This window comes from Festucalex cinctus, chromosome 6 (genome assembly GCF_051991245.1).
Source record: "Festucalex cinctus isolate MCC-2025b chromosome 6, RoL_Fcin_1.0, whole genome shotgun sequence".
NCBI lineage: Eukaryota > Metazoa > Chordata > Actinopteri > Syngnathiformes > Syngnathidae > Festucalex > Festucalex cinctus.
The window spans coordinates 18153278-18297456 of NC_135416.1; the positions used below are offsets into that span (position 1 = coordinate 18153278).

Genomic DNA, 144179 nt, shown 5'->3' on the forward strand with positions numbered 1-144179 from the left:
AAATGTGAACTTTGGCTATGGAAAAAGGTTTTGTGAATAAACAATGACAAAACCTGATATAAATCATACGCCGGATATTATTTCACAAATATCTTCGTAGTCACAAAACAGCAGCGGACGATAAAGTACGGTATGTGTGGGGGTGGGGGGAAGACCAAACCAGTTTGGAATTAATTAAAGAAGTAAATACAAACGCAAAACAAACGTTTTGGAGCTTGGGATTTCACTGACTGTCACTTTAACAGTTTTAATGTACATAGTTTATAAATATAACTACCACAATTATAGGTGCAGTGTTTTTTGACCCGACGTAACTGTTAGTTAATACTTTACTGATAAAACTTAACATTTACAATGTACATTGTTTATAAATAAAACTACCAAAATTCAGCGTCCTGCATCACACCACCTGTTGGAAGCGTCAATGTAGCATGCTGCAATTTTAAAGTGGTTCTTTTGAATTTTGGTATTTTTTAAGCTATAACACTTTGTCTCTGTTTTTGATAATAATTGTATGAATACAATTTAAAAGATACATTTGGGATATGCTACCATCCCTTTAATTCATTGTGCTGATGCAACTGTTTCTGCCATCTGCCACATTAGAAAAAAATGTCTATCTGGTCCAAGGCTATAATAATTATCATAGCTCATTGATCCTCTTCTAAAGCAGTCATGCAAGCCTGTTCATAGCTCCCCAGCTGCCCTAAATCATTCTCAGTCAAGGATGTGAGGTTGTTTTTGTGAGTTTGAATGCCATTTTGAATTGTTCCTGCAGTAGACAAACATCACCACCTTCCAAATATTTTTGTAGGCTGTGCATCTCCATGGATCACTAAACCTCTCAGTTGATGGAGACTGGAGCATCATAACCATGCCAACAATTTCTCGAAAGCAGGGGTCACTCATCTATGAACCCTAACCTCAGTGCTACTTCTAAAATATTAAATGTGAATGAAGGGCTACTAGTTTGATTCGCACTCGTAATTTAAAAAATGCTCATCTTTCCTTTGTTAATGTTATTATTTATTATTAATAGTTAATTATATTATTTTTTCAGAAGACAAAGCATTTTAATGATGTCTCACAAATTAGGAAACTTTTTTTTCCAATTAATCTCTGTTTACATTTTCAACTTATGGAAGCCCATTCGCTCCAGTTAAAAAAATAAATAAATAAATAAATAAATAAATGAGGGAGTTTTTTTTTTTTTTTTTTTCCCCACCGTCAGAAACTGTGGATTTTTTTTTTTTTTCCCACGTTAGAACGAGAATCCGCCAGTGGAAAACAAGAACAAAAAACTGTATCAGACTTCTATTCCACTGGTGGTTTCTGAGGGTGTAAAAAAAAAAAAAAAAAAAAAAAAAAAGGGAGGGCTTCCAATACTAACTTCAACATAATTCCTAGAACATCACAATGTGATAAAAAATAAATAAATAAATAAATAATAAAATTTACATTAAATTATTTTAAATTTTAGTTATCTGGTCCGTGTTTTCCATTGATTATTTGTTGTCTGAGGCCGATCGCAGCAGCTGGCGCAGCCTGTTCCACAACCAGCTGAATGAGGGCGAGGAGAAGATCATACGCCAGGCTGTCGAACAGAGAGCCAAGCGAAAAGAAAACAAACAAAAAGACCCCGCTGCGACCAGCCATGTCTGCTCTGTGTGCGGTAGAGAATGGCACTCCCGTATTGGTCGCACCGCAAACTTGGGCTCGGGCACAATTTTCATGGTCAACTCCGACTGAAAAAACGATGGCTTGCTAGCCTTTGGCTAGTGTTACACAAAGAGGCCTTATAATGTGAATACACGGTATTTAGAAGTCCTATTCTGTATAGATAGAGAATTTAAAAAAAAACCTTAATAATAGCAAACAAACAATCAAATAAATAGTATGAAATAATGTTCTAAATAGTACCTCTCGTGTAGAAAATCCAGCAAACAGAGTATCTCTTACAATATTCTCATTGCAGTACTGTAAATAATAAAACAGAATCCTTAGGATACTAATTTAACAACCGATTTTTCTTCATCTTCCTTGTCTCTGTGTCCCTATTTTGTTGTAGAGTTGAACTTTCTCAACAGTTTTCGGTTGCTCAACAAATAAACATGAAAGTCAATGCAAGATGTGTCTTTGAAATGGTTTTGCACAAAAAGAAGTACACTCGCGCATCTTGTGAGAATGTTGCGCCGACGTTTTCTCTCTCTGTTCCTGATCACAGCAGAGCAGCACACGAGGCAGGCTCTCAGGAATTACATCACATGCAATGCAGTACCGTAATGTTCTGTGTAAAATGCCAGTCAAATTTAACACATGCTGATTGGTCGCATAAAGACCAATGAAAACCGGACATTTTAATTAATTTATGCAGTATAAAGCCCCTGGTTGTAAAAGGTGAACATGCCTGAGCACAACTGAATGTTTGGTCATCATACCCTATAAGTCTGCAAGCTTTTTTGATATATTGCAGATACAGAGTCTACCCCAATTGTTATTTCCCTGAAAGGAAGTCAAAGCTGGCTCGAAAAAGCTGTAGTGCATTGATTTCAAAGGTTGAGTCAGGCATGTTGGAGTTAAGCCACATTGCCTTCAAACAAAGCACAGACTAAGTCCTCATTTCACTGGAACGATCCAACCTCAGGCAAGCTAAGTGCATTTCATGAGAGCTGCGCAATATTTTAGATTTTGGTACCAATTGATACCAAGTAAATACTGGTACCAATATCGCCAATACCAATACCAAGTGCTTTTAGGTTCATAACATATTATGGTATTTTTAAATCATTTGTCCTATTAAATAACTTTTTTTTTCTTTTTTTTGCAAATTTTCTTGTTAGGTTCTTAAAAATGCCGTAAAATATCCTCAATGTAAACATACCTGCGCTGTTACTTAAATTTGCAAAGTAGTAATAATCTTCATGTTCTTAGTTCCAGTCAGTCTTCTGCGTTCAAAGAAACATCAGGCACCGAAGTTCCTCTAGTCGAGTCATATTACATAAACGATACTTACACGTTGTGCTACACGAATACTTAGCTTAACTAGTAATTGGAAAAGCTCAAACGAAGCATAGTATGACTCATCATATTGTGTCATTCACTGTAAAAAACGAATTGTTCCCGCCAGTGCCACCTACCGCTGTGATTGGCAGGCCGGCACATGTGCATGCGCTACAAAGGGATGGCGCAAGGGACCCATGAGAAACCAAAATAAATGTAAAATATCAATACTAGTGCTCTGGTATTGATCCGATACCAATACTCACGTTAATATCAATTCTATCGATACTTGGATCGATCTGCACAGCCCTACATTTTATGTTCCAGTGAGCGAACGTAGCCGAGGAAGATTGATGGTATCGATGGCTTGCTAGCCTATAGCTGAGCTAGCCATCCGGCACATTTACCTCGCTTTTGATACCGTGAACAAAACTTTCTTCAGCCAGCGGGTCCCCGTAATATGTACTGCTCTGTTTGTAGGAGTTGCAGTCCGCCGAAAGTACTGTACATTTCAACGTAGATAAAATAGTTGCCATTGAACTCTCTCTAAATTCATATTGTGCATCCGTGCTATACTTTGCACATATTATTAGCATTGAGATGGCACTAAAATGGGCTTCAAAAGCTTATTAATAATTCATAATTATGTTAGTAATTTTGAGTGTTATTTCACTTAGTGTGTGAAAATACAGGGGGAGGAAAATGTGAAAACAGAGCTTGATTACATCTCTGCATAGTTAATCTAACACTATGTGATCAGCTGTCAAAGAAAGCTCATTCCTGTTTTTATGCATTAGAGGCCTTTGTCAATGAAGAAACTGCCTAATATTTAGACATTTGGTTGCGTGAGACAAAGGTTATGTCCCTGAATTATATACGCTTAAAACAAAATGTTTGATGTTTGAGGATCAAATGTTCGTAATCGTTATTCTTTGTAACTCATTTCATGTGTTTCAAGTAACACCAGATGACAAGACTCTCTCATTGACTTTTTGTTTTAAACTCACACCCACATCTGCCTTCCATTTTGCCTACTTGCCATCTGTTTCGCCGAGTACCGTGAACATATAGGGCAGAGAAATCACAGCACATATAAAAAAAAAAGGCTATTCTGTAGAAACAATTTTTTTTCTCCTCATTTGATTTCATATTAACCCTACTCTTGCCAAAAACCATCTAGGTTAGGCTCCAGTTCATTTAAAACTAATAATAATAATAATAAAAATAAAAATAAAAAAACACAAGCCCACACGTGAGCCCACCTCGCTCCCTCTCAGATGCTTTACTTCTGTCATTGTTGGTTAAAAAAAAAAAAAAAAAAAAGGTCTTGGAGGCTAAGAATGTCAATTGGAGCAAAGATCCCGAAAGACATACAGAGCAAATTAAATGGCAGATACTCGATGAATTACAAGACTGCCTGGGGACTCGACTTTTGGTCAGCAATTCCTAACTATAGTCAGATGATTAATTGTTGAACTTGTATTTCCTCAGTGGCGGTAAATAACAGGAGGGCTGACATGTATAAAATGTATTAATTCCATTACTGCCCCCCAGGTGACCAAACTAAGACGGTGTATTCTTTTAGCTTTTAGCCTGTTCTACACAGTATAAGTTCAGCTGACTGAAATGGAGAAATAGCAGTCGTGGGGAAAATTGGCCAACAAAATGTCATCCTATATTCCACAGTGAGACAGGAGAAAATGTTCACAATGTGAATGACAGATATCAAGCAGTTCGAGAAATGTAAAGAAATCTCCTCACGGTGTTTACGCTGTAACGAATGCTGACAGCGAACCAACTAAGTGGAAGAAACTGTGAAATGACGTGAAGATCACTGTCAGTTCCAAACGTTAAAGAGACAGAGCAGAACCAAAAAGGCCATATCTTTATGTGGCACTCAAATGCAGCTATGTACAGTTGGCCTATTTTCCACAGCTATGAGCTGAGATTGCAAAAATATGGGGAGAATTGCCTCAAAAATGTTCACACAAATACATTTGTGATTTTATTTTTTAGACAAACATCACGCTGTATCAACATTTACACCCACACACAAAAGTCCTCAGATATTCACGCTTCTAAGGCCCATTCCTCCTCCGTCCACGCGGAGGCAGTGTTGCTCTCCACTGAATGGGAACGAGCAGTCTCCTGTTTCTTGTTTAAAATCAGAAATTGAAAAACGAGCCTTTATCTAATCCTCTATTATGTGTTTATTTTACACAAGTCAGGAAGCCTAACCTGGCAAATAGCTCCATCTGGTACCTCTACCCAGTAATTTCATCAGGAAAAGGCGGGACATTCTGTACAATAATTCGAGCTGATTGGACGATGCAACATTCTACACGTTTGTTTTAACCAATCACGGCCGCGGGTGAATATTTTGTGTTCGTTCTTGTCGAAGGGGGAAAAAGGACGGACATCTTACCAGCTGAAATGCACGAAGCGCCTCTCACTGTTCAACAGTCAACAAGGAAACGGTGAGTAATTCTGCGAGAACAGAATTCATTGTAGCGTCCATTTGTTCATGTTGGGTTTGTTTGTTGGCCCCTGCGTTGGCGCTGGCTTCCTGGTTTCGTCACAATTGCATATCCCGCCCCCAAACACAATGTCGCTCTGTGATTGGTCTGAACCACCAGCAGTTCGGAACGGCGGTCATCTGCGGGAGCGGTACAAGATGCATTCTCCGGAGTTTGTGAACTCACAAATACCGCGAGAATTCATCTTGCGAGAGCAAGGTTACAGAAAATGCGACCTTAATTTGTTTCCCTTAAGACACTCTCCTTCTACTGTTACCTGTCTATCTGCTGCTGCTTTCACGGAGTAGATGAAGAAAATTTAACAGAAGAAGAAGAGTGTTTTCTTTAAACTATCATCTATTGGCAGCGGACATGCCCCAAAATATTTTCACTGACTGGGGGAGTGACGGCGTTAAACTTCCGCATTCATAATTGATGCTCCTTTAACGCGTACATGCCATCCAGTATCGGCGGTGGTGGATATGCCCCAACGGGTGGCGGTGGGAAGTTTGTCTGTGCAGACGGACCTTTTTATTTTATTAAAGTTTAACCCTTCACGATCACAATCTGATGCCCCTTCAACATGGGCATTAAGCCACTACCGGCGACGGCACTGAAAGCTATTTCGTCAAAGAGCTTGTTGTTGACTTCCAAGAACACAGCCTGCAAAAAAAAAAATTATTTTTAGGATTCATTGTGACTCATGGTTTATAATGTGATTATCTGATCATGCAGCGTAATCAATCTCACCCGCAAGCCCTGTTTATAATAATTTGCATTTGCGCACTGATGGATATGTTGTGTTTCTATCTGGATTTTTTTTGTGCGTGCGATGTTTTCTGGATTTGGTCATAAGCCCCGTTTTAGTATGAAAGCCCAGCAAGACATTGTAATTGATGCACAGAGGCAGATCATCATTCACACTCACATCCAAACCTACGCGCAATGGAGGGCTTTCAATGAATTAAATGATGACCTGGAGTACCTGGAGAGAATACAGAGATAACATGTAAACGCCACTCAAATTAGCTTGAACTCCAAGCTGAAATCTAAAATGGTGATGCACTCTTTTAAGATAAATGTTAACTCTCGTGGTCTAAAAGGGCAAAGATGGAGCAAAAAAAAAAAAATCCATTAAACCAAAAATCTGTCAGAGAAAGTGTGTATTGAAACCTGTCACACCATGTTCGAGTGGTGCAACATCATAGCCTCTGTTCTGCCTGTTATTTTTAGCACTCATGTACTAGTAAAAGCTTTAATTATCTGCATTTATGCTTGTCATTGATCACCAGAATCCTTTCTGCAAATGCTGAAGTGTTTTTTTTTGTTTTTTTTGTTTTTTTTTGCTTTGCTGCACAATTGTCTTCATCAGCTGAATGCCATGAAGGAGATGGATAGATGGATGGATGAGTGAACAGGCAGCTAAGACAGGCCTGATAAAATAAAAACAAAAGGGGGGTAGAATGAGAAAGAGTTCACGGGTATAAATCCTGTATTTATTCGGGGTGTGCTCAAAAAATCGATATGGCAATATATCGTTGCAGGCCTCATTACAATACACGTATCGATACGCAGGCGTCAGAATCAATATTGCTCGTTAACTTTAAATAGGCAGTTAACGTTTGCCTTTGCAGCTTGCATTGTGCCTAAAAAATAAAAACCAGCAGCGTCTTAAAGCGAAGTTAATTGCCTTCAATTAATGCAAAAATAGCTCACCAGTTATTGGACACTGCATCTTGCTAAGATAAACGAAAGCAAGGAAGAATGTCAACATTTATTTACTTGTAAATTTAACATGGCACATGTGTCTTAATGTACTGATTTTCGTATATTTTGTTTAAAAACGAAATAGAATGTATTACATGAAAAAAATGCTGTTTTTATTTCCCCAAATATTTCAAATAAGCACATTTTAGAGCTGTAATTTTAATACTTTGATATTTTTTGCTCATATCGGCCTATTAATACATTTTCCCGGTGTGTCTGTGAAAGCTGCTCCTTGCTCTGCAGTGCGTACATATTTAGACCAGGAATGCCGCTTGGTGGTAAACAAATAACAAAAAATATTTTTATCAGTCAGCATAACAAACATATCCTTTAGGTATACATATGACTGTTATTATAAAATGCAAGAAAATTAATGTAATATATTGGGATATGTATCGCCTTGGAGATCAAGTATTGGGATACATATGTATCGCGATATGTATCGTATCGTGACCCCTGTATCGTGATACGTGTCATATAGTGAAGTTGGCGGCAATACCCAGCCCTAGTATTTATATAGTGCATTTTCCTGAATCAAAACGGAAGACCATGCCTTTAAGTACATTTTATAATTGTGAAATCAACAGTGTCAATACAATCTTTTAGCGTAAACGTAGAAATTATGTTACCGTAATTTAACGGTACATTTTCAGCAACCACAGCTGCCGGTACTTTACGGGAAAAAACACATTTTTCTTTTTACAGTGTATATATGGATTTATGTAAGAGCACAAACAACACAAAAGCACACTCATAAACCCCTAATTTTGTCATTATTGAGACCTATATTAATGGTCCACAGACTAAAACGGTTAGTGGCCACTACAAATAGAATGCAAAAATGTAGCACCTGTGAGAAGCATAGAGATGACGCCCGAGTATGTTTGCGCTGTGATCTTTCGGAGCTCATTTAACAATAAAACAAGCAAAAAAAAAACGTACAACTCAAATCAAAAATATTTTCACTTTCTCTATTTGAAATTATATCACTTGCATAACGAATTTAAACCTATTGAAAAATCCTGCACCATATGTCAGTACATATTCAGCTGTTTTTTTTTGTTTTGTTTTTTTTGTTTTAGTATATTTTATGTCAGTCCATGTCTTTTTGTAGGCGCTTGCGTGGGTGCGTGGTTGTGTCGGTTTGTGTCTGCAAGAGGACGTGATTTAGAGAAACCCAAGTGGCAGAGATAATGAGTGCATGCAGAAGCAGCATTTCTGCGTGTGTGTGTGTGTGTGTGTGTGTGTAGGAACTCTTTCATCTTCACCCCAGAATCCCCTGCCAGGTCTTCCATGCCAATCCATTTCCTGGTGTTGGCTGCAGTCTCGCCCAATGGGACGACACACATACACACAAGCACAGACTTTGCTCGTTTCATCCCACTGTGAAAGCTCCACAATCTTGTCTATACACACAGACAGACACACACTTGGCCCGCTGGGATGACAGTGAGGAAATGGCAAGCAGCTGCTGGGGGGTCCCTCTGCTCCTCAACAGAAAACGTAGCACCCCCGAGGCATCCCCTTGCCCTATCTTAACACTTTATGCTTGCATGTTTACTTGTGCGGGTTTGTGTTCATGCTTTTCTGTGCGACTAAATCTGAGCGTGAATATATGTGAAGTCGTCCTACCTGATCATCGCTATAGTACCTTAGGCACACATACACCTCAGGGTAGACGACTGTTTCTTTTTAAGCCTCAAGGCGGTGACCACATTTCGAGTACCGTACACACGAGTAACTGTGACAGTAACTGTGTATCGGGCAGTCAGTGCCCGGCCCTACCAAATGTGGAACCCTCCTACACTGGTGACTGATATACTTTGTAAAACTGGCTTTAATTTATAACATATGTCACCAAATGTAAAGTACCGTATTTTCAGCACTATAAGGCGCACCTAAAAGCCTTAATTTTTTTCAAAAGCTGACCATGCGCCTTATAATCCAGTGCGCCTTATATATGGATCAATATTGAGCCGCAACAGGTCTCGCTGTCAAGACGTTATCGGTGACCATGCACGATCGGTGACGCGCACGCGCAGAAAATCCCGCCATCTTGGATCGCTAGCTAATACTAACACTTTACCTCAGAGAAAATAATAAAACAGCTGTTTATTCATTTTGGGAGTGAATGGAGTTGTCGGAAACCTGGTTTGTAATCTATTAATAAAGTTTGACTGACCTATCTGACTGTTTTGTTGACATTCACTTTAGCGCAGCACCATCTAATGGATGCATAACGTAACGTTGTAGCGCCTGATATATGGAAAAAGTTTAAACGTTTTAAAATATGTTATTCATTGAAGGTGCGCCTTATAGTGCGGAAAATACGGTATATGTTAAAAAATATTATGTCATTATTATAATTAAAATGTTCTTTTTGTTGTGAATTATTTGGGATTCAGATAAAAGATTAATATGAGACAAAAGTTCAGAATTCCAGCTTTTATTTCAAGGTATTTACATCTTGATCTGTTAAACAACTCAGGATAGAGCACCTTTTGTTTGATGCCACCCACTTTACAATGAGCAGATTTATTGGAACAGAAATAATTACAAGCCATCCTGGGCCATCTGGAGGTGCGGCACAATTCCTGGTGGGCCACCAGAAGGCGCTATTTATTTCAAGGTGTGGATTCATTTCGAAATGAGAAAATACAGTGTTTTTCGTAGACCTAGTCAGGCCCAGAGTGACTAACCTGCACCCACTTGCAATTGGTAAATAAAGACCATATATATCGTGTTATGACATTGTTATCCAATTCAATCCTTCCATTATAGCGCATTATATATTATTATATTATATATAGCACTGACATAACCCTTTGTTTGAACAAAGTGTTGAAAATGCAACTGTAAAGCTGTAATTTTACATAAAGGTAGTAATTTGGTTAAATATTGTATAATAGTGTCATGTTTTGGTTTTGCGGGGGTGGGATTTTGTTTTCTTTTGGTTATTTCATGTATTCCTTGTCTCTTCCCTTGTCCCGTTATGTCTAACCACGTCCACCTGAGTGTGTCTTCACTTCCCAGTGTGTTGACCAATCAGCTCCCCAAGCCTCTTGTATCTTGCCCAGGTGTCTGTTGTTTTCTCGTTACCATGTGTATTTAGTTACCCTGCTTTCTTTCAGTTCTTGTTGAGTCATTGTTGTTGTTGCTGTCTCTGTCATCCCATGTTGTCCATGACATGCCTTGTTGCCCTTGTGATTTTGTCACTATAGTTCGTTTTTGACCTTGTTCATTTTATTTTGCCATAGTACCTTGTTTACCTTTTTTTCTGAATTAAATCCCCTTTTGACCTGCATCCCTGCCTTGCCCTGTTTTTGTTAAAAAAAGGGTTAAAAAGCTTACCTAATAAAGGGGTGAAAAGGTAATAGCATTTTGACTATTAAGGGACACGCTACCAAGTAGGTTTATTCTCTACAAATGGTCCATTTAAATGTCACCCAGCTACAGAAATCTGTAACCAAGTATTTACTGGCTAGTATACCATGTTGAGGCTATTCAGTCATCAGAAAGTTATCAACTTAACAGTAGACAGCAAAAAATAACGAATGCAGTACAGTACAACTGATGTTTCATTTCATTGCTGTCTCTTAAGGTTTATTCAGACCAGAAAAGTCCTTTAGTCCGCTTGTTTGGTCCAGACCAAAAGCAGACTTTCTTTTTTTTTTTTTTGTTTGGTGTGGTTTGTATTCACATTGTGCATTTTGCAAGTGGACTGTATTGCGTAATTACGTCGACGTACGTACGTACGACGAGAGCTAAGCTCAAAACAAAACCCGGAAATAGAGAAAAACATGACATTCCAACGTGCTGCATTACTGCTAGCATATTTGTGCCGTTATAAGATGTAAGATATTTGCAAGCGTCAAGAGCAGCTCATTCAACAGAGTTTCCGCGACGCCGTTTTTAATTTTGGAACGGCTTCATCGATTGCATGCTGTTGCGCTTCGTATGCCCCGCCCCCACCACAACATGACAGCTGCGTGGCTAAACAGAATACACATGATTATGAATGAATTTAGCACAATATTAACTACCGGGCAATATTTCCTCCACATGATGCCTGGCTACGGTGGCTTGTTTAGCCCCAAAAGGCGCATATGTTTGCACTTAGAGCGGATCAGCCGTGGTTTGGTATTGAGACTGCGTAGTGAACCGTACCGGGTGCGTTTCGAGGCGGCTCGAGACCACCTCAAAAAGTGGGTCTCGATCCGCTTGTTTGGTCCGCACCAGGATTTGTTTGTGTGTCTTCAGACCTGCACAAAAGGTCTGGACCAGCGTGCGAAACGAACTCTGGTCCGCTTAAAGCGGACCAAACTGTGCAGGTCTGAATGCACCCTTATTTGGGATGGCATTATGTATTTGTTAATATCATGTGTATTTAATATTAGTAGCTCATTTGCTTTGCATTTGAATCTGTATTATTAAGAGTTAATAGCAATGACTATGGTAATTTTAATATAGTTATTAAATATTTGCCCCACCCCCCCCTGGATTTTATGGCACCTCTTAAAGCCCATGATCCCCTTAGCATTTTCCCATAATGCCTATTGGGTGAGCAATCTTTGAGCGTAGTAGTATTTATACTTTTTAAATTGTGCTTAAATGCCTGTCTAGAATGAAATCGATAGACCTCTGCGTGCATCAGTCCGTGCGATACTAACCACAGGCGTCTAAGCATGTTCATTAGAAGACTTAGCAAGCAGAGGAAAGCATGCTATTATTTTAGTTTCTCACAGCCGCACACAGTGCCTCACATACACAGGAGCACAATGCTGCCAATTCATTAAGTGCATGTTTAGAACCTGAAAATATATCAGTTAGAAGCCAATTAATTTTGCACCGCGCCAACAGCGAGAACAAGCAAGAGTAAAATTAAACATTGACAAAGAGGAGCATCTCTCAAAACAGCCTCAAGTTCTGACTGGACTGATGCAAACACATAGTGCTAATCATATAAAACATGAGCTGAGAAGAATATAATATAAATTCACTGATTAGAACAGATTCCAGAGTAAAGACTTAAAAATTACGATGCACATTTATTTTTCTTCAGTGATGAAAGATGACGGCTGTGATTTAGCAGCTTGTTTCAACAGTCCCGCAAATTTTCTCATTCATTTGCACATTTACACCCTTTTGTCATTTAGTGGTTATTGTGTGTTGTGTAAACACGTTGTGGACTGTTTTCAGTTGTTTTCTTTTTTTGACATTTATTGAAGACAAGCATCGGCATTTGCTAGTGTTGTTCCGATACTGTTTTTTTGGCTCCCAATACCGATACCCAGCTTTGCAGTATCGGCCGATACCGATACTTATACCATAAGTTTTTTTTCTTTCTTCAACATGAAAAAGCTGTCCTGCCATTGGTTCAGAGCATTCAAGGGCCAATAGGATATCTTACCTCGGCATGCAGTGAATATGACGCATACCGGTGAATGTCGTGCACCAGCAAGACACAAGATGCTGCATCCAAAATCCTATATTAGCGTTGGAATTAATGGTATCGGCATGTTACTTGTGAGTAGTCACCGATACCGATACCACTGTTTTAATGCAGTAACGGCACCTCTGCCGATTCCAGTATCGGTATCGGAACAACACTAGCACTTGCATGCACCTTCATCAGCAGCATGTTTACAACAGCTCCATTTTTATTGAGTGGAGAATATCAGCCCTATTATTTTTGCTACTTGTCTGCGATGTTGCACTTACAAACCAAACCATGAGGAGCTAAAATCACAAGGAGAATCATCTCCCAACATGAAGCTGAATGCGTCTGGGAGGATATATGGAGAGAGACAACAACTGTTGCTAAAATAAAATGAAGTGGCGTGGAAAAGACAACTAAATGGGCCAGGATAATTTGGACCAATCATTCTGTATATGTGTTCAATCGACAGACTGTACTGGCCATTGACATAAATGATCCAAGTGCCCTCAACGTTTAAAAGAATGAAAAATTAAGAGATTATTGCGCCGCTGTTTTATATGCAGTATGATTTTAATGAATAAGCCGTCGATCGCCAGTATGCAAAATGGCGTCAGAAGGAACACAAAAGCAAATAAAATTGGATTATCTAGTAAATGAAGCCCATATCTCCCTGAGGGATGAAGGTTTGCGATGCTAGCGAATATTGATTTCATGTTAGGGTTCACTCAAGGTTGCAACGTTTCCTAACATTCTCTCAAGAGTTTCAATGGTTCTCTAAACAGTCTTAATGGTCTTCCTTGTCTCAAGGAAATTTTGAAACTCCACAAATATTTGCCCCTTAAGTGGGATACCATCTTAAGGTCAGCAAAACATTTCTTTTTTTCTACTTGCATTTGTTCCTGTTTGTATTATTCATATGTTTGGCAAGGTTCTTGATATATGTGCATTATCTTTAATGAAAACCTGCCTGTGGATGGTATGATAAATGATGACTTCTTGGCCAAGAGACACCCAGGGATGTGGTTGTGTGTGTTTGTGAACACATGCACAGACACACCCCACCCCACTGAAAAGTTTCAGGCTCCGCCCCTGCTCCTATTTAATGTTTAACATCAATTGTCTTGTTTTACTGTAAACCTGCTCTAGCCCAACTAATGATAGAAACAACTGCTTGTTTTTCAATAATTTACAGATGGGAATGTCATGTACACTGGCAACTCATTCCACCACTTGAAATTATAGGATGTAATTCCCTTAAGGATGTTTGAGCACAGCCAGTCTTGATTCATCGCAGGGTGCCTGTGTGTATTCATGTGTAAGTCTCCTTCAGGATCTCATAGCTGTGTTAATCACCCTCCCTGCCACTCACTCTCAAGGTTTTAGTGCCCCACTGTTGAAAGCTAAAAATCCGTAATTGAAGTAGAAACAGAAAAGGGTGTTCTAGACACAGCTCAGTGATGCATAAGTCTGAAGCAGGGCATTCAAAGTTGAGATGTCATTACTTAGCTAATCCTTGTGAAAATGTGTTTTATAGGTTAAAATCAATATTCGAGCTACAAGAGTATTAGCAGTCAGCAAACAGAATTGTGATGAGAATGTAGGCCAGATTGAAGGACAAAAAGGCCGATAACTAAACAATGAAGTGTAATGACAGTTTCCCATGAAGAAAGATGAATTAAAGTTATATGGATGGATGGATAGGATTTCAGTATACCTGTTCAGCTGTACAGAAGAAGAATAGTCAAACACCAGTTTTCTTGATTGCATAATACTCTGTGACCTTTTTGCTTATCTGTATAAAAAGTCATACTAATACTAAGACGATTAAAAACCAAACGAAAATGAAGCATTTTCAAATAAACAAAAACAAACTGCCGTTAAAAAAAATGAATCAAAGCTAACTGAATTTAAAATACAAAAGTCAAAATGAAATGTAAATGCAGTGAAAAATACAAAAGTATGATAACCCATCAAACAGTGCTTTATTTATAGAACACTATTCACACGTGTAAACCTGAATGGTTAACAGAACAGGTGACAAAAGGCAAAATTCATTCAATCCACCTGCAGTCCTTGGGCAGACCATTCCATGAACCACCCCACAACACTTCATCCCATGTGGAGAATTATTTATAGTCTTAAAAATATGAAAAAGACCAGATGTGAGCATTCCGTCACTGATGGATGCCCGTTCTTCTTACGAATCACGGGAATATAATTTAAAAAAAAAAAAAAAAAAAAGCGGAATAAGCACTACTGAAGTGGGTTCTCGTCCGTCAGTGCAATTGTCACTCGGTCCCTGACGGACGTCTGTTTTGCTAACGGACTGAAGGATAGTACTGGCAGGATTCCCACCTCTGACTGTTGGTCTTAAAATAGTGGTGGTGGAGTGATTACGGAAGCGTGGTTAAAATAAAATGACGGACTGCTGACTAAAATTTGGTTTGAAATAACGGACTGACGGCGACAGATAGGCGTCCCATCCGTTGAAGAATGACAGGCTGTCAAAATTCATTCATCAAATTCATAATAAAAACATTGCTTCCGGGGTAGCGGTAGTATCAAGCATTTGGTTAGATGTAGTCTGGGTCCAAGTTACTGAAAGGACTTTGACGGACCGACAATGACGGAAGGGTACCCAGGTCGCTGACAAATGACAGACCAGCCACATTTTGTAAAATGGCCATCTCTGCAAAATACTATGCATGACATGCCTGATGAGACGAGGCTGAGAACTGACTGAGGAAGTGCCATCATAGATGAGCCGCTTGTAATTCATGTCCACAGAGACAGAATCGCACGGGGCCACCCTGCCCAAGGGAGACTGAGGAGCCAAGAGCCAAAAGACTATGACCAAAAATCTCCTGATCTCTGGAGATAGGACCACACCCACAGCAACATCCTCCACAGCCAGAGCCAATCACGGCCTGCTTAGCTGACAAGAGGAACACCGGAACAATAAAATAAAATAAATAGCAAAGTAAATGCATAATGAATAAAAACACAATAACTGAAATAAAATTATTCTATATATAAATACGACAATGAATAGTGAGGTTTAGTTTAAAAACAAATACAGGAAGTGAAGAAAATAAGTGGTACCTATCATCTCATAACAAAAAGAAACGTACAAATACATTTTAAAAAGATGCCGACTGCCAAGTGTTGTATATTCAAAACTGAGTAACCTAAAAATGTAAATGTAATAAAATATGAAATGGATCAAATAAGGATAGAACAAAACTAAGTCAAATACGATAACTAAGTCCAAAACTTTTTAAGGATGAAAAAGGGCAAGTCGATGTATCTGTGCACGTGCCTGCATCATGTGTAAAAGTATTCTTGCTCTTACACGATTTGAGATCTTATCGAAAATGGTCTTTGAAGTTCATGAGAAGTTCATGGAAGTTGCTTTTGTAGTTGATTTGAGTTTTAGTGTTGTAGTAATAATAATTAAAAAAAACAGAACACTTTTACTCCTTGTGAAAACATCTTGTTGCATTTTAACCTGCATCATTCTTGGGTTTGTTTTTGGTGGAGTTCATGTGTCGTGTTAGCCTTTGAGATGAGAACACTCAACCAGGACTGCTGCTGCTGATGTCACTCACGAGGCCACGCCCCTTCGTAGGCACACGTCAACACAAATAGTGGTTTCCTGGCTAAAATGGCAGACTGAGTAAGTTAATCTCATCCCTTCAATTCCTATTTTTTTTTCTTTAATTTTTTTCTTGGCATCAAGATTACACCAAAGCAATATTTTTTATATTAAGGCTTCAGCCTTAACATAAAAACAACGAATAGGTGAATTTTTCAGTTCAATATGTAGAGCAACAACACACAAGAGAAACGCAACACAGTAGTGTGCACGTTGGCCATAATTAGCTGGATAGTGCAGATGACGGCAAAGCACCTCTGAAGCACTGTCAGACCATACTGACCTTGATAACAAAGGTGTCTTGCCCAGAGTTATTAACAATAATTGGTCGTAATTATATAAGGTGTAAATGGGGTAAAAAAAAATAAAAAAAAAATGTATGAGGTGCTCGTCATAGGCCATTTCAAAGCATGTATGAACAGTATGCTGCAGTTTTGTAAATATTTGTTTTTGCATTGGTTCCATTTGACATACCAGTTTAATTTGATCCTCATGTTTAAAATGCTCTTTCCTTATTGGAATGAACAGAAGTGAAATTAATTCATTCTAGCCAACCCCACCCCCATTTTGTAATGTGTATTAAATACCATGTGCAAGGCCAGGCAGCATTATTTATAGGGATGTAACGATAAGGGCAATATCGTGATATTATGATAAAACTGCCACAATATCGTCGTCACGTTCACAATATTTAAAAGGAACACATCTGTTAAAAAAAGTCACGTTGATTTCCATTTGTGCAGTTATAGCACCCTCTAGTGGCTAGTTTATTAGTGCACTTTAATTTTCATTAGGGATGTTTTGGCCTATTATGTTTAAAATCTATGCTAATTGTCAGATGAAGGGGAACCTAATTTGCTTGTGAAGCGATCAATGTGCTCTTTTTTTTTTTTTTTTTTTTTTTTTTTCCTCAATATTGTGACCTTTTACAAATATCCAGTCTGCTCATGTCATTAAAAACCACCTCAACTTGTTACTGTATGCCTCCTCTTCGCTTTTGGGTCCAGATTCACCAAAGAAACGGTAGTACAGCAAGTACCTAAGAAAAATAGCACTTTATAATATTTTTATGTATAAAACACACAATAATGACATGCTTAAAAAGAATGTGCAGAATTTAACAAATGTTTGATTCAATTCAATGGTTGTGCAGCTCCTTCTGGTGTGTGTGCCTTGGCCATATAGGGGGCGTATAATACAGAAAGAAAGGACATAAGTGAAGCCTGTCAGTCCTCAGTGAGCCACAGTAATATTACCCGTTCTAGTGGTGCACGGTATACCGGTACCAGTACCATACCTTGATGTTTTGGTGTCAAAAACGGCTTGGTATCTTTTTTTTTTTTTTTTTTTTTTATTCTTGGTACACAGGAAGATGGCTTCACGCACTGAACACGGAAGCGCTCACTGGCCGCGCAATCCTAAGTGTAGAGCACGTTGGCCATCCACTCCCCGTGAGAAACATCAGATTTAGAAATGTTTTGGAACAAGAGCAAATGTTTTTCATGGAGAAGCAGAAGAAAAAGTAACACTCAAGGTGCGTTCAAAGAACAGGCACACAGTAGGGAATCACAGCTCTACATAGCAAAAGCTCAGACGACTGACAGAGCGACAGGTTGTGATGCATTTTTGACACTTCCCTTAAAGCAAAAGTCAAGTGTGAATTATTTTGTTCCCAGTTTGTAGTATTTAATTTCACATTCGACTAGTTGGGAGAGGACTGGAGGAGAGCAGTGACACACATACTCATGCAACATTGCATTGAGTCATTGAACTGCCACTATATTACCAATATATATAACGGATGACATCAAATGCAGTCAAATACAGTACTTCAAGAATATGACATGCAATGTGAAAGCACATACAGTATAAACAAATATAGACAGTAGAGGTGTGAATTTCCTAGTACCTGACGATTCGATTTGTATCGATTCATAGGTCGCGGTTCGATTGGATTTATTTATTTATTTATTTTTTTTTACTCAAATTTAGAAAATACTAATCAGTAAACTTGTACATGTAAGATTTGTATGAAAATGTATTATTGATCTGAAACTTCAGTCTTATAACTTTGAGCCACTGTATTTAACAAACGGGTTGTAATCTGTTTCAGGTTTGAACAGCATTGAACTAAAATATTATGGCTTACTGTTCCATTAACATAACATTGTTCCATGCTTAAGGTGTGAACCGTAACTCAATGTAAGACATTTTATGACAAATTTTCCATCAAAAATTGATGTTTAAAAATCGATTCGGCCTCCTATTGAATCGATTCGAGAATTGTGCACTGTAATATCGCAATATATTGCCAAATCTTTTTTTTAACACCCCTAACATACAGTATGTACAAAAATTAACATGTATACATCCCAATATTTTGAAGTTCTTTTGTCAGTGTTTTAGATTTTTGTTGAGGTACCGGTATCTAGGCATTTTATGCAAGCATAGTATGAAAGTCAAAATGTTGTTGTTGTGACAAATATTTAAATATTTAACATCTGAGTGGTGTACAACATGTCTAATGTCCAACACAGTGGAACCAATTCACTCAGCTTGTCTTAACAAAGCCTAAATTATTTAGTTTGAATCAGTAACACATTTGCACAATTTATCATTTTGGCCTTTCATTGTCTTCCCCACAGAGGTTATCTCACACACCCATTGGTTTGTTTGTTTTCCCATCTGTCGCTCAGCAGCATTACACAAAATACCCCCCCCCCCAAAAAAACCCCCCAAAAAACCCAAAACAAAACTCAAAAGTAGAGTACATATTTGACAGAGTAAAATATACAAAATTGAATAAGTGTTAATGTACATTGTAAAAATACTATTTTATAAAATTGCTTCACTAGTAAGATCCAAGTTTCGTTATCTAATACAGATGTTCAGCTATCTTAACTGATCAGAAAGCACATCTGATATATAGGCCTACTCTATAAACCTGTACATATAATTTGATTGTATTTATTTATTTTGCTCCAAAAGACCTGGCCAGCCTGTGGGTGATGTTTAATGAAGTAAAAAGCAAATACAAAATCAAAGTTATCAGAAATGGAAGGGCAGAGAGAGAGGGCAAAAACTGATGGATCAGGCACAGTGAAGGTGCGCGGGATTACTTCCAGAATATCAAAGAGGACCTACATTTGAAAGGATTAGTTCTGCCTTCGTTAAGTGTGGTCTCTTAATGATGAAGCTCTCACTCCTGCACTGATGGGGAAAAGAGTCAGACCAACATCCAGTTAATTGGACTCGATTTCTGCATGAGTTGTTGTGAGAGTGCCTCAGAGTATATGTGCGCTTGTTTGTGCCTATCCATATCAACACACGTAAATGCCCATAAATGTATATATGAGGCTGTTTCTCGATCATTAAAATGGGTTTCTTTTTTTTGTTTTCTTTTTTTTTTGTCCCATCTGTATGCAAGTCTGACTTGACTGTCTTTTTACTGTATTTGAAAACACCTTTTCTGCCAGTCTCAATCAATCAGTTGACCTAAGGGAAGAGACAGGCACCAAGCTAACAAGCTAAATTCAGTCAGGGTACCAATTGAAGGGTGTACATATTGACAGACAGTGAACACAATTGGATCAAATTAGTCCACTGTGTATTTATTAAGTCCAATTAGTTCCAGGACTAATGCCAGAGGAGGGAAAACTGCCAAAAAAAAAAAAAACTCGCAAAAACCTGCACCATGTAAAAACATTGTCCAATAACATGTAATTGAATACATATTAAAATGGAGATTAATTTTCAATTATTTTGTGTGTGGAGTATGGTGCGGTAGAATGGAGGTCAAGGCAGGTGGATGTATGTGCAGTGAAGCAGGTAAGTTAAGGATGCTCGAATTAATGAATAGATATAATAGAAAAACGGCAAACAGAGAGCTAGAGATAATTGAAAGCCCAAACCAAGAATGAGAGACTATGAGCATAAGTAATGGTACTAAGTCAATTATTGTACATTAGAAAAGACTCTGGGGTAAACCATAAAACAAATTTAATTTCATTAAAAAAAAAAAAAAAAAAAATGCACACTGAAATAAATGTTTACTCCGTGTGATATCTGGACTTATATAGTTTAACACAAAGCTTATATATTTGCAGGGAGCTTATGTTGTATAAATAAGAGGTGGATACACAAGTTGATTGTACCTGTTGCATTCCAATTGAAGTGCATTTGTTTGCTAAGTTTGTCACTATATGACGCTGGTATAGATAAAAAACAAAAATAATTTAAACTAGAGCTGCGAGCAGCTATAAAGGGCCCTCGCAACCCGGGCCACGTTGGGGTACTTGCACGTCGGGGTACTGGCACGTTGGGGTACTGTCAAATAGGACAAGCACCATCTAAAATGTTTTTGACAAGCCTTGTGTGTGCAAAGTTGAATCAAAACGCAAAATATGGTGCGCAATTCCCAAAATAAATTCAAAATGGCGGACTTCCTTTTAGGTTTAGCATACGGCTACAGAATACTTTTTGTAGGTCTTAAGCTAATAGGTATGCCTCCCAGTTTTCACAAATCTAGGTCAAGTCATCTTTAGTTGTGTATCGCTTGAATCATACAATTGGAAATGCTCCATAAAAATGCATAGAGGGCGCTATTGAGCACAACGTTGGGTTACTTGCACGTCAGGGTACTGGCACGTTGGGGTACTGTTACATGGAACAAGGACCATTTAAAATGTTAGTTTTTTCCATGCCTTGTCTGTGCAAAGTTTAATGAAAAAGGCCAAAAATGATGTATAATTCACAAAAAAAATCAAAATAGCGGACTTCCTCTTTGGTTTGGCAAATGGATACATAATACTTTTTTGTAGGTCTAGCATAATCATACAATCGGAAATGCTTCATAAAAATGTCTAGAGGGCGCTATTTATTGCAAATTGCACAATAAATCTCTGAAAATTCATGTTCATGACAAGTCTGATGTGTTTGCAAAGTTTCATGAGTTTTCATGTGTATAAAAAAAAAAAAAAAAACAGCACTTGACAAACAATGCATTGCTATGGCAACAGCGTGTTACAAAATAAAAAACTTTCGATTACTTTGCATCTTAAACATCTTAAGATGAAACACACCAAGTTTGAAGACAGTCGGATAAATTTTGTAGGAGGGGTTCGTTAAAATATGACCCCTGAAAAAGGCCACAAAAAATGGCAACAAATCCCATCATAAATCAAAATGGCAGACTTCCTGTTTGGTTTAGCACATGGTTCCAAGAGACTTTTTTGTACATCATGGGCTCTTATGTATGCCTGCAAATTATCATAGCGCTAGGTGAAACGTACAACCGGGAATGCTTCGTTAAAGAGGAGTTTTTTAGCTCAAAATGTGATGCCCGGCCCCTGGGGGACTTCCTGTTGGGTTTAGCACATGGCACCAAGAGACTTTTTTGTACATCCTGGGCTGTTACATATGTCTACAATTTTTCGTCGCTCTAGCTGCTTCGTACAACTGGGAATGCTTCATTAAGAAGGATTTTTTTCCTTTGCAAAAAGTGCATGCCACGACAACAGCGTGCGACGAAATAAAAAGCTTTCAATAACTTTTCATCGTCAACATCTTAAGATGAATCACACCAAGTTTGAAGATGATCGGATAAACTCTGTAGGAGGAGTTCGTTAAAATAAGACCCCTATGAAATGGCCAAAAAAATGGCAACATGTTCCAAAGTAAATCAAAATGGCAGACTTCCTGTTAGGTTTAGCATATGGTTCAAAAAGAGTTTTTTTGTACCTCGAGGGCTGTTACATGTCTTCAAATTTTGGTCACTCTAGGTGAAATGTACAGCCGGGAATGCTTCATTAAGTTAGAATTTTGAAACACAAAATTTGATGCCTCGCCTCTGGCGGACTTCCTGTTAGGTTTAGCATATGGCACCAACAGGCTTTTTTGTAGATCATAGTCTGTTACATATGTGTACCAATTTTCGTAGCTCTAGATTAAACGTACCACCGGCAATGCTTCGTTAAGTAAGAATTTTGAAACTGTAAATTTGATGCCCCGCCACCGTCATATAGTATGTCAAAAACTTTAGATTTTTTACCATGATGTTGTCCCAGGTGTTGAAATGGTACAGCCCAAGTTTGAAGTCAATCGGGTTAACCGTGTAGGAGAAGCGGGCAAAAGTATGACCCCTGTAAATGTGCAAAAATGGGCCAAAATTGGACGTTCAAATACTCATACCTCACTTCCTGTCTATTTTAGGGTACACATATCAAAGAGGTTTTTGTTCATCTGGATGTGCTACAGGTGCCACACAATTTTCGTAGCCATAGGACAATCGTAGCGGGACAGGGATCCGTTAAACCTATGTAGGTGGCGCTACAGAGCCATTTTTCTGTTATCATGTATGGCGACTTTAAAATATCAAATTTTTCGCCAGACCCGATCTGCGTGTAAAGTTTGGTGAGTTTTCGTTCATGTTTAGTGCCTCAAAAATGTGGTTGTTTGCGGAAAAGAATAATAACAAAGAAAAAGAAGAAGAACTAGAGCTGCGAGCAGCTATAAAGGGCCCTCGCAACCCGGGCCACGTTGGGGTACTTGCACGTCGGGGTACTGGCACGTTGGGGTACTGTAAAATAGGACAAGGACCATCTAAAATGTTTTTGACAAGCCTTGTGTGTGCAAAGTTTAATCAAAACGCAAAATATGGTGCGCAATTCCCAAAATAAATTCAAAATGGCGGACTTCCTTTTAGGTTTAGCATACGGCTACAGAATACTTTTTGTAGGTCTTAAGCTAATAGGTATGCCTCCCAGTTTTCACAAATCTAGGTCAAGTCATCTTTAGTTGTGTATCGCTTGAATCATACAATTGGAAATGCTCCATAAAAATGCATAGAGGGCGCTATTGAGCACAACGTTGGGTTACTTGCACGTCAGGGTACTGGCACGTTGGGGTACTGTTACATGGAACAAGGACCATTTAAAATGTTAGTTTTTTCCATGCCTTGTCTGTGCAAAGTTTAATGAAAAAGGCCAAAAATGATGTATAGTTCCCAAAATAAAATCAAAATAGCGGACTTCCTCTTTGGTTTGGCAAATGGCTACATAATACTTTTTTGTAGGTCTAGCATAATCATACAATCGGAAATGCTTCATAAAAATGCCTAGAGGGCGCTATTTATTGCAAATTGCACAATAAATCTCTGAAAATTCATGTTCATGACAAGTCTGATGTGTTTGCAAAGTTTCATGAGTTTTCATGTGTATAAAAAAAAAAAAAAAAGCAGCACTTGACAACTGTTACATGGAACAAGGACCATTTAAAATGTTAGTTTTTTCCATGCCTTTTCTGTGCAAAGTTTAATGAAAAAGGCCAAAAATGATGTATATTTCCCAAAATAAAATCAAAATAGCGGACTTCCTCTTTGGTTTGGCAAATGGCTACATAATACTTTTTTGTAGGTCTAGCATAATCATACAATCGGAAATGCTTCATAAAAATGTCTAGAGGGCGCTATTTATTGCAAATTGCACAATAAATCTCTGAAAATTCATGTTCATGACAAGTCTGATGTGTTTGCAAAGTTTCATGAGTTTTCATGTGTATAAAAAAAAAAAAGCAGCACTTGACAAACAATGCATTGCTATGGCAACAGCGTGTTACAAAATAAAAAACTTTCGATTACTTTGCATCTTAAACATCTTAAGATGAAACACACCAAGTTTGAAGACAGTCGGATAAATTTTGTAGGAGGGGTTCGTTAAAATATGACCCCTGAAAAAGGCCACAAAAAATGGCAACAAATCCCATCATGAATCAAAATGGCAGACTTCCTGTTTTGTTTAGCACATGGTTCCAAGAGACTTTTTTTGTACATCACGGGCTCTTATGTATGCCTGCAAATTATCATAGCGCTAGGTGAAACGTACAACCGGGAATGCTTCGTTAAAGAGGAGTTTTTTAGCTCAAAATGTGATGCCCGGCCCCTGGGGGACTTCCTGTTGGGTTTAGCACATGGCACCAAGAGACTTTTTTGTACATCCTGGGCTGTTACATATGTCTACAATTTTTCGTCGCTCTAGCTGCTTCGTACAACTGGGAATGCTTCATTAAGAAGGATTTTTTTTCCTTTGCAAAAAGTGCATGCCACGACAACAGCGTGTGACGAAATAAAAAACTTTCAATAACTTTTCATTTTCAACATCTTAAGATGAATCACACCAAGTTTGAAGATGATCGGATAAACTCTGTAGGAGGAGTTTGTTAAAATATGACCCCTATGAAATGGCCAAAAAAAATGGCAACACATTCCAAAGTAAATCAAAATAGCGGACGTCATGTTAGGTTTAGCATATGGTTCAAAAAGAGTTTTTTGTACCTCGAGGGCTGTTATACACCTCTACAAATGTTGGTAACTCTATGTGAAACGTACAGCCGGGTATGATTTGTTAAAGAGGAGTTTTTTAGCTCAAAATGTGATGCCCGGCCCCTGGGGGACTTCCTGTTGGGTTTAGCACAGGGCACCAAGAGACTTTTTTGTACATCTTGGGCTGTTACATATGTCTACAAATTTTCATAGCTCTAGCTGCTTCGTACAAATGGGAATGCTTCTTGAAGGATATATTTTTTTCCTTTAAAAACAGTGCATGCCATGACAACAGCGTGCGACGAAATACAAAGCTTTCAATAACTTTTCATCTTCAACATCTTAAGATGAATCACACCAAGTTTGAAGATGATCGGATAAACACTGTAGGAGGAGTTCGTTAAAATAAGACCCCAATGAAATGGCCAAAAAAATGGCAACACGTTCCAAAATAAATCAAAATGGTGGACTTCCTGTTAGGTTTAGCATATGGTTCAAAAAGAGTTTTTTGTAGGTCATAGCCTGTTACATATGTGTACCAATTTTTGTAGCTCTAGATTAAACGTACAACCGGCAATGCTTCGTGAAGTAAGAATTTTTAAACTCTAAATTTGATGCGCCGCCGCCGTCATATAGTATATCAAAAACTTTTCATTTTTCACAATGATGTTGTCCCAGGTGTTGAGATGGTACATCCCAAGTTTGAAGTCAATCGGGTTAACCGTGTAGGAGAAGCGGGCAAAAGTATGACCCCTGTAAATGTGCAAAAATTGGCAAAAATTGGACATTTAAATACTCATACCTCACTTTCTGTCTATTTTAGGGTACACACTTCAAAGAGGTTTTTGTTCATTGGGATGTGCTACAGGTGCCACACAATTTTCATAGCCGTCGGACAATCGTAGCGGGACAGGGATCCGTTTAACCTATGTAGGGGGCGCTAAGGAACCATTTTTCTGTTATCATGTATGGCGACTTTAAAATATCAAATTTTTCGCCAGGCCTGATGTGCGTGTAAAGTTTGGTGAGTTTTTGGTCACGTTTAGTGTCTCAAAAATGCGATTGTTTGCGGAGAAGAATAATAATAAGAACTAGAGCTGCGAGCAGCTATAAAGGGCCCTCGCAACCCGGGCCACGTTGGGGTACTTGCACGTCGCGGTACTGGCACGTTGGGGTACTGTCAAATAGGACAAGGACCATCTAAAATGTTTTTGACAAGCCTTGTGTGTGCAAAGTTTAATCAAAACGCAAAATATGGTGTGCAATTCCCAAAATAAATTCAAAATGGTGGACTTCCTTTTAGGTTTAGCATACGGCTACAGAATACCTTTTGTAGGTCTTAAGCTAATAGGTATGCCTCCCAGTTTTCATAAATCTTGGTCAAGTCATCTTTAGTTGTGTATCGCTTGAATCATACAATTGGAAATACTCCATAAAAATGCATAGAGGGCGCTATTGAGCACAACGTTGGGTTACTTGCACGTCAGGGTACTGGCACGTTGGGGTACTGTTACATGGAACAAGGACCATTTAAAATGTTATTTTTTTCCATGCCTTGTCTGTGCAAAGTTTAATGAAAAAGGCCAAAAATGATGTATAATTCCCAAAATAAAATCAAAATAGCGGACTTCCTCTTTGGTTTGGCAAATGGCTACATAATACTTTTTTGTAGGTCTAGCATAATCATACAATCGGAAATGCTTCATAAAAATGTCTAGAGGGCGCTTTTTCTTGCAAATTGCACAATAAATCTCTAAAAATTCATGTTCATGACAAGTCTGATGTGTTTGCAAAGTTTCATGAGTTTTCACACATGTATAGATAAACAAAAAAAAAGCAGCACTTGGCAAACAATGCATTGCTATGGCAACAGCGTGTTACAAAATAAAAAACTTTCGATTCCTTTGCATCTTAAACATCTTAAAATGAAACACACTAAGTTTGAAGACAGTCGGATAAATTTTGTAGGAGGGGTTCGTTAAAATATGACCCCTGAAAAAGGCCACAAAAAATGGCAACAAATCCCATCATAAATCAAAATGGCAGACTTCCTGTTTGGTTTAGCACATGGTTCCAAGAGACTTTTTTGTACATCATGGGCTCTTATGTATGCCTGCAAATTATCATAGCGCTAGGTGAAACGTACAACCGGGAATGCTTCGTTAAAGAGGAGTTTTTTAGCTCAAAATGTGATGCCCGGGGGGACTTCCTGTTAGGTTAAGCACATGGCACCAAGAGACTTTTTTGTACATCCTGGACTGTTACATATGTCTACAATTTTTCGTCGCTCTCGCTGTTTCGTACAACTGGGAATGCTTCATTAATAAGATTTTTTTTCCTTTGCAAAAAGTGCATGCCACGACAACAGCGTGTGACGAAATATAAAACTTTCAATAACTTTTCATTTTCAACATCTTAAGATGAATCACACCAAGTTTGAAGATGATCGGATAAACTCTGTAGGAGGAGTTTGTTAAAATATGACCCCTATGAAATGGCCAAAAAAAATGGCAACACATTCCAAAGTAAATCAAAATGGCGGACGTCCTGTTAGGTTTAGCATATGGTTCAAAAAGAGTTTTTTGTACCTCGAGGGCTGTTATATACCTCTACAAATTTTGGTAACTCTATGTGAAACGTACAGCCGGGTATGCTTTGTTAAAGAGGAGTTTTTTAGCTCAAAATGTGATGCCCGGCCCCTGGGGGACTTCCTGTTGGGTTTAGCACAGGGCACCAAGAGACTTTTTTGTACATCTTGGGCTGTTACATATGTCTACAAATTTTCGTATCTCTAGCTGCTTCGTACAAATGGGAATGCTTCTTTAAGGATATTTTTTTTCCTTTAAAAACAGTGCATGCCATGACAACAGTGTGCGACGAAATACAAAGCTTTCAATAACTTTTCATCTTCAACATCTTAAGATGAATCACACCAAGTTTGAAGATGATCGGATAAACACTGTAGGAGGAGTTCGTTAAAATAAGACCCCAATGAAATGGCCAAAAAAATGGCAACACGTTCCAAAATAAATCAAAATGGTGGACTTCCTGTTAGGTTTAGCATATGGTTCAAAAAGAGTTTTTTGTAGGTCATAGCCTGTTACATATGTGTACCAATTTTCGTAGCTCTAGATTAAACGTACAACCGGCAATGCTTCGTGAAGTAAGAATTTTTAAACTCTAAATTTGATGCGACGCCTCCGTCATATAGTATATCAAAAACTTTTCATTTTTCACAATGATGTTGTCCCAGGTGTTGAGATGGTACATCCCAAGTTTGAAGTCAATCGGGTTAACCGTGTAGGAGAAGCGGGCAAAAGTATGACCCCTGTAAATGTGCAAAAATTGGCAAAAATTGGACATTTAAATACTCATACCTCACTTTCTGTCTATTTTAGGGTACACACTTCAAAGAGGTTTTTGTTCATTGGGATGTGCTACAGGTGCCACACAATTTTCATAGCCGTCGGACAATCGTAGCGGGACAGGGATCCGTTTAACCTATGTAGGGGGCGCTAAGGAGCCATTTTTCTGTTATCATGTATGCCGACTTTAAAATATCAAATTTTTCGCCAGGCCTGATGTGCGTGTAAAGTTTGGTGAGTTTTTGTTCACGTTTAGTGTCTCAAAAATGCGATTGTTTGCGGAGAAGAAAAAGAAGAATAATAAGAAGAATTCCTACAAAAACAATAGGGCCTCGCAGCGGCACCGCCGCCGCCGCTGCTCGGGCCCTAACTAGAGCTGCGAGCAGCTATAAAGGGCCCTCGCAACCCGGGCCACGTTGGGGTATTTGCACGTCGGGGTACTGGCATGTTGGGGTACTGTCAAATAGGAAACCATCTAAATTTTAAACGTTTTTTCCATGCTTTGTGTTTGTAAAGTTTCATGGAAAGGCCAAAAATGATGCACAATTAACAAAATAAAATCAAAATGGATTGGCACATGGCTATATAGAATACTTTTTGAATATATTAGGCATGCCTGCCAATATTCACACATCTAGCTGAATCATATAATCGGAAAGACTTCATAAAAATGTCTAGAGGGCGCTATTGAAGCATTTATTGCAAATTTAATAAGAAATCTCTAAAATATTCATGCTGATGACAAGCCTGATGTGTGTGTAAAGTTTCATGAGTTTTTGCCCATGTTTAGACCAAAACAAAAAAGCAGCATTTTACTTGGCAAACAATGCATCGCCATGACAACGGCGTGCGACAAAATAAATAACTTTCGATAACTTTGCATCTTAAACATCTTAAGATGAAACATACCAAGTTTGAAGACAGTCGGATAAATTTTGTAGGAGGGGTTCGTTAAAATATGACCCCTGAAAAAGGCCACAAAAAATGGCAACAAATCCCATCATAAATCAAAATGGCGGACTTCCTGTTTGGTTTAGCACATGGTTCCAAGAGACTTTTTTTGTACATCATGGGCTCTTATGTATGCCTGCAAATTATCATCGCGCTAGGTGAAACGTACAACCGGGAATGCTTCGTTAAAGAGGAGTTTTCTAGCTCAAAATGTGATGCCCGGCCCCTGGGGGACTTCCTGTTGGGTTTAGCACATGGCACCAAGAGACTTTTTTGTACATCCTGGGCTGTTACATATGTCTACAATTTTTCGTCGCTCTAGCTGCTTCGTACAACTGGGAATGCTTCATTAAGGATTTTTTTCCTTTGCAAAAAGTGCATGCCACGACAACAGCGTGTGATGAAATAAAAAACTTTCAATAACTTTTCATTTTCAACATCTTAAGATGAATCACACCAAGTTTGAAGATGATCGGATAAACTCTGTAGGAGGAGTTTGTTAAAATATGACCCCTATGAAATGGCCAAAAAAAATGGCAACACATTCCAAAGTAAATCAAAATGGCGGACGCCCTGTTAGGTTTAGCATATGGTTCAAAAAGAGTTTTTTGTACCTCGAGGGCTGTTATATACCTCTACAAATGTTGGTAACTCTAGGTGAAATGTACAGCCGGGTATGCTTTGTTAAAGAGGAGTTTTTTAGCTCAAAATGTGATGCCCGGCCCCTGGGGGACTTCCTGTTGGGTTTAGCACAGGGCACCAAGAGACTTTTTTGTACATCTTGGGCTGTTACATATGTCTACAAATTTTCGTAGCTCTAGCTGCTTCGTACAAATGGGAATGCTTCTTTAAGGATATTTTTTTTCCTTTAAAAACAGTGCATGCCATGACAACAGCGTGCGACGAAATACAAAGCTTTCAATAACTTTTCATCTTCAACATCTTAAGATGAATCACACCAAGTTTGAAGATGATCGGATAAACACTGTAGGAGGAGTTCGTTAAAATAAGACCCCAATGAAATGGCCAAAAAAATGTCAACACGTTCCAAAATAAATCAAAATGGTGGACTTCCTGTTAGGTTTAGCATATGGTTCAAAAAGAGTTTTTTGTAGGTCATAGCCTGTTACATATGTGTACCAATTTTCGTAGCTCTAGATTAAACGTACAACCGGCAATGCTTCGTGAAGTAAGAATTTTTAAACTCAAAATTTGATGCGCCGCCGCCGTCATATAGTATATCAAAAACTTTTCATTTTTCACAATGATGTTGTCCCAGGTGTTGAGATGGTACATCCCAAGTTTGAAGTCAATCGGGTTAACCGTGTAGGAGAAGCGGGCAAAAGTATGACCCCTGTAAATGTGCAAAAATTGGCAAAAATTTGACATTTAAATACTCATACCTCACTTTCTGTCTATTTTAGGGTACACACTTCAAAGAGGTTTTTGTTCATTGGGATGTGCTACAGGTGCCACACAATTTTCATAGCCGTCGGACAATCGTAGCGGGACAGGGATCCGTTTAACCTATGTAGGGGGCGCTAAGGAGCCATTTTTCTGTTATCATGTATGGCGACTTTAAAATATCAAATTTTTCGCCAGGCCTGATGTGCGTGTAAAGTTTGGTGAGTTTTCGGTCACGTTTAGTGTCTCAAAAATGCGATTGTTTGCGGAGAAGAATAATAAGAATAAGAATAATAATAATAAGAAGAATTCCTACAAAAACAATAGGGCCTCGCAGCGGCACCGCCGCCGCCGCTGCTCGGGCCCTAATAATAATAAGAAGAATTCCTACAAAAACAATAGGGCCTCGCAGCGGCACCGCCGCCGCCGCTGCTCGGGCCCTAACTAGAGCTGCGAGCAGCTATAAAGGGCCCTCGCAGCCCGGGCCACGTTGGAGTCCTTGCACGTTGGGGTACTTGCACGTTAGGGTACTGGCACGTTGGGGTACTGGCATATTGGAAGCAAAATTTCTTTGAAAATGGCATAATAAACATTTACATGTAGAATATTTTTTTTGCCAGTGTGTGTCAAGCTCAACGGGTTTTGGTGATTGTTATGACCTGCAAAAATCAGCGTCCTTTTTTATTTTTAGGCAATGAGTTGCCCTGATTGGTATTTTTTGTAAAAGTGTATATATACATCATCGCTCGTTGTACTCATTGCACAATGTTACTTTTATTGTCCAAAGGGGCAATCAAAAATGAATAAAACAAAATGGAAACGTACATACGTTTGGATCGGTGTGAAGCCAGTGAACAATTTGAGTGGTGGAAACTAAAAGAATATTCAGAAATGACTTAGTCATCACACTTAGAATGAGTTTGCATTTTTTTGTACAAAATACCGTATGTGGGTTTTTTTTTTTATATAAGCCTCAAGGGCTAGGTGGCGCTGTATTTATAACTGAATGTTGTCATCGAGATACCTTCAGGCCTTGATTATAAGCATACATGTCAAGTGTGGGATTTTTTTTGGAGCATGTACCGTGGAGTTATTAAGCATATCCTTCATTCACGATATTGCTTTTAATGTCCACAGAGGCTATCAAAAATAAATAAAAATATATATATGTTTGGATAAGTCTGATGCCAGTGAACATTTTGAGTGGTGGAAACTAAAAGAATATTCATAAATGACTTAGTTATCACACTTAGAATGAGTTTACATTTTTTGTACAAAATACCGTATGTGGGGTATTTTTTTTTTATGCCTCAAGGGCTAGGTGGCGCTGCATATATAACTGAATGTTGTCATAGAGATAGCTTCAGGCCTTGACGATAAACATACATGTCAAGTTTGGGATTTTTTGGAGCATGTACCGGGGAGTTATTAAGCATATCCTTTTTCAGTGCGAAACACAAATTTTGATGCCCCGCCTTCATCATATAGTATTTCGAAAGGTCAAGATTTTTCCCCCTGTCGTTGGCTCAGGTCTTGACATGGTCCAGGTCAAGTCTTAACTCAGTCAGATGAAACGTGTAGGAGAAGTGGGCAAAAGTCTGCCCCCTGTGAATGTGCAAAAATTGTCAAAAATGGGACATTCAAAAATTCGTAGCTCACTTCCTGTTCATTTTAGCATATGGGTACAAGAGACTTTTTTGTAGGTCTTGGGCTCCCTCATACACCTAAAAATATTCGTCGTTCTTGCTTAAACGTACAACCGGGGCTGCTTCGTTAAAAACTTCTAGGGGGCGCTATTGAGTCATTTTTGTAAAAATAGCACAATCAACAATAAAATATTGCTCATTTTACCAGGCCAGATGTGTGTGCCAAGTTTCATGAGTTTCTGTGCATGTTTAGACCCTCAAAACTGGCGTTGTTTTCTTGGCGAACAGCGCTTAGCCACACCCACAGCAATTCGCGAAAACTCACAAACTTCGTGTTGTGACATCATGAAGGCCGAAACCCTCATCTGAGCAAATATGAGGTAGGTCCAGTTAACGTGTTTGGAGAAAAACGTAGAAGAAAATTCGTAATAAAAAAAATTGCCACTAGGTGGCGCTATCAGTTAGATGAAATATAAGTCAGTAGATGTCTTTAGGGCTGGACTCTCATCAAATGTGTGAAATTTTGAGAAGATAGGATCATCTCGGTCAAGTTAATGCAGCTTTTATTTTCACGAAAAATCTTCAGACTTTGCGTCACCGTAGCGGCCACGCCCTTTGGCGAAAAGTTACAATATTCGGTGTGGGGCATGATCAACATCTTAAGGCTTTTCTGACCAATTTTCAAATGGATCCCTTCAACAAGCTCAGCACAGTAGCTAAAAACGTAAAGTATGACATTTATTGTAACCACTAGGTGGCGCTATATGTATAACTGAATTTTATCATATAGATGTTCTCAGGCCGTGACTATTACGTTGCCTGAGAAGTTTGAGATTTTTTGGAGCTTAAACATGGGAGTTATTAAGCATTTGCTCTTTCTGGACAAATGAAATTTTAAAGGCAATATTTGATGCCCCGCCCCCGTCATATAGTATTTCAAAAAGGCAAGATGTTTTGCCCAGTTGTTCTCTCAGGTCTTGAGATGATAAATGCCAAGTTTGAAGTCAATTGGATGAAAAATGTTTGCAAAGGGGGAAAAAGCATGACCACAGTGAATGTGCCAAAATAGGCCAAAATTGGACATTAAAAAATTCATAGCTCACTTCCTGTACATTTTAGCTACATGGTCCCAATAGACTTTTTGTGCGTCTCGGGGTGCTACACGTGCCTGCCAATTATTGTTTCTCTAGCTCAAACGTGCCGGGCTTGGTTTTTATTTTTCTACGCTAGGGGGCGCTATCGAGTCGCATTGTTATGACGACTTAATAATATCAAATTTTTCGCCGGACCTGAGGAGTGTGCAAAGTTCGGTGAGTTTTCGTGAATGTTTAGGTACCCAAAATCGCGATCGTTTGCGGAGAATAAAGAAGAAGAAGAAGAACTAGAGCTGCGAGCAGCTATAAAGGGCCCTCGCAGCCCGGGCCACGTTGGGGTCCTTGCACATTGGGGTACTTGCACGTTGGGGTACTGGCACGTTGGGGTACTGGCATATTGGAAGCAAAATTTCTTTGAAAATGGCATAATAAACGTTTACATGTAGAATATTTTTTTGCCAGTGTGTGTGTCAAGCTCAACGGGTTTTGGTGATTGTTAAGACCTGCAAAAATCAGCGTCCTTTTTTATTTTTAAGCAATGAGTTGCCCTGATTGGTATTTTTTTGTAAAAGTGTATATACACATCATCGCTCGTTGTACTCATTGCACAATGTTACTTTTATTGTCCAAAGGGGCAATCAAAAATGAATAAAACAAAATGGAAACGTACATACGTTTGGATCGGTGTGAAGCCAGTGAACAATTTGAGTGGTGGAAACTAAAAGAATATTCATAAATGACTTAGTTATCACACTTAGAATGAGTGTACATTTTTTGTACAAAATACCGTATGTGGGGTATTTTATTTTTTTTTTATATAAGCCTCAAGGGCTAGGTGGCGCTGTATTTATAACTGAATGTTGTCATAGAGATACCTTCAGGCCTTGATTATAAGCATACATGTCAAGTGTGGGATTTTTTTTTGGAGCATGTACCGTGGAGTTATTAAGCATATCCTTCATTCACGATATTGCTTTTAATGTCCATAGAGGCTATCAAAAATAAATAAAAAAATATATATGTTTGGATAAGTCTGATGCCAGTGAACATTTTGAGTGGTGGAAACTAAAAAAATATTCATAAATGACTTAGTTATCACACTTAGAATGAGTGTACATTTTTTGTACAAAATACCGTATGTGGGGTATTTTTTTTTCATGCCTCAAGGGCTAGGTGGCGCTGCATATATAACTGAATGTTGTCATAGAGATAACTTCAGGCCTTGACGATAAACATACATGTCAAGTTTGGGATTTTTTGGAGCATGTACCGGGGAGTTATCAAGCATATCCTTTTTCATTGTGAAACACAAATTTTGATGCCCCGCCCTCATCATATAGTATTTCGAAAAGTCAAAATTTTTCCCCCTGTCGTTGGCTCAGGTCTTGACATGGTCCAGGCCAAGTCTTAACTCAGTCGGATGAAACGTGTAGGAGAAGTGGGCAAAAGTCTGCCCCCTGTGAATGTGCAAAAATCGTCAAAAATGGGACATTCAAAAATTCGTAGCTCACTTCCTGTTCATTTTAGCATATGGGTACAAGAGACTTTTTTGTAGGTCTTGGGCTCCCTCATACACTTAAAAATATTCGGCGTTCTTGCTTAAACGTACAACCGGGGCTGCTTTGTTAAAAATTTCAAGGGGGCGCTATTGAGTCATTTTTGTAAAAATAGCACAATCAACAATAAAATATTGCTCATTTTACGAGGCCAGATGTGTGTGCCAAGTTTCAGGAGTTTCTGTGCATGTTTAGACCCTCAAAACTGGCGTTGTTTTCTTGGCGAACAGCGCTTAGCCACGCCTACAGCAATTCGCGAAAACTCACAAACTTCGTGTTGTGACATCATGAAGGCCGAAACCCTCCTCTGAGCAAATATGAGGTAGGTCCAGTTAACGTGTTTGGAGAAAAACGTAGAAGAAAATTCGTAAGAAAAAAAATTGCCCCTAGGTGGCGCTATCAGTTAGATGAAATGTAAGTTAGTAGATGTCTTTAGAGCTGGACTCTCATCAAATGTGTGAAATTTTGAGAAGATAGGATCATCTCGGTCAAGTTAATGCAGCTTTTATTTTCACGAAAAATCTTCATATTTTGCGTCACCGTAGCGGCCACGCCCTTTGACGAAAAGTTACAATATTCGGTGCGGGGCATGATCAACATCTTAAGGCTTTTCTGACCAATTTTCAAATGGATCCCTTCAACAAGCTCAGCACAGTAGCTAAAAATGTAAAGTATGACATTTATTGTAACCACTAGGTGGCGCTATATGTATAACTGAATTTTGTCATATAGATGTTTTCAGGCTGTGACTATTACGTTGCCTGAGAAGTTTGAGATTTTTTGGAGCTTGAACATGGGAGTTATTAAGCATTTGCTCTTTCTGGACAAATGAAATTTTAAAGGCAATATTTGATGCTCCGCCCCCGTCGTATAGTATTTCGAAAAGGCAAGATGTTTTGCCCAGCTGTTCTCTTAGGTCTTGAGATGATAAATGCCAAGTTTGAAGTCAATTGGATGAAAAATGTTTGCAAAGGGGGAAAAAGCATGACCACAGTGAATGTGCCAAAATAGGCCAAAATTGGACATTAAAAAATTCATAGCTCACTTCCTGTACATTTTAGCTACATGGTCCCAATAGACTTTTTTGTGCGTCTCGGGGTGCTACACGTGCCTGCCAATTTTCGTTGCTCTAGCTCAAACGTGTCGGGCTTGGTTTTTATTTTTCTACGCTAGGGGGCGCTATAGAGTCGCGTTGTTATAACGACTTCATAATATCAAATTTTTCGCCGGACCTGAGGAGTGTGCAAAGTTTGGTGAGTTTTCGTGAATATTTAGGTACCCAAAATCACGATTGTTTGCGGAGAATAAAGAAGAAGAAGAAGAAGAATAATAATAACTAGAGCTGCGAGCAGCTATAAAGGGCCCTCGCAGCCCGGGCCACGTTGGGGTACTTGCACGTTGGGGTACTGGCACATTGGGGTACTGGCATATTGGAAGCGAAATTTCTTTGAAAATGGCATAATAAACCTGTACATGTAGAATATTGTTTTTGCCTGTGTGTGTGTCAAGGTCAACGGGTTTTGGTGATTGTTAAGACCTGCAAAAATCAGCGTCCTTTTTTATTTTTAGGCAATGAGTTGCCCTGATTGGTATTTTTTGTAAAAGTGTATATCATCATCGCTCGTTGTACTCATTGCACAATGTTGCTTTTATTGTCCATAGGTGCAATCAAAAATGAATAAAACAAAATGGAAACGTACATACGTTTGGATCGGTGTGAAGCCAGTGAACAATTTGAGTGGTGGAAACTAAAAGAATATTCATAAATGACTTAGTTATCACACTTAGAATGAGTTTACATTTTTTGTACAAAATACCGTATGTGGGATATTTTTTATTTTTTTTATATAAGCCTCAAGGGCTAGGTGGCGCTGTATTTATAACTGAATGTTGTCATAGAGACACCTTCAGGCCTTGATTATAAGCATACATGTCAAGTGTGGGATTTTTTTTGGAGCATGTACCGTGGAGTTATTAAGCATATCCTTCATTCACGATATTGCTTTTAATGTCCATAGAGGCTATCAAAAATAAATAAAAATATATATATGTTTGGATAAGTCTGATGCCAGTGAACATTTTGAGTGGTGGAAACTAAAAGAATATTCATAAATGACTTAGTTATCACACTTAGAATGAGTTTACATTTTTTGTACAAAATACCGTATGTGGGGTATTTTTTTTTTCACGCCTCAAGTGCTAGGTGGCGCTGCATATATAACTGAATTTTGTCATAGAGATACCTTCAGGCCTTGACTATAAACATACATGTCAAGTTTGGGATTTTTTGGAACATGTACCGGGGAGTTGTTAAGCATATCCTTTTTCAGTGCGAAACACAAAATTTGATGCCCCGCCCTCCTCATATAGTATTTCCAAAAGTCAAGATTTTTCCGCCTGTCGTTGGCTCAGGTCTTGACATGGTCCAGGTCAAGTCTGAAGTCAGTCGGATGAAATGTGTAGGAGAAGTGGGCAAAAGTATGCCCCCTGAAAATGTGCAAAAATCGTCAAAAATGGGACATTCAAAAATTCATAGCTCACTTCCTGTTCAATTTAGCACAAGGGTCCAAGAGACTTTTTTGTAGGTCTTGGGCTCCCTCATACACCTAAAAATATTAGTCGTTCTTGCTTAAACGTACAACCGGGGCTGCTTCGTTAAAAACTTCTAGGGGGCGCTATTGAGTCATTTTTGTAAAAATAGCACAATCAACAATAAAATATTGCTCATTTTACCAGGCCAGATGTGTGTGCCAAGTTTCATGAGTTTCTGTGCATGTTTAGACCCTCAAAACTGGCGTTGTTTTCTTGGCGAACAGCGCTTAGCCACACCCACAGCAATTCGCGAAAACTCACAAACTTCGTGTTGTGACATCATGAAGGCCGAAACCCTCATCTGAGCAAATATGAGGTAGGTCCAGTTAAAGTGTTTGGAGAAAAACGTAGAAGAAAATTCGTAATAAAAAAAATTGCCACTAGGTGGCGCTATCAGTTAAATGAAATATAAGTCAGTAGATGTCTTTAGGGCTGGACTCTCATCAAATGTGTGAAATTTTGGGAAGATAGGATCATCTCGGTCAAGTTAATGCAGCTTTTATTTTCACGAAAAATCTTCAGAGTTTGCGTCACCGTAGCGGCCACGCCCTTTGGCGAAAAGTTACAATATTCGGTGTGGGGCATGATCAACATCTTAAGCCTTTTCTGACCAATTTTCAAATGGATCCCTTCAACAAGCTCAGCACAGTAGCTAAAAACGTAAAGTATGACATTTATTGTAACCACTAGGTGGCGCTATATGTATAACTGAATTTTATCATATAGATGTTTTCAGGCCGTGACTATTACGTTGCCTGAGAAGTTTGAGATTTTTTGGAGCTTGAACATGGGAGTTATTAAGCATTTGCTCTTTCTGGACAAATGAAATTTTAAAGGCAATATTTGATGCCCCGCCCCCGTCATATAGTATTTCAAAAAGGCAAGATGTTTTGCCCAGTTTTTCTCTCAGGTCTTGAGATGATAAATGCCAAGTTTGAAGTCAATTGGATGAAAAATGTTTGCAAAGGGGGAAAAAGCATGACCACAGTGAATGTGCCAAAATAGGCCAAAATTGGACATAAAAAAATTCATAGCTCACTTCCTGTACATTTTAGCTACATGGTCCCAATAGACTTTTTTGTGCGTCTCGGGGTGCTACACGTGCCTGCCAATTTTTGTTGCTCTAGCTCAAACGTGCCGGGCTTGGTTTTTATTTTTCTACGCTAGGGGGCGCTATCGAGTCGCATTGTTATGACGACTTAATAATATCAAATTTTTCGCCGGGCCTGAGGAGTGTGCAAAGTTCGGTGAGTTTTCGTGAATGTTTAGGTACCCAAAATCGCGATCGTTTGCGGAGAATAAAGAAGAAGAAGAAGAAGAAGAAGAAGAAGAATAATAATAACTAGAGCTGCGAGCAGCTATAAAGGGCCCTCGCAGCCCGGGCCACGTTGGAGTCCTTGCACGTTGGGGTACTTGCACGTTAGGGTACTGGCACGTTGGGGTACTGGCCCGTTGGGGTACTGGCATATTGGAAGCAAAATTTCTTTGAAAATGGCATAATAAACGTTTACATGTAGAATATTTTTTTTGCCAGTGTGTGTCAAGCTCAACGGGTTTTGGTGATTGTTAAGACCTGCAAAAATCAGCGTCCTTTTTTATTTTTAGGCAATGAGTTGCCCTGATTGGTATTTTTTTGTAAAAGTGTATATATACATCATCGCTCGTTGTACTCATTGCACAATGTTACTTTTATTGTCCAAAGGGGCAATCAAAAATGAATAAAACAAAATGGAAACGTACATACGTTTGGATCGGTGTGAAGCCAGTGAACAATTTGAGTGGTGGAAACTAAAAGAATATTCAGAAATGACTTAGTCATCACACTTAGGATGAGTTTACATTTTTTTGTACAAAATACCGTATGTGGGTTTTTTTTTTTATATCAGCATCAAGGGCTAGGTGGCGCTGTATTTATAACTGAATGTTGTCATAGATACCTTCAGGCCTTGATTATAAGCATACATGTCAAGTGTGGGATTTTTTTTGGAGCATGTACCGTGGAGTTATTAAGCATATCCTTCATTCACGATATTGCTTTTAATGTCCATAGAGGCTATCAAAATTAAATAAAAAAATATATATGTTTGGATAAGTCTGATGCCAGTGAACATTTTGAGTGGTGGAAACTAAAAGAATATTCATAAATGACTTAGTTATCACACTCAGAATGAGTTGACATTTTTTGTACAAAATACCGTATGTGGGGTATTTTTTTTTTATGCCTCAAGGGCTAGGTGGCGCTGCATATATAACTGAATGTTGTCATAGAGATAGCTTCAGGCCTTGACGATAAACATACATGTCAAGTTTGGGATTTTTTGGAGCATGTACCGGGGAGTTATTAAGCATATCCTTTTTCAGTGCGAAACACAAATTTTGATGCCCCGCCTTCATCATATAGTATTTCGAAAGGTCAAGATTTTTCCCTCTGTCGTTGGCTCAGGACTTGACATGGTCCAGGTCAAGTCTTAACTCAGTCAGATGAAACGTGTAGGAGAAGTGGGCAAAAGTCTGCCCCCTGTGAATGTGCAAAAATTGTCAAAAATGGGACATTCAAAAATTCGTAGCTCACTTCCTGTTCATTTTAGTATATGGGTCCAAGAGACTTTTTTGTAGGTCTTGGGCTCCCTCATACACCTAAAAATATTAGTCATTCTTGCTTAAACGTACAACCGGGGCTGCTTCGTTAAAAACTTCTAGGGGGCGCTATTGAGTCATTTTTGTAAAAATAGCACAATCAACAATAAAATATTGCTAATTTTACCAGGCCAGATGTGTGTGCCAAGTTTCATGAGTTTCTGTGCATGTTTAGACCCTAGAAACTGGCGTTATTTTCTTGGCGAACAGCGCTTAGCCACACCCACAGCAATTCGCGAAAACTCACAAACTTCGTGTTGTGACATCATGAAGGCCGAAACCCTCATCTGAGCAAATATGAGGTAGGTCCAGTTAACGTGTTTGGAGAAAAACGTAGAAGAAAATTCGTAAGAAAAAAAATTGCCACTAGGTGGCGCTATCAGTTAGATGAAATATAAGTCAGTAGATGTCTTTAGGGCTGGACTCTCATCAAATGTGTGAAATTTTGAGAAGATAGGATCATCTCGGTCAAGTTAATGCAGCTTTTATTTTCACGAAAAATCTTCAGACTTTGCGTCACCGTAGAGGCCACGCCCTTTGGCGAAAAGTTACAATATTCGGTGTGGGGCATGATCAACATCTTAAGGCCTTTCTGACCAATTTTCAAATGGATCCCTTCAACAAGCTCAGCACAGTAGCTAAAAATGTAAAGTATGACATTTATTGTAACCACTAGGTGGCGCTATATGTATAACTGAATTTTATCATATAGATGTTTTCAGGCCGTGACTATTACGTTGCCTGAGAAGTTTGAGATTTTTTGGAGCTTGAACATGGGAGTTATTAAGCATTTGCTCTTTCTGGACAAATGAAATTTTAAAGGCAATATTTGATGCCCCGCCCCCGTCATATAGTATTTCAAAAAGGCAAGATGTTTTGCCCAGTTGTTCTCTCAGGTCTTGAGATGATAAATGCCAAATTTGAAGTCAATTGGATGAAAAATGTTTGCAAAGGGGGAAAAAGCATGACCACAGTGAATGTGCCAAAATAGGCCAAAATTGGACATAAAAAAATTCATAGCTCACTTCCTGTACATTTTAGCTACATGGTCACAATAGACTTTTTTGTGCGTCTCGGGGTGCTACACGTGCCTGCCAATTTTTGTTGCTCTAGCTCAAACGTGCCGGGCTTGGTTTTTATTTGTCTACGCTAGGGGGCGCTATCGAGTCGCATTGTTATGACGACTTAATAATATCAAATTTTTCGCCGGGCCTGAGGAGTGTGCAAAGTTCGGTGAGTTTTCGTGAATGTTTAGGTACCCAAAATCGCGATCGTTTGCGGAGAATAAAGAAGAAGAAGAAGAAGAATAATAATAATAATAATAATAATAATAATAATAATAATAATAATTTTTACAAAAACAATAGGGACCTCGCAGCGGTCGCTGCTCGGGCCCTAATAATAATAATTTTTACAAAAACAATAGGGACCTCGCAGCGGTCGCTGCTCGGGCCCTAATAAGAATTCCTTGAAAAACAATAGGGACCTCGCAGCGGTCGCTGCTCGGGCCCTAATAATAATAAGAAGAATTCCTTCAGGAACAATAGGGACCTCGCAGCGGTCGCTGCTCGGGCCCTAATAATAATTTTTACAAAAACAATAGGGACCTCGCAGCGGTCGCTGCTCGGGCCCTAAAAATAATAATAACTAGAGCTGCGAGCAGCTATAAAGGGCCCTCGCAGCCCGGGCCACGTTGGGGTCCTTGCACGTTGGGGTACTTGCACGTTGGGGTACTGGCACATTGGGGTACTGGCATATTGGAAGCAAAATTTCTTTGAAAATGGCATAATAAACGTTTACATGTAGAATATTTTTTTGCCAGTGTGTGTATCAAGCTCGCGGCACGGTAGTCGAGTGGTTAGCACGTCCGCTTCCCAGTTCTGAGGTCTCCGGTTCGAGTCCAGGCTCGGACCTTCCTGGGTGGAGTTTGCATGTTGTCCCCGTGCCCGCGTGGGTCTTCTCCGGGTACTCCGGTCTCCTCCCACATTCCAAAGACATGCATGGCAGGTTAATTGGGCGCTCCGAATTGTCCCTAGGTGTGCGTGTGCGTGTGAGTGTGGATGGTTGTTCGTCTCTGTGTGCCCTGCGATTGGTTGGCAACCAGTCCAGGGTGTCCCCCGCCTACTGCCCAGAGCCAGCTGAGATAGGCGCCAGCAGCCCCCACGACCCTTGTGAGGAATAAGCGGTCAAGAAAATGGATGGATGGATGGATGTATCAAGCTCAACGGGTTTTGGTGATTGTTAAGACCTGCAAAAATCAGCGTCCTTTTTTATTTTTTGGCAATGAGTTGCCCTGATTGGTATTTTTTTGTAAAAGTGTATATACACATCATCACTCGTTGTACTCATTGCACAATGTTACTTTTATTGTCCAAAGGGGCAATCAAAAATGAATAAAACAAAATGGAAACGTACATACGTTTGGATCGGTGTGAAGCCAGTGAACAATTTGAGTGGTGGAAACTAAAAGAATATTCATAAATGACTTAGTTATCACACTTAGAATGAGAGTACATTTTTTGTACAAAATACCGTATGTGAGGTATTTTTATTTTTTTTTATATAAGCCTCAAGGGCTAGGTGGCGCTGTATTTATAACTGAATGTTGTCATAGAGATACCTTCAGGCCTTGATTATAAGCATACATGTCAAGTGTGGGATTTTTTTTGGAGCATGTACCGTGGAGTTATTAAGCATATCCTTCATTCACGATATTGCTTTTAATGTCCATAGAGGCTATCAAAAATAAATAAAAACATATATATGTTTGGATAAGTCTGATGCCAGTGAACATTTTGAGTGGTGGAAACTAAAAGAATATTCATAAATGACTTCGTTATCACACTTAGAATGAGTTTACATTTTTTGTACAAAATACCGTATGTGGGGTATTTTTTTTTCATGCCTCAAGGGCTAGGTGGCGCTGCATATATAACTGAATGTTGTCATAGAGATAACTTCAGGCCTTGACGATAAACATACATGTCAAGTTCGGGATTTTTTGGAGCATGTACCGGGGAGTTATCAAGCATATCCTTTTTCATTGTGAAACACAAATTTTGATGCCCCGCCCTCATCATATAGTATTTCGAAAAGTCAAAAATTTTCCCCCTGTCGTTGGCTCAGGTCTTGACATGGTCCAGGCCAAGTCTTAACTCAGTCGGATGAAACGTGTAGGAGAAGTGGGCAAAAGTCTGCCCCCTGTGAATGTGCAAAAATCGTCAAAAATGGGACATTCAAAAATTCGTAGCTCACTTCCTGTTCATTTTAGCATATGGGTACAAGAGACTTTTTTGTAGGTCTTGAGCTCCCTCATACACCTAAAAATATTCGTCGTTCTTGCTTAAACGTACAACCGGGGCTGCTTCGTTAAAAATTTCGAGGGGGCGCTATTGAGTCATTTTTTTAAAAATAGCACAATCAACAATAAAATATTGCTAATTTTACCAGGCCAGATGTGTGTGCCAAGTTTCAGGAGTTTCTGTGCATGTTTAGACCCTCAAAACTGGCGTTGTTTTCTTGGCGAACAGCGCTTAGCCACGCCTACAGCAATTCGCGAAAACTCACAAACTTCGTGTTGTGACATCATGAAGGCCGAAACCCTCCTCTGAGCAAATATGAGGTAGGTCCAGTTAACGTGTTTGGAGAAAAACGTAGAAGAAAATTCGTAAGAAAAAAAATTGCCACTAGGTGGCGCTATCAGTTAGATGAAATGTAAGTTCGTAGATGTCTTTAGAGCTGGACTCTCATCAAATGTGTGAAATTTTGAGAAGATAGGATCATCTCGGTCAAGTTAATGCAGCTTTTATTGTCACGAAAAATCGTCAGACTTTGCGTCACCGTAGCGGCCACGTCCTTTGGCGAAAAGTTACAATATTCGGTGTGGGGCATCATCAACATCTTAAGGCTTTTCTGACCAATTTTCAACTGGATCCCTTCAACGAGCTCAGCACAGTAGCTAAAAACGTAAGGTATGACATTTATTGTAACCACTAGGTGGCGCTATATGTATAACTGAATTTTGTCATATAGATGTTTTCAGGCCGTGACTATTACGTTGCCTGAGAAGTTTGAGATTTTTTGGAGCTTGTACATGGGAGTTATTCAGCATTTGCTCTTTCTGGACAAATGAAATTTTAAAGGCAATATTTGATGCCCCGCCCCCGTCATATAGTATTTCGAAAAGGCAAGACTTTTTGCCCAGCTGTTCTCTCAGGTCTTGAGATGATAAATACCAAGTTTGAAGTCAATTGGATGAAAAATGTTTGCAAAGGGGGAAAAAGCATGACCACCACAGTGAATGTGCCAAAATAGGCCAAAATTGGACATTAAAAAATTCATAGCTCACTTCCTGTACATTTTAGCTTCATGGTCCCAATAGACTTTTTTGTGCGTCTCGGGGTGCTACACGTGCCTGCCAGTTTTCGTTGCTCTAGCTCAAACGTGCCGGGCTTGGTTTTTATTTTTCTATGCTAGGGGGCGCTATAGAGTCGCGTTGTTATAACGACTTCATAATATCAAATTTTTCGCCGGACCTGAGGAGTGTGCAAAGTTCGGTGAGTTTTCGTGAATATTTAGGTACCCAAAATCGCGATTGTTTGCGGAGAATAAAGAATAATAATAACTAGAGCTGCGAGCAGCTATAAAGGGCCCTCGCAGCCCGGGCCACGTTGGGGTTCTTGCACGTTGTGGTACTTGCATGTTGGGGTACTGGCACATTGGGGTACTGGCATATTGGAAGCAAAATTTCTTTGAAAATGGCATAATAAACGTTTACATGTAGAATATTTTTTTGCCAGTGTGTGTGTCAAGCTCAACGGGTTTTGGTGATTGTTAAGACCTGCAAAAATCAGCGTCCTTTTTTATTTTTAGGCAATGAGTTGCCCTGATTGGTATTTTTTTGTAAAAGTGTATATACACATCATCGCTCGTTGTACTCATTGCACAATGTTACTTTTATTGTCCAAAGGGGCAATCAAAAATGAATAAAACAAAATGGAAACGTACATACGTTTGGATCGGTGTCAAGCCAGTGAACAATTTGAGTGGTGGAAACTAAAAGAATATTCATAAATGACTTAGTTATCACACTTAGAATGAGTGTACATTTTTTGTACAAAATACCGTATGTGGGGTATTTTTATTTTTTTTTATATAAGCCTCAAGGGCTAGGTGGCGCTGTATTTATAACTGAATGTTGTCATAGAGATACCTTCAGGCCTTGATTATAAGCATACATGTCAAGTGTGGGATTTTTTTTGGAGCATGTACCGTGGAGTTATTAAGCATATCCTTCATTCACGATATTGCTTTTAATGTCCATAGAGGCTATCAAAAATAAATAAAAATATATATATGTTTGGATAAGTCTGATGCCAGTGAACATTTTGAGTGGTGGAAACTAAAAGAATATTCAGAAATGACTTCGTTATCACACTTAGAATGAGTGTACATTTTTTGTACAAAATACCGTATGTGGGGTATTTTTTTTTTATTCCTCAAGGGCTAGGTGGCGCTGCATATATAACTGAATGTTGTCACAGAGATAACTTCAGGCCTTGACGATAAACATACATGTCAAGTTTGGGATTTTTTGGAGCATGTACCGGGGAGTTATCAAGCATATCCTTTTTCATTGCGAAACACAAAATTTGATGCCCCGCCCTCATCATATAGTATTTCGAAAAGTCAAAATTTTTCCCCCTGTCGTTGGCTCAGGTCTTGACATGGTCCAGGCCAAGTCTTAACTCAGTCGGATGAAACGTGTAGGAGAAGTGGGCAAAAGTCTGCCCCCTGTGAATGTGCAAAAATCGTAAAAAATGGGACATTCAAAAATTCATAGCTCACTTCCTGTTCATTTTAGCATATGGGTCCAAGAGACTTTTTTGTAGGACTTGTGCTCCCTCATACACCTAAAAATATTCGTCGTTCTTGCTTAAACGTACAACCGGGGCTGCTTTGTTAAAAACTTCTAGGGGGCGCTATTGAGTCAATTTTGTAAAAAATAGCACAATCAACAATAAAATATGGCTCATTTTACCAGGCCAGATGTGTGTGCCAAGTTTCATGAGTTTCTGTGCATGTTTAGACCCTCAAAACTGGCGTTGTTTTCTTGGCGAACAGCGCTTAGCCACATCCACAGCAATTCGCGAAAACTCACAAACTTCGTGTTGTGACATCATGAAGGCCGAAACCCTCATCTGAGCAAATATGAGGTAGGTCCAGTTAACGTGTTTGGAGAAAAACGTAGAAGAAAATTCGTAAGAAAAAAAATTGCCACTAGGTGGCGCTATCAGTTAGATGAAATATAAGTCAGTAGATGTCTTTAGGGCTGGACTCTCATCAAATGTGTGAAATTTTGAGAAGATAGGATCATCTCGGTCAAGTTAATGCAGCTTTTATTTTCACGAAAAATCTTTAGACTTTGCGGCACCGTAGCGGCCACGCCCTTTGGCGAAAAGTTACAATATTCGGTGTGGGGCATGATCAACATCTTAAGGCTTTTCTGACCAATTTTCAAATGGATCCCTTCAACAAGCTCAGCACAGTAGCTAAAAACGTAAAGTATGACATTTATTGTAACCACTAGGTGGCGCTATATGTATAACTGAATTTTATCATATAGATGTTTTCAGGCCGTGACTATTACGTTGCCTGAGAAGTTTGAGATTTTTTGGAGCTTGAACATGGGAGTTATCAAGCATTTGCTCTTTCTGGACAAATGAAATTTTAAAGGCAATATTTGATGCCCCGCCCCCGTCATATAGTATTTCAAAAAGGCAAGATGTTTTGCCCAGTTGTTCTCTCAGGTCTTGAGATGATAAATGCCAAGTTTGAAGTCAATTGGATGAAAAATGTTTGCAAAGGGGGAAAAAGCATGACCACAGTGAATGTGCCAAAATAGGCCAAAATTGGACATAAAAAAATTCATAGCTCACTTCCTGTACATTTTAGCTACATGGTCCCAAGAGACTTTTTTGTGCGTCTCGGGGTACTACACGTGCCTGCCAATTTTTGTTGCTCTAGCTCAAACGTGCCGGGCTTAGTTTTTATTTTTCTACGCTAGGGGGCGCTATCGAGTCGCATTGTTATAACGACTTCATAATATCAAATTTTTCGCCGGACCTGAGGAGTGTGCAAAGTTCGGTGAGTTTTCGTGAATATTTAGGTACCCAAAATCGCGATTGTTTGCGGAGAATAAAGAAGAAGAAGAATAATAATAACTAGAGCTGCGAGCAGCTATAAAGGGCCCTCGCAGCCCGGGCCACGTTGGGGTACTTGCACGTTGGGGTACTTGCACGTTGGGGTACTGGCACGTTGGGGTACTGGCAAGTTTAGGTAAGGCACATTGGAAGCAGAATTTCTTTGAAAATGGCATGATAAACCTTGACATGTGGATTTTTTTTTTTTTTGTAAAAATACCGTTAAGTTGGTGTATTTTTTTTTATGCCTCTAGGGCTAGGTGGCGCTGTATATATAATGGAATGTTGTCATAGGGATACCTTCAAGCCTTGACTCTAAACATACATGTCAAGTGTGGGATTTTTTTGGAGCATGTACCGTGGAGTTATTAAGCATATCCTTCATTCACGATATTGCTTTTAATGTCCATTAGAGGCTATCAAAAATAAATAAAAAAGTACATGTTTGGATAAGTCTAATGCCAGTGAACATTTTGAGTGGTGGAAAGTAAAAGAATATTCATAAATGACTTAGTTATCACACTTAGAATGAGTTTACATTTTTTGTACAAAATACCGTATGTGGGGTATTTTTTTGTTTTGCCTCAAGGGCGAGGTGGCGCTGCATATATAACTGAATGTTGTCATAGAGATACCTTCAGGCCTTGACGATAAACATACATGTCAAGTTTGGGATTTTTTGGAGCATGTATCGGGGAGTTATTAAGCATATCCTTTTTCAGTGCGAAACACAAATTTTGATGCCCCGCGCTCATCATATAGTATTTCCAAAAGTCAAGATTTTTCCGTCTGTTGTTGGCTCAGGTCTTGGCATGGTCCAGGTCAAGTCATAAGTCAGTCGGATAAAACATGTAGGAGAAGTGGGCAAAAGTATGCCCCCTGAAAATGTGCAAAAATCGTCAAAAATGGGACATTCAAAAATTCGTACCTCACTTCCTGTTCATTTTAGCATATGGGTCCAAGAGACTTTTTTGTAGGTCTTTGGCTCCGTCATACACGTAAAAATTTTCGTAGATCTTGCTTAAACGTAGAATCGGGGCTGCTTCGTTAAAAATTTCTAGGGGGCGCTATTGAGTCATTTTTGTAAAAATAGTACAATCAACAATAAAATATTGTTCATTTTACCAGGCCAGATGTGTGTGCCAAGTTTCATGAGTTTCTGCGCATGTTTAGACCCTCAAAACTAGCGTTGTTTTCTTGGCGAACAGTGCTTAGCCACGCCCACAGCGATTCGCGAAAACTCACAAACTTCGTGTTGTGACATCATGAAGGCCGAAACCCTCATCTGAGCAAATATGAGGTTGGTCCAGTTAACGTGTTTGGAGAAAAATGTACAAGAAAATTCGTAAGAAAAAAAATTGCCACTAGGTGGCGCTATCAGTAAGATGAAATATAAGTTCGTAGATGTCTTTAGGGCTGGACTCTCATCAAATGTGTGAAATTTTGAGAAGATAGGATCATCTCGGTCAAGTTCATGCAGCTTTTATTGTCACGAAAAATTTTCGGACTTTGCGTCACCGTAGCGGCCACGCCCTTTGGCGAAAAGTTACAATATTCGGTGTGGGGCATGATCAACATCTTAAGGCTTTTCTGACCAATTTTCAACTGGATCCCTTCAACGAGCTCGGCACAGTAGCTAAAAACGTAAAGTATGACATTTATTGTTACCACTAGGTGGCGCTATATGTATAACTGAATTTTATCATATAGATGCTTTCAGGCCGTGACTATTACGTTGCCTGAGAAGTTTGAGATTTTTTGGAGCTTGAACATGGGAGTTATCACACTTAGAATGAGTTGACATTTTTTGTACAAAATACCGTATGTGGGGTATTTTTTTTTCACGCCTGAAGGGCTAGGTGGCGCTGCATATATAACTGAATTTTGTCATAGAGATACCTTCAGGCTTTGACTATAAACATACATGTCAAGTTTGGGATTTTTTGGAGCATGTACCGGGGAGTTATTAAGCATATCCTTTTTCAGTGCGAAACACAAAATTTGATGCCCCGCCCTCATCATATAGTATTTCCAAAAGTCAAGATTTTTCTGCCTGTAGTTGGCTCAGGTCTTGACATGGTCCAGGTCAAGTCTAAAGTCAGTCGGATGAAATGTGTAGGAGAAGTGGGCAAAAGTATGCCCCCTGAAAATGTGCAAAAATCGTCAAAAATGGGACATTCAAAAATTCATAGCTCACTTCCTGTTCATTTTAGCACATGGGTCCAAGAGACTTTTTTGTAGGTCATGGACTCCCTCATACACCTAAAAATTTTCGTAGATCTTGCTTAAACGTACAATCGGGGCTGCTTCGTTAAAAATTTCTAGGGGGCGCTATTGAGTCATTTTTGTAAAAATAGGACAATACATGATAAAATATTGCTCATTTTGCCAGGCCAGATGTGTGTGCCAAGTTTCATGAGTTTCTGCGCATGTTTAGACCATCAAAACTAGCGTTGTTTTCTTGGTGAACAGTGCTTAGCCACGCCCACAGCGATTCGCGAAAACTCACAAACTTCGTGTTGTGACATCATGAAGGCCGAAACCCCCATCTGAGCAAATATGAGGTTGGTCCAGTTAACGTGTTTGGAGAAAAATGTACAAGAAAATTCGTAAGAAAAAAAATTGCCACTAGGTGGCGCTATCAGTTAGATGAAATATAAGTTCGTAGATGTCTTTAGGGCTGGACTCTCATCAAATGTGTGAAATTTTGAGAAGATAGGATCATCTCGGTCAAGTTCATGCAGCTTTTATTGTCACGAAAAATCTTCAGACTTTGCGTCACCGTAGCGGCCACGCCCTTTGGCGAAAAGTTACAATATTCGGTGTGGGGCATCATCAACATCTTAAGGCTTTTCTGACCAATTTTCAACTGGATCCCTTCAACGAGCTCAGCACAGTAGCTAAAAACGTAAAGTATGACATTTATTGTAACCACTAGGTGGCGCTATATGTATAACTGAATTTTTTCATATAGGTGTTTTCAGGCCGTGACTATTACGTTGCCTGAGAAGTTTGAGATTTTTTGGAGCTTGTACATGGGAGTTATTCAGCATTTGCTCTTTCTGGACAAATGAAATTTTAAAGGCAATATTTGATGCCCCGCCCCCGTCATATAGTATTTCGAAAACGCAAGATTTTTTGCCTAGTTTTTCTCTTAAGTCTTGAGATGATAAATGCCAAGTTTAAAGTCAATGGGATGAAAAATGTTTGCATAGGGGGAAAAAGCATGACCACAGTGAATGTGCCAAAATAGGCCAAAATTGGACATTAAAAAATTCATAGCTCACTTCCTGTACATTTTAGGAAATGGCTTCCACTGACTTTTTTGTGCGTCTCGTAGTGCTACACGTGCCTGCCATTTTTCGTAGCTCTAGCTCAAACGGACCGGGATTGGTTTTTATTTTTCTACGCTAGGTGGCGCTATAGAGTCGCGTTGTTATGACAACTACATAATATCAAATTTTTCGCCGGGCCCGAAGAGACTGCAAAGTTTGGTGAGTTTTCGTAAATGTTTAGGCCCTCAAAAATGCGATCGTTTACGGAGAAGAAGAAGAAGAAGAATAATAATAATTCTTACAAAAACAAGAGGGACCTCGCAGCGGTCGCTGCTCGGGCCCTAATAACTAGAGCTGCGAGCAGCTATAAAGGGCCCTCGCAGCCCGGGCCACGTTGGGGTCCTTGCACGTTGGGCTACTGGCATATTGGAAGCAAAATTTCTTTGAAAATGGCATAATAAACGTTTACATGTAGAATATTTTTTTTTGCCAGTGTGTGTCAAGCTCAACGGGTTTTGGTGGTTGTTAAGACCTGCAAAAATCAGCGTCCTTTTTTATTTTTAGGCAATGAGTTGCCCTGATTGGTATTTTTTGTAAAAGTGTATATACACATCATCGCTCGTTGTACTCATTGCACAATGTTACTTTTATTGTCCAAAGGGGCAATCAAAAATGAATAAAACAAAATGGAAACGTGCATACGTTTGGATCGGTGTGAAGCCAGTGAACAATTTGAGTGGTGGAAACTAAAAGAATATTCATAAATGACTTAGTTATCACACTTAGAATGAGTGTACATTTTTTGTACAAAACACCGTATGTGGGTTTATATATATATATATATATATATATATATATATATAAATGCCTCAAGGGCTAGGTGGCGCTGTATTTATAACTGAATGTTGTCATAGAGATACCTTCAGGCCTTGATTATAAGCATACATGTCAAGTGTGGGATTTTTTTTGGAGCATGTACCGTGGAGTTATTAAGCATATCCTTCATTCACGATATTGCTTTTAATGTCCACAGAGGCTATCAAAAATAAATAAAAATATATATATGTTTGGATAAGTCTGATGCCAGTGAACATTTTGAGTGGTGGAAACTAAAAGAATATTCATAAATGACTTAGTTATCACACTCAGAATGAGTTGACATTTTTTGTACAAAATACCGTATGTGGGGTATTTTTTTTTTATGCCTCAAGGGCTAGGTGGCGCTGCATATATAACTGAATGTTGTCATAGAGATAGCTTCAGGCCTTGACGATAAACATACATGTCAAGTTTGGGATTTTTTGGAGCATGTACCGGGGAGTTATTAAGCATATCCTTTTTCAGTGCGAAACACAAATTTTGATGCCCCGCCTTCATCATATAGTATTTCGAAAGGTCAAGATTTTTCCCCCTGTCGTTGGCTCAGGACTTGACATGGTCCAGGTCAAGTCTTAACTCAGTCAGATGAAACGTGTAGGAGAAGTGGGCAAAAGTCTGCCCCCTGTGAATGTGCAAAAATTGTCAAAAATGGGACATTCAAAAATTCGTAGCTCACTTCCTGTTCATTTTAGCATATGGGTCCAAGAGACTTTTTTGTAGGTCTTGGGCTCCCTCATACACCTAAAAATATTCGTCGTTCTTGCTTAAACGTACAACCGGGGCTGCTTCGTTAAAAACTTCTAGGGGGCGCTATTGAGTCATTTTTGTAAAAATAGCACAATCAACAATAAAATATTGCTAATTTTACCAGGCCAGATGTGTGTGCCAAGTTTCATGAGTTTCTGTGCATGTTTAGACCCTCAAAACTGGCGTTATTTTCTTGGCGAACAGCGCTTAGCCACACCCACAGCAATTCGCGAAAACTCACAAACTTCGTGTTGTGACATCATGAAGGCCGAAACCCTCATCTGAGCAAATATGAGGTAGGTCCAGTTAACGTGTTTGGAGAAAAACGTAGAAGAAAATTCGTAAGAAAAAAAATTGCCACTAGGTGGCGCTATCAGTTAGATGAAATATAAGTCAGGAGATGTCTTTAGGGCTGGACTCTCATCAAATGTGTGAAATTTTGAGAAGATAGGATCATCTCGGTCAAGTTAATGCAGCTTTTATTTTCACGAAAAATCTTCAGACTTTGCGTCACCGTAGCGGCCACGCCCTTTGGCGAAAAGTTACAATATTCGGTGTGGGGCATGATCAACATCTTAAGGCCTTTCTGACCAATTTTCAAATGGATCCCTTCAACAAGCTCAGCACAGTAGCTAAAAACGTAAAGTATGACATTTATTGTAACCACTAGGTGGCGCTATATGTATAACTGAATTTTATCATATAGATGTTTTCAGGCCGTGACTATTACGTTGCCTGAGAAGTTTGAGATTTTTTGGAGCTTGAACATGGGAGTTATTAAGCATTTGCTCTTTCTGGACAAATGAAATTTTAAAGGCAATATTTGATGCCCCGCCCCCGTCATATAGTATTTCAAAAAGGCAAGATGTTTTGCCCAGTTTTTCTCTCAGGTCTTGAGATGATAAATGCCAAGTTTGAAGTCAATTGGATGAAAAATGTTTGCAAAGGGGGAAAAAGCATGACCACAGTGAATGTGCCAAAATAGGCCAAAATTGGACATAAAAAAATTCATAGCTCACTTCCTGTACATTTTAGCTACATGGTCCCAATAGACTTTTTTGTGCGTCTCGGGGTGCTACACGTGCCTGCCAATTTTCGTTGCTCTAGCTCAAACGTGCCGGGCTTGGTTTTTATTTTTCTATGCTAGGGGGCGCTATAGAGTCGCGTTGTTATGACGACTTCATAATATCAAATTTTTCGCCGGGCCTGAGGAGTGTGCAAAGTTTGGTGAGTTTTCGTAAATGTTTAGGTACCCAAAATCGTGATCGTTTACGGAGAAGAAGAAGAAGAATAATAATAATAATCCGATCGAAAAACAATAGGGACCTCGCAGCGGTAGCTGCTCGGGCCCTAATAATAATAATAATAATAATAATAATAACTAGAGCTGCGAGCAGCTATAAAGGGCCCTCGCAGCCCGGGCCACGTTGGGGTCCTTGCACGTTGTGGTACTTGCATGTTGGGGTACTGGCACATTGGGGTACTGGCATATTGGAAGCAAAATTTCTTTGAAAATGGCATAATAAACGTTTACATGTAGAATATTTTTTTGCCAGTGTGTGTGTCAAGCTCAACGGGTTTTGGTGATTGTTAAGACCTGCAAAAATCAGCGTCCTTTTTTATTTTTAGGCAATGAGTTGCCCTGATTGGTATTTTTTTGTAAAAGTGTATATACACATCATCGCTCGTTGTACTCATTGCACAATGTTACTTTTATTGTCCAAAGGGGCAATCAAAAATGAATAAAACAAAATGGAAACGTACATACGTTTGGATCGGTGTCAAGCCAGTGAACAATTTGAGTGGTGGAAACTAAAAGAATATTCATAAATGACTTAGTTATCACACTTATAATGAGTGTACATTTTTTGTACAAAATACCGTATGTGGGGTATTTATTTATTTTTTTATATAAGCCTCAAGGGCTAGGTGGCGCTGTATTTATAACTGAATGTTGTCATAGAGATACCTTCAGGCCTTGATTATAAGCATACATGTCAAGTGTGGGATTTTTTTTGGAGCATGTACCGTGGAGTTATTAAGCATATCCTTCATTCACGATATTGCTTTTAATGTCCATAGAGGCTATCAAAAATAAATAAAAATATATATATGTTTGGATAAGTCTGATGCCAGTGAACATTTTGAGTGGTGGAAACTAAAAGAATATTCAGAAATGACTTCGTTATCACACTTAGAATGAGTGTACATTTTTTGTACAAAATACCGTATGTGGGGTATTTTTTTTTTATTCCTCAAGGGCTAGGTGGCGCTGCATATATAACTGAATGTTGTCACAGAGATAACTTCAGGCCTTGACGATAAACATACATGTCAAGTTTGGGATTTTTTGGAGCATGTACCGGGGAGTTATCAAGCATATCCTTTTTCATTGCGAAACACAAAATTTGATGCCCCGCCCTCATCATATAGTATTTCGAAAAGTCAAAATTTTTCCCCCTGTCGTTGGCTCAGGTCTTGACATGGTCCAGGCCAAGTCTTAACTCAGTCGGATGAAACGTGTAGGAGAAGTGGGCAAAAGTCTGCCCCCTGTGAATGTGCAAAAATCGTAAAAAATGGGACATTCAAAAATTCATAGCTCACTTCCTGTTCATTTTAGCATATGGGTCCAAGAGACTTTTTTGTAGGACTTGGGCTCCCTCATACACCTAAAAATATTCGTCGTTCTTGCTTAAACGTACAACCGGGGCTGCTTTGTTAAAAACTTCTAGGGGGCGCTATTGAGTCAATTTTGTAAAAAATAGCACAATCAACAATAAAATATGGCTCATTTTACCAGGCCAGATGTGTGTGCCAAGTTTCATGAGTTTCTGTGCATGTTTAGACCCTCAAAACTGGCGTTGTTTTCTTGGCGAACAGCGCTTAGCCACACCCACAGCAATTCGCGAAAACTCACAAACTTCGTGTTGTGACATCATGAAGGCCGAAACCCTCATCTGAGCAAATATGAGGTAGGTCCAGTTAACGTGTTTGGAGAAAAACGTAGAAGAAAATTCGTAAGAAAAAAAATTGCCACTAGGTGGCGCTAACAGTTAGATGAAATATAAGTCAGTAGATGTCTTTAGGGCTGGACTCTCATCAAATGTGTGAAATTTTGAGAAGATAGGATCATCTCGGTCAAGTTAATGCAGCTTTTATTTTCACGAAAAATCTTTAGACTTTGCGGCACCGTAGCGGCCACGCCCTTTGGCGAAAAGTTACAATATTCGGTGTGGGGCATGATCAACATCTTAAGGCTTTTCTGACCAATTTTCAAATGGATCCCTTCAACAAGCTCAGCACAGTAGCTAAAAACGTAAAGTATGACATTTATTGTAACCACTAGGTGGCGCTATATGTATAACTGAATTTTATCATATAGATGTTTTCAGGCCGTGACTATTACGTTGTCTGAGAAGTTTGAGATTTTTTGGAGCTTGAACATGGGAGTTATTAAGCATTTGCTCTTTCTCGACAAATGAAATTTTAAAGGCAATATTTGATGCCCCGCCCCCGTCATATAGTATTTCAAAAAGGCAAGATGTTTTGCCCAGTTGTTCTCTCAGGTCTTGAGATGATAAATGCCAAGTTTGAAGTCAATTGGATGAAAAATGTTTGCAAAGGGGGAAAAAGCATGACCACAGTGAATGTGCCAAAATAGGCCAAAATTGGACATAAAAAAATTCATAGCTCACTTCCTGTACATTTTAGCTACATGGTCCCAAGAGACTTTTTTGTGCGTCTCGGGGTACTACACGTGCCTGCCAATTTTTGTTGCTCTAGCTCAAACGTGCCGGGCTTAGTTTTTATTTTTCTACGCTAGGGGGCGCTATCGAGTCGCATTGTTATAACGACTTCATAATATCAAATTTTTCGCCGGACCTGAGGAGTGTGCAAAGTTCGGTGAGTTTTCGTGAATATTTAGGTACCCAAAATCGCGATTGTTTGCGGAGAATAAAGAAGAAGAAGAAGAAGAATAATAATAACTAGAGCTGCGAGCAGCTATAAAGGGCCCTCGCAGCCCAGGCCACGTTGGGGTACTTGCACGTTGGGGTACTGGCACATTGGAAGCAGAATTTCTTTGAAAATGGCATGATAAACATGTGGATTTTTTATTTTTTTTTGCCAGGTGTGATGAGTGTGTCAAGCTCAATGGGTTTTGGTGATTGTTAAGATCTGCAAAAATCAGCGTCTTTTTTTTATTTTTAGGCAATGAGTTGCCCTGATTGGTATTTTTCGTAAAAGTATATATACACGCATCATCGCTCGTACTCATTGCACAATGTTGCTTTTATTGTCCATAGAGGCGATCAAAAAAAAAAAAAAAACTAAATAAAAAATACGTATGTTTGGATCGGTCTGATGCCAGGGAACATATTGAGTGGTGGAAAGTAAAATAATATTCATAAATGACTTAGTTATCACACTTACAATGAGTTTACAATTTTTGCAAAAATACCGTAAGTGAGGCATTTTTTTTTTTATGCCTCAAGGACTAGGTGGCGCTGTATTTATAACTGAATTTTGTCATAGAGATACCTTCAGGCCTTGACTATAAATATACATTTCAAGTATGGGATTTTTTGGAGCATGTACCTGGGAGTTATTCAGCATAGCCTTCATTCACGATATTGCTTTTAATGTCCATAGAGGCTATCAAAAATACATAAAACTAAATAACAAAAATATGTATGTTTGGTTAGGTCTGATGCCAGTGAATATTTTGAGTGGTGGAAAGTAAAAGAATATTCCTAAATGACTTAGTTATCACACTGAGAATGAGTTTACATTTTTTGTACAAAATACCGTAAGTGGGGTATTTTTTTTTCATGCCTCAAGGGCCAAGTGGCGCTGCATATATAACTGAATGTTGTCATAGAGATACCTTCAGGCCTTGACAATAAACATACATGTCAAGTTTGGGATTTTTTGGAGCATGTATCGGGGAGTTATTAAGCATATCCTTTTTCAGTGCGAAACACAAATTTTGATGCCCCGCCCTCATCATATAGTATTTCCAAAAGTCAAGAATTTTCCGTCTGTTGTTGGCTCAGGTCTTGGCATGGTCCAGGTCAAGTCATAAGTCAGTCGGATAAAACGTGTAGGAGAAGTGGGCAAAAGTATGCCCCCTGAAAATGTGCAAAAATCGTCAAAAATGGGACATTCAAAAATTCGTAGCTCACTTCCTGTTCATTTTAGCATATGGGTCCAAGAGACTTTTTTGTAGGTCTTTGGCTCCCTCATACACCTAAAAATTTTCGTAGATCTTGCTTAAACGTACAATCGGGGCTGCTTCGTTAAAAATTTTTAGGGGGCGCTATTGAGTCATTTTTGTAAAAATAGGACAATACATGAAAAAATATTGCTCATTTTGCCAGGCCAGATGTGTGTGCCAAGTTTCAGGAGTTTCTGTGCATGTTTAGACCCTCAAAACTGGCGTTGTTTTCTTGGCGAACAGCGCTTAGCCACGCCTACAGCAATTCGCGAAAACTCACAAACTTCGTGTTGTGACATCATGAAGGCCGAAACCCTCCTCTGAGCAAATATGAGGTATGTCCAGTTAACGTGTTTGGAGAAAAACGTAGAAGAAAATTCGTAAGAAAAAAAATTGCCACTAGGTGGCGCTATCAGTTAGATGAAATGTAAGTTAGTAGATGTCTTTAGAGCTGGACTCTCATCAAATGTGTGAAATTTTGAGAAGATAGGATCATCTCGGTCAAGTTAATGCAGCTTTTATTTTCACGAAAAATCTTCAGATTTTGCGTCACCGTAGCGGCCACGCCCTTTGACGAAAAGTTACAATATTCGGTGTGGGGCATGATCAACATCTTAAGGCTTTTCTGACCAATTTTCAAATGGATCCCTTCAACAAGCTCAGCACAGTAGCTAAAAACGTAAAGTATGACATTTATTGTAACCACTAGGTGGCGCTATATGTATAACTGAATTTTGTCATATAGATGTTTTCAGGCTGTGACTATTACGTTGCCTGAGAAGTTTGAGATTTTTCGGAGCTTGAACATGGGAGTTATTAAGCATTTGCTCTTTCTGGACAAATGAAATTTTAAAGGCAATATTTGATGCCCCGCCCCCGTCATATAGTATTTCAAAAAGGCAAGATGTTTTGCCCAGTTGTTCTCTCAGGTCTTGAGATGATAAATGCCAAGTTTGAAGTCAATTAGATGAAAAATGTTTGCAAAGGGGGAAAAAGCATGACCACAGTGAATGTGCCAAAATAGGCCAAAATTGGACATAAAAAAATTCATAGCTCACTTCCTGTACATTTTAGCTACATGGTCCCAATAGACTTTTTTGTGCGTCTCGGGGTGCTACACGTGCCTGCCAATTTTTGTTGCTCTTGCTCAAACGTGCCGGGCTTGGTTTTTATTTTTCTACGCTAGGGGGCGCTATCGAGTCGCATTGTTATGACGACTTAATAATATCAAATTTTTCGCCGGGCCTGAGGAGTGTGCAAAGTTCGGTGAGTTTTCGTGAATGTTTAGGTACCCAAAATCGCGATCGTTTGCGGAGAATAAAGAAGAAGAAGAAGAATAATAATAACTAGAGCTGCGAGCAGCTATAAAGGGCCCTCGCAGCCCGGGCCACGTTGGGGTCCTTGCACGTTGGGGTACTGGCACGTTGGGGTACTGGCACGTTGGGGTACTGGCATATTGGAAGCAAAATTTCTTTGAAAATGGCATAATAAACGTTTACATGTAGAATATTTTTTTGCCAGTGTGTGTGTCAAGCTCAACGGGTTTTGGTGATTCTTAAGACCTGCAAAAATCAGCGTCCTTTTTTATTTTTAGGCAATGAGTTGCCCTGATTGGTATTTTTTGTAAAAGTGTATATGCACATCATCGCTCATTGTACTCATTGCACAATGTTACTTTTATTGTCCAAAGGGGAAATCAAAAATGAATAAAACAAAATGGAAAAGTACATACGTTTGGATCGGTGTGAAGCCAGTGAACAATTTGAGTGGTGGAAACTAAAAGAATATTCATAAATGACTTAGTTATCACACTTAGAATGAGTGTACATTTTTTGTACAAAATACCGTATGTGGGGTATTTTTCTTTTTTTTTAATATAAGCCTCAAGGGCTAGGTGGCGCTGTATTTATAACTGAATGTTGTCATAGAGATACCTTCAGGTCTTGATTATAAGCATACATGTCAAGTGTGGGATTTTTTTTGGAGCATGTACCGTGGAGTTATTAAGCATATCCTTCATTCACGATATTGCTTTTAATGTCCATAGAGGCTATCAAAAATAAATACAAATATATATATGTTTGGATAAGTCTGATGCCAGTGAACATTTTGAGTGGTGGAAACTAAAAGAATATTCATAAATGACTTAGTTATCACACTTAGAATGAGTGTACATTTTTTGTACAAAATACCGTATGTGGGGTATTTTTTTTTCATGCCTCAAGGGCTAGGTGGCGCTACATATATAACTGAATGTTGTCATAGAGATAACTTCAGGCCTTGACGATAAACATACATGTCAAGTTTGGGATTTTTTGGAGCATGTACCGGGGAGTTATCAAGCATATCCTTTTTCATTGCGAAACACAAATTTTGATGCCCCGCCCTCATCATATAGTATTTCGAAAAGTCAAAATTTTTCCCCCTGTCGTTGGCTCAGGTCTTGACATGGTCCAGGCCAAGTCTTAACTCAGTCGGATGAAACGTGTAGGAGAAGTGGGCAAAAGTCTGCCCACTGTGAATGTGCAAAAATCGAAAAAAATGGGACATTCAAAAATTCGTAGCTCACTTCCTGTTCATTTTAGCATATGGGTACAGGAGACTTTTTTGTAGGTCTTGGGCTCCCTCATACACTTAAGAATTTTCGTAGATCTTGCTTAAACGTACAACCGGGGCTGCTTCATTAAAAATTCCTAGGGGGCGCTATTGAGTTATTTTTGTAAAAATAGCACAATCAACAATAAAATATTGTTCATTTTACCAGGCCAGATGTGTGTGCCAAGTTTCATGAGTTTCTGCGCATGTTTAGACCCTCAAAACTGGCGTTGTTTTCTTGGCGAACAGCGCTTAGCCACGCCCACAGCAATTCGCGAAAACTCACAAACTTCGTGTTGTGACATCATGAAGGCCGAAACCCTCATCTGAGCAAATATGAGGTAGGTCCAGTTAACGTGTTTGGAGAAAAACGTAGAAGAAAATTCGTAAGAAAAAAATATGCCACTAGGTGGCGCTATCAGTTAGATGAAATATAAGTTTGTAGATGTCTTTAGGGCTGGACTCTCATCAAATGTGTGGAATTTTGAGAAGATAGGATCATCTCGGTCAAGTTAATGCAGCTTTTCTTGTCACGAAAAATCTTCAGACTTTGCGTCACCGTAGCGGCCACACCCTTTGGCGAAAAGTTACAATATTCGGTGTGGGGCATCATCAACATCTTAAGGCTTTTCTGACCAATTTTCAACTGGATCCCTTCAACGAGCTCAGCACAGTAGCTAAAAACGTAAAGTATGACATTTATTGTAACCACTAGGTGGCGCTATATGTATAACTGAATTTTGTCATATAGATGTTTTCAGGCCGTGACTATTACGTTGCCTGAGAAGTTTGAGATTTTTTGGAGCTTGTACATGGGAGTTATTCAGCATTTGCTCTTTCTGGACAAACGAAATTTTAAAGGCAATATTTGCTGCCCCGCCCCCGTCATATAGTATTTCGAAAAGGCAAGATGTTTTGCCCAGTTGTTCTCTTAGGTCTTGAGATAATAAATGCCAAGTTTGAAGTCAATTGGATGAAAAATGTTTGCAAAGGGGGAAAAAGCATGACCACAGTGAATGTGCCAAAATAGGCCAAAATTGGACATTAAAAAATTCATAGCTCACTTCCTGTACATTTTAGCTACATGGTCCCAATAGACTTTTTTGTGCGTCTCGGGGTGCTACACGTGCCTGCCAATTTTCGTTGCTCTAGCTCAAACGTGCCGGGCTTGGTTTTTATTTAACTATGCTAGGGGGCGCTATAGAGTCGCGTTGTTATGACGACTTCATAATATCAAATTTTTCGCCGGGCCTGAGGAGTGTGCAAAGTTTGGTGAGTTTTCGTGAATGTTTAGGTACCCAAAATCGCGATCGTTTGCGGAGAATAAAGAAGAAGAAGAAGAAGAAGAATAATAATAACTAGAGCTGCGAGCAGCTATAAAGGGCCCTCGCAGCCCGGGCCACGTTGGGGTACTTGCACGTTGGGGTACTTGCACGTTGGGGTACTGGCACGTTGGGGTACTGGCAAGTTTAGGTACGGCACATTGGAAGCAGAATTTCTTTGAAAATGGCATGATAAACCTTGACATGTGGATTTTTTTTTTTTTTGTAAAAATACCGTTAAGTTGGTGTATTTTTTTTTATGCCTCTAGGGCTAGGTGGCGCTGTATATATAATGGAATGTTGTCATAGGGATACCTTCAAGCCTTGACTCTAAACATACATGTCAAGTGTGGGATTTTTTTGGAGCATGTACCGTGGAGTTATTAAGCATATCCTTCATTCACGATATTGCTTTTAATGTCCATTAGAGGCTATCAAAAATAAATAAAAAAGTACATGTTTGGATAAGTCTAATGCCAGTGAACATTTTGAGTGGTGGAAAGTAAAAGAATATTCATAAATGACTTAGTTATCACACTTAGAATGAGTTTACATTTTTTGTACAAAATACCGTATGTGGGGTATTTTTTTGTTTTGCCTCAAGGGCGAGGTGGCGCTGCATATATAACTGAATGTTGTCATAGAGATACCTTCAGGCCTTGACGATAAACATACATGTCAAGTTTGGGATTTTTTGGAGCATGTATCGGGGAGTTATTAAGCATATCCTTTTTCAGTGCGAAACACAAATTTTGATGCCCCGCGCTCATCATATAGTATTTCCAAAAGTCAAGATTTTTCCGTCTGTTGTTGGCTCAGGTCTTGACATGGTCCAGGTCAAGTCATAAGTCAGTCGGATAAAACATGTAGGAGAAGTGGGCAAAAGTATGCCCCCTGAAAATGTGCAAAAATCGTCAAAAATGGGACATTCAAAAATTCGTACCTCACTTCCTGTTCATTTTAGCATATGGGTCCAAGAGACTTTTTTGTAGGTCTTTGGCTCCCTCATACACGTAAAAATTTTCGTAGATCTTGCTTAAACGTAGAATCGGGGCTGCTTCGTTAAAAATTTCTAGGGGGCGCTATTGAGTCATTTTTGTAAAAATAGTACAATCAACAATAAAATATTGTTCATTTTACCAGGCCAGATGTGTGTGCCAAGTTTCATGAGTTTCTGCGCATGTTTAGACCCTCAAAACTGGCGTTGTTTTCTTGGCGAACAGTGCTTAGCCACGCCCACAGCGATTCGCGAAAACTCACAAACTTCGTGTTGTGACATCATGAAGGCCGAAACCCTCATCTGAGCAAATATGAGGTTGGTCCAGTTAACGTGTTTGGAGAAAAATGTACAAGAAAATTCGTAAGAAAAAAAATTGCCACTAGGTGGCGCTATCAGTAAGATGAAATATAAGTTCGTAGATGTCTTAAGGGCTGGACTCTCATCAAATGTGTGAAATTTTGAGAAGATAGGATCATCTCGGTCAAGTTCATGCAGCTTTTATTGTCACGAAAAATTTTCGGACTTTGCGTCACCGTAGCGGCCACGCCCTTTGGCGAAAAGTTACAATATTCGGTGTGGGGCATGATCAACATCTTAAGGCTTTTCTGACCAATTTTCAACTGGATCCCTTCAACGAGCTCGGCACAGTAGCTAAAAACGTAAAGTATGACATTTATTGTTACCACTAGGTGGCGCTATATGTATAACTGAATTTTATCATATAGATGCTTTCAGGCCGTGACTATTACGTTGCCTGAGAAGTTTGAGATTTTTTGGAGCTTGAACATGGGAGTTATCACACTTAGAATGAGTTGACATTTTTTGTACAAAATACCGTATGTGGGGTATTTTTTTTTCACGCCTGAAGGGCTAGGTGGCGCTGCATATATAACTGAATTTTGTCATAGAGATACCTTCAGGCTTTGACTATAAACATACATGTCAAGTTTGGGATTTTTTGGAGCATGTACCGGGGAGTTATTAAGCATATCCTTTTTCAGTGCGAAACACAAAATTTGATGCCCCGCCCTCATCATATAGTATTTCCAAAAGTCAAGATTTTTCTGCCTGTAGTTGGCTCAGGTCTTGACATGGTCCAGGTCAAGTCTAAAGTCAGTCGGATGAAATGTGTAGGAGAAGTGGGCAAAAGTATGCCCCCTGAAAATGTGCAAAAATCGTCAAAAATGGGACATTCAAAAATTCATAGCTCACTTCCTGTTCATTTTAGCACATGGGTCCAAGAGACTTTTTTGTAGGTCTTGGACTCCCTCATACACCTAAAAATTTTCGTAGATCTTGCTTAAACGTACAATCGGGGCTGCTTCGTTAAAGATTTCTAGGGGGCGCTATTGAGTCATTTTTGTAAAAATAGGACAATACATGATAAAATATTGCTCATTTTGCCAGGCCAGATGTGTGTGCCAAGTTTCATGAGTTTCTGCGCATGTTTAGACCATCAAAACTAGCGTTGTTTTCTTGGCGAACAGTGCTTAGCCACGCCCACAGCGATTCGCGAAAACTCACAAACTTCGTGTTGTGACATCATGAAGGCCGAAACCCCCATCTGAGCAAATATGAGGTTGGTCCAGTTAACGTGTTTGGAGAAAAATGTACAAGAAAATTCGTAAGAAAAAAAATTGCCACTAGGTGGCGCTATCAGTTAGATGAAATATAAGTTCGTAGATGTATTTAGGGCTGGACTCTCATCAAATGTGTGAAATTTTGAGAAGATAGGATCATCTCGGTCAAGTTCATGCAGCTTTTATTGTCACGAAAAATCTTCAGACTTTGCGTCACCGTAGCGGCCACGCCCTTTGGCGAAAAGTTACAATATTCGGTGTGGGGCATCATCAACATCTTAAGGCTTTTCTGACCAATTTTCAACTGGATCCCTTCAACGAGCTCGGCACAGTAGCTAAAAACGTAAAGTATGACATTTATTGTTACCACTAGGTGGCGCTATATGTATAACTGAATTTTATCATATAGATGCTTTCAGGCCGTGACTATTACGTTGCCTGAGAAGTTTGAGATTTTTTGGAGCTTGAACATGGGAGTTATCACACTTAGAATGAGTTGACATTTTTTGTACAAAATACCGTATGTGGGGTATTTTTTTTTCACGCCTGAAGGGCTAGGTGGCGCTGCATATATAACTGAATTTTGTCATAGAGATACCTTCAGGCTTTGACTATAAACATACATGTCAAGTTTGGGATTTTTTGGAGCATGTACCGGGGAGTTATTAAGCATATCCTTTTTCAGTGCGAAACACAAAATTTGATGCCCCGCCCTCATCATATAGTATTTCCAAAAGTCAAGATTTTTCTGCCTGTAGTTGGCTCAGGTCTTGACATGGTCCAGGTCAAGTCTAAAGTCAGTCGGATGAAATGTGTAGGAGAAGTGGGCAAAAGTATGCCCCCTGAAAATGTGCAAAAATCGTCAAAAATGGGACATTCAAAAATTCATAGCTCACTTCCTGTTCATTTTAGCACATGGGTCCAAGAGACTTTTTTGTAGGTCTTGGACTCCCTCATACACCTAAAAATTTTCGTAGATCTTGCTTAAACGTACAATCGGGGCTGCTTCGTTAAAGATTTCTAGGGGGCGCTATTGAGTCATTTTTGTAAAAATAGGACAATACATGATAAAATATTGCTCATTTTGCCAGGCCAGATGTGTGTGCCAAGTTTCATGAGTTTCTGCGCATGTTTAGACTATCAAAACTAGCGTTGTTTTCTTGGCGAACAGTGCTTAGCCACGCCCACAGCGATTCGCGAAAACTCACAAACTTCGTGTTGTGACATCATGAAGGCCGAAACCCCCATCTGAGCAAATATGAGGTTGGTCCAGTTAACGTGTTTGGAGAAAAATGTACAAGAAAATTCGTAAGAAAAAAAATTGCCACTAGGTGGCGCTATCAGTTAGATGAAATATAAGTTCGTAGATGTATTTAGGGCTGGACTCTCATCAAATGTGTGAAATTTTGAGAAGATAGGATCATCTCGGTCAAGTTCATGCAGCTTTTATTGTCACGAAAAATCTTCAGACTTTGCGTCACCGTAGCGGCCACGCCCTTTGGCGAAAAGTTACAATATTCGGTGTGGGGCATCATCAACATCTTAAGGCTTTTCTGACCAATTTTCAACTGGATCCCTTCAACGAGCTCAGCACAGTAGCTAAAAACGTAAAGTATGACATTTATTGTAACCACTAGGTGGCGCTATATGTATAACTGAATTTTTTCATATAGGTGTTTTCAGGCCGTGACTATTACGTTGCCTGAGAAGTTTGAGATTTTTTGGAGCTTGTACATGGGAGTTATTCAGCATTTGCTCTTTCTGGACAAATGAAATTTTAAAGGCAATATTTGATGCCCCGCCCCCGTCATATAGTATTTCGAAAACGCAAGATTTTTTGCCTAGTTTTTCTCTTAAGTCTTGAGATGATAAATGCCAAGTTTAAAGTCAATGGGATGAAAAATGTTTGCATAGGGGGAAAAAGCATGACCACAGTGAATGTGCCAAAATAGGCCAAAATTGGACATTAAAAAATTCATAGCTCACTTCCTGTACATTTTAGGAAATGGCTTCCACTGACTTTTTTGTGCGTCTCGTAGTGCTACACGTGCCTGCCAATTTTCGTAGCTCTAGCTCAAACGGGCCGGGATTGGTTTTTATTTTTCTACGCTAGGTGGCGCTATAGAGTCGCGTTGTTATGACAACTACATAATATCAAATTTTTCGCCGGGCCCGAAGAGACTGCAAAGTTTGGTGAGTTTTCGTAAATGTTTAGGCCCTCAAAAATGCGATCGTTTACGGAGAAGAAGAAGAAGAAGAATAATAATAATTCTTACAAAAACAAGAGGGACCTCGCAGCGGTCGCTGCTCGGGCCCTAATAATAATAATAATAATAATAATAATAATAATAATAATTTTTACAAAAACAATAGGGACCTCGCAGCGGTCGCTGCTCGGGCCCTAATAATAATAATAATAATAATAATAATAATAATAATAATAATAATAATAATTTTTACAAAAACAATAGGGACCTCGCAGCGGTCGCTGCTCGGGCCCTAACTAGAGCTGCGAGCAGCTATAAAGGGCCCTCGCAACCCGGGCCACGTTGGGGTATATGCAAGTCGGGGGACTTGCACGTTGGGGTACTGTTAAATAGATAAGGACCATGGAAAATAGAAATGCATTTGCCGTGCCTTGTGTGTAAAAAGGTGCAGTAAAAGGCCAAAAATGATGCACAATTCCCAAAATAAATGCAAAAGTGTGGACTTTCTGATGTGTGTGCAAAGTTTCATGAAAAGTCGCTCGTTTGATATTCAAAACCAGCATCTGTTCATTTGAAAACATTGCATGGCACAGAGATGGTGTGTGATCAAATAAAAAGCTTTTTGATGACTCTTAATGTGGTGTTGCTGTGCAACACATATGTATTCATGACATAGTGAAGTATTGTGACAGTTTTGTAGGGTCCAGCAAACAGTAAATGTGTGACAGTTATTCAAGAAAAAATGTAGCTTTGAAGCAGGCTAACCAATGACATCATCTAAAGGGGAAAAAAGCACATGAGCAAGCATAGGTATAAGTAGAGGAGAAAAAGAGATGAAAGAAGTGCGAGAGATGGAACAGGAGAGGAATGCAGCTGTTTATGTATAGCTGTTGTAACAGGACAGATTAAATAACACTTTAACCTGGGGTTAACAGCGCCCTAGGACAGATAAACTCTTTAGTGTAAAAGTTTTCTGGGACAGATGAATCCCTTGGGGTCAAAGAGTTTGGGTTAGCACATAGTCTGTCTTAGGATAATGTAACCTCCATGGATGAATTAGTCCTAGGACGCTTTGACCTGCGGGCTAAAACTTCAGGGGGGTTAACCTGTCCTGTTATATTGTGATCATCGTCTTCGTGCATGTCCTCAGTGGCTTCTTCTGTCTGTGTGGCAGCATTTGATACATCTGTAGAACAAAAAAGAATGAAGAATCATGTTAGATCTGTGAAGTTTGGTTGTCTTAGGTGTAGTTTACAGAACAGTCGTGTGCATATTTTTAGCATGGTAGTGTCTTAATACAAATGCATATTATGTAATGCACTGTATATGGATATTACAGACGTAATATTTGACGGTGATCTTATATTCATAGTTTTTGCCCGTTAATAAATAATATAGCTAGTAAGTAATAAGACACGCAAAAATGGTATAGTTGAATCATCTGGGTCAAAAAGCAATGTTTTAGGATTGTGTGATGAAATGATGAATAAAAGTAAGGATACGACAGGTACATAAATGGTTATGTAAGTGTAACGTGTTGGTGCAAAACGTTGTGGTCGTGTTGCATGTTACTCAATGGCTGTGTGTGTCAAAACGAGTTTATTTGAAAGAATATACAAATATATACACACGGACATATATATTTATACAGTATAACAGTACCGCATGTATTGGTTTTAAGGAAAGAGTTGAAAAGCAGTGTTCAGAAAAAAGCATAAGACGCACAAAGTACCATTTCACTACATGTAATAAGTTGTCAAGTAGACATGTGAATTAAGTGGTTAAGATAGTGGCTACTGTGCAAGTAAGCTTCAATTGTCTCTAAAAGGTTAGCATATGTGTTCTACATGATATCAATGGCTAGACGTGCTCGTGGAGAAACATTACAAACAGAAAAACACACTAAAGGTGCCTTTAACAAACCTGTTAATAAATGAGAACTTAATACATATATGTATGGCATACTGTATATGATTGAGAAAGTTGTCCTGTTTAGTTTATGTATTGTATACTTACGGAAAAAAGTTGGCAATCTTTGCGTATGGAGATGATTAGAGGGTCTTTATCAAAAGAGAATTTGCTTGGTGATTTGTTCATGTTCTGTAGAAAAGCAAAGGAGTAGAAATAAATACAGTATCATACTTCATAAACATACAAGAAATTTGTAGCTGTATTAACCATTGTTGGTATTTGAAGTGATAATTTAGGAATAGAAGTGTAGTGATTGCAGAATTTATAGAGTCCTTACCTTGTATGACTTTGTAGATGGAAATGTCTTTTGTTGAAAGAGCTCTTTGTTGTCTACTATATATGCAAGGACAAGCATAAGTAGGTGTGGTTATGAAGTACTTGACCATTGAAATAAAGCAGTGGTATCAAATGTATGGACCGTGGTTTGGCTCAGGCCTGCAAAGGGGTTTAATGTGGCACAAGAGATAATCTTGTAAGGTACAAAAAATAATAATAATATAATAGGTATGCCTCTGAGTTTTCACAAATCTAGGTCAAGTCAAGTCATCTTTAGTTATTTCGCGCTTGAATCATCCAATCGGAAATGCTCCATAAAAAATGTATAGAGGGTGCGATTTATTGCAAATTGCACAAGAAATCTCTAAAAATTCATGTTAATGACAAGTCTGATGTGTGTGCAAAGTTTCACGAGTTTTCACACATGTATAGATAAAAAAAAACAAAGCAGCACTTTACTTGGCAACCAATGCATCGCTATAGCAGCAGCGTGCGACAAAATAAAAAACTTTCGATAAATTTGCATCTTAAACATCTTAAGATGAAACACACCAAGTTTGAACACGGTCGGATGAATTTTGTAGGAGGAGTTAAAATATGACCCCTAAAAAAGGCCACAAAAAAAGGCTACAAATCCCATCATAAATCAAAATGGCGGACTTCCTGTTTGGTTTAGCACATGGTTCCAAGAGACTTTTTTGTACATCGTGGGCTCTTATGTATGCCTCTAAATTATCATAGCGCTAGGTGAAACGTACAACCGGGAATGCTTCGTTAAAGAGGAGTTTTTTAGCTCAAAATGTGATGCCCGGCCCCTACGGGACTTCCTGTTGGGTTTAGCACATGGCACCAAGAGACTTTTTTGTACATCGTGGGCTGTTACATTTGTCTCCAAATTTTCGTAGCTCTAGCTGCTTCGTACAACTGGGAATGCTTCATTAAGAAGGAATTTTTTCCTTTGCAAACTGTGCATGCCACGGCAACAGCGTGCGACAAAATAAAAAGCTTTCAATAACTTTTCATCTTCAACATCTTAAGATGAATCACACCAAGTTTGGAGATGATCGGATAAACTCTGTAGGAGGAGTTCGTTAAAATAAGACCCCTATGAAATGGCCCAAAAAATGGCAACACGTTCCAAAGTAAATCAAAATGGCGGACTTCCTGTTCGGTTTAGCATATGGTTCAAAAAGAGTTTTTTGTACCTTGAGGGCTGTTACATATGTCTTCAAATATTGGTAACTCTAGGTGAAATGTACAGCCGGGAATGCTTCATTAAGTTAGAATTTTGAAACACAAAATTTGATGCCTCGCCTCTGGCGGACTTCCTGTTAGGTTTAGCATATGGCACCAACAGGCTTTTTTGTAGATTATAGTCTGTTACATATGTGTACCAATTTTCGTAGCTCTAGATTAAACGTACCACCGGCAATGCTTCGTTAAGTAAGAATTTTGAAACTGTAAATGTGATGCCCCGCCACCGTCATATAGTATGTCAAAAACTTTAGATTTTTTACCATGATGTTGTCCCAGGTGTTGAGATGGTACAGCCCAAGTTTGAAGTCAATCGGGTTAACCGTGTAGGAGAAGCGGGCAAAAGTATGACCCCTGTAAATGTGCAAAAATGGGCCAAAATTGGACATTCAAATACTCATACCTCACTTCCTGTCTATTTTAGGGTACACATATCAAAGAGGTTTTTGTTCATCTGGATGTGCTACAGGTGCCACACAATTTTCGTAGCCATAGGACAATCGTAGCGGGACAGGGATCCGTTAAACCTATGTAGGTGGCGCTACAGAGCCATTTTTCTGTTATCATGTATGGCGACTTTAAAATATCAAATTTTTCGCCAGACCCGATCTGCGTGTAAAGTTTGGTGAGTTTTCGTTCATGTTTAGTGCCTCAAAAATGTGGTTGTTTGCGGAAAAGAATAATAACAAAGAAAAAGAAGAAGAAGAAGAAGAAGAATAACTAGAGCTGCGAGCAGCTATAAAGGGCCCTCGCAACCCGGACCACGTTGGGGTACTTGCACGTCGGGGTACTGGCACGTTGGGGTACTGTCAAATAGGACAAGGACCATCTAAAATGTTTTTGACAAGCCTTGTATGTGCAAAGTTTAATCAAAACGCAAAATATGGTGTGCAATTCCCAAAATAAATTCAAAATGGCGGACTTCCTTTTAGGTTTAGCATACGGCTACAGAATACTTTTTGTAGGTCTTAAGCTAATAGGTATGCCTCCCAGTTTTCACAAATCTAGGTCAAGTCATCTTTAGTTGTGTATCGCTTGAATCATACAATTGGAAATGCTCCATAAAAATGCATAGAGGGCGCTATTGAGCACAACGTTGGGTTACTTGCACGTCAGGGTACTGGCACGTTGGGGTACTGTTACATGGAACAAGGACCATTTAAAATGTTAGTTTTTTCCATGCCTTGTCTGTGCAAAGTTTAATGAAAGAGGCCAAAAATGATGTATAATTCCCAAAATAAAATCAAAATAGCGGACTTCCTCTTTGGTTTGGCAAATGGCTACATAATACTTTTTTGTAGGTATTAGGCTGATAGGGGTCTGTCCTAATTTTCACAAATCTAGCAGAATCATACAATCGGAAATACTTCATAAAAATGTCTAGAGGGCGCTATTTATTGCAAATTGCACAATAAATCTCTAAAAATTCATGTTCATGACAAGTCTGATGTGTTTGCAAAGTTTCATAAGTTTTCACACATGTATAGATAAAAAAACAAAGCAGCACTTCACTTGGCAAACTGCATCGCTATAGCAGCAGCGTGCGACAAAATAAAAAACTTTTGATAACTTTGCATCTTAAACATCTTAAGATGAAACACACCAAGTTTGAAGACGGTCGGATGAACTTTGTACGAGGAGTTCGTTAAAATATGACAACTGAAAAAGGCCACAAAAAATGGCAACAAATCCCATCGTAAATCAAAATGGCAGACTTCCTGTTTGGTTTATCACATGGTTCCAAGAGACTTTTTTGTACATCGTGGGCTCTTATGTATGCCTGCAAATTATCATCGCGCTAGGTGAAACGTACAACCGGGAATGCTTCGTTAAAGAGGAGTTTTCTAGCTCAAAATGTGATGCCCGGCCCCTAGGGGACTTCCTGTTGGGTTTAGCACATGGCACCAAGAGACTTTTTTGTACACTGTGGGCTGTTACATATGTCTACAATTTTTTGTAGCTCTAGCTACTTCGTACAACTGGGAATGCTTCATTAAGAGGGATTTTTTTCCTTTGCAAAAAGTGCATGCCACGACAACAGCGTGCGACGAAATAAAGAGCTTTCAATAACTTTTCATCCTCAACATCTTAAGATGAGTCACACCAAGTTTGAAGATGATCGGATAAACTCTGTAGGAGGAGTTCGTTAAAATATGACCCCTATGAAATGGCCCAAAAAATGGCAACACATTCCAAAGTAAATAAAAATGGCGGACATCCTGTTAGGTTTAGCATATGGTTCAAAAAGAGTTTTTTGTACCTCGAGGGCTCTTATATACCTCTACAAATTTTGGTAACTCTAGGTGAAACGTACAGCCGGGTATGCTTTGCTAAAGAGGAGTTTTTTAGCTTAAAATGTGATGCCCGGCCCCTGGGGGACTTCCTGTTGGGTTTAGCACAGGGCACCAAGAGACTTTTTTGTACATCTTGGGCTGTTACATATGTCTACAAATTTTCGTAGCTCTAGCTGCTTCGTACAACTGGCAATGCTTCTTTAAGGATATTTTTTTTCCTTTGCAAACAGTGCATGCCATGACAACAGCGTGCGACGAAATACAAAGCTTTCAATAACTTTTCATCTTCAACATCTTAAGATGAATCACACCAAGTTTGAAGATGATCGGATAAACACTGTAGGAGGAGTTCGTTAAAATAAGACCCCAATGAAATGGCCAAAAAAATGGCAACACGTTCCAAAATAAATCAAAATGGCGGACTTCCTGTGAGGTTTAGCATATGGTTCAAAAAGAGTTTTTTGTAGGTCATAGCCTGTTACATATGTGTACAAATTTTCGTAGCTCTAGATTAAACGTACAACCGGCAATGCTTCATGAAGTAAGAATTTTTAAACTCTAAATTTGATGCGTCGCCGACGTCATATAGTATATCAAAAACTTTAGATTTTTTACAATGATGTTGTCCCAGGTGTTGAGATGGTCCATCCCAAGTTTGAAGTTAATCGGGTTAACCGTGTAGGAGAAGCGGGCAAAAGTATGACCCCTGTAAATGTGCAAAACTGGGCCAAAATTGGACAGTCAGATGATCATACCTCACTTTCTGTCTATTTTAGGGTACACACATCAAAGAGGTTTTTGTTCATCTGGATGTGCTACGGGTGCCACACAATTTTCGTCGCCATAGGACAATCGTAGCGGGACAGGGATCCGTTTAACCTATGTAGGTGGCGCTATGGAGCCATTTTTCTGTTATCATGTATGGCGACTTTAAAATATCAAATTTTTCGCCAGGCCTGATGTGCGTGTAAAGTTTGGTGAGTTTTCGTTCACGTTTAGCGTCTCAAAAATGCGATTGTTTGCGGAGAAGAATAATAATAAGAACTAGAGCTGCGAGCAGCTATAAAGGGCCCTCGCAACCCGGGCCACGTTGGGGTACTTGCACGTCGGGGTACTGGCACGTTGGGGTACTGTCAAATAGGACAAGACCATCTAAAATGTTTTTGACAAGCCTTGTGTGTGCAAAGTTTAATCAAAACGCAAAATATGGTGTGCAATTCCCCAAATAAATTCAAAATGGTGGACTTCCTTTTAGGTTTAGCATACGGCTACAGAATACCTTTTGTAGGTCTTAAGCTAATAGGTATGCCTCCCAGTTTTCATAAATCTTGGTCAAGTCATCTTTAGTTGTGTATTGCTTGAATCATACAATTGGAAATGCTCCATAAAAATGCATAGAGGGCGCTATTGAGCACAACGTTGGGTTACTTGCACGTCAGGGTACTGGCACGTTGGGGTACTGTTACATGGAACAAGGACCATTTAAAATGTTAGTTTTTTCCATGGCTTGTCTGTGCAAAGTTTAATGAGAAAGGCCAAAAATGATGTATAATTCCCAAAATAAAATCAAAATAGCGGACTTCCGCTTTGGTTTGGCAAATGGCTACCTAATACTTTTTTGTAGGTCTAGCATAATCATACAATCGGAAATGCTTCATAAAAATGTCTAGAGGGCGCTATTTATTGCAAATTGCACAATAAATCTCTAAAAATTCATGTTCATGACAAGTCTGATGTGTTTGCAAAGTTTCATGAGTTTTCATGTGTATAAAAAAAAAAAAAAAAAGCAGCACTTGACAACTGTTACATGGAACAAGGACCATTTAAAATGTTAGTTTTTTCCATGCCTTGTCTGTGCAAAGTTTCATGAAAAAGGCCAAAAATGATGTATAATTCCCAAAATAAAATCAAAATAGCGGTCTTCCTCTTTGGTTTGGCAAATGGCTACATAATACTTTTTTGTAGGTCTAGCATAATCATACAATCGGAAATGCTTCGTAAAAATGTCTAGAGGGCGCTATTTATTGCAAATTGCACAATAAATCTCTGAAAATTCATGTTCATGACAAGTCTGATGTGTTTGCAAAGTTTCATGAGTTTTCATGTGTATAAAAAAAAAAAAAGCAGCACTTGACAAACAATGCATTGCTATGGCAACAGCGTGTTACAAAATAAAAAACTTTCGATTACTTTGCATCTTAAACATCTTAAGATGAAACACACCAAGTTTGAAGACAGTCGGATAAATTTTGTAGGAGGGGTTCGTTAAAATATGACCCCTGAAAAAGGCCACAAAAAATGGCAACAAATCCCATCATAACTCAAAATGGCAGACTTCCTGTTTGGTTTAGCACATGGTTCCAAGAGACTTTTTTTTTGTACATCATGGGCTCTTATGTATGCCTGCAAATTATCATAGCGCTAGGTGAAACGTACAACCGGGAATGCTTCGTTAAAGAGGAGTTTTTTAGCTCAAAATGTGATGCCCGGCCCCTGGGGGACTTCCTGTTGGGTTTAGCACATGGCACCAAGAGACTTTTTTTGTACATCCTGGGCTGTTACATATGTCTACAATTTTTCGTCGCTCTAGCTGCTTCGTACAACTGGGAATGCTTCATTAAGAAGGATTTTTTTCCTTTGCAAAAAGTGCATGCCACGACAACAGCGTGTGATGAAATAAAAAACTTTCAATAACTTTTCATTTTCAACATCTTAAGATGAATCACACCAAGTTTGAAGATGATCGGATAAACTCTGTAGGAGGAGTTTGTTAAAATATGACCCCTATGAAATGCCCAAAAAAAATGGCAACACATTCCAAAGTAAATCAAAATGGCGGACGCCCTGTTAGGTTTAGCATATGGTTCAAAAAGAGTTTTTTGTACCTCGAGGGCTGTTATATACCTCTACAAATGTTGGTAACTCTAGGTGAAACGTACAGCCGGGTATGCTTTGTTAAAGAGGAGTTTTTTAGCTCAAAATGTGATGCCCGGCCCCTGGGGGACTTCCTGTTGGGTTTAGCACAGGGCACCAAGAGACTTTTTTGTACATCTTGGGCTGTTACATATGTCTACAAATTTTCGTAGCTCTAGCTGCTTGGTACAAATGGGAATGCTTCTTTAAGGATATTTTTTTTCCTTTAAAAACAGTGCATGCCATGCCAACAGCGTGCGACGAAATACAAAGCTTTCAATAACTTTTCATCTTCAACATCTTAAGATGAATCACACCAAGTTTGAAGATGATCGGATAAACACTGTAGGAGGAGTTCGTTAAAATAAGACCCCAATGAAATGGCCAAAAAAATGGCAACACGTTCCAAAATAAATCAAAATGGTGGACTTCCTGTTAGGTTTAGCATATGGTTCAAAAAGAGTTTTTTGTAGGTCATAGCCTGTTACATATGTGTACCAATTTTCGTAGCTCTAGATTAAACGTACAACCGGCAATGCTTCGTGAAGTAAGAATTTTTAAACTCTAAATTTGATGTGCCGCCGCCGTCATATAGTATATCAAAAACTTTTCATTTTTCACAATGATGTTGTCCCAGGTGTTGAGATGGTACATCCCAAGTTTGAAGTCAATCGGGTTAACCGTGTAGGAGAAGCGGGCAAAAGTATGACCCCTGTAAATGTGCAAAAATTTGCAAAAATTGGACATTTAAATACTCATACCTCACTTTCTGTCTATTTTAGGGTACACACTTCAAAGAGGTTTTTGTTCATTGGGATGTGCTACAGGTGCCACACAATTTTCATAGCCGTCGAACAATCGTAGCGGGACAGGGATCCGTTTAACCTATGTAGGGGGCGCTAAGGAGCCATTTTTCTGTTATCATGTATGGCGACTTTAAAATATCAAATTTTTCGCCAGGCCTGATGTGCGTGTAAAGTTTGGTGAGTTTTCGGTCACGTTTAGTGTCTCAAAAATGCGATTGTTTGCGGAGAAGAATAATAAGAATAAGAATAATAACTAGAGCTGCGAGCAGCTATAAAGGGCCCTCGCAACCCGGGCCACGTTGGGGTATTTGCACGTCGGGGTACTGGCATGTTGGGGTACTGTCAAATAGGAAACCATCTAAATTTTAAACGTTTTTGCCATGCTTTGTGTTTGTAAAGTTTCATGGAAAGGCCAAAAATGATGCACAATTAACAAAATAAAATCAAAATGGATTGGCACATTGGCTATATAGAATACTTTTTGAATATATTAGGCATGCCTGCCAATATTCACACATCTAGCTGAATCATATAATCGGAAAGACTTCATAAAAATGTCTAGAGGGCGCTATTGAAGCATTTATTGCAAATTTAATAAGAAATCTCTAAAATATTCATGCTTATGACAAGCCTGATGTGTGTGTAAAGTTTCATGAGTTTTTGCACATGTTTAGACCAAAAAAAAAAAAAGCAGCATTTTACTTGGCAAACAATGCATCGCCATGAAACGGCGTGGGACAAAATAAATAACTTTCGATAACTTTGTATCTTAAACATCTTAAGATGAAGCACACCAAGTTTGAAGACAGTCGGATAAATTTTGTAGGAGGAGTTCGTTAAAATATGACCCCTAAAAAAGGCCACAAAAAATGGCTACAAATCCCAACGTAAATCAAAATGGCGGACTTCCTGTTTGTTTTGGAAGATGGTTCCAAGAGACTATTTTGTACATCGTGGGCTCTTATGTATGCCTCTAAATTATCATAGCGCTAGGTGAAACGTACAACCGGGAATGCTTCGTTAAAGAGGAGTTTTTTTACCTTAAAATGTGATGACCGGCCCTTACGGGACTTCCTGTTGGGTTTAGCACATGGCACCAAGAGACTTTTTTGTACATTGTGGGCTGTTAAATTTGTCTCCAAATTTTCGTAGCTCTCGCTGCTTCGTACAACTGTGAATGCTTCATTAAGAGGGAATTTTTTCCTTTGCAAACTGTGCATGCCACGGCAACAGCGTGCGACGAAATAAAAAGCTTTCAATAACTTTTCATCTTCAACATTTTAAGATGAATCACACCAAGTTTGGAGATGATCGGATAAACTCTGTAGGAGGAGTTCGTTAAAATAAGACCCCTATGAAATGGCCCAAAAAATGGCAACACGTTCCAAAGTAAATCAAAATGGCGGACTTCCTGTTCGGTTTAGCATATGGTTCAAAAAGAGTTTTTTGTACCTTGAGGGCTGTTACCTATGTCTTCAAATGTTGGTAACTCTAGGTGAAATGTACAGCCGGGAATGCTTCATTAAATAAGAATTTTGAAACACAAAATTTGATGCCTCGCCTCTGGCGGACTTCCTGTTAGGTTTAGCATATGGTTCAAAAAGAGTTTTTTGTAGATCATAGTCTGTTACATATGTGTACCAATTTTCGTGGCTCTCAATTAAACGTACCACGACAATGCTTTGTTAAGTAAGAATTTTGAAACTGTAAATTTGATGCCCCGCCACCGTCATATAGTATGTCAAAAACTTTAGATTTTTTACCATGATGTTGTCCCAGGTCTTGAGATGGTACAGCCCAAGTTTGAAGTCAATCGGGTTAACCGTGTAGGAGAAGCGGGCAAAAGTATGACCCCTGTAAATGTGCAAAAATGGGCCAAAATTGGACATTCAAATACTCATACCTCACTTCCTGTCTATTTTAGGGTACACATATCAAAGAGGTTTTTGTTCATCTGGATGTGCTACAGGTGCCACACAATTTTCGTAGCCATAGGACAATCGTAGCGGGACAGGGATCCGTTAAACCTATGTAGGTGGCGCTACAGAGCCATTTTTCTGTTATCACGTATGGCGACTTTAAAATATCAAATTTTTCGCCAGGCCCGATCTCCGTGTAAAGTTTGGTGAGTTTTCGTTCATATTTAGTGCCTCAAAAATGTGGTTGTTTGCGGAAAAGAATAATAACAAAGAAAAAGAAGAAGAAGAACTAGAGCTGCGAGCAGCTATAAAGGGCCCTCGCAACCCGGGCCACGTTGGGGTATTTGCACGTCGGGGTACTGGCATGTTGGGGTACTGTCAAATAGGACAAGGACCATCTAAAATGTTTTTGACAAGCCTTGTGTGTGCAAAGTTTAATCAAAACGCAAAATATGGTGTGCAATTCCCAAAATAAATTCAAAATGGCGGACTTCCTTTTAGGTTTAGCATACGGCTACAGAATACTTTTTGTAGGTCTTAGACTAATAGGTATGCCTCTGAGTTTTCACAAATCTCGGTCAAGTCAAGTCATCTTTAGTTATTTCACGCTTGAATCATCCAATCGGAAATGCTCCATAAAAATGTATAGAGGGTGCGATTTATTGCAAATTACACAAGAAACCTCTAAAAATTCATGTTCATGACAAGTCTGATGTGTGTGCAAAGTTTCATGAGTTTTCACACATGTATAGACCAAAAAAATAAGCAGCACTTTACTTGGCAAACAATGCATCGCTATGGCAACAGCATGTGACAAAATAAAAAACTTTCGATAACTTTGCATCTTAAACATCTTAAGATGAAACACACCAAGTTTGAAGACGGTCGAATGAATTTTGTACGAGGAGTTCGTGAAAATATGACCCCTAGGAAGGGCCACAAAAAATGGCTACAAATGCCGACGTAAATCAAAATGGCGGACTTCCTGTTTGGTTTAGCAGATGGTTCCATGAGACTTTTTTGTACATCGTGGGCTCTTATGTATGCCTCCAAATTATCATAGCGCTAGGTGAAACGTACAACCGGGAATGCTTCGTTAAAGAGGAGTTTTTTACCTCAAAATGTGATGACCGGCCCCTACGGGACTTCCTGTTGGGTTTAGCACATGGCACCAAGAGACTTTTTTGTACATCGTGGGCTGTTAAATTTGTCTCCAAATTTTCGTAGCTCTAGCTGCTTCGTACAACTGGGAATGCTTCATTAAGAGGGAATTTTTTTCCTTTGCAAACTGTGCATGCCACGGCAACAGCGTGCGACGAAATAAAAAGCTTTCAATAACTTTTCATCTTCAACATTTTAAGATGAATCACACCAAGTTTGGAGATGATCGGATAAACTCTGTAGGAGGAGTTCGTTAAAATAAGACCCCTATGAAATGGCCCAAAAAATGGCAACACGTTCCAAAGTAAATCAAAATGGCGGACTTCCTGTTCGGTTTAGCATATGGTACAAAAAGAGTTTTTTGTACCTTGAGGGCTGTTACATATGTCTTCAAATGTTGGTAACTCTAGGTGAAATGTACAGCCGGGAATGCTTCATTAAAGAAGAATTTTGAAACACAAAATTTGATGCCTCGCCTCTGGCGGACTTCCTGTTAGGTTTAGCATATGGCACCAACAGGCTTTTTTGTAGATCATAGTCTGTTACATATGTGTACCAATTTTCGTGGCTCTCAATTAAACGTACCACCGGCAATGCTTTGTTAAGTAAGAATTTTGAAACTGTAAATTTGATGCCCCGCCACCGTCATATAGTATGTCAAAAACTTTAGATTTTTTACCATGATGTTGTCCCAGGTGTTGAGATGGTACAGCCCAAGTTTGAAGTCAATCGGGTTAACCGTGTAGGAGAAGCGGGCAAAAGTATGACCCCTGTAAATGTGCAAAAATGGGCCAAAATTGGACATTCAAATACTCATACCTCACTTCCTGTCTATTTTAGGGTACACATATCAAAGAGGTTTTTGTTCATCTGGATGTGCTACAGGTGCCACACAATTTTCGTAGCCATAGGACAATCGTAGCGGGACAGGGATCCGTTAAACCTATGTAGGTGGCGCTACAGAGCCATTTTTCTGTTATCATGTATGGCGACTTTAAAATATCAAATTTTTCGCCAGGCCCGATCTGCGTGTAAAGTTTGGTGAGTTTTCGTTCATGTTTAGTGCCTCAAAAATGTGGTTGTTTGCGGAAAAGAATAATAACAAAGAAAAAGAAGAAGAAGAATAATAACTAGAGCTGCGAGCAGCTATAAAGGGCCCTCGCAACCTGGGTCACGTTGGGGTACTTGCACGTCGGGGTACTGGCACGTTGGGGTACTGTCAAATCGGACAAGGACCATCTAAAATGTTTTTGACAAGCTTTGTGAGTGCAAAAGGCCAAAGATGGTGTGCAATTCCCAAAATAAATTCAAAATGGCGACTTCCTTTTAGGTTTAGCATACGGCTACAGAATACTTTTTGTAGGTCTTAAGCTAATAGGTATGCCTCCCAGTTTTCACAAATCTAGGTCAAGTCATCTTTAGTTGTGTATCGCTTGAATCATACAATTGGAAATGCTCCATAAAAATGCATAGAGGGCGCTATTGAGCACAACGTTGGGTTACTTGCACGTCAGGGTACTGGCACGTTGGGGTACTGTTACATGGAACAAGGACCATTTAAAATGTTAGTTTTTTCCATGCCTTGTTTGTGCAAAGTTTAATGAAAGAGGCCAAAAATTATGTATAATTCCCAAAATAAAATCAAAATAGCGGACTTCCTCTTTGGTTTGGCAAATGGCTACATAATACTTTTTTGTAGGTATTAGGCTGATAGGGGTCTGTCCTAATTTTCACAAATCTAGCAGAATCATACAATCGGAAATACTTCATAAAAATGTCTAGAGGGCGCTATTTATTGCAAATTGCACAATAAATCTCTAAAAATTAATGTTCATGACAAGTCTGATGTGTTTGCAAAGTTTCATGAGTTTTCACACATGTATCGATAAAAAAAAGCAGCACTTTACTTGGCAAACAATGCATCGCTATAGCAGCAGCGTGCGACAAAATAAAAAACTTTCGATAACTTTGCATCTTAAACATCTTAAGATGAAACACACCAAGTTTGAAGACGGTCGGATGAACTTTGTACGAGGAGTTCGTTAAAATATGACCCCTGAAAAAGGCCACAAAAAATGGCAACAAATCCATTCGTAAATCAAAATGGCGGACTTCCTGTTTGGTTTAGCACATGGTTCCAAGAGACTTTTTTGTATATCGTGGGCTCTTATGAATGCCTGCAAATTATCATCGCGCTAGGTGAAACGTACAACCGGGAATGCTTCGTTAAAGAGGAGTTTTCTAGCTCAAAATGTGATGCCCGGCCCCTGGGGGACTTCCTGTTGGGTTTAGCACATGGCACCAAGAGACTTTTTTGTACATTGTGGGCTGTTACATATGTCTACAAATTTTTGTAGCTCTAGCTACTTCGTACAACTGGGAATGCTTCATTAAGAAGGATTTTTTTCCTTTGCAAAAAGTGCATGCCACGACAACAGCGTGCGACGAAATAAAGAGCTTTCAATAACTTTTCATCCTCAACATCTTAAGATGAGTCACACCAAGTTTGAAGATGATCGGATAAACTCAGTAGGAGGAGTTCGATAAAATAAGACCCCTACGAAATGGCCCAAAAAAATGGCAACACATTCCAAAGTAAATCAAAATGGCGGACGTCCTGTTAGGTTTAGCATATGGTTCAAAAATAGTTTTTTGTACCTCGAGGGCTGTTATATACCTCTACAAATTTTGGTAACTCTAGGTGAAACGTACAGCCGGGTATGCTTTGTTAAAGAGGAGTTTTTTAGCTCAAAATGTGATGCCCGGCCCCTGGGGGACTTCCTGTTGGGTTTAGCACAGGGCACCAAGAGACTTTTTTGTACATCTTGGGCTGTTACATATGTCTACAAATTTTCGTAGCTCTCGCTGCTTCGTACAAATGGGAATGCTTCTTTAAGGATATTTTTTTTCCTTTGCAAACAGTGCATGCCATGACAACAGCGTGCGACGAAATACAAAGCTTTCAATAACTTTTCATCTTCAACATCTTAAGATGAATCACACCAAGTTTGAAGATGATCGGATAAACACTGTAGGAGGAGTTCGTTAAAATAAGACCCCAATGAAATGGCCAAAAAAATGGCAACACGTTCCAAAATAAATCAAAATGGCGGACTTCCTGTGAGGTTTAGCATATGGTTCAAAAAGAGTTTTTTGTAGGTCATAGCCTGTTACATATGTGTACCAATTTTCGTAGCTCTAGATTAAACGTACAACCGGCAATGCTTCGTGAAGTAAGAATTTTTAAACTCTAAATTTGATGCGTCGCCGCCGTCATATAGTATATCAAAAACTTTTGATTTTTTACAATGATGTTGTCCCAGGTGTTGAGATGGTCCATCCCAAGTTTGAAGTCAATCGGGTTAACCGTGTAGGAGAAGCGGGCAAAAGTATGACCCCTGTAAATGTGCAAAACTGGGCCAAAATTGGACATTCAGATGATCATACCTCACCTTCTGTCTATTTTAGGGTACACACATCAAAGAGGTTTTTCTTCATCTGGATGTGCTACGGGTGCCACACAATTTTCGTCGCCATAGGACAATCGTAGCGGGACAGGGATCCGTTTAACCTATGTAGGTGGCGCTATGGAGCCATTTTTCTGTTATCATGTATGGCGACTTTAAAATATCAAATTTTTCGCCAGGCCTGATGTGCGTGTAAAGTTTGGTGAGTTTTCGTTCACGTTTAGCGTCTCAAAAATGCGATTGTTTGCGGAGAATAATAATAATAATAATAATAATAATAAGAATAATAATAAGAAGAATTCCTACAAAAACAATAGGGCCTCGCAGCGGCACCGCCGCCGCCGCTGCTCGGGCCCTAATAAGAATTCCTTCAGGAACAATAGGGACCTCGCAGCGGTCGCTGCTCGGGCCCTAATAATAACTAGAGCTGCGAGCAGCTATAAAGGGCCCTCGCAACCCGGGCCACGTTGGGGTACTTGCACGTCGGGGTACTGGCACGTTGGGGTACTGTCAAATAGGACAAGACCATCTAAAATGTTTTTGACAAGCCTTGTGTGTGCAAAGTTTAATCAAAACGCAAAATATGGTGTGCAATTCCCAAAATAAATTCAAAATGGCGGACTTCCTTTTAGGTTTAGCATACGGCTACAGAATACTTTTTGTAGGTCTTAAGCTAATAGGTATGCCTCCCAGTTTTCACAAATCTAGGTCAAGTCATCTTTAGTTGTGTATCGCTTGAATCATACAATTGGAAATGCTCCATAAAAATGCATAGAGGGCGCTATTGAGCACAACGTTGGGTTACTTGCACGTCAGGGTACTGGCACGTTGGGGTACTGTTACATGGAACAAGGACCATTTAAAATGTTAGTTTTTTCCATGCCTTGTCTGTGCAAAGTTTAATGAAAGAGGCCAAAAATGATGTATAATTCCCAAAATAAAATCAAAATAGCGGACTTCCTCTTTGGTTTGGCAAATGGCTACATAATACTTTTTTGTAGGTATTAGGCTGATAGGGGTCTGTCCTAATTTTCACAAATCTAGCAGAATCATACAATCGGAAATACTTCATAAAAATGTCTAGAGGGCGCTATTTATTGCAAATTGCACAATAAATCTCTAAAAATTCATGTTCATGACAAGTCTGATGTGTTTGCAAAGTTTCATAAGTTTTCACACATGTATAGATAAAAAAACAAAGCAGCACTTCACTTGGCAAACTGCATCGCTATAGCAGCAGCGTGCGACAAAATAAAAAACTTTTGATATCTTTGCATCTTAAACATCTTAAGATGAAACACACCAAGTTTGAAGACGGTCGGATGAACTTTGTACGAGGAGTTCGTTAAAATATGACAACTGAAAAAGGCCACAAAAAATGGCAACAAATCCCATCGTAAATCAAAATGGCAGACTTCCTGTTTGGTTTATCACATGGTTCCAAGAGACTTTTTTGTACATCGTGGGCTCTTATGTATGCCTGCAAATTATCATCGCGCTAGGTGAAACGTACAACCGGGAATGCTTCGTTAAAGAGGAGTTTTCTAGCTCAAAATGTGATGCCCGGCCCCTGGGGGACTTCCTGTTGGGTTTAGCACATGGCACCAAGAGACTTTTTTGTACACTGTGGGCTGTTACATATGTCTACAATTTTTTGTAGCTCTAGCTACTTCGTACAACTGGGAATGCTTCATTAAGAGGGATTTTTTTCCTTTGCAAAAAGTGCATGCCACGACAACAGCGTGCGACGAAATAAAGAGCTTTCAATAACTTTTCATCCTCAACATCTTAAGATGAGTCACACCAAGTTTGAAGATGATCGGATAAACTCTGTAGGAGGAGTTCGTTAAAATATGACCCCTATGAAATGGCCCAAAAAATGGCAACACATTCCAAAGTAAATAAAAATGGCGGACATCCTGTTAGGTTTAGCATATGGTTCAAAAAGAGTTTTTTGTACCTCGAGGGCTGTTATATACCTCTACAAATTTTGGTAACTCTAGGTGAAACGTACAGCCGGGTATGCTTTGTTAAAGAGGAGTTTTTTAGCTTAAAATGTGATGCCCGGCCCCTGGGGGACTTCCTGTTGGGTTTAGCACAGGGCACCAAGAGACTTTTTTTGTACATCTTGGGCTGTTACATATGTCTACAAATTTTCGTAGCTCTAGCTGCTTCGTACAACTGGCAATGCTTCTTTAAGGATATTTTTTTTCCTTTGCAAACAGTGCATGCCATGACAACAGCGTGCGACGAAATACAAAGCTTTCAATAACTTTTCATCTTCAACATCTTAAGATGAATCACACCAAGTTTGAAGATGATCGGATAAACACTGTAGGAGGAGTTCGTTAAAATAAGACCCCAATGAAATGGCCAAAAAAATGGCAACACGTTCCAAAATAAATCAAAATGGCGGACTTCCTGTGAGGTTTAGCATATGGTTCAAAAAGAGTTTTTTGTAGGTCATAGCCTGTTACATATGTGTACAAATTTTCGTAGCTCTAGATTAAACGTACAACCGGCAATGCTTCATGAAGTAAGAATTTTTAAACTCTAAATTTGATGCGTCGCCGACGTCATATAGTATATCAAAAACTTTAGATTTTTTACAATGATGTTGTCCCAGGTGTTGAGATGGTCCATCCCAAGTTTGAAGTTAATCGGGTTAACCGTGTAGGAGAAGCGGGCAAAAGTATGAGCCCTGTAAATGTGCAAAACTGGGCCAAAATTGGACAGTCAGATGATCATACCTCACTTTCTGTCTATTTTAGGGTACACACATCAAAGAGGTTTTTGTTCATCTGGATGTGCTACGGGTGCCACACAATTTTCGTCGCCATAGGACAATCGTAGCGGGACAGGGATCCGTTTAACCTATGTAGGTGGCGCTATGGAGCCATTTTTCTGTTATCATGTATGGCGACTTTAAAATATCAAATTTTTCGCCAGGCCTGATGTGCGTGTAAAGTTTGGTGAGTTTTCGTTCACGTTTAGCGTCTCAAAAATGCGATTGTTTGCGGAGAAGAATAATAATAAGAATAATAATAATAAGAATAATAATAAGAAGAATTCCTACAAAAACAATAGGGCCTCGCAGCGGCACCGCCGCCGCCGCTGCTCGGGCCCTAATAATAAGAAGAATTCCTACAAAAACAATAGGGCCTCGCAGCGGCACCGCCGCCGCCGCTGCTCGGGCCCTAATAATAATAATAAGAATAATAATAAGAAGAATTCCTACAAAAACAATAGGGCCTCGCAGCGGCACCGCCGCCGCCACTGCTCGGGCCCTAATAATAAGAATTCCTTCAGGAACAATAGGGACCTCGCAGCGGTCGCTGCTCGGGCCCTAATAATAATAACTAGAGCTGCGAGCAGCTATAAAGGGCCCTCGCAGCCCGGGCCACGTTGGGGTCCTTGCACGTTGGGGTACTTGCACGTTGGGGTACTTGCACGTTGGGGTACTGGCACATTGGGGTACTGGCATATTGGAAGCAAAATTTCTTTGAAAATGGCATAATAAACGTTTACATGTAGAATATTTTTTTGCCAGTGTGTGTGTCAAGCTCAACGGGTTTTGGTGATTGTTAAGACCTGCAAAAATCAGCGTCCTTTTTTATTTTTAGGCAATGAGTTGCCCTGATTGGTATTTTTTTGTAAAAGTGTATATACACATCATCGCTCGTTGTACTCATTGCACAATGTTACTTTTATTGTCCAAAGGGGCAATCAAAAATGAATAAAACAAAATGGAAACGTACATACGTTTGGATCGGTGTGAAGCCAGTGAACAATTTGAGTGGTGGAAACTAAAAGAATATTCATAAAGGACTTAGTTATCACACTTAGAATGAGTGTACATTTTTTGTACAAAATACCGTACGTGGGGTATTTTTTTTTCATGCCTCAAGGGCTACGTGGCGCTGCATATATAACTGAATGTTGTCATAGAGATAACTTCAGGCCTTGACGATAAACATACATGTCAAGTTTGGGATTTTTTGGAGCATGTACCGGGGAGTTATCAAGCATATCCTTTTTCATTGCGAAACACAAATTTTGATGCCCCGCCCTCATCATATAGTATTTCGAAAAGTCAAAATTTTTCCCCTTGCCGTTGGCTCAGGTCTTGACATGGTCCAGGCCAAGTCTTAACTCAGTCGGATGAAACGTGTAGGAGAAGTGGGCAAAAGTCTGCCCCCTGTGAATGTGCAAAAATCGTCAAAAATGGGACATTCAAAAATTCGTAGCTCACTTCCTGTTCATTTTAGCATATGGGTACAAGAGACTTTTTTGTAGGTCTTGGGCTCCCTCATACACCTAAAAATATTCGTCGTTCTTGCTTAAACGTACAACCGGGGCTGCTTCGTTAAAGATTTCGAGGGGGCGCTATTGAGTCATTTTTGTAAAAATAGCACAATCAACAATAAAATATTGCTCATTTTACCAGGCCAGATGTGTGTGCCAAGTTTCATGAGTTTCTGTGCATGTTTAGACCCTCAAAACTGGCGTTGTTTTCTTGGCGAACAGCGCTTAGCCACACCCACAGCAATTCGCGAAAACTCACAAACTTCGTGTTGTGACATCATGAAGGCCGAAACCCTCATCTGAGCAAATATGAGGTAGGTCCAGTTAACGTGTTTGGAGAAAAACGTAGAGGAAAATTCGTAAGAAAAAAAATTGCCACTAGGTGGCGCTATCAGTTAGATGAAATATAAGTCAGTAGATGTCTTTAGGGCTGGACTCTCATCAAATGTGTGAAATTTTGAGAAGATAGGATCATCTCGGTCAAGTTAATGCAGCTTTTATTTTCACGAAAAATCTTCAGACTTTGCGTCACCGTAGCGGCCACGCCCTTTGGCGAAAAGTTACAATATTCGGTGTGGGGCATGATCAACATCTTAAGGCTTTTCTGACCAATTTTCAAATGGATCCCTTCAACGAGCTCAGCACAGTAGCTAAAAACGTAAAGTATGACATTTATTGTTACCACTAGGTGGCGCTATATGTATAACTGAATTTTATCATATAGATGTTTTCAGGCCGTGACTATTACGTTGCCTGAGAAGTTTGAGATTTTTTGGAGCTTGAACATGGGAGTTATTAAGCATTTGCTCTTTCTGGACAAATGAAATTTTAAAGGCAATATTTGATGCCCCGTCCCCGTCATATAGTATTTCAAAAAGGCAAGATGTTTTGCCCAGTTGTTCTCTCAGGTCTTGAGATGATAAATGCCAAGTTTGAAGTCAATTGGATGAAAAATGTTTGCAAAGGGGGAAAAAGCATGACCACAGTGAATGTGCCAAAATAGGCCAAAATTGGACATAAAAAAATTCATAGCTCACTTCCTGTACATTTTAACTACATGGTCCCAATAGACTTTTTTGTGCGTCTCGGGGTGCTACACGTGCCTGCCAATTTTTGTTGCTCTAGCTCAAACGTGCCGGGCTTGGTTTTTATTTTTCTACGCTAGGGGGCGCTATCGAGTCGCATTGTTATGACGACTTAATAATATCAAATTTTTCGCCGGGCCTGAGGAGTGTGCAAAGTTCGGTGAGTTTTCGTGAATGTTTAGGTACCCAAAATCGCGATCGTTTGCGGAGAATAAAGAAGAAGAATAACTAGAGCTGCGAGCAGCTATAAAGGGCCCTCGCAACCCGGACCACGTTGGGGTACTTGCACGTCGGGGTACTGGCACGTTGGGGTACTGTCAAATAGGACAAGGACCATCTAAAATGTTTTTGACAAGCCTTGTATGTGCAAAGTTTAATCAAAACGCAAAATATGGTGTGCAATTCCCAAAATAAATTCAAAATGGCGGACTTCCTTTTAGGTTTAGCATACGGCTACAGAATACTTTTTGTAGGTCTTAAGCTAATAGGTATGCCTCCCAGTTTTCACAAATCTAGGTCAAGTCATCTTTAGTTGTGTATCGCTTGAATCATACAATTGGAAATGCTCCATAAAAATGCATAGAGGGCGCTATTGAGCACAACGTTGGGTTACTTGCACGTCAGGGTACTGGCACGTTGGGGTACTGTTACATGGAACAAGGACCATTTAAAATGTTAGTTTTTTCCATGCCTTGTCTGTGCAAAGTTTAATGAAAGAGGCCAAAAATGATGTATAATTCCCAAAATAAAATCAAAATAGCGGACTTCCTCTTTGGTTTGGCAAATGGCTACATAATACTTTTTTGTAGGTATTAGGCTGATAGGGGTCTGTCCTAATTTTCACAAATCTAGCAGAATCATACAATCGGAAATACTTCATAAAAATGTCTAGAGGGCGCTATTTATTGCAAATTGCACAATAAATCTCTAAAAATTCATGTTCATGACAAGTCTGATGTGTTTGCAAAGTTTCATAAGTTTTCACACATGTATAGATAAAAAAACAAAGCAGCACTTCACTTGGCAAACTGCATCGCTATAGCAGCAGCGTGCGACAAAATAAAAAACTTTTGATAACTTTGCATCTTAAACATCTTAAGATGAAACACACCAAGTTTGAAGACGGTCGGATGAACTTTGTACGAGGAGTTCGTTAAAATATGACAACTGAAAAAGGCCACAAAAAATGGCAACAAATCCCATCGTAAATCAAAATGGCAGACTTCCTGTTTGGTTTATCACATGGTTCCAAGAGACTTTTTTGTACATCGTGGGCTCTTATGTATGCCTGCAAATTATCATCGCGCTAGGTGAAACGTACAACCGGGAATGCTTCGTTAAAGAGGAGTTTTCTAGCTCAAAATGTGATGCCCGGCCCCTGGGGGACTTCCTGTTGGGTTTAGCACATGGCACCAAGAGACTTTTTTGTACACTGTGGGCTGTTACATATGTCTACAATTTTTTGTAGCTCTAGCTACTTCGTACAACTGGGAATGCTTCATTAAGAGGGATTTTTTTCCTTTGCAAAAAGTGCATGCCACGACAACAGCGTGCGACGAAATAAAGAGCTTTCAATAACTTTTCATCCTCAACATCTTAAGATGAGTCACACCAAGTTTGAAGATGATCGGATAAACTCTGTAGGAGGAGTTCGTTAAAATATGACCCCTATGAAATGGCCCAAAAAATGGCAACACATTCCAAAGTAAATAAAAATGGCGGACATCCGGTTAGGTTTAGCATATGGTTCAAAAAGAGTTTTTTGTACCTCGAGGGCTGTTATATACCTCTACAAATTTTGGTAACTCTAGGTGAAACGTACAGCCGGGTATGCTTTGTTAAAGAGGAGTTTTTTAGCTTAAAATGTGATGCCCGGCCCCTGGGGGACTTCCTGTTGGGTTTAGCACAGGGCACCAAGAGACTTTTTTGTACATCTTGGGCTGTTACATATGTCTACAAATTTTCGTAGCTCTAGCTGCTTCGTACAACTGGCAATGCTTCTTTAAGGATATTTTTTTTCCTTTGCAAACAGTGCATGCCATGACAACAGCGTGCGACGAAATACAAAGCTTTCAATAACTTTTCATCTTCAACATCTTAAGATGAATCACACCAAGTTTGAAGATGATCGGATAAACACTGTAGGAGGAGTTCGTTAAAATAAGACCCCAATGAAATGGCCAAAAAAATGGCAACACGTTCCAAAATAAATCAAAATGGCGGACTTCCTGTGAGGTTTAGCATATGGTTCAAAAAGAGTTTTTTGTAGGTCATAGCCTGTTACATATGTGTACAAATTTTCGTAGCTCTAGATTAAACGTACAACCGGCAATGCTTCATGAAGTAAGAATTTTTAAACTCTAAATTTGATGCGTCGCCGACGTCATATAGTATATCAAAAACTTTAGATTTTTTACAATGATGTTGTCCCAGGTGTTGAGATGGTCCATCCCAAGTTTGAAGTTAATCGGGTTAACCGTGTAGGAGAAGCGGGCAAAAGTATGACCCCTGTAAATGTGCAAAACTGGGCCAAAATTGGACAGTCAGATGATCATACCTCACTTTCTGTCTATTTTAGGGTACACACATCAAAGAGGTTTTTGTTCATCTGGATGTGCTACGGGTGCCACACAATTTTCGTCGCCATAGGACAATCGTAGCGGGACAGGGATCCGTTTAACCTATGTAGGTGGCGCTATGGAGCCATTTTTCTGTTATCATGTATGGCGACTTTAAAATATCAAATTTTTCGCCAGGCCTGATGTGCGTGTAAAGTTTGGTGAGTTTTCGTTCACGTTTAGCGTCTCAAAAATGCGATTGTTTGCGGAGAAGAATAATAATAAGAATAATAATAATAAGAAGAATTCCTACAAAAACAATAGGGCCTCGCAGCGGCACCGCCGCCGCCGCTGCTCGGGCCCTAATAATAATAATAATAATAATAATAATAATTTTTACAAAAACAATAGGGACCTCGCAGCGGTCGCTGCTCGGGCCCTAATAATCATACAATAATGAATAATAATGCTGTGAACCTATACTTTTATTTTTAACTTTCAAAAGTGTACAGCATTGATTTTTCCAAGAGTCAACCTAAACCGATACAAACCGAAAACTGTTAGCACAAGAGATACGAACCAAACCATGGATTTTGTGAACTATTCCACTGCTCCTCCAAGTGTTTTTTTTTATTTATTTTTTTTTTATTTTTTTTAAAGAGTGATTTGTCAGTTGTGAACAAAACGACTAATTTCACACACAGCACACTTGTGCGTAAATGTCGCTTCTTGACTTTCGTGCAGATACAAGCTTTCCTAAGGATGTTTTGGATTTGGATTTGGATTTGAACGCTGCGCTATGCTGGGCGTTCCGGTAGACAGAGGGTGCTTTTACCTGACACTGGCACCTGACAATTTGGTGGCTTAGTAGAATAAATATTTTTACATTAGATAGCTGAAAGCAGGTTTTATTTCACATACAGACGCACGACGAAAGCGGTCTTCAAGCGAGGAACACAGCGGCCACCCTCATCATCCTCTTATAAACATACTTTGCATGCGTCAAATCAAAAATCACACCAACGAAAAGGTAATCACAAACTAGACTAAGTGCAATTGCTAGAGAAATTGCGTGCGAATGCTGAAAGCTGAATGCTAATAGCTGAATGCTAATGAAGGAAATTGAAAGATGAATTATGTGAAAATTACAAATTACTATTAATTACTTCTACTAGTAGTAGTAGTAATAACAATAGTAGTATTACTAGTAACTATTAATAACTCTTTTAATCCCACCTATTTTCTGACGAGATAATCCCACCAGATTTTGCACATTTTCACCCATTTTCAAGGCGTATTAGAATATTGTGTGCTATGATTAAGTAAAGATGGTGGGTGTCTTTTGAAAGATTGGGTTCTCCTCTTTCAATAGAAAAACCAAGTATGGTTCTACCTTATTCTATTATTTACTAATCATCATTTGAAAATGGCTTGATTTACACAATTCAAGAATATTAGGCAAAATAAGGAGAAATGAAGCTTTTTGTGAAATGATGCATTTTCTGCACAACAGTGACTTTTACAGTAATGTTTTTTGGTTTAGTGACATCTCAAATATCTCAACAGTCCTTGCCTTCCATAAAACATGAAAAAAAAAAGAGAGAGAATGTGATTTTGATAGCAAAATAAGGATTTATTTACATATCTGATAACGTGTGTACACAGCAATATTTTCACATTTGATAAACTATTTACAAAATGTTGACCATTTACAAATGGCAAATGGCAAATGGCACTTCATTTATATAGCGCTTTTCCACCTTCAAGGCCCTCAAAGCGCTTTACATTTTTGACTACCCATTCACCTACTGATGACGCAGCATCAGGAGCAATTGGGGGTTCAGTATCTTGCTCAAGGATACTTCGACGTGGTCACAATGGCCTGGGATCGAACCCACAACCTCTGGGTTGGGAGACGACCACCATACCAGTGAGCCATGCCGCCCCCCACATTTACAGGAATGTTTGTGTGTGTGCGCGTGCTCGTGCGTGTGTGCTATTTACATACTATACAGGGAAATAACAGCAACATTTTCACATTTGATAAACTATTTACAAATTTGGGGTTATTTACAAAATATGTATGCATGAGTGCGTGCATGTGTTTTGTTTTGAAACCCGATATTTATTTTTTTATTTTTTTGGTGATAGCGTGTGAAGCATTCTTCTGCGTTCAAGGGGGACACTGCAAGATGTTCACACGCTTGTGCCTCTACCAGTGTTGTAGCTGCTTCTGTAAATTACAGAAAAATACTGGAGTTTCCATCAATATGTAATTTTTATTATTGTTGCAAGGTATTGTGATTTATTATTATTTTTTACCTCTCGGTCGCACTACGTGTGTCCAAATAAACTTGCCTTGCCTTGATGACTCAGCATCAGCAGCAACTGGGGGTTTAGTATCTTGCTCAAGGATACCTCGACGTGGTCACAGTGGCATGGGATCGAGTCCACAACCACTGGGTTGAAAGACGACCACTCTACCCCTGAGCCACACCACCCTGTGGAAGCCTGATCTTGACAGCAGCGATTGTAGTACAGAGAAGGCATCGTCATAAGGCAGCCCTTCCCCTCCCTATGTGCAGATCGCACACTGTGTGTAGCTTGCCATTCACTATGGGGGGGAATTTTGTAACGTACAAGACATGATGTCCTAAATTGCGCACTGACATATTGCACGCAAAGGGCCACACTGAAATGTTTATCTCTCGAGATGTTGACCTGCATGAAAAACAATTATCCTAACTAGTGTTGTTCCGATACCGATACTGGTATCGGCAGAGGTGGCGATACTGCATTAAAACAGTGGTATCGGTATCTGTGACTACTCACAAGTAACATGTCGATACCATTAATTCCAACGCTAATATAGGATTTTGGATGCAGCATCTTGTGTCTTGCTGGTGCACGACATTCAGTGGTATGTGACATGTTCACTGCATGCCGATTTAAGATATCCTATTGGCCCTTGAATGCTCTGAACCAATGGCAGGACAGCTTTTTCATGTTGAGGAAAAAAACACGTAGGTGTCGGTATGGTATCGGTATCGGCCGATACTGCAAAGCTGAGTATCGGTATCGGGAGCCAAAAAACAGTATCGGAACAACACTACCAGAACATCAAATCATTTGCTTTAGTATTCATTTTGTTCTTGTGCCCATTCCTGATCATGAACGGTGTGTTTCCAGAATGTCACCAAAATACTTGTCGACAACAGAGCTGATGATGATCAGGAGTTCATCCTTCTTTAATTAGGCTGTTTGACCGACACCCAGAAACATGTGCACTGAGATTCATCCTGAGCACAAGAATAGTTGTACGATGAGACGCGGTGGCCACCCGACTGCCTCTGTGATTTATCCAACAGCCTGCTGCTGTTGCCCAGCTGCCAATGCACACACACAGGATATAGCCATTCAGATACAGACAGCTGTACACCCATTGTTAAATGGCTTATACTCTGCCAACTGCTGCTTCCGCCACTAGACTGCATCGCTGCCCAGTTGGCCTTCTTTCAGCAGTACATTGGGCTTGCGGTGTGTGCGTGCTTGTGCATTTATATGCGGTGTATAGAAAGAAAGGATGATCTGAGGGGTTGGATCAGCTGTCCACAGAATTTATTGTTTATATATTTACACAACATACTGACTGGTCTCAGGTATTGCAGTCTTAAGGCCATTCACATATGCATGGTACCATTTCTGAAAATGAGTGATGACACTGAAGGCCTGCACACCTATAGAAACCTTTACTCACATTCACCAAAAGGGAACAAAAGAGCAAAAATATTATGAAATATGATCATGTTAAATATGCAGGACTGTGACAACTGTAACCTACAGGAACAGATGCCTACTTGTCTATATTTAGACACCAGGTTAGTCATAATCGTGTTGTGAGGATGTGAGATCGCCAAGGTTGCTCAATTATACATTCTCTCCCCTGCTTTTCATTCGTTACGCCACATCTTTTCCTCATTCTTCACCTCTGCCTCTTCACGCAGATTATGCTCAATCCGTCTCTCCCCAGCAGTAAGGAAGGAATTGTGCATAAAGCTTTGAACATGAAAGGAACGGCAGAAAAACAAGTACAACAGATCACTGCATGTGTGTAAGTTCATCTCTTCATGCTAGCACTTGTAAAGAAATGTGTATTCTGATTTAAAATTAAACCTCAGTGCGAGTTTTGATTTTGTTGCTGGATTTTCGCCTTTACGGTTCCTGTCTACGCGAACACATCAACTGCCATTATACGTTTGAGAGAACACGGCAAATAGCAGCTAGCAGTGGGCTACAAGGAAACTTAGGTTCTGCTTTCCGTCACAACTAAATCACGAGATGCCAGAGTCCCATCCCTACAAACTTTACATCCTGCAGTGTTAAGATAAGTCCAGCGTGTTCAGTTGTTCTCACGCTGTAACAAAAAGACGCAGCCCAGTTACTTAATGTATTCTGCTCAGGGCCCTTGTCAGCCCGTGAAGACCTAACAGTAGATAAATCTCAGTGTGAATATAATTCTAAGGTAGGCTGGAGGTCCACTGCTCACAATACAAGTTTGACAGTTCTATTGTGCAAACGAGTAACCCAGCGTGGAAACCGATAGAATAAAGCTTGCTATCAAATGGCACTCAGTTGGTTGTCAGTTAAACTGAGGGAGAAATCCAAATCAGCAATTCTGTGCACACAGCCAGCACAGCTAACGTACAATTCATTTCAGTATGCAAAGACACGATGGCTTTAAGAATGGCATGCAGCATTACCCTAAGGGGAAAGTTGTGTTTAGCTAGACTAGTGATAGACCACTATGTTTTATCAAGGCCGATACGATACAGGTTATTCGTAGTCTAACGGTTATCGGCCCGGTTTTACAACCTCATCAAGGAAAATGGAACTTCATTTCATTGCCCTGGACATGCCATAGTCGGGGTCGGGGCCGCTTCTTGAGCCAAACTGAGACCATCTGTCAGTGCAACTTTGCAAACATTAACCAGATTGTACAAATCGGTGCATCCAATTGGGTTAAATAATTAGATCAAATGCCACCTCGGTTAAGACCGCTTCTCTTTTCATGTTTTTGTTTTTCTTTGATCACTTTAGCATTTTAGTATTTGTTTTTCCTATCACAGTAGTTACTTAGTTTTGTTTATTTTAAGCTCCAAGTACATTTTCCCAAATAGATTAGAAAATAAACATGCACGGGGGGGGGGGGGGGGGGGGTTTATGCGTGTTTTATCAATTTATAGTAACCTCTAAGCTGAACAACAAAATCACAAAATTGTAAAAGGGTACACCCTTCATTTTAATGAATGATTCAACGTAGTTCTCATCTGTTATCATGATAAAATTATCAAAAATAGAGCTTTTTCAAACAAACCTGGGGCGGCACAAACGAACCCAAAAGATGAATGGACGCTGCAATTAATTCTATTCTCGCAGAATTACTGTTTCCTTGTTGAATTTGATCAGTGAGAGGCCCTTCATGAGAGCTCTTGTTCATGCACGTCGTAATTTATTATTTCTTATATGCTACTGCATGCGCTGTATTCGGCAGTATTTTCTTAAGTTAATAATAATTTTAAAATTTTTTTTTCGATAAATAGTTCCTTTACTATTGTGATCAAAAACACTGAATCTCAATTCTCAGACTGTTATGTAAATATTCATACACATACATTTTCAGAGTTTATAAATATTTAAATCATTCTATTATGATCAAACACATTGATTTGAATCTTAATTAGGTTGTTTTGCCAATAGTTTTCAAATAAAACATATCGCAACTTTTGATCAATCCATATCAATTCCAAACTTTTTTTTTTTTTACCAATTTTACAAAAAAATAAAATAAAATACAAATAATAATAATGATTAATAATAATGATCAATATAAGCCACACCCATTTTCGGTTAAACTATGCCCACTTCATCTTTAGGCCCCGCCTTCCCTCGAATACAGATACAGATCATTTAGAAGGTTGAACAGATACAGATAGTGATGTACTCGCTCATCCCTCGTCCGTCACTCTGTCATTGTTATCGTCGTGATGTGAACTGGTGAGTGGTGAAATAATGTTTTTCAAATAAACAAAAACTTATGATGCAACAACTCAAATTAAGTATTCATCCATCCATCCATTTTCTTGACCGCTTATTCCTCACAAGGGTCGCGGGGGGTGCTGGCGCCTATCTCAGCTGGCTCTGGGCAGTAGGCGGGGGACACCCTGAACTGGTTGCCAGCCAATCGCAGGGCTCAAATTAAGTATTAAAAATTAATTCTTCATCTCCTTCTTCTGTTAGTTTTCTGGCGGAAGTTGACAGTAACAAAAGCAACACAACATGGTTGGCCTATCTCTTAAGCCGCAAAAGCCAACTGGCAGTCCAGGTTATAATTGTAGTGAGGCCAAGCGGCGAGGTAGGAACAAACTTTTAATGAGAACACAGAAAAGATTTCTCTCGGCTATATGAATATAATGCCTTTTTATAAAACACTAAAGTGCAATGTTTTAATAAGTTGCAATTGTCTGGCACCGGGATAATTCTTTTGTTGCAATTAGGAAATAAAAACTGATGGGGAAAAAAATGGAATAAAGTAATACAATAATTTGGGTATATTGAAATGACATATCTACATATTCACATTGATACATAAACAATGCCCAGACGTGTTGTAAGTCTTTAAATTTGTCTATGAGGTCGGTGGGTCAGGCAAAAATATAAACACCGGGGAAAAAAATGAGCAAATAACAACCCCGGGTGCTCATTTGAGAACCACGCCAAAATTTTTATCTGCACACCTGGTTATAAATTTTTATGGGTACGCGGTGTGGAAAATGTGCAATACGGACGCTACGGGGAAGGGGCGTGGTTTCTGGAATGACATAATTTCACTGCATTTAGCCGTGGGGACCTTGTGAACACGTCAAGCATGAACCAAGCTTCAGTTGTCAGCGAAACGGGAGTTCATCGAGTCTGTACTGACCCGGTTTTTGACGATTACATTGATGGATGAGAAACCACTTGTGTGAATACTTAGTCCATCAAGAATTTTCCATCATTCGTTATTTGTTAACAGTACGGGCGTCCGTCATTGATGGATTGACGTCTATCCAAATGCCCACACTTCTGTCCATTTGTACGTGCTTCATGAGGTGCTGGAGGCTGTCCTGGAAGACTCTGGGTAATAGGAAACTTCCAAGTGCCTCTTTGATTGTGAAGTGGATAAATGTTTAAACCTTGGTAGTCTGTTGCCTCTTCTCATGGAAGAGCACTCACTATCTGAAGGCAGTTTTTTTTGTTTTGGTTGAGGTTACTAAAAGACTTCTTCCACTTTAACATCATTGGACTACCATACTGTTGACTTCTGTTTAAAAAGAAATCAAACTGTGCTGTAATTAAAGGAATCAGTTTACTGCTGCATCCTGTCTGGTGTTGATGTATTGTTTGCTAATACTGACAATTTTTGTGAAAAATTGAACAATTATGGATTTTAATAAGCTAACATTTGCAATATATCATCAGCTTGTCATTTTCAGCCTCCCTCCAGCTTTTCTCCCCATAGAACCATATTTTATTCTCATATCCTCTCCTTCAAATTTGCTGTAATCTATGGAAAGCAAAATAAAACCTGTTGTCGTGCCATTTGCTGATGTGCACCTGCATGGGGAAAATGAGTAAATGAAAAGCAAAAGGGGAAATATGGACGATTATGTGTCCTATTGTCGTCTCACAACAGGCCACTGCCAAGTGTAATTTATTTAAGTGTTCAAACAGGAACAGCTTTAGTTTTACATGTGGCATTAATCACATGTGGACTGTCATATAGCTTTTAACACATTTGCATGACCATAAAGAACGCACATACCCCCCCCCCCCTTTTTTTTTTTTTTAGAATGAAAGTTAGTGCTCCAAAAACTGAATGCCGCGTACGACCAACCATCAGACCTATAAGATTAAAAGATGAGGCTGTGCTGTAAAAAGAACAGCAACAAGAATACAACCTGCAATATCTGCAATCCTCTTGAGTACACAAGCAATCAGCAATCAACATCAGGGCTGTCTCGCCTCTTGCTGCAGCAGCGCATCTCAAATCGTCTCTCCTGCTGACTTATCGACATAAAAAAGGTCCTCAACTGAGATATTAGGGCAGTGATTACTTGATTACTGTTCAAATGATATAGAGAGAGACAATAATAATATTGTGAAAGTCAAATCAAAAGTTAATTTTATTGCACTTTTTCTTCCAGCAGTTTTTTTTTTTTAAAGAGAGAGGCAAGTGAACTTGACATATTTGAAGTGGTAAAGATTCAAGCATTTAGGGTGGGTGTTCCATGGCAGCAGTTGACTGAAATGTCAGCACAGACCCGTCAAGGAGACAGGCTGTCAACATCAGTATGTGCTGATTGACAACAAGCCCACACATTTGTACTTATCAACAGGTAGGTGTTAAGCATCTGGAGGATCAATTTGCTCAAAATATGTACCGTACTGTTGTTTCCTTTGACCATAAAAATAGGTTGACAGATGTTCGAAAGAACACAGAGAAAAATGTCGTGATTTGATCTAATATTCTGATGAAATACATCACACCATTTTTTCCCAACCTCTCTCTTCTTCATTCCAATATTTGAGCATGCTTAGGTGTGTTTTGTTGGTTAGGTGTGACCTTACATTGATTATACAAACAATAAATGGTGTGTTCTGATACCGATACTGGTATCGGCAGAGGTGCCGATACTGCATTAAAACAGTGGTATCGGTATCGGTGACTACTCACAAGTAACATGCCGATACCATTAATTCCAACGCTAATATAGGATTTTGGATGCAGCATCTTGTGTCTTGCTCATGCACGACATTCACTGATATGTGACATGTTCACTGCATGCCGATCTAAGATATCCTATTGGTCCTTGAATGCTCTAAACCAATGGCAGGACAGCTTTTTCATGTTGAGCAAAAAAAAATCTTAAGTATCGGTATGGTATCGGTATCGGCCGATACTGCAAAGCTGGGTATCTGTATCGGGAGCGAAAAACGGTATCGGAACAACACTAGTATTGGTATCTGGGGCCAAAAAACGGTATCGGAACAACACTAATAAATAGTGCTCTATGTCAATGTTCATTTTCAGACTTGGATTCTGCCTGTGAGGGTTACATTTACGATAGTTAAAGGTGTAACCAACATGAATCAGATATGTCTGTGGAGGAAGAACGAGAACTTCAGATGTCTCATATGCACGATCCTCCAAGGGTTTTCTGTCGTTCATAAAAATGCATTCAGCCACCGCTAACTGAAGTTCATAAGGGAGGTGCTCAGAAATCCATAACTCATTTTCATACAGCTTTATTCACTGAGTTCTGGATGTTTGGCAGATGGCCTTCATGTCCCAAGAAAGATGTGACATCAGCAAGGATCTAGCAGAACTATGCAGAGCAGAATAATCGGGTGTGAGTTGTTTTGCCCCAAAATAAGGTGGCAAAATATGGTTTATTTCCTGCTATATTATATTATATTATATATATATAGAAGTGCACCTTCCACAGTAAAATGATTCATTCTCATGTAAGACAACCCACAATCCCACACTGCAAAAAATAGCGTTTAAGCTTTACATGCTACGGATTTGAAATACACAATTTGTCTAGAAACATTTTTAGTGAGGCAATTTCAACAAATATAAATTTCAGTTCATTTAGCAAACAAAAATGGCACTTACTGTGGTCTGATTTTGAGAGAATTTAATGTGCATATCTCAAAATCAAATCTTGGGACTGTATTGTGAAAACAAAAATACCATTAACGATAGTATAACTATTTTACAGCATACTGTCACGTACATTGTGTTACGTGAAGTTATGTCGAATATTTATGAATGAAGAATGCTATCTAGTTTTATACTCGAGTAAATTTGTGTTTTACCATTCACGGTCTGTGCGTCCAAAGGGGTCGCCATTGTAGAGTCACGTCACTTGTAGTCCATCGGTGAAGTCGGGTTACCCCTACTTAAAACCCCTACTTAGCAAGTTAACTCATTTGCTCCCAATAACGTGTAAATACGTTTTTTATGTTTTAAGTGTCCCAAAGACTTTTTTTTTTTTTTTTTTTTTTTTTTTTTTTTTTTTTTTTTTTTTTTAATGCTAGAGCATACAGAAGGCTTTGATGCAGCCTCTCAACTGCAAAGAACGGTTGCAGAAATGGTAGTTATTACACAAACGGCCAGCAGGTGGTAGCAGAGAAAAGGAGATCAACAAGGCAATGTAGAAAAAAAAGCTAAATTACTTAGAATTTTAAATAGTTTTGTGAAAATTGATTAAACTTAGCTGTCTTCTAATGCTAACTGCTGAAAAACGGAAACAGAAACATTTTTTTTTCCTAATGAAAGAAGAGACTTTAATCTGTCTTTTGATAGGTTCCATGCTTTTATAGCAATAGAACACAATATTCTGTGGGCCTTGAAAAATCAGTCAAAATCCAGTAAAACCGCCGGGACCGAATGGGATTGCTTCTGTGAAAATGGTTGGGAGTGAATGAGTTAAAGGGTGCGTTCCCCTAACACTTCCTTGTTTGAAGTTGGAAAATTTCGACTTCCGACCATTCTCGAATGCAGCATTTATATAATAATAATGAGTGGAGAACAGGAGGGCTTCTTAAAGAAGAACTAAGAGGTTTGTGGGAGGCTAAATTCTTACTGATTGATAGGCGATCAAATACTTAATAAAATGCAAATTATTATGATAAAAATAATGTTTTTTTTATTTTTTTTATTTTGTTGTTTTAGATTCTGTCCCTCATAGTTGAAGAGTACCTTTGATACAAATTACAGACCTCTACCTGCTTTGTAAGTGGGGAAACTTATCAAATCTGCAGTGTGATATAGATACTGTAGTTTAGTACACCGCAAAATACATTTCCTATCAACTAGAAAGCTTAACTATTATATTTTGTCATACCAGGGAAACTTCATTCCTTGCGTCAGTGATAAAAAGCACACCCAAAGTGTGGGAAGTTGTGAGGAAACTGAGGTACTTTCAATGTTGACTCACCATATGTGATAAAGACGGTAAGATGCTTATGATGACTAAGTGGTGTATTGTTGATGATCTGATGTTTCTTTCTTTTAATGTCACTCGTGTACTATTAAGTCAAATAGTCTCCTCTTAAAGCAGTAGGATATGCACACTTGACTCGAAAGTTGGACCTCTCCCTCCGTCCTGACACCATACATACTGTACTGTCAAGGACACAGACAACAAGAGCTAAGGCGCAAACACATACTTTGATGACATGTCATGCAGACTTCAAAATATCAAGCAGACCTCGTACATCAAAAAAGTGGATAAGAATAAATTGCAGTCCTGTGATTTAGAAAGAGCAGACAAATGTGGACCGACTTTAGTGAGGGGGGGAAAAAATTGTCTCTCTTTACCTCCATTTCTTTCAGCCAGAGCACAAAGCCCTGTCTTAGTCATTATTTACCTAGTGTGAGCCTCCCACCTTCTATTACTCTCATCTACTGTATATAAAACTATATATTTTCCAAAAATGGCAGAATATTTCAGACCATAAGGCACACTTATAATACCTGATTATAAGTGTGTAATTTGATTTTAGATTTTTTTTTTTTTTTTTTTTTGCACCTTGTAATCCAGAGTGCCTAGATAGATCTTGGCTTTTCAATTTGTCATCTTTAATTCAAATTTCTTCCTATGATGTGCGTATTTTCATTCTCTTCCGCACATACGGTAATTGTTTATGTGCTCGTCATACCTAAACTAAAGCTACGTCCTGTCTTCATGTCTAAGAATCATGGGAAATGTCAGCCAGCTTCCAGGACTGAGCAAAAAATAATATAATGTTGACTTATTTACAGCTATTGAGCTGTCAACCAAACATTTAACATTAGTCAAAGTAATAACACAATCGCCAGATTGACTAGCGATGTTTACACTTTTTCTCACCAGCTGGAGAATCTCCTCAACTCAAAGCAAACCCCCGTATAGTGGCACTGACTGCTTACAAAATCAAGCGAGACATGCGACACGACCCGATAATGTAACCTAGCATAATAGTGCTATATCAATCAAATAAACATACAGTACAATTAGACTAAACTATTTAACTTGCATTGCTTCACAAAAATAATGCACCTTAAAAACTGGAGTACCAGATGTATGACAATATTTTGACACATTTATTGATATTGTGCCAAATAATATAGTGCTCCCAATAGTCTGAAAAATACGATATATTGAGGAGTGAATATACCGTATTTTTCGGACCAAAGATTTGATCATCAACTGTGTTTCCTTTCATTAATAACCCATTGTAAATGAAAGTCGTCAACACCCTTGAGACATTGAAAGATGGCAGAAATTGACATGCCTTATAAGGAATCCTTGGTGCCAAAGTAAAAACATTGTGAGTTTCATAAAGGGTCCTTAGCTGGCAGGCACTTTCAGTTAACGAATAAACCGAGGACATAAGGAAACCACATTGCTGAACAAGGCATACAAGGAGGATATCTCCAATACTTGGCTGACAGTGTTTTGGATTGTTCCATAGCATTTGATTTTATTCAAATCACATTAAACTGCAGGTTAAGTATAATCTCACAAATTATAGCATGACTTGAGACAACAAATAAAACGCACCACGTGCAATGGAAACACATCAGCATGTGAGAAGAAAACTTAACCTACCTGAAATTTCAATGGTGATTGAAAATTAATTTATCAACGGTTCTCTTGAAAGACAGAAGCATGAGATTCATCACGTGCTATTCTTTGCTCAAACACTGCCAAACAAGTAAAGTGCCAAAACGGAACAGACGGTGAGCTATAAGCGTCGCGATGATTAAAATAACGACAGGTCAGTTCACCAGCTGACACTGTGGAATATGCACCATGACATCTGTTGTGAGTTACATCTGCTTCATCTCAGGAAGCAAGTAGGTTGGAATGTTTTTTTGTTTGTTTGTTTGTTTTTTTAATATATAATAATCAGCATGTCTGTGGCATGGTGAAATGCTTTGGTTTTACTTTCCTTCTTTTTATGTGTAGGGATTTGGTATGTTCTCAATGTTCCCACTGGGTGTTGCAAAGCTCTCGCTACCAACCACACACTATAAACATGCAAGTTAGGTTAATTGTATGCTCACTATTGCCTGTGGTGTGTCTTATTTAGATTTCCGCGCATATTCTAATGTGTTGCCTCTAGTCAATTAGATGTTCTGTACCAGCCTACACTGTTAGATAATTTTGGAATGAGATGCAGAAAGCATTCAAATATAAGGCCCCATAAGGTTGCTAAAGGGCAAAACGTATTTTGTATTTTTCAGTGCACTGCTTTTCCCAATTAGAATATGATACAGTTGCTCATCAGGTAGTTTCTTAGTTTTCGTCATCATAGAAGGTCACTTATTTCCATCAAAATATTTTACTTTCGATGAGAAACACAAAAAAAATGCAATTATGAACCAAATATTTGTTCAGTCCCTCTGCAAAAATTGTTGACAACAGTTTGCAATTTAAAAAGAGGGGAAAAAAATACACTATCTGCATCGTATAACTTGAGTACAATGGTCTATGAAAAGATCAACCCTCCCTGTATATCTTGTACCTCTATCTTGAATTTAAAGAAACTGTTGTGCCCGATGAAAAACAACCAATCAGACATAAGGCAAGTCTGTCATATCATATGTCGTGCACTTCTGGCCACACTTATATTAGGCACTGGCAGGCTTGCACTGACCTGCCAACTTGCATTTTAGGAACTTTGGTGAAATGATGTTGGTATATTTGCCTTTATTAAATGAAATAGATCATTTATTGTTTGCCAATAACTGGGCATAAAATCAGCAAACAGAAGCAGAGAAAAAGACCTCAGGTATCTTAAAAAAATACAAATTGATTCGTCACTCTTGGTTGTAGGATTCTTAACCAGGTTGGTGGCCACCAGTTTTATTTAATTTTATATGATCAGAAATCAGATGTGGTGATTCTCATAAATTTGTCAATAACCGTATCTGCTCCTTTTAGCGCAAAACACTCACCACTTCCAAGTGAGCCATTAAGTCCTTTTTATTGCTTGCATACAAGTTTTGCTGTGTGTTGCTAAGACAAAGTCTGTCATCAAAATGATAAAAAAAAAAAAAAAAGTTGAAAAATGACAAAAACAATATGCATCTCGGGAGAAATGTTTATTTTCAGGAGCTGTCTCTTGCTTCTCCTCCCACTCCTTCAAAGATCCTTGCTTCACCCAAACTGAGCGAGTTGGTCCCATGCCACCATGGCGAGTCTGGAAGTTAAAAGAGTGTTTATTGTTTCCAAAGGAATATAAAAATGTGCAGACAATTCCTGTCACTGCATTCTTTTTGAAGTGCGATCTGTGTTTATCTTTCCGCAGGGTTTTAGTTTACAGTGGAGAATCATTGTAAATGGTATTGCATTTGTGTGGAAGGCAAATATCAGATGCCATATGCTGTCCTGTCATTGTAACTATGATATGTAAGACATTTCTTAATGGTAGTTTGAAATCTAATGACTAGGCCTCGAAGAAATGTGCAGAAATTTGAATTACCGTATTTTCCGCACTATAAGGCGCACCTTCAATGAATGACATATTTTCAAACTTTTTCCATATATAAGGCGCACCGCATTACAAGTCGCACCTTAAATGAATGACATATTTTCAAACTTTTTCCATATATAAGGCGCTACAGTAGAGGCTGGGGTTACATTATGCATCCATTAGATGGTGCTGCGCTAAAGGGAATGTCAACAAAACAGTCAGATAGGTCAGTCAAACTTTATTAATAGATTACAAACCAGCTTTCTGACAACTCCATTCACTCCCAAAATGAATAAACAGCTGTTTTATTATTTTCTCTGAGGTAAAGTATTAGTATTAGCTAGCGATCCAAGATGGCGGGATCTTCTGCGCATGCGCGTCACCGATCTTGCAGGGTCACCGATAGCGTCTTGACAGCGAGACCTGTTGCGGCTCAATATTGATCCATATATAAGGCGCACTGGATTATAAGGCGCAGCTTTTGAAAAAAATTAAGGCTTTTAGGTGCACCTTATAGTGCGGAAAATACGGTATTTGGAGAATATATAGGGTTTTGTGACAGAATCAACAGTATTTTTAAGCCATAAACATCTGTGTGAGAGCATTTCCTATACACATATAGGCAGAAGCAAACAGTTGTCATTACATCTTGTGTAGCGTACGCGTCAACATCTGTTCACACTGAACCGACAGGTTGACTTGTCAGAAACAGGAGGAGAAAGTTACAGTAAATGTGATTGCATTTCATTTATTGGATGTGTAGGCCATATTGTTCAAGCTGGCTCAGTGTTGGCTTCAATTAATCATTCTTAATGGCATTATGTATTCAGATTTAGAATATTGAATAGACCCAGAGAGCAACACTCTGGTTGTCATTTACAAAAAAATGTGGACATTTACTGTATGCGCAAGAGAGTACCATACATAATTCAAACATAAGTGCAATGAGTAATTGTATTTTCAGCACTGCGAAATGACTGTTATTTATGCCTTTTCCCTGAGTTACTTTAATGCTTTAATGTAGTTTTTCATGCTTTTTTTTTTTTTTTTTTAATTCACATGTTCATAGACTGCAATTCAAATGAAATATATTATCTCCCTGCCATGTGTTACAAGAAAATAACTAGACTCGGCAGATGGACCAAGATGATGTATGTCAAGATGGAGGCGGCGTGTTTAACTCAGGGCAAAAAAATGCAGCTAGCTGGAGGGTGTTTGAAGGCGACGACCAGAATGAAATAGACTGTTGAGCAAGAATGGAGACAGGTGACATAAGCTGGTTGTGGTCACTTACACAGAGACTCACAGGTGTGACTGGAAACCAAACACGCTACACCAGACCACAGTAATAGCTGGTAATGACTTTTAGTGTCAAATGTGACAGCTCCATGGATAAACAGGGTAGTAGTCATTCAGTTCAATTCAGAGTTCAGCTCAAGAGTCTCTGTGGGCTTACGAAGGGTTCAGGGCCTGGACATACAGTGCTCTGCAATCCACTGATAGCTCAACAAAAAATGTTTATTGCAGCAGAACATCAAACAGCCACGTGAACAGGTAAAAAGAAAGGAGGAAGAGCCAAAGTAGAAATCGTGGTTACAAGGGAAACAATGACACAGGAAAGTCAGACGGCAGGATCAGCAAAGGGGAGCGCAATGCAAGGCAGCGTGCTGAAGATTCTTGCATGAGAGTGAAAAGGACAAGCATAGAGTGAGCGAGCTGAAGAGGCTTAAAAAGCTTGTAGTGGCTGATTGCTGATTTGAAGGACCTGAGCACACAAGTGACATCAGCTCAATGTTTACAGATGCAAACATTTTGCATAAAACAAGACTTTGTTATGTTCTGGGTTAGGGTGTCTTTTAGGGGTGTTAAAAACAATTGAATTGCCGATATATCACAATATTACAGTGCACAATTCTCGCATTGATTCAATATGTGGCCAAATCTATGTTTAAACATCAATTTTTGATGGAAATATTCAACAAAACGTGCATGCACAGTGTACATGTACAAGTTTACCGATTAGTGTTTTCTAAATTTTAGCAAAAAGAGTCACAATAACTCGCTTATAGATTTTTATCGGGATTAATCGGTATTGAATCGAATCGTGACCTATGAATCGTGATACGGATCGAATCGCCAGGTACTCGGTAATTCACACCACTAGTGTCTTTACTGCAGGGTGTCTTGAATGTGGGCTCGACTGACCAAGACTACCAAGATTACTCTTGAGTTAACAAGTGCTGGTCAGGTTGTTTGGTTCAGCTGAAGGTCCCCAGCAAGATAATGATCCAAAACACACAGCTAAATATACCAACAATGGTTAAAAAAATAAAAAAAAATAAAAAAGTGTTGTATACCGGTTCGGCCGTCGTCTTCCAAAGTTAAAACAGATGTTTGCATTCATGAAGGACTACAGAAATCAGTGAACAATTACTGTCGATATGCTGAAATCAGAGGATTTTGACAATTTTAAATACAAAATAAATGGCTCCAAACAATTACTCGATTATTAAAATAGTTGTCGATTATTTGATAATCAATTACTTGTCAATTAATCAATTCATTTTGACAACTCTAGTTCCCAATAAGACTGATTCCATGCCAAATACGATCCCACAGAGATTCTCAATGACCTTCTCCAGTTCCTAACGTTCATGTCTTAAGTTTATGCTGTTCTACTGATTTGTTCTAATTTTAGAGCAAGATGAGGACAGCAACAATCATATATGAGGCAAACTGTCTTTTCACGTCTGCTCTCACCGCTGTGGGGAATCCACACCTCTATTTCCACAGCTGACTGACTCTCTAATACACTATAATACGCTTTAATTGCGGCACTTAAAGTTGTAACTATGCTCTTTATATTCTCTAGTTAAGATAATTGTTTATTCTGCAAGGATTGGATGATAGTCAACGGAATCTGTGATCACTCTCAGCTATTATTTTGCTCGTAATTGAATCCAGTCAGTAGTTGATTTTCATTCACATTTATCGTTATCATGACGGAGAGGGTGGAGTTTGGCAGAGATGCATATAGAGGTATCAGATGCATTTTGTTGTTCGTATTCATTTTATTGCAAATATATCTATCCTTATTAATTGCACATATAAATACATCTATACATGCATGCGTGTGCACACCCCCCCCCCCCCACACACACACACACACACACATATATATATATATAGTATGTAATGTTAAATGTTTAATTAATGAATTACATGTTATGTAACATAAATCATTTTATCACATAATTATTTTTTTTGAAATGTAGGGGAAAAGGAAGAAAAAAAAGTTAAGCCAGATGATCTTATGTAGATCCAGAATAAAAATGTGACTTCAAAAAAACAGCCTAACTAAAGTACAAATTTGCAGCATTGTCATAAAAGTGTGTAATGGTCTATTGTGTCCAGTTAATACAAATACCACAGGTCATTTGAATTGCAAATTTGGTAATGATTGCATTAGGTGAGCTTGTGAGCTTTATGGTCTGTTTTATTTTCTCTTCTAAAGACTGTACACGAGCGTGGTGCGAGTGCATTATTAACCAAATCCACTCTCAGCTCAAATGAGCACCCATTTCTGACAATCGGATTGTTTATATGGCCCATTCATCTCATCTTCCACCCACACACATGGGCTGTCATACTTTATTTGTTACCAAAAGCCAAGTGCATCTTCCATTGACACGAGGGTTTATGACAGTATTAGCTGAAAGTCTTTTGGACCCCATGCAGCTGTTCAGGGATGCCTTGTAACAGCGCTGTTGTGGGATAGGAACATAATGGTGTACCTTGTCAGAGAAGCGTGTACCTGTCAAATATAGACACAGAGCAAGACAAGCTTGTAGTTGGAAAACTTCCACTATGGAGTATTGGAGCATCGTGTCACTAGGTTGGAAAAGAGTGATGCAACTTGAAAGCTGTTTTCCGCTCATCACCCTCTCTGACATGGAGCGATTCTATTTGGGAGAAAAATTGTGTCCTTAGGTAGGGGCTCAAAAGCATTGCAAGTTAAGTGAAAGTGTCAGGAGAAGCAGAAAAAAAAACACGAGCTCACCTGGGATATTTGGCCGCTGAGCTGGGAGGTCTGCAAAGGTCTCAAACACTTCCTGGTCAATTCTTTCATGATGGCCAACCATTGCACCTTGGGGGGCGAAGGCATTGGATGGCTTCAGGCTCTGCTGGGTCCTTGTGGCCATATTGTTCCAGTAATGGATGTTTTTAATTAAAAACGTGTGGAAAAAAGTGTTTTATGGTTTGAAGGAGGAGGATGGATGAGAGGTGTGGTATAGTGGTGTGCAATACTGCAAATTTGGTATCGATCTGATACCAAGTAAATAAAAGGGCCAGTATCGCCGATATCGATACTTTTTGAAAATTGTAGTGTATAATTTAAAAATAAATAAAATAGGGAGCTGTATCATTGAATTGCTTATCCTCAATCACATTTCAACCTTTTAGTTTTTTTTTTGTTTTTTTTTAAGGACAAAATTAGGACAAAGTTAATTTATGAATAGACAATATTTGATCAACGTTTCTCCCCAGAAACTTTCCAACCATGACAAAATATTGTTTTAACGTTCTTAAACAAAGTTCACAATGTGACCATATGAAAATAAATTTAAAGAAATACTTCATTATATACTGTTCAGAAACTACAAATACAAAAATGTATTTTTGTTTTATTCATTTTTTACTTTCAGACACATTACAGCTTACATCGATCACATCACATCATTTGCAACATTGACATCCGAAAGAAGGGCTGACGGGTAGAAGCCGATGGCTTATTCGAGACCCATCCCCATCAATCCATTACTAAAACGCATCAGTCATATACATTGTTTAGAGTAGTCATTAATTCATATCGTTATCCATCCATCCCAGCCTATCCCAGACACTGCTCGCTCATTTAATCTTGAATGTCCGTGTGTAGATTGCGGCTTGTCCCAGTCATTTGGAACCGGTGAATCGGTCCCCAGACACCACCAGCAGGCCCACCCCGCCAGGTGAGCAGCTAAGGCAAGCTCATTTTTTCCTCTTTCACCAGTAGCATCTTCGCTGACCTTGGATCAGCTTTCACACATGTTGTGGTTTCCAGAAGAGTAGATCGGTTGCATTCTGCCCATTGCTTTCAAGCAATTTTGCCTCGATTCTGGTCAGCTCAGTTATCACTGTTGCCAGCGATTTGTAGTTCTTGATAGAGGACTCCTGAGCGCTACCAAAGCCAGCTCACCCAGCATGGCAGCCCACGCCAGCCGCATTCCAGGAGCCAGACCACCAACCCCATTTTGCGTATTGACAGCAGATTCATTGTAGCCACAATACAGCCTTATCATATAGCCATATAATACATATCATGTAGCCTTGACTGTTACAACAAATGTCCAACGGAATTAGAGCCAAACAATATTTAGATTCAAATGGGAACAGCAATACATGTTATCAATACAGGTGTATAAACAAGAGTTAGCCTTGGTAATGTCAGCAAGTAATCATATACAACTCCAGTTTAGGGTAATTAGTGATGTGAGTTACTGTTGTTGGTGTCTCTCAAGCTCCGCCAATTCTTCCACTCTTTTCACGATTTGCGTTTTTTGTTGACCAGAGTTATCTTTAGTTTGAATAAAAATTTGGCAGTCTTTTGTCCATGTGCTTTCAATAAGTCCATTCTTTCTAAATTTGTCGCGCCTATTTGGCAATGTCAGCATTGCGTTTAGTCAGATTTTCGGTGATGTAGATATGTTTACCACAAAGTTTGTGACGGTTTCTCAGAAGAGCAATCTTTTTCTTTCTGTCAACAAACCTGATCAGAACTGCCGGTGGTCATGACCCTCCAGTTGGAAGCAAAAAGCACATCTGAATATGCGCAGGATCAACAGTTAATCACAAATCTCTGAGTTGAAGTGTCACTTGCAGTCTCGTTCCCTGAAGATTGGTGAGAATCTTCCATGCTTGTGCCAGCCGCTCTCACTGAAGGGCCGCGGCGCAGCTTGATCTTGATACCTGTGACTATCACATCGTTGATACGAAGATTCTGTTCCAAATAATCCACTTTATGTTCCAAGGAAAAGATGCGTTGATCTTTTTCTTGTGTCTCTCTCTTCAATTGCTGTATTTCCTGAAGAAGTGGCTCAATGCTTTTCTTCATTTCAAGTAATTCAACGACCATTTCACTGAGTTTTTTTAAGAGAAGATTTTATCTCTTTTTCCGCCAAGCATTCTGCAACAATGTAGTTAAAATCCCAATGCAAAAATCAAAAAGTAGTTAGAAATCACGAGCGAGTGCAGGATCAAGTACAGATGCGTCCTTCCTCAACAGATGCGTCCTTGAAAATAAATTTAAACAAATACTTCATTATATACTGTTCAGAAACTACAAATACAAAAATGTACTAAAAATGCTGCCCTCAACACTTCTTTTTTCAACCTAAATAAAGAAGATGTTAAAGATTATCATGCAACAACAAATATAAATCATAAAACAACATACCAAAGAAATACATTTTTCAAGTACAATACTGTATGTGATAATGCAATCTACTACAAAGATGAGATACTAAGTCATGTGATGGAACACGATCGAAACACACTGCTGTGACATGCCCGTTATCTGTTTGACCAAGCCGCAGCAGTGCATAAAAGAGCCAAGCTGAAACTAAATTACTAGATCGATATTTTAGTGCTAGTATCGATCCGATATCGATAGTAACTTGGTCTCAATAATATTGATATTTGTATCGATCTGCCCACCTTTAACAATATATTGCTGGTGTCAGACCAAAGCCTGATACACAATTTGGCAAATTCTATATTTTTTCATCTTCCAAACATCTACACTTTTGGTCAATCCATCTTTACGATTCTAGAGTTTTGAAAATGGTTTGGAAAGCACAAGTAATATGGTGAATGAGTGAAGAAAAATACAGAATCCTCTGTGGGGGCTGTCCTCACTTTCTTTCAAATACAAATTTGTCTTTATTAAGCTATGAATTATGAGGTATGTAATGAAACTTTGACCCACCTGCCATTGCTTTAGAACTGGCACTTAGACCACACAAAGATGTAAGTAATGGTATGTTAAATGCTCTGATGAGTCCCAATTAGTTTCAGCTGCTGGTTACATTCAACCCAAAAAATAATTGAGCGCTGGTCATTTCCAATGTGAACCCAGAGGGCAGACTTTAAGAATTATTTCTTTCAAACATTTTATTCTATATTTGTCAGAGCATCAAAAGCGATATTTTGCTGTTGTTGTATTGCTTACTCAGCTGCTGTCATGGAGGTGGCGGATGTGGCGTATCTTTCGGGTTGGCAGAGTGCTCATAAATGAGGGTAACTGAGTCGTCAGCACTAATGTCGACTTTTCTCACCTGCAGCAATTTCAGCCAGCAATTTCTTCAATGTCAGAAAGTTCTATGTGTGGACAGTCATTTATATAAACAAAGCCGTATCCACAGACACCGCACATATTGTAACCCTGACTCTTAATTTTGACTTCTGTCATGTTCCATGCCTGCAGGCAGTGTGCTCTGTTGTCTTGTTGTAATTCCAGTTTTAGCCTGACCTGCGGTGGCGCCCATGACACTCTGCACAGCTGCTGCTCATTAGCAATTATGCCTTGTATATTTAAGAGGCTGCTTCTGCTCCTGTCTTTTGTCGGATTATTTGCTTGCTCATACCTCAGTCCAAGAGACTTGATTCCTAGACCTCGTTTGCAACCTCAAACTAGATCTTGCCTTCCCGTCTTGTTTCTTGTAAGTTCTTGAAGATTTCTGTTGTACTCTGCCCTGTTGCCATTTTGGATTGGCTCAAGTGTGTTTTCGGTTCTGCATATTTATTGCGTGCATTTTTTGTTATTTAAATTTGCTCTTGCCATTGCAAGCTCTTTTTGTTGAACTTTTCTTGTGTGCGTGATTTTTGTTCATAAATCCTGTTTTGTAAATTTACTTACTTGTTCGTGTTTTGGGATCCACTGATACTTAACTTCAGAAGTTGCCGCCATAGAAATAGCTTCCCCGACCAACCGTGCTGGATTTAGATGATGATGACCCACTTCCCTGACGACGTCTTCTTGCAGTGCTTCAGCTTCCTTAATGGACTTTTGTGCTATTGTGATTACTAATGTTTAGTATCATAGACTATGTAAATTGTTGCCCATTCAGCATCCATTGCAGCCTGGTCATCCTGGAAGGGGGATTACCACATCTGTGGACCCTTAAGGTTTTTTTTGTTTTTGTTTTTGTTTTTTCCCCCTTCCTTGCCCTTGGTATTTGTCAGCTGTGGGCATGTGAAGCCCTTTGAGACTTTTGTGTGGTTAAGGGCTATGTAAAACGATTTGACTAGATCATTGCAATCTCAGTTTGGAAAAATAAAACTGTATTCATGTAAAAAAAAAAAAAAAGTCACGTTATGCTACCGCTGTTTTCCCTGTATGGATTTTCATTTCTTTGGCCGTTCTATGTTGACTTTTCCATTTGTATGCATATCAAATCATAGCATTTATTTAATATTTTATAGCAACAGCAGGATTTCAGGAAAGTGTTACTCTTTTATATCTATTTATTAATGCATTGTGACATATGTCTGGACATGTCCATAGGTGACCCCGCCAGTGACAAAGCCCCAGACAAAATTAGCTCCTGGTACAATCAATGAATAGGATGATTAGGATCATACATTTTTTATTAATTTTTTTTTTAAGCTGTTTCTTTGAAACCACCGTTATTAAATCTGGCATCCCCCCCACAACCCACACACACAACTTTAACAGGAGAGGGTTGCCGAGAAAACGATGAGAGCACAAAGAGACAGATCTAGTGGACAGGTGAAGATGAGGTTGACACAAATTTAACACAAGTTTGTCACATCTCAAGAGGTTTCTTCTTCATAGAAGCAGAAGATCTGAAGCCAGCAGATTGACATTTTCAACACATTTATACCACACAATGCGGCATATGACTGAGCCGTCAACATCAAGGGCCCGCCATTTCTCCGCTTTCTTTTACTCCCACTGCAGGAGTCTTAAATAGCACTCCGTGAAGAATAGAGCTTTGTCAAGGTTTGACTATTAAGAAAAGTGAGAAATCGTATTTTTTTGTGTGACCACAAGGTGCCAAGCAGCATGAGGCGCAATCGAGTGTTCGCTCCAACGTGAGCAAGGCAGAAGATGGCACTTGGTGCCCTGTAGTGTGAAGCCAGGCAGCCACACACTTCTGGCACAACATATAATCTTGTTAAAGGTGTAACCAACATAAAAACCCGATAGCGGTCTCTGGATGAAAAACAATAGCAATGGTGAAGCTGGAAAAAAGCTATCAGAGATATTGTGCAAACAACAGTCATTTGGAATGCCCTGAAGAAGAAAAAAATGAAACTACTGGTGTACTAAGTCAACAGAGAACTAAGAAAACCAGAGCATTTGACAACACATTTTGAGAGCTGACCAAGACCAAATACCAGCGACAACCAGGGCCGGCCACTACAGGGGCACGAGAAGGAAACGCCCCCTCAATCAAAAGCCTTGCCACCTCAAATCAAATCCCGCAAGCTTATTCAACTGTCTCTCTTCGTCTGCTTCGCTCTGTTCTGTGTGCTGGGCCTAAGCTCTTTAAGACGTGAGAGGCTCCTCCCAGTAAACACCCAATCACCGTTTTGTATGTAAGTGAGCCCACAAGTAGCCATATTACCTTAAGAGGCAGGCTCAGCTGAAGCAATAATACTTCAATAACCAGTTATGTTGTGAAATACGTAATAACAAAAAATGTTTATAGAGGTAGTCTCAAAATATTTACACCAAGTACCAGCATCATAAGCAGCATTAATTAACATGCCTAGCTGTTGATCAAAAATGAGACAGAGGCTTTATTCCTAAAAGTACTTTTTATATTGTGAGCCACTGGTTAGTCACAGTTTGAACATTAAAGGCCCAGTCTGCCGGTTTCACTCTGGAAAAGGCACTTTTTAAATATAGGATTTAAACAAACAAACTACTTCTCAATTTACAGATCTGGGCTTCTCTTCATTTCTAGTGGTGATTTTGTCCTAAACTCCCACTCCCCCAGCCTGTATTTTGCCATTTTGTGTTTGTTTTGTAAACAGCGGGACGTTTCTGTGGAAAGACAGTGTTTACAACCCGCCAGCCAATCGCAAAGCGGGGGGTGGCGTATCGCAAACGGGGCCGGGCGAATTTGTCGGCTGTGTGACGTCACTCCCGCGGCAATTTGAAAGCACACACTGATTTTTTTTTTTTCACTCACTCATTCAAACATGTAAGCTTCTATGAGTGAGTGAAAAAATAAAAATAAAATAATCCATGCGATTATTATTGCTGCGATTGACTGGAGGGTTGTAAACACTGTCTTGCCACAGAAACGTCCCGCTGTTTACAAAACAAACACAAAATGGCAAAATACAGGCTGGGGGTTGTAGGACAAAATCACCACCAGAAATGAAGAGAAGCCCAGATCTGTAAATTGAGAAGTAGTTGGTTTTTTTTGTTTGTTTGTTTAAATCCTGTATTTAAAAAGTGCCTTTTCCAGAGTGAAACCGGCAGACTGGGCCTTTAACACTCTGCTTAAATGTAGGAAATTTAAAATCATGTACATAAATAGTGATGCAGTTAAAATGCTTTCCACATGACATGTACACACAAATTGTACCAATTTAAAACTTTTTTTAAAGATTAAATGCATAACCTAACGCACGGTAGTAAACATTTGATTGACAAGCCCTATTATAATAGAACACAGTGTGTTTGTTTGGGTTAGGCTTAAGACCCCTATAAAGCTGCAAATGTTGGTGTAGCAAGGGATAATGAACTCCCAGAACCCGAATGGTTCAACAGTCAAAAAAAGTATGGTCGCTTGTGTTCCATTCTTCCTTTTTTATTTTTATTTTTTAAATCACATTCCTTTAAATAGCAGAGCAGCCTCCTGGAAAAGGCTTTGTGAGTTGTCTTCCCATGGTCCACTGTAAATATGATGCCATAAATCTTGTTCATGTGACATACTTATTTGAAGCGTGACTATTGTTTTTGTCCCAAGCAATGCAACAGGAGTGTGAACAGCTGCTTTGGCTTTCATCCAGTGGCTATGAAAAAACAAGGCAGTCATCACAGGGCTGTGGGGTGTCACTTCTTCTTTTTTTCCCCCCACACAGCAGGGAATACAATACAAACACAGTCTCAAGCTAACATGTAGGTCTGTGTGTGTGTCAGATTTTGTGGAACCACAAAATTATTTCAGGAACTTCTAGCTGAAAGTAAAAATGGCAATGCCACCATAAAGGAGACCATGAAGCATTGGCAGCTCTTAAAAAAAAAATAATAATAAATAAAAAAAAATTCACTGAACAGTTGTAGTTTAACAAGTATCAGCACATTGGCTGCAGTTTTATTTTGCTTGGGTAAAAGAATCACAAAAAATTATTGCCGTTGGGCCTTGATCATAAGAGGTGGAAAAAAATAATAATAATAATAATTTTGAGTTTCTCGTCTTACATGAGTGTCACTTATCATTATAAAATCTCACCAGAAATATAATGATAAACCACTCAAGCATATTTACATACAATCTCATAGAAGATGTGGGCCACTTAATAGCATACATCACAAACATTTCTATTGATTTAAGCCAATATGAGATGGACCTTGGAGGAGCTGTTCTTCCTTCGCCAAAAGCAATTTTAATGTTTTCTCTCCAAATCTAGTATTTGAAAGGGTTCGGTTAAAAAATAAATGAATAAATAAATAAAAATAATAACATTAATTGTCATTAGCATGCAATAGTCAAGTTCATGTTTATAATAACAAAAAATACTCAAATGGCTACAGTTGACAAAGATTGGCACCATAGAGCTCCGGACGTTGATGTCACACATTCCACAATGCACTGTGCCAAACGCGACCAACGACCTTTTGGCAGGATAGAAAACATGTCACGACTTTGAGTAAACACCACACTTTTACAATGGCAAGTGGTGGGTTGTGCACCAGGGTGCCATAACAAGAGGTGGCAAAATCACTTCTTTTGCGAGAATTCGACAGGTTACCAAAAGTGGAACCAATTAAGGCATAGCCAATGGAACATAGCAGCCAAAAAACCCCAACACAAAAACACTTACAGGTTGAAAATTGATTGTGGATAAGCACAGCTACCGTTATTAAAAAAATAAATAAATAACTACATACTGTACCATAATTTTCAAAGAGTATCAGTATTGGTATCTGCGATACTAGCTAGGGCTGGGTCTAAAATATCGATATATCGATATCGAATCGATATTTCTTTTCATAGCTCAATATCGATTCACAAAACCATGATTCAATACTTGTAATGTTTTTTTTACCCTGTAAATTAATGTGCTAAACAGGGCCCGACCGATTAATAGGCTGCCGATTATAATCGGCCAATTGGCCTTCAAACATTGGCCAAAACAATCGGACAATTGAGCTAAATGGCTGATTATTTTCCCCTTAAAACGTTATCAAAGAAAGCCGAAGTTTCAGACACTATGAAAGTACCCTGAATGCACCATTTTGCTTGCGTAGCATTAGCAACTAGCAATTGTGTAGCGTATGTTATTCTGTTGTCACGAGGAGTCCTTTAAGATGTTTAATGACACCACACTTAACTCTAAAACTAAATACATATTGTTAAGAATTACATCCACTGTATATTTAAATACAAAATAGATTTCGTTTTTAAAACACTGCTAGCCTAGCGCAAACAGGAAGTTAGCAAATGCTAACGGGAAGTTAGCATCGACTTCAGGAGTGATTTTCCTTCAAATAACAAATCGAATCGGGCCCTTCTGAATCGAAGCGATTTTAGAAATCTGAATCGATACCCAGCCCTAATACTAGCCCTGTATTTACTTGGTATCGGATCAATACCAAAATTTGCAGTATCGCACACCACTACTGCGAGCTAAAGTTGGTTAAAAACACTTTTGCTAAGATACACTTCTGAAAATTACTTATTTTTACAGACTTCTATTACAATTTTAACTTGTCCTTTGGGAAATGAAAATAGAGACCTCAAGGAGACTCTTTTTGGAGAAATCTCAAAATTGATATTTTTGTCCAAACAAAACTAGTGTTGCCGACATGCAGACGCTTTTGTCGGAGCGAGTCTAATAGTGCTGTCAAAGTTAATCGTTAATTCATTGATTAATCACAACAAAAATATATTAATCATGTAATAGCGCAGATAAATCACACTATTAATTTTGACTGCAGATGATCCTTGAGCTTATGTGATATTTACTACATGCTTAAAGTAAAGCATTTAATATATGTTTGCGTCTTTCCGTATGATATTCATAGTATTTGTTCATGTCAAAATATTAGGTCTTTTTTTCAAATTTTAAATTCTGCAAGTAATTAACTGTTTGGAAAAAGAGGAGGATAAGCATGTGCAGTGGCTCAAAAATGTTGAAGTCCTCATAAAATTAAATGTAGCACAAATTAAGACATAACAGGTGCTCTTCAAATTTGGAGGCAAAAAAATGTTGATAAACATTTTGAATTAAGTGATTAGTCATGATTAATCAAAATTCCAAGATGTGATTAATCTGATTAAATGTATTTAACAGCTTTAATATATACAACAACCCAAGAAATACAACAAATTACATGAAGATTCAAATAAATAATTTGTTTTTAAGAGTAGCAAGTAGCGTGATACATAAATTCTTCAAAGATAATATCTCCCAGCCATGTCATTTGAACGCATCTCACGTTTCATGTTGACAAGAAATGATCCAGGGCTCCTTTCTGTTTTCAGTGAAAATGTTTTCTTAATAAGACTTTCTTAAATATTGAAAGGAACATGAAACTATTTTAATAATATAACAATACTTTCTTCAACTCACATGAGGTATTAATTAAGTCCCTGGGGTAACAGTTGCGTGCGTGTGCGCGTGTGTGTGCAAGCGATAGTGTGTGGGACAGTAAGAACAAGTGAAGATGATGATGAAGCTTTATTACAGACTCAAAGTCCAAACACAAACAGACCAATAAAAAAATAAAAGCAAAAATACATACATATACATATACACTAAGAAGCATTATATAAAAGACAACAGTACCAATGTTTCCAGAACTGGGACTGATATTGTATAGCACTTAGACAGATCTTTGACAAATGTACAATAATTTCATTATTCGAGTCATTTAGCCGACAGAAATTTAAACATCAAATTTTTCAATGTTGCCTGCAATGTTTTAACCCATTCAGTTACCAACATTTCACTTGCACTAGTCCATCGAGGTCTATTTAGTAATACTCTCAGTGCATCATTATAGGCTATCTTAATTTTTTGCAAACGAGTTTGGCTATAATTTAACCACAGATTGGCCATATACACAGAGTACAGTATGCTCTGAACAGCGACAGCTTCACCTCCTTGAAAATTAAGATATTTATCCTCTTTTGTTCGACAAATCATTACTACACTCTTAGTAGCATTATATTGAATATCATGATATACCCCATACTCTGAACATTTATTTAGAATCTGTTGGAGACCTGCACTGCTGGGAGTAAAAATCACCAAATCATCTGCATACATAATGCAGTTTACTAATAAATTTCCAATCATACAACCAGTTTTGCAGGCCCCCAACTGTTGGGAGAGGTCATCCATATATACATTAAATAGTAGTGGGAAAAAGAATTCCCCCTTGCCTCACCCCATTACTAACACCAAATGGGGCCGAGATGCTACTCCCCCATTTTACTTGCATAGTTTGATGGCCATACCAGTATACCAGGATCCTCAGCAAGTATTTAGGCACACCTCTTCGATCCAATTTTTCAAATAATTTCCCATGATTAATTCGATCAAATGCTTTAGAAGCATCTATAAAGCTCAAAAGGACAGATGAATTATTACTTTTATACTGGTTTATCGTTTCCTTTAAAGCATAAATACACATATCTGTACTGTGTTTACCTTTAAAACCAAATTGATTGTCTGTAGTTTTTATAGCAGCAAGATTTTTTCCAGCACTTTAGACAGTACACGTGCTAGTGCTATCCGCCTATAATTATCAAGGCTGCCCACTTTACCGGTTTTATCCTTGATAACCGGCACTAACATAACAGACAGCATCGACTGGAAGAGGACCATGGAACAAGAGGCTTGTAAAGCAAAAAGCAAGAAGAGGAGCTAACCTTGTCACGCCGCCACCAGAGTGGCGGTTCATGCTTTTGTTTTACAGTCATGTTCCTGTTTTATTTTGATAGTCCTGACTCTACTCTCACCCCAGGTCACTTACCCTTCCTGCAGCTCAATGATTACCGGTCCACGCCCATGATCAGCACCACCTGTTTCCAATCAACCCGGACAATAAAAGCCACCTTCATTCTCCAGTTAGTTGCTGAAGTGTCACAAATCTCAGTGCATGGAAGCGTCCTCACAGTCCTCGTACCACAGTCCTTGTTTGATGTCTAGCCTAGCCTAGCCTAGCCTAGCCTAGCCTAGCCTAGCCTAGCCTAGCCTAGCCTAGCCTTGCCTTGCCTCTCCTTGCCTTGCGCCTTTAGTTTGCCCTGGTTTTCCTCCCTTGTGGAGCGCCTTTTGTTGTCCCTGTTTTTGAGTGCCCTTTTTTGTATCTCCAGTTTGGAGCTCTTTTTGTTCAGCCTTTTTTTCCCTACTTGAGAGGCGATTTGAGTTTCGTGCGATTAAAGCTGCAGCCTTGTTGGCCAACTTACACTCTGCGTCTGAGTCCTACCTCCTCTCATCGTGTCAAACCTCATACGAGCATATTTAAGATGTTCAGCAGAAACCTGGTCCATGCCACTCACTTTATCATTTGGCAGAGAGGTAATTTCCTCATACATTTCTTGTGACGTAATCACTTAGGAATCATTATAATCAACATAATCCACTCTGTATGGTTCACTCAGAATGCAATTAAATAAGGTGCTATAATGCTTTTGCCAGAGAGCTACAATATTATCAGATCCAGATTCCTTCAATTGTACTGGGTAAAATTATCGTATTATTATTAATAAATTTCACTTGTTTCCAGAAGTCAATAGCATTATTCTTTAAAAGCTTCTCCGCCAAAGAGTCAGCCCTCAATGTCTGCTCATTTCTACAAATAAAACGTATAGCATACTTACACCTTTCAACGCAGTCCTGACTTTTAGAACAGCTTTAGGTGACAATGCAGGTCTTCTGTGATGTCCTTCGTAACAATAATTGGACCTCCAAGCTCGGCTAGAAATCAGGTAAGACAAACTTGAAAACACTCAGGGGCCTATTCACTCAAGGTTTGCGTTGCCTTTGCACCGTGCTAACCGGTAAAAATGGAGCAATCCGGGAGCGCCTAATTCACTAAACACGCGCAGATGGGGAAATCCGTCACGAAGTGCTCTGCCGAACAGATTGCGTCACGGTGCGCCAGTGTTATTTGCGCGTATGTAAATTAGATAATTTGAATACATTTGACGCAAAATATGCCCACACCAATGCAAATGACACTCATTGATATGCAGTGCCTAATTCACTAACGCCAGCGTAAATAGCCACACGGAGTTTGCGTGATGCAAATAACGTTTATGGAAAGCATGTATTATTACATATATATTATTATTATTACAATCTCGATCCTGGGATCATGACAGCAGTGCAAGTACAACATGCACGGAAGGGAGGGAGGGAGGGTGGGTGGGGGGGGGGGGGGTCGGTGGACTTTTCTATGTTGGTTTAGGACACATAACGTAACCCGGGCTGATCGGCAATGGTGGGGAAGTATTTTACGATAATTGCATACTGTACACCCACGCCAACCTCTAAAAATATATTTCTAAAAAACGATCTCACCAATAATTTGCACTTCATGAATGAATGACGTCGTTGTTGTCCTCTCTGCTTTGTACAGTTTAATGGCGCTATAAACGTTTACTCTCGGTCCAACCTCGCTTTCTGATAATGTCATCTTTCTGGCAACTGTTATTATAACAACCATGTTCTTGGCGCAAATCCATTGCCATGTGTGGTAAATCAGGTGCAAATTTTCTCCAAGCTGTCAGTTTTGTGGGCGTGTTTGCGCCGGTATATGATTAGAGCAATATCCTTAGTGAATAGGTGGGTAACTGGGCGCAGACTGCGGGTGCAGTCGTGGTGCAATATTTCGCGCTATTACTGGACGCAGCGCATTCTTAGCGAATATACCCCTCTGTATTTTTTGCCTCAGGCCATTGGTTCAAATTTGCGGTCTCATTTTATATCAACCACATTGCGCCATAAAAAAAAAGAAAAAATATGACACACGTGTGTTAAAGCACATGGAAATATGTTGAAAAAGTGGTTTGGGGAGAATTTGAAGGAAATAATGAAATCACAGGGCTGTTGATGAAGAGATGAGTGTCAAAGGTGTAATATTGCTTTGAGGAGTCTTGTGAAGTTCACAAGCCTGTTGAATGGGGAACGAAGGTCCTTCCCTACGGTGCTTTTTTTCTATCCATAGCTAGAACAAAGGAAACTGTTCAACATGTCTCCGGCATGCACCAATTAAGCCGTCACATTTTTGCTACAGAAGCATCATTAGGATTTTTTAATGAAGGAACAAAGTGCACTTTGATGTGAGACGCAACAGGAAGGACATTCTTGGACTGCTTCTGGAACAGATTCTTCCTGCTCTCTGGGCACTATCCATTAAATCTTTAGTATGCTAAGGAATGCAATATTTTCTTTCCTTTTTTTTTTGTGCTATGGTTGGCAAACTTCTTTTGACAATTTTGCAGTTTATGGTAATTAAAAAGTGTGCACCTAAAGCTTTTTGAATATTATTATAACGTGATTTTTATATCTATTTTTAGATATGTGACAATGTGCTGACTCGAGCAGGAGATTACAAAACCTGCAGATTGGGTTGTCACACACCTGTGCTGCTCGTAGTCATTTCACATTCGCAGTGAGAAAAAGGTCTGGATATATTTAAACTCATCTTATTTAAATTAGATCTCTGAAAAGTTGATTGTTCTCCTCATTATAGCCCATGAGGAGATGGTTTCTCAACACCCTGCTGTGGATTCTTAGAAAGCAAAGTCTTTCATTAATAACTAACTACCTCTTGTACAAATCTTCTATTTGTACACATTTGAGAGCACAGCTATACGACCAATGCTGCAACACACGCATACACACACACACAATTTGTATGTCGGCCATGTCATCTTATTTCCTAACAGCAGTACACAAACTTATAGAAACCCCATTACATGTTTTTCAAATCCCCCTTTCAAAATAACTCCCATCTATCCATTTTTTAATACCTTTTGTCTTCATCAGGTTCACGTAGAAGTTTAGAATTGTATAACACTGGATATGTGATAGAGAGGAGTCACTTTGTTGTCAATGTAAACATTCACTGGGTGGTGAATATGAAAAATTTCACTGCAAACACAGTTCATACTTTAAGTCTGTATATTACAGAAAAATATGTGGTTGGAAACAAGGTTATTTTAGTTAAAACTAATGAAAAAACTACAACTAAAATTCAAAAAAACAATTTAGTTAATTAAATAAAATAAAAATGAAAATGTTTTTAAAAAATAAACTAACTGAAACAACATTTTATGTTTACAAGACTAACTAATTATAGCAAAAATGTCCTTCATTTTAGTATTTTGTAGTTAATTTAATGCATGAGCCTTTGGGGATTATTTTTAATGTGATTATAAGTACATTTATTTCAATATTAACCAGAATAAGGACATTTGAAAGTGTGTCACACAGAAGCGACGTCATCTAGCAGCAGCCAATAGAAAAGCACCTTCAGATGACGTCGCTCCTGTGGTATTTTTTTAAATATTGCATATAAGTACTACACATAAAAAAACAAAAACCTAATACTGAAACTAAAAAGCTAAACTAAAAGTAAGCATTTATTAACTAAAACTAATAAAAACTAACAGAGCCACACTGAAAACTAAATCAAAGTAAATTTAAAAAACAAAACGAAATCAAAACAACTAAAATGAAAATTCCAAAACTATAATAACCCTGGCTGGAAAGTGAATACATATTACTGGCATGAGGCCGAAACATCACAAAAGTCACAATTTGGTAAATTTCATATTTTTCAAAAATCTACAGTATACTATCGGTTAGTCCACAACTCTGGCTGTTATATTTACAAACTGGATGTGCAATGTCTGGAGAAACTGTGTGTGAATCGTGAAAGCTGAATGCTAATGTTTGAATACATGTGGAATATAATAATGATGTGAAATGACATTGGGCATAATACTATATTACTATATATTCATTCACCTGTTGATGACGCAGCAGCATCAGGAGCAACTGGGGGTTCAGTATCTTGCTCAAGGATACTTCGACATGGTCACAATAGCCTGGGATTGCTTTAAAATGTTTTTTCAAGGCCACCACTGAGGTTGAACGTCTTGCCAATTGAAAATGAATGGAAGAATATTATATAATAATATTTTTGAGGTTCTTATGAATGACTTCAGAAAAATATTGTCTACTGCCTAGCCTTTACTTATTCTGTGTTAAAATTCTGAAGACATTGTTTGCACATGCTCAGCTTTCCAGCATTTTGATTGAAAGACACGACCATTCCACTTGTATTCATTTGTTCATCACCTCAACTGCAGGTAAACGCCCGCCACCAACCACTCTAGTAATCGGAAGTTTCTTTCATGAAAGCATTACCACTTTGTGTTCCACTCCTAATCATCATCACCACCCGTGTGTAGACCCCAGGGGAAGTCTGCTTCACACTGGAAGCACCTCATTTATAAAACTGCTTCCTAAGGCGCACTGCTTCCTGCTGGTATCTAAGTGCTAAACTCTTTTCCTCTTCATTTTAAATATTAATTGCCCTTCAAATCCCCCTTTTTAGCATTGTACTGTATTCCTATTCTTTTCTACTAATTGAAATACATGCATTCATTTTGCATATCTTATCCACCTTATAGCAACATTTGAATGTGTCACTAAGGGCAACTGCTAAGGACTACTCCATCCAAGCAGCCCAGCAGTTGAAGTACTCTCTGCAGTTACTGAGAAAACAAGCTCTGCCGCAGGAATTTCTAAGGAAGTGTTTTTCAAAATCAAAGGGCAATGAAAAGTTAGGACTCTTGAGAAACTGCACAATGCAAGGTCTAATAAGTGGGCAAGCCAAATTCTTTTGGATGCGTCACACCTTAGACACAAGCTATTCCAACAGATTTCCTTCTGTCGACAATATCAAGCAAAATCACTCGACATTTTGTCAGCTTTAAACATTTAGTTACTGCCTTTGTTTTTGTGGCATTTCATAACACACAACCACTTTATGTCTGGAGTGAAATTAGTACATACATTAGTCAGAATTGTAGCTCTGTCACTTTGCATCTATCTATTATTGTTGATCACTATTGATGCAGTATTAGATTTTAATGACTATTTTTGTCACAAAGAGTTTTATTGCTGTAAACAAATTCCATGTGCATTTTAACATACTTGGCAAATAAAGATTATTCTGATTCTGAGGCATAAGAACAAAGCTATCATATAAATTATACTCTTTTATTATACTTTATACTATAATATATGATATACACTATCACTGGGGAACACATTTTTTTGTCGAGTTAGGTCTCACAGCTGTATTTTGTTAATTTTTGGGTACAGAATCTAAAACCGATCTCAGTTTGTCTCTCTATCAGGTCAAGTTTTTGATCAATAGGATCTCCATTAAAAAAAACATGAAGTAAACATGAAACCAAATTAAAATAGTTACAAGCTTTGAAAACAAAAAGAACTTACAACAGTATTTAGCCTACATGATTACATGGTGAAGAAAAGCCTCTTAATTCCTACCATGCTCACTTTCTGTTTGCTGATATTGAAGGTTTTTAGGATTATTTTAAATAAACCCAGGTGGCGTAATTCCAGTGAGTAGTTCTGTACAGCCAGAATTAACTCATTTGTGGGTTTAATGAGACATTTGATGTATAGATTCATGTGCAGGCTAAATGGGTCACAGAATGATGTCATATGGTTGCTGACAAATCCCAAGTCCAGTGCTGTATGATATGGATCCCATTTTTGGTCATATTGGCACCAATGTCTTGTTTGTTGAGGTATACATTGTCTTATTTTCTTTTTCTTTTTATAACACGTGATGTGTTTTTGTCATATGGACCTGAGTCTGATCAATAAACTTGAATACTGAAAAGTGGTGACCCATTTGGACCAGTCACAATTGTGACTGCACAAACAAATTGCCACATAGCTGTAGATGAGTCCAATTGTAATCAGCTCTTCTTACTACAGTCTTACCACAGCTAATCAGTGGAATTTTACTTATCTGGAGGGTAAGCTGCGGATAAAAACATGTTCGAACTAAACACTGCAATTTTGGAATCAGCATGCCAATTTTAGTTTTAATCAGCATAAAAATGTAAATAGTGTGCATTGAATAGTGAACTAGGTAGGAGATTTTGAGCCATCTCTCTCATGGGCATGAAAACATTAGTCAAGCTACCGCCATCGGCCTATTTTAATTGGACTTCTCTCCACATCTCAGTTTACGTGCAAAGGGGTTTTTCAATTTTTTGGGCCAAATTGTATCCATCGCTTCATAACACTAAGCCCTCACACACACAGTTACACAAACTAATTAGTTATATGCTTGAAGTACTCCTTTATCTCTGATTTAATAGTGTTCCAATTTTAAACAATACATTCTATTGTGCTTACTTTACATTTGACCACTAATTTGTTTAATCTATTCTTCATTGCCAAATATGGTTAGTCGAAATGCGTATGCCCTGAAAGTGGACAGCATGTTAAAAGTAGGGCTGTGCAAACCGATCCAAGTATCGATAGAATCGATACTAACGTGAGTATCGGTATCTGATCGATACCAGAGCGCTAGTATCGATGTTTTATATTAACTTATTTTGGTTTCTCATGGGTCCCTTTGCGTAATCCCTTTGTAGCACATGCGCATGTGCCGGCTTGCCGGTGGGCGGCACTGGTGGAAACAATTATTTTTACAATGAATGACATAATATGATAATGAGTCATACTATGCTTGGTTTAAGCTTTTCCAATTACTAGTTGACCAAGTATTCGTGGAGCACAACATTTAAGTAGGGGTGCACCGATCGATCGGCCAGCCTAATTATCGGCCCCGATTTCCTTAATTTTGGAAGACCTTAAAAATAAACCGATCTTTTCCACCAATCTCATCTCCCTCCTCAGAGGTCTGAAAAAGCCTCTTCTGCTGAGATGACTAAAAGGATTTGTATTTTTATTTGGGAGAACTACTTCATGTGCAGTTAAAACAACCCATTTGTATTATTTCGCCAATATTGTTCATTGTTTTCCAATAAAACAAGACTTGAACACTGAAAATATAAGCTGCTTGTCATGAAAAAAAATCGGTATCGGCAAAAACCCCTACATTTAAGTATTGTTTATGTTATGTGACTAGACTAGAGGAACTTCAGTGGCTGACGTTTCTTTGAATGCAGAAGAGTGACCGGGACTGAGAATATGAAGATTATTACTACCTGGCAAATTTAAATAACAGCCCAGGTATGTTTCCGTTGAGTATATTACATTATGGCATTTTTAAGAACCTAACAAGAAAGTCTAATTCGAAAAAAAAACAAGAAAAAAGTTATTTAATAGAGACAAATGATTTAAAATACCATAATATTTTCTGAACCTAAAAGTACTTGATATCGGTATTGGTGATATTGGTGCCAGTATTTATGTAGTATCGGTCGATACCAAAATCTCAAGTATTGCACAGCTCTAGTTAAAAGCCAGTAACAAGTTAGAAGAGGATAACTTAAAACATTGTGGGCCTGATTTACTAAGAGTCCAAGTAGACCGTTTTAAATATGTTCACTCTAACAGCCTGACATTAATGCACACACGCAACATGTGCACAGATCTAGAACCTTTCTCAACACACAAGCAGGATCAAGTCTAAGTAAAAAAAAGCAACGTTTTGCTGAGCTTAATTGACCAGATGCCATTTTCTGTGCTGTTGTTTTCTTTATAGAGTACGTCTATCACAGGGTTTTTCCTGCGGTCAAAATTCAGAGGTGGCCGCCTTCAGCTAATTTTTACACCGGACCCAGCCAGAGCGACTAATATCGCTTGAGAACGGCAGCTTCATATTTTAACTGCAGTTGCAGTTCCAAATGAATGAGACTTGAGCTCACCATTCGGAATGAATGAGCACTCGCGGTGAGCTTCATGTGCCGGTGGCGAAATCATGATGGCAATATTTAATCCATGGTGGTGTATATGAAATTGTAAATAAGATTGTAAAATGCAAAATGTTTGTAATATTTATATATTGTGTATTTTTGTCATGACGCTGGCCAGTTGCCGGGCGCCTGTCGGCGGAAGTAACTGGTTAAATGATTTAGTTTCTTAATGAAATTAAGATGTTATTATCACTTAAGTGTTACACATACATTGGCATCAGCAAGATGAGATGAAAATATTTTCATAATTCTAATTCAATAATTGTAAATATAAATTAGAAAGATTCTGAATTGTCTTAAAGTACAATAAGTCAGGTATTTCATAAACATAAGAAAATATTTTAAAATTCACGTAAACAGTAAATGGTCAAGAAAACCGTAAAATAAAAATAAAGAAAAAAAAAAACTCCACTTTTAAAATTCTATGCTCTTAAACATTTATGGGAATAAGGCATATTAATATTCGATTCATGGTTTTCTGAATCGATATCAGGCTTGAAAAGGAAAATCAATTCGATATTGATTATTCGATTTTTTTATTTTTGTTTTTTATACCCAGCCCTAATTAATGAACTGCTCCCTCTAAATTTTGGGCCGAACTCTTGGGGTAACTGCATCGGCCTCAAAAGACGGAGCCCCACCAGGCATCTGCCCCGAATGCCAGGTGGCCAGTCCAGGTTTTTGCGACAAAGTGAGGTGGAAATGAGATCATGATTAGCAAGCGCCTCATCACAGACAATGAGACTTGCATCAAAATGAAAACAAAAAACCCTGCAATTGGCTAGCGACCAGTCAACTGCGTACCCCACATCTAGTCTAATGTCAGCTGGGATCGGCTCCAACTCACCACCGGCTCCATGTGTAAGCAGTATATAAAATGGATGCATGATGAACTGCTGCCCCCAATGGCTGATGAAAATCACGCCTGGCGTCAATGGCTCCATAATGTCACACTGATTAAGGCTGGTAAGGCGATATGTTTTTTTTTTTTTTTTTTTTTTAAAGGTTTGAGCCCTGATAAAAGCTTGCTTACAATTAGAATACCTCAACATCTGTTTCATGTATTTTATGTAAGAAAAGTCATTTAAATTTTAATTGCATTGTGTTTTGGGGGATAATTTGGTCATTTAAACGATATTATGTAGAATGTATCCACGTTCAAAACTCTGTGCTCTCTCTCAGCTTTCAATGCTTCTTTTTCTCAGTGAGACTTCTTATTCCAGAAAGGGAGGAGGGGGTGCTGTTTAATGCTAAGTGCCAATTACTAGCACTCCAAGGTCAGCAGGCCAAACTAGCCCACTCTCTGTCTGCACTCCAAGCACTTTGTCTCTGAGACAGCCAGCCCTCTACGCACACACACTGCATAGTCGCCACTTCTTTTCTTTTTTTTTTACACTGTCGTCCCCACTAAGCTTCCTCTCTTCTTTCTCCAGCCTGCTCTTGTGCTTTCATCAGCTGGCTGGCTTTATCTCCTCGATCAAATGCTTCTCTCCGCTTCCGTCAAAGATGATGACCGAGAGTTCTGTTCAGCGCACTGGAGCATTACTGCGATAAAACAGATCCAAAACCTGGCCTGTGTTCTTGCATACGCGCATACATGTCTGTGTCTTTGTGTCTCTCAGGTCCTCTGTTGGTATTTGCGCACACTGCTGAGGTGTGTGCATTCAAGAGCATCTGACGTATTGCAGGAATAGCAACTTTCCCATTCAAATGTGTGCGTGTTTGTTTGATACATCGATTCATGCCGCGTGCTTCCCCTTGGCGATCCAAACTAATAGGATCTCATCATCTCCCACTGTGCTCATTCAAAGGCGACAAGCAGTGAGTGACAGGTGCTGTAGGAGCTGCATACATCCACACACACAAAACACAAACTTTGTGAGCGCGTGTAGCAACACAGTGAAACTGTGACTTCGATCCCTACTTGTTTTGCATTATACATCTAAACACGAATCAACAATAAAGAAGTCAAGACCCTCTTTAAAGGAAAGTTTGGGCTTTGTTTTCAGTTTTTCACAACAGTGTGTGACCTTGTTTAGTGCAAATTAAGCCCAGAACAGATAATGAAACAAATTGCCGCGTTGGTTTAAACCAAGATCAATAAACAGCAGAAAAGTACAACTGTGTTAAATTGTGTATGCGTGTGTGTAAACTGCCTTTTTGTAGGTATGAAAACAAGATACTTTATGTACTTCCTCACCAAGAAGTAATTACAGAGACTGTAGGTGTTTTATTATCATTGAGTTGCTTTTAGTTTGAAACGACAGACATAAAACAACATAATTATTACAGTAGTAAATGTGGCAATGTCTTTGATGTACGACGATATTTCAGTTTTACTCCCATGTAATCTCAAAATGTTCCGAATATAGAGTCCTAGATGACAACACAGAGCCACTAAAGATAACAGAACATTTTTAGGCTCTGTTCATATTTGCATGTATCATATTATATTATTGCTTGCCAAGGTTATTTTAGTTAACTAAAACTAACACAAAAAAAAATCTAAAATAAAAAAAAAAAAACAATTTCGTTAACGAAATAAAATTAAAATGAGAATGCTTTTAAATAAACGAAAACTAACTGAAAATACATTTAATGTTTACAAAACTAATTAAAACTAACTATAATTCTCGCAAAAATGTCCTTTGTTTTCGTCTTTGGTAATTAATTTAATGCATGAGTCTTTGGGGATGAGTTTAAATGTGATTTTAAATAGATTTATTTAGATATGAACTAGAATAAGGACGTCACAGAAGTGACGTCATCTAGCAGCAGCCAATAGAAAATCACCCCCAGATGACATCTCTCCCATGGTGGTTGTTAAATATTGCGCACAAGTAATACAGGTTAAAAAAATAAATAAATAAATAAAAATAAATAAATAAATAAAACTAATACAGAAACTAACTAAAACGAAATCAAAACTAACTAAAATGAAAAATTCCCAAACTATAATAGCCCTGGTGCTAGCTTATCAATGACACACATGTATTCCAACTATAGTGTACAGGTTCCAACAATCAAGTCATCAGCACGTTGTTTTCATTGTTATGGCGGCATCTAAAGAAAGACAACGTTCAAATTTTCAGGGATTGGTCACGTGACATTCTGCATTATATTTAAGCAGCAAAAGATATAGCACAACTGTTCTTTCACTGCATCCATGCCAAACTTAGATAATGAAAAACCGTACATGACCCAAGGTCATTTTTCTTTTAAATAAATTAATAAATAAAGAAATTGCCTTAACCTGATAAAAAAAAACGAGTTTCCACTGTACTTTTCTTCCTGTCCTCACTGCAGTCTGCTTGTTTATTTAACCAATCTTTTGCCAACCTTCCATTGTTGTGTTTATCTGTGCTAACACAAACATTTTTGCAGTTAAGCGTGAGAAAAGACATCTGTGCTGATGTTTTGGTTGACAGCCCTGAATGTTTTGTTGTCAACGTGACATATCTGTGACAAAGAGAGGAATGGAGGTACATCACACAGCTTAACACAGCATGTGCACAAGCAAAACGTTATTAGCCAACAAGATCATGTCCGAGCTAAGGAATTCTCTCTCATGCCTTCGGGCAGACATTATAATGTGCCCCAAAGGAAAACGAACCGATCGATACTCAACGTCTTTCATTCCCTCTGCCACTAAAGAGATACTTGACTCATTGAGCCATTTTCAGCAATTAAAAGTTAATATTTTATACAGAATTCATTTGATAACTTCATGAAAAGTTAAAGGTATTAATTGTACATGAAAAATAATGGTTATCACATTAATTTTATATATATATATATATATATATATATATATATATATATATATATATATATATATATATATATATAAACAAAATATCTTCTTACTGGTGAGAATGGCTCAATGAGCCAAGTCTCCATTTAAGCTTCTAAAGCAGACCATTTTTAAATGATTTGATTTGAGACGCAGTCATTTATTTTAACTTTCTCTTATCACTTTTTTACTGTTCATTTTATTGCTTTATTCTTATCTTATTTGCTTTTATCTTATTGTATCTAGTTTATCTTGCCCTACATATTGTATGATCCTTAAGCCCAGACATTACTCTGTGCCGTGCTGCAAAGTGTTCCTTGATATATTGACTATTCATTTATTCACTTATTCATGGACAAACTGCAAGTATGTGTGCAAACTGGGAAGCTACAAATGAATTGCCCCTTGTGGGATAAATAAGGTTGTCTGAATCTATTGAGCCACCATCCTTTGTAATTTTTCCAACACTTATATGTATGTAAATTAAAAACAAAATCACATCAAATGTCACTTGCAAAACCAAAACATTTGAGATCCAAATGTCGGTCAATGGGCGGCACGGTGGTGACTGGTTAGCACGTCCGCCTCCCAGTACTGAGGACTCGGGTTCGAGTCCTTGTTCCGGCCTTCTTAGGTGGAGTTTGCATGTTCTCCCTATGCCTGTGTGGGTCTTCTCCTCCCACTTTTCCGAAGACATGCATGGCAGGTTAATCGGGTACTCCGAATGGTCCCTCGGTGTGCTTGTGAGTGTGGATGGTTGTTCGTCTCTGTGTGCCCTGCGATTGGCTGGCAACCAGTTCAGGGTGTACCCCACCTCCTGCCCATAGCCAGCTGAGATAGACTCCAGCACCCCCCGCAACCCATGTGAGGAACAAGCGGTTCAGAAAATGGATGGATGGATGTCTGTCAATTTATGCCAATTACCAATGCTTCGTTTTGACTGAAATTGTTGAACTGTATGTTCTGTAAGACTTAGACAACATCATAGCCAGACGCGGTGCTCGCTCCTATTAATATTAATAGTACTCGTGAGCCATCAAATAACTATTGAATTCCTAAAGTAATAACCTCCCGCGGCGCCTGCCGTCACTCGAAATACAATACAGGACCCAGGCGACGCAATCTTATTAATATTATGACGAGGAATCCTGTAAGGGGAAACAGCAAATAACGATCAGCCAACTTTATTGAAAATCATTCTCATAAATATTAGATCACTCTCCTCTAAAGGCCGGCAAGTTAATGACCTTATCAGAGATCATAATCTTAACATGATTGGTCTTTGTGGGACTTGGTTAAAGGCAAATGAGTTTTTGCCGCGAAATGAGGCGTCACCTCCAACTTTGCGAGTTCGCATGTTGAATGACTATCATTTCCGAATCTGCTCTAAACCTTAACCCTAACTCTACCAACACCTTGAAAACATTATCTCGTAAGTGTTGCCAACTCCCCAGTAAGGAAAGTAGCTTTTGGCTGTTCTACAAGTCGCTAAATGACACCATTACCTAATTTGCATAAATAAATTTGCATGTAATAGTATTGGACGTTGTAGGAGAGAGCAATATGTCATCGGAAACAAAGTCGCTAGATTTGTCTCTTGTCACTTTTGACAAAAAAAAAAAAAAAAAACTTGCCAAGAGGCATTGGAAAGTCGCCAGATTTAACGAGAACATCTCCAAGTTGCCGTTACTGCTGATCTACCGTTTCACTGCCATATTATTATTTACTCCTTGGTCCATACTCTGGCTTTTTAGATGAATTTCCTGACCTTGTGGCTGATTTCTACATTCATATGAATTCCCAGTCGGATCCACTCACCGTGTTATTCCAGATATTAATGGATGCTTTCGTCTCCACGCAGATAATAAATGAACCAACCTGTCAGCCATTTGAAACTTTAAAGAACAACTATTCCGTAGTTAGGATAATGCATCAGCAATGTATCTGCTGATGATAATGATAAATTATTATTAATAATGTTGGACTTTGTAAATCACTTTGGGTATCGTATGGTGTAGATAAAGTTCCATATACTATACTAGGTCAAATTGTATTTATTTCCCGCAAAATACATCCCCCCTCCACCCAAAATATGTCATGTTAATCTCCAACTGGAATTTGTTTGCTGACAATGGCGTTGACGTCAGTTAGCGAATCTGGATTTTTGAAGTAAGTCCAGCTCGTATACTACTGCTATGTCTGACCATTACTTCAAATTTGAAGTCTTGGCTCATTGCCATCATCCTGACCAAAATCGAGGCTATACAGCCGTAATATTAGTTCAACTACTACTGCACTCTGAGCTATAGCCTTTGGCAATTTCTTTATTATATTGTTTATTGATGATTTCATGAATGATTTTAATGTTGTTCTGTGCACCATTAAGATTTATCCTCGGATCTATATTAAATAAAATGCTGGAGGGGCTTAAATGGGACACCACAAATATCTGACGGCATTATAGTACTACCTAGCCTAGGTATAGCAACCCTGTACACAATGTCCCAACTTACTTGGAATTCGGGTTTGTAGAATTTTAATGAGTGCCCTTTAAAGCACATGTGTCAAGATCCGGTCCTCAAAGGCCTGAGTCCTGCATGTTTTTGAGGTTTCTCTACTCCAACACACCTGATTCAATGATTAGGATAATTATCAGGCTCCTGCAGAGTTTGCTGATGAGCTTAAATATGAATCAGCTGTGTTGAATGTGGGAAACCTCTAAAACATGCAGGGCTCAGGCCCTCGAGGACCGGACTGCTTTAAAGGTGTGGAAGGAATGGATGGATGGAACCAATGGTTAGCAATGTCACCTCAGAAAAAAGCTTCTGGGCCTTGCTTTTGTGTTTCAGGTTCTCTGGCTTCCACCCAACAAAGTGTATGCTAGGTTAATTGACAGCTCATAATTACCGTTGGTTAATTGGCCATTATATATGTGACTGACAGGTGATCCTTTCCAGTGTGTATCCTACCTCTCTCTCACTTTCAGCTGAGGTGGTTTCTGGCCATTTGAGTGCAATTTAGAAAACGAGTATGCGACTATTCTGAAGTAACAAAACCAAAAATAAAACAAAAAAAAAGAGGTGTGTTTATTTGTGTGAAAAAGGGTCGGGAAACCAAAGGAGCGAGCACTCACGCACACACATACAAAGAATGTAAAGAGAAGAAAGAAAGCACACTTTTATCACAAATGTTTTGACGGTTTTATTAAACTTTGATCAATGTTATGGAATGGGGGCAAGCAAGATCGCCATCTACAAGCTATGAATAAAAAAAAAATGTTTTTGCTTCAAGTCTTTTGAGAAACTGATATGTATGAGATTCAAAACACACTGGAAATTGTTTCATATTTTATTCTAACAGCAGGCCCAAACGTTTTTGAGGTATTTATCAATGAGTACACAGGTCAAATCATTTGTTGTGAATTCTCAGTTGCAAGCAGAAGAGGACATTTGGGCAAAAATCCAACCTTGCAGTTACAAGATCATGTCCCTGTTCAGTAATGAAGTGATGACAGTGTGGGTTGGCTGCAAGTTAATTATGAACAAGTCATGGCCTCGCCTCTAATGAGAATGCTGAGCTTCTTCCCTAGCTTGCCGACAAAAGGAAATAAGCTGTTTTGGTTGTGTGTGGATTACATTGTCATGTCAAACAGCTGAGTTTACTTGAGTAAATTTACAATTACTTGTGTAAAAAAACAACTTTGGTAGAAGTAAAATTACTCACTCAAATAATTACTCAAGTAAAGTAAAAAAGTACAGGCACTGAAAAAGTATTTTTACCGGATGTTTCCTCTGACATCAATTTGAATGATATTAGCTAATGGAGCAACAATGGATGTACATTAGCCAGTTGTATCAGCCCTGCGTCGAGTCGCTCATGTTGGTGGTCCACTCCTCGCTGACATGATTGAACCTTCCTTCATACTGTTGACTAGCAGTCTTCAGTGTTCTTATCAAAGTGTTCTTATCAAATTCAAATTATCCTCTGTTGGCACGCATTGCCCTCATATTCTCATATTTCTGGGTTGTTCTAATCTGCACACCATGTGATAGTGTGTCGTAGAGTCAATCACAAGCTGGGATGCAGGGGACTGTGTATCACACTTTTGATTTGTGGAGCCAGGAGACAATGATGGCTGCTTTTTCTTCCAGTATTTTAATCGTTCATTGTCTGCCAGGTTCGGCAATTCCCGAACCCTACAAACAGACTGCATAGTGCCATCATCGGGAATTCCCGAAAACTTTTAATGGGAATTTACAGCGTAAAGCCTTGGACAGTTGTGGTCTCAGTTTTAAACTGATCCTGTACTGTAACGACTAACTATGGCCATTAGATGGCAGTGACGACTTTTGCGTCATCTCAACTCGCACCCAATGGGAAGAGCAGCGGTGTGACGTTACTGGCTGCTGTTTGAAGAAGTGACGATCAGGCACTTTTTTTTCTGATGAAAGATGAGACTTCAATCTTTCACTTGGTAGTCTCTGTGTTTGCATAGTCCTAACACACAATTTTCTGTGGGCCTTGAAACCTCAGTCAAAATGCTCTAAATCAAGCTAGCACTATGATGTGACCTTTTCTGAAAAAGGCTGGCAGTCAAAGAGTTAAAAACAAAAGTAACAACCTTGTTTTGAAAATGTATTGAGTAAAAAGTACAGATACTTGTGTTAAAATAGAATGGATAAAAATAAAAAGTAGTCTAAAAAATAAATACTCAGGAAAGTACAAAGTACGGGGAAAAAAAATACTTGCGTACATTAACAAAGTATTCCCATCTCTGACTGTTGTTGACTGGGATAATTCTGACACAGGAAAAGAGTGGTCAGGTATAAATTCCCCCATCATACATTGTGTAAACTTTTTTTTTTTTTCCCCCCATGTAAGAAAACCTTGGCGCTAATTGGTGAACCACCAGGCTTCCCATGCTGCCTTCCTCTGATGAACACTGTTATTATTAGTGGACAGGTTGTGACTCTGAAGACAAAGTCCTTGTGTGTTTTTAGTCATGAGAGAGAGAGAATTGGTAAATGAATGGGGTTACAAGCCTAGTCACAAACCAAATTCAACTTGTAAGTCAAGACACGACTTTAGAAGCCGTTCACACTCACATCTACACCCCCACAGAGTGGCAATTAAACTCAGGCTGCCTGCACAATAGTCAGACACATGAACCACTACACCGTCAGTGGCCTTAGCAAACCGTCATTCGTATCACACACAGAAGGGGAGAGTCAAGCATTGTTAGCGTACTTGCACACGAGAGGCGTGCCGTATGAATGATGAGGCTTCAGACTGGCTTCTTGGAAACGTCTGCTATATTGAATTGGTTATGCACTGATTGTAAATCCTGAAAGCGGACTGAGCAGGTGTGTGCACGTGAGAATTTTTTAATTCATGACACAATAAATGATTCTCAGCCTATGAAAGCCTTCTTGCATATTCAATCAATGCACCCCTCACCCCATCCGGAACCTAGACGTGTTACGCCGTGACTATAAACCATAAAGCCCCGCTTCATTTGACGATTTCCTTTCTATCCAGTGAGGCTACACTGTATTTTAAAAATCCACTTCAACTAGTTTTAATGAATGTAAAAAACATGATTGTGTTCAAATACTGCTACAAATGTTGATGTTAAACATTTGTCTTATTTAATAAAAAGCTTTAGACTGATAAATTCCTTCTCTCTCAGATCACCCTGTGAGCCGAGTTAAACCTTCAGTCTGATAATTCCATTCACAGATCACTGATACTGATACCATATAAAATAGCAAAGCAAATATGCACACAAGAAGGCTGAGAATATAAGTTTTTGTATTCTTGTAAAACCCATAACTGTGTCATGCATACTATACCACTGCTTTTATTATATCATCAGCACCCTCAGGGACACACTTCACACCCAGATGGACACTTAATGTGCATCATGCAGACACAAATATAAATATACTCATATGCTGTTTTACTTTCCTTCTCATTTCCCATCTCATCAAAATCACCATATTTTCATATTTTCTCTTGTCCTTCAGCATAGCGTGCCTACAGGCGATCATTTCCTGTAGCGTTGTCATCGTCTGTGTCATTATTCCTGATCTAACTGTCATATCTCCATCGTAGTCTGTTTTGTACTTCCTATCCTTTTCTGTATTTTTTATTTTTTTTGCATTGTTCCTTTAATTTCAGTCCATTAACACCACTCGACTACATTTGTTCCTGTCCTGTCATTAAATCCAACGTATTTCTGATTCGTTTTGTTTTGTTTACATAGTTCAAATCCCCTCCATTTTCGTCTCTCATCTCTCTTGCTTCAATTTTGGAGCAACAGATCAGGCAGATTAACATTCAGCACCAGGGACAGATCCAACCACAGTGAAAACGTGGAGAGGCTTTGCCACCTGTTGGTCATCATAAGCACTACAGGGAAAACAGGAGATTGTGAATGTTTGGTGTTGTTTTTTTTGTTGTTGTTGTTTTTTTTTTGTTTTTTTCATCTGAATGCGAGACAGACCACCTCCACGTTAACATAAATCAGTGAATATGTCTTAATGTATAACTTTTATGGGTGAATCTATGCGAAGGGTCAAGCTGGCAGTCCTTGTCCTAATGGCAATCTCAGCCTTGTAGTGAGTGCTTCCATGTTTGGATGCAATGCAAGTGCGGGGTGGCTGAGCCAAAATAAGGATCGCATGTCTCATTCCAATCATGGCAGCCAAAGGGAGGAAACGAAAGCATCTGCACTCCTCGGAGACCAAGAATTTAATCGCAACCACAGCCAACATAAGATTTGAATATAAAGTAGCCTAGCTTGTGTTTATGTGTGTCTGACTCTGAAGGGCTCAAAAATATTTGTGTTGACATTTAACCAAATATCAACAGGGCAAATGGATGATATAGATACCTGTGTTAGAAGTGTATGATGTGGGGTTGTGTCTGTTTTCACGTATGTTGACAGTTATGCTCAAAATGAACACACAGATTTGTCAACATATGGAAAGGTGACTTAACGCAATCTCACTGGGAATCCACAACTTGTATTTGGATTGAGGAAAGAAAGGAAAAGAAGAAGTCAGTAATCTGTAAAGAGCGGTGAAGTAATCAAAGCAGAACTGTGGCAAAAGGGAAAACAGGAATCGGCAAATGTTTGAAAATAATGATGGTAACGTTATCTTTCCCTCCTTCCCAAAGCCATAGAGGCAATAGTGTGATGATTATAGAGAGGTGATTTCAAAGCCTCACCAGTTAAAAGGCAGTGAGCTGAAAGAGAACCACAAGAAAAATAAACGCTTCAAACAGATGGACAGCTTTGGTTAACCGTCCTCAAGGTTTGCACGCTGATGGAGCATTTTATTAATGAGCATGTCAGTCAATAACACACAGATGAACACACATCACATTTGTAAATCTTAACTCAATGTCGCTTACATCTTCATTTTTTATACATTTTCTAATTCATTGATTTCACCAGGTGACTACCTTCTAAGCTACTTAGAGTTTCTCATTGGCTCGGCATACCACGGCCGAGGAATAAAATCAATAATCATCTTCAGCAACGTTTTATGCAATCATAATGCGATTCGGAAAAGGAAACTGCAGGTCATCCATATGTACATTGCTGTGGATCAATATAAACACAAAAAAATACAGGAAATCACATTGATTGATTGCAAATGAATGAAATGCAGTATTTTTACTGTTAAGTCAACATAAATCATTGTTGTATATTTGGAACGGCCAAATAATTTGCATTGTTGTTTCTAGCAGATCACCCACAAGCACATGGACAACATGCTAACTTCAACCTTAACTGCTAGATAAGCCAAATTCTCTGTAAATGTGTGCAATTTTGCTGAGCAAGCATATTTACCACGTGATTTGGGGTACGATTCCTGAAAGATGAAAGAAGGGCTCAATAAAAGGTTAAATGTTTTCACTATTTACAACCGGTAAGTAAAATATTATGCCATATTGTGGGTCATTATTTAGTCCCAAAGTAAAGAAAAAAAATTCAATAAGAAGCATAAGCATAGGCATTTACACTTATTTCACACCTATCCTTTTGTTTACCAGGAAAAAAAAAAAAGGTCAATCACCATTTGTTTAATTCCTCAATCTTGAAAACACGTTTTTATTGCTACAATATTGGACCCCATTTTTGTAGACAGGCGCCCATGCGCTCAGCTTAAAAAGGGCACATCCTTATTTTCAAGTCCATTTGACTGACGGACGGAGGTGCTGCGTAACTGATATTTTGGTAACAAAAAGTAGACTCAATTTTTAATTGACAAAAAGCAGGTCTAAGTGATGCAGGTGGTGTAATGCGATATTGGTGAATTTGATCGACATGCAGGCAGACAGATTCGGCACTCGGCGGATGTGTATTGATAAATATGACATCTGCATGGGGGTCCACACATGGATGTACAGTCAGCGGTGTAAGGTGGTCTTCAATTGCCCATGTCATGTGCGCGAGGGGAGATATTGCTGATATTTTAAATGCATGTTGCATGTGTCACTCTCATGCATGATGGGCCCCAGTGACTCAATTTCTGCACTGTGCGCTTCGACTGCCCTAACTTTAATGGAAAGGGGGGGGGAATCCATCCCATAATGTCGCATAACAGAGCAGACGTCCTCTTCTATCTGCACGAGTCAAGCAAAAATACCAAAAGAAAGAAAACGCCAGACTTGTGCTTGTCATGTTTCTGTTCCATGCTAGTCTGCGGTGTCATTTTTTTCTATGTCCAACAGTTGCTGGAATTGTACTGATGGGCGGAGTTTCCTGCTGCACACGTTTCATGTTAACCAGCTGGGTATTTAGGTGCAGCAGAAGATGAGGGAGGCAGTCAGATTCTTTTCATTGGCTTTGCCAGCTCTCCTTGTTGTGAATTCCTGTTTCAAGACTTATATTTTTTTACATTCTGTTTGTCCCGAGTACGTGCCTTTTATCTTTTGTAGTTCGCTTCTGAAGGTGTCCTTCAGCTGAGACTCCGCCCAGCCAGCAGCTTTAGTTTAGATGTAGTAACTTTAGATTTCTTGTCACTTTGACCTTGCTGTCAACATCTCTTTTTGTTTCAACTGTTTACCCACTCATTGTTCTCGCGCTGTTCTTTTTATTCAATTTTAGTTGGAGTTTGATATTGTTTAAACCAGTGGTGATTGCTCTATGACTGCAAGGGAAGGAAAGCCCCTCCCCCTGAAAAAATAAAGTGCTATGTGTACAATTTATGTACAAGAATACCTTCATCTTTTGTTCAGAATCAGCTACTTATCACAAATAACCTCTCATTCATACCTGCGGTGCCACGACACTTTTATTTATTTATTTATTTGCATAGTCGGACGCTGCATCGAGTGGGACTGCGCAAAACTGGAAGGTCATTGGATAAATGCCGGACTTTTCCCTGCCCATTGGATGCTCAACTTCTCTTGGGGTTTAGGGAACAGTGAGCCAACCCTATAGAATCAGAAACCTGGCTGCCAATACTCAAAACCTCGTAATAAGTGTTTGAACCTCCGAAAACATTTTTGTATGACTGAAAAATTGTATTGAATATCCAAAAATATTTTTGAATGACTGAAAAATCTCTGAAGAAACTTTATAATAAAAAAATAAAAAAATAAAAAATAAAGACATTTTTTTTCTAAGTATGACAGTCTTTCACCCACAAATTTTCAGAGGTTCAAAACGGTCAGAAGCTGACTGAGTTTTAAAAAAGGCATTTTGGCATTGTTCTCTCTCGGGATTGATTTGTTTCCCATTTTTGAAACTTTTGAACATTCTCAAAACTTTGAAAAAATATTTGCAAACCTGAAAACTAGGTTCGAATCTCCAAAAAGCATATTAAATCATTCAAAAAGCCAACAATATTTTTCTAATTTAATTTTACAGTGTTTCACCCACACATTTTCAGAGGTTCAAAACGGTCACAAGCTGAGTTTCAAAAAAGAAATTTTGGCATTGTTCTGTGTTGAAACCTGTAAATGGTGATCATTTTTAAAACTTAGAATTTTAATTTTAAGTATCAAAATAAGAACACACTGTGGTAATGCCATTATCCTGGTCACGTGATTCGTGATGACAGCCTCCTTCGTTCATTTAAATGGGAGTTTGCTGATGTAATGGGCATGAAAAATGCCGTCCTCTATCGCCTCAGGCTTCATGTCATTCCTTGACAGAGTGGGGCAGTGGGGTGATGGCCTCTCCTAATGTGGGCTAAAGTGTGCTGAGCACACAACATTAAAACTGGCCAAGCAGAGAGAAAATCAGCTGGATGTTTACCATCCAGGTTAAGGATCGTCCACAACTTACACTTCCAGAGTGACCAATGTCAATGGTGATTTGACTGGTAACTTGAGCCTCAGTAACACGCAATTTGCAGACGGTCCCTAACTTGTACTCGCTATGAGCCGGCCGGCTTAATGTGTCCTCCTTATCGACCCATTTCAGCCCCACTTTCGGCTGGACACAAATATTTAGTGAGTCCCCCATGACTACTGCTTTGAAAGAAATGCTTCTTTCCTATAGTGCGTAATTCCACCTTTGATGGTCCTCCGTGGGATGTGTTAAAAAAAAATGAACCATTTCACAGAATGGGGTAGATGCCATGGACTTCCGACTTCCGGGTTACACACATCAGCACCGTTTCCGACCACTGCTGGCCGCGTTCCAACACTCGCACTCCCACCCCTGCGCCCCCCAACCGTGCGCAGGGATTCTCAGCTCCCTGAAATGCGTCGGACAACTGAGACAAACACACTCTCACCCACTGATGAGAACGCACAACCGAGGGGCACAAAGGCGGAAGCGCAAGTACTGGGACGCAACCCACACGTCGCAAACCGGAAGCGGAAACAAAGCTGATGTGTGAAAAGTCGGAAGTCCCGCCTACTCCGTGGCATATACTTCATAGCTGGTTAGTTTTTCATAGTCTTGTTTTCCTTAAAACTTGGTTTATTTAATAGTTTTTAGCTCTGTTCAGTGGTAATTTGAGGCACCAAGAAATCATCAGGATGAGGGAAAAACTTTCTGAAAATCCATTTAGCCACCTCGGAAGACAACTTACACACACAGATGTGCAAAGTGAAAACCGCTCTGAGGGCAAAGGAACTGGGGGTGTGTCTGTCACACAGTACTGACCACAGTGGGCGTTTGCTCACACACACACACACACACGAACACGCACGCACACACTCTCCTACTCACATCGACGCACAGCTTGACCACCCATCACTGCCCTCTGATTACCACCGGCTTCCACAGCCACCCGCACTCCTTCTCTCCGTCGCTCCTCCACACCCCACTGATTTGCTCTTTCCTCACAGCACCCCCACATTCTTCCACCTCCCACTTTCCCACCTCCCTCTCTCCTTTCATCATCCTCCCCCAACCAGCTTCCGCTTTTTGTCACCATAGCGTGCCTTTTTTATTTCTTGTCACACCACGTTCACGTCTTACCTTTCCTCCTTCCCACATTAACATATAAAACACCTCAACCGCTTCTTAGGCTTAAGTGCTTGGTGGCTTAAATAGTCAGGTGCATAGTCACTTAGGAGCTCATTTACTCACTTGATTAGTCAGCTGCTTACTCACCCTCTCATTTATTTTTTTTTACTTTCTTGTTACTTTACGTCTGACTCTCAATCCCCTTGAGTAGAAACTGCCATTGTCATATATTTCTAATCACCTCTAGGCACAGCATCCCTGTCAAACTGATTCAACTGCAAGTTTAAATACAATTATTTATTTATTTTGCCTAATTTATGCAAATAATGAACACCAAAAGTTCGATATTGTTCATGCTTTAATTTATGTACTCAATTTGATTTATTCTTTCATAGTTTCAAACAACTCTCACACCAACCATTACACATCAACAAAAAGAATATACTGTTATGTTGAACCTGCAATCAGAGTTTAACTGCCTCTTTGCATCTCTGTGCCGGAGGCAAAACTCAATGTGAACATTATTGAATTTAAGGAGCGTCGAGTGTGATGTCATGTATACATTTTTGCCAGTAGATAAAGTATGTATCTGTTACGATGACACCTTCATCACAAATTAAATGTTAGACATGTGGTCAAGCTCTGACCTCTTGGTGTTGTTACTCCCTGGGAAGCATGTAATAGGAAGTGATCAAATCAATGGGAGAATAATTGCAATTCTATATTTTGTCAGGGAATGTCCAGAGTATAGTGTTACTCCACCCAGAGCGTGTACCTGGCATGAAGGTGAGTAAATGAGACCTATAAATTAAAAGGAGAATCAGCGCATGCCAGAAAACGTATGCAGATTGAATATGATCTCAAACATCGCTCCAAGTGCGTAAATAAATGCTTCTACCCAAATGGTAGCAGCATCAGTTCGTAACCGTTATTATCTCAGTTAATACACACCATTGTTCACACACAGACAACAGATAAGTTATTTGCTCAGCCTATTTAAATTTAATTGTGAACCAAAGCAGCAATGCCGTAAACAGTCTCTCAGATAAATTGGAGTGTGGAAGATGAACCATGTTGTAAATAACTTCCCTGTGTGGTATTAACCTATAAGATGGTCCTATAGGTTGTGTGGGCATGGCACCATTAATG

At 39.0% G+C, this 144179-nt stretch overlaps 1 long non-coding RNA gene across 1 annotated transcript; it reads right to left on the reverse strand.

Moving 5' to 3' along the window:
* Positions 1-66618: 66618 nt before the first annotated feature.
* LOC144020977 (uncharacterized) lies at positions 66619-68700 on the reverse strand. Its single transcript, XR_013284016.1, has 3 exons — positions 68211-68700; positions 67979-68062; positions 66619-67148 (listed from the first exon to the last, which is right to left on the reverse strand). It is a non-coding gene; the product is annotated as an uncharacterized LOC144020977 (long non-coding RNA).
* Positions 68701-144179: the final 75479 nt, after the last annotated feature.